This window comes from Dermacentor silvarum, chromosome 8, assembly GCF_013339745.2.
Source record: "Dermacentor silvarum isolate Dsil-2018 chromosome 8, BIME_Dsil_1.4, whole genome shotgun sequence".
Taxonomy (NCBI): Eukaryota; Metazoa; Arthropoda; class Arachnida; order Ixodida; family Ixodidae; genus Dermacentor; species Dermacentor silvarum.
The window spans coordinates 131241350-131385528 of record NC_051161.1 but is presented as its reverse complement, the minus strand read 5'-3'; the positions used below and the strand labels follow the sequence as shown (position 1 = coordinate 131385528).

At 46.7% G+C, this 144179-nt stretch overlaps 1 protein-coding gene across 2 annotated transcripts; it reads right to left on the bottom strand.

The window, feature by feature from the left end:
* Positions 1-26263: 26263 nt before the first annotated feature.
* On the bottom strand, positions 26264-128184 carry LOC119461711 (S1 RNA-binding domain-containing protein 1-like). 2 transcript variants are annotated; one of them, XM_049671958.1, is made up of 21 exons: positions 128010-128184; positions 127653-127884; positions 121288-121473; positions 118130-118219; positions 115323-115606; positions 111759-111876; positions 107553-107700; positions 106192-106288; positions 104093-104252; positions 98695-98906; positions 83562-83719; positions 71957-72047; positions 64000-64107; positions 61337-61428; positions 58685-58767; positions 52658-52764; positions 50522-50716; positions 48987-49100; positions 43885-43970; positions 38790-38888; positions 26264-35919 (listed from the first exon to the last, which is right to left on the bottom strand). In XM_049671958.1, exons 2-21 carry the CDS (start codon positions 127875-127877, stop codon positions 35663-35665), a joined length of 2910 nt encoding a protein of 969 aa, XP_049527915.1. In that variant the 5' UTR covers positions 127878-127884; positions 128010-128184; the 3' UTR covers positions 26264-35662. The 2 variants fall into 2 exon arrangements, with proteins under 2 accessions (XP_049527915.1, XP_037579007.1); XM_037723079.2 differs by having other exon boundaries at positions 128018-128184.
* Positions 128185-144179: the final 15995 nt, after the last annotated feature.

Genomic DNA, 144179 nt, shown 5'->3' with positions numbered 1-144179 from the left:
TTAGGGCATGCTTTGATATCAGCAATAAGAAAGGCGTCTTACCTCGCAAACAATACTGTTCCTTGTCGGAACAAAGTTCTTTCGGCCAATGTTGTGCAGCCACTGCTTTTTGCGCAAGCCATCACGCTTTCCTTGCGGTATCGTAAAAACTGCATAACCATCATCACGCTTCTTGCTGCAGTTATATGCGCAGAAGCATGGCATAGCGCTAGCAGACAGTGCACGAAACAGCGTGCGACCGAGCTCAGGCACAAAATGGCGCGAACGAAAAAGCAAAACACAAGCAAACCGCAAGCTAGAGCGTACTAGAGAATAGTCGAGTGGGCCGAACGGCGCTCTGCCGCTGAGGCGCCGCGTGTGGAAAAATAGTGCGAGGGCGCTGCGAGCGAACTGGATTGGGGCGGAGACGCGCTCCGCGGCATTTTCAACGTACTTTCGCTGCGGGCGCCGAGGCCGATTGCGCATATTACGCTGTTAAAATAGCGCTTTATTTCAACTGCAAATTTATGTTTACGCCATTTTGCCAAACATATATTTGGGGCATACATTACACAACGCGACGTCTTCAATTTTGCTGTCGTTGTCAAGCGCGTCGTCTGCTAGCGCACGCAAGTTCGCTACGCGGACGTTGGCGGACGCCCAGTTTTTCTCGCAGAACCTCTGTGCAGTACATTTTTTAAATGTTTTAGTTGCTTCGGTGGGCCCATGACTCTTGACGGCCGGTGCAAAATGTAGTTTTAGCCAGGTGAACTGTTGTTTTCACCACTGTCCTCTAAAAGTAACTGGTATATCCGCACCATGAAGGCTACGTAAGAAAATTTTATTATTGATATCATGTCATTTTACACGCGCTTCTTGTTGGTGAATATTGATCAGGGAAAATGATCGAAGAAAACAATATTAGAGCGAAATAAACCATGTTTATTAACTGTGTAGCGCGAAGAATGACTCAGAAGGGTTTGGGTGCAAGCTATAGTTGGTACGGATCATTCATATTCAAAACAGCGCCAAAAAAGACGGACAAGAGAGAACGCAGGACGAGCGCTGACTGCCAACAACACCTTTATTGAAGCCTGCGCAAATATATAAAATTCGCAACGGGCAGAAAGAGAAAAAAAAGGGGGAAAGGGAAGGCGAGTCATCGTCAGTCAACTCCTGCTGCGCATGTGTCAAAAACACTAAAAAATACAAATCTTAACAATACACATGGTGGACACAGGCCAAACTGAATTAACTCCTGAGGAACTTAAGTTCCTTATCGCAAAGAGCTATAGATGGGGCACTTACACAGGTGGCTCCTAACGGACACATTGAAAAGGCCTCGAAAATTTCCCTGGCCATCTGATTGTCAATGACCAATGTATTTGACCAATGGCCAATGACCAATGTATTTCTAGGTAATTAAATCAAAGGACAAATAGACATACATATTTACGATATATATATATATATATATATATATATATATATATATGTAATGGAAAAAATAACAAATATTCTAAATGCAATAATTGAATAAGTGAGAACTCCCGACCTGAATAAGCGCACGTGTTTGCAGTAACAAACACACTTATTAGTGAATACTGGAAATAAAACTCTCATTCGCAGAAATAATATTAATAGCAGGCAAAACCATCTTATGCGTGCGTGCGTGCGTGCGTGCGTGTGTGTGTGTGTGTGTGTGTGTGTGTGTGTGTGTGTGTGTGTGTGTGTGTGTGTGTGTGTGTGTGTGTGTGTGTGTGTGTGTGTGTGTGTGTGTGTGTGTGTGTGTGTGTGTGTGTGTGTGTGTGTGTGTGTGTGTGTGTGTGTGTGTGTGTGTGTGTGTGTGTGTGTGTGTGTGTGTGTGTGTGTGTGTGTGTGTGTGTGTGTGTGTGTGTGTGTGTGTGTGTGTGTGTGTGTGTGTGTTATTCATATACTGTACGACGCCGAATAGTCATTTCCGTTCGAATGTGACGCATAACAGCACATTGAAATATCAAAGGTGAGTGACTGCATGCAAGTGAGGACTGTTATTCTGAATGATTTTGCCGCCGGAGAGTCGTGGCTGTTGCGCAGAGGCGCAGTTCCTGAGATAATTAACGGACGGATGTTAAATAAGTCCTGCTTAACAAGTTCCTAGTTCTCATTCAATATAAACGCACTGTTTTGGGGCAGCCTGTAAATCTGCTAACTTGATTCAGACAAGGATTTTTGACAGTCTCACCATGTTTGCAACCCATTAAAACTGAGTGCCCCATGTGGTACCACACTTTTCTTCAACGAACGCAACAGATCTGCACATATCTCTACGTACGTGTATGTGAGACATGCCGTTCCTTTAATTGTTTCATTACGGTCGTTATGATAGTGCGCCGGATAACTGAACGCAGCCGTTTATAATATACAAGCTGCTGAGTTGAGCGGTCATACATTTGGGAACGGCATTACATTTATGCATGAAATATAGTATAAGCCTAACATGTTTTTCTCGGAAATCTGACTCGAGAATAATTTATGTTGTTGGCACCCCCAGAAATAAGCCGAAGAACGCAGCCACCTGCTTTTTCTTTTTTTAATATAAGCAAATTCTTCGGTTTCACGTGGCAAAACCACGATATGATTATGGGGCACCCGGTTTAGTTTTTGCCACCTGGGTTTCTTTAACGCGCGCCTAAATAGAAGTACACGAGTCTTTTTCCATTTCGCTCCCATCGAATTCCGCGACCTGGATTGAACCCGTGAGCTGCAGTTTAGCAGCACAACGCCGTATCCACGATATAGGCACTAATTAGGCTACCGCGCAGGCTTTCTTTCTTTTTATTGCGATAGCAATTATATGGACACTTCCACCGGATTTCTGCCGTCGCCGTCGCCGTGAGGTTCCGTATAGATAAAATCTTCGCCGCGCGCCGTATGCCCGAGCAAAAGCGTGCGGTGACGCACGCTATAACGGAGAGCGAACGCACTCAATCTTCCACGCGCAAGCAAGGAAGCGAGAAGCGAGCGCCGGAGGGAGCGTAGGGGGGGGGGGGGGGGGGCGCATTTCTACTCTGCCAACAACCGCGCTCGTCGCTCGCTCGCACCGTCTCTTATCTCCACACGGCTCTGACCTTTACATTCGCCGCTCAATTTCCGTTGCCGCGATAGACCGCACGTACCTTCCCCGTTGCGGCGTATATGCGCTTGCTGCCAGCGTTTTGACAGTCGTTGTCTGCAGTCATTCAGTGTGATCTATTCATGTTTGTTTGTGCGCGCTCACACCACAGTTAGTAATAGTCGGGCCACATTTTCCAACGCACGCTACACATGCAATGCTGCCCGGATCGGCAGTGCAGCGCTACAGGTGTGTCCCTTCGCACGCGCTGCCCACGGGCAGCGCTTCTCATCAACACGACCGTTTCACACGCGCCTTCTCCTGGTCATCGAGTCTCTCTTCATGTCGGTCTACTTACGCCGCAGCACACCTGCTTACTTATTCAGCTCATGTTTACTACAATTCATATTGCTACCAAAGCCGCTCACCTTACTTCGTATGACATTGCTGTGTTGCTATCGCATTCATTGCTTCGCCCTTAGGGTGAAACTGTGACATTTTTTTTGAAGTATCGACTGGAAGAAAAAAATCCCCACGTACTGCTTACGGCCAAAGATTAGCGAGTGGCTAACTTAAACCGTTTTCGGCGCTCGAGGTCCGACTGCAGTAAATGACCCCGTACCAATTACTCCTCATTCTGTTACGCGAGAAAGGCAGAAACTTGAATGGAATGTCGCAGTGCAGTTGACTCTTTTTTTTTAATCTATACCAATGCTTCCCGTAAATCTAAGTACAAGGCGCCGGATGGGGCAGATATGCTTTACTTGTTTGAAGGGGCAAGCAGGAAGGTTACATATGCTGCTTCGTCTGCGTTTTGCAAGACCTACTGATAGAAAACTATATGTGCAACAATACACACGAGAGATACATGCTTCTTGAAGAACGAGAAAAATATTTTTTCCTCCAAAGGGAACCGTACAATAACATGGTAGAATGAAAGCCGACACTGCGACCGCAATGCACGAGCAATCACCGAGCGACATTAGAAAATAATAAAAATAGATAAAGGAGAGAAACGAAAATAATTTATTCTTGAGGCACAAATACATGTCATATGCAATTATGAACCCCATTTGATCGATCTGAACGCAAATACCAGAGCGCGAAGTAGTACGAAAGACCCTGTCGAGCAGTATCGCCAGCAGTTTCCAACGGCGCGACCTTGATGCGGCCCAATCCACTTCGACCGCAGCGCCGCCCCAGTATTTTTCCACGTCGGGCGCCTCACTGCAAAGCATGGTCCGCCCCACCCGCTCGTCCCACTCGACCATATTCTAGTACACTCTAACGCAAGCTCCGCTCGTTTCCAAGGGCAACGGCAGGGAGACCAATCATCGTGCAAGAAAACGGGCGCAAGACCGTCTGCCGCGGAGGGAACTCGCGAGGGGTGAGGAGGAGGCGAGGAGGTCGCGCGCCGGTGGCAGAGTACAAAGAGTGGCGGTACTTTCCTACATCAAGGGGTTTTAGTCCGTGACTGCAGCCGACGCCTCTCGCGGCTGCTCGGCAGGTTTCGACCAGAGAACTGAACACTCGTCGAGTAACATCGGAAGTTACTCTCGCCTCGCAACGTTTCAATATAGCTTTCTGTGGTAGATCTGTTTACTTGTGTTTACGCAATTGCATCACGTGCAACACATACACATGTAACACTCGGTTTAACCAACACAGCTTCGCTGTTCGACCATCTTCACGGAGTGGAAGGGGCGTTGATTTTTTTTTTCAGTATAATTAGAGGTGCAATATTGTATTACATACTTTTGTTCATCGGCCTGCCTGTCAGACTGCAATAGGAGCAGAGGCCTTTTGTCAGGCTATGCCCCATTTAGCCTCTGCTGTCGTTACTGTAAGCTTGATTGCTTGCTTCTTCCCCGCGAGATCGAACTATAGGTGGCAGAAACGTCAGATAGGGGGTCGACGGCGCGCATTGAAATGTACGCGGCAGCGTTCCGCTGGAAACAATTTGGCACGATTTTATGGTAATGAAACGCGCTCACTGCAGTGAGGTGATTTTATATTGCGCTATAATGCCACATTTTCGAACGAAATGCGCACAATGTTTCTATTTACTTGTAAGATGTGCAAACTGTCATTCAATAGGGAACTGGCACTAACCCACACATTCTCTGTTTCGGCACTTTCACGGGGATTTTTGTGTATATTTCGCTTGTGTTCCGACTACTGTGTTAATATTTTTGCGTAATTTATTAATGCCACATTCTCTGCGAATCATGCTCTGGTTTAAAAACGTATGAATTCTTGTACAAAGAAGGAAAAGTAACAAGTTAATGCGCACCTTACATCTGCTTTTCTTATTATTTTTTTTCTTTATTGGCTGTGAAATGCAAAAATTTAATGAATTCAATTAGGCACGCTAGACCACTGTGGCAGTACGTTAGTATGATCATCAGTTTGCTTCAGACGAGATAAATTTTATCGCCCTTGCACGGTGTTACGCACACGACAGCGATGCGACAAAGGTGTAATTGCTTGAAGAGCTAAAATCATTATGTAATTTTTTTTTTCAGTCAACAGTGGCCACTGCCTTACATCAAGCTAGCAACACCACAATAAAGAGCGAAAGGAAATTATAATAGCTCCCTTTCCACTCGGAGTTGTGATGTCATCAGTCTAGAGACTGCCGTGTCGCACGTGAGCTTCGTAAAATCCATATTTCAGCTTTTCCTTTGCATCAGCGAATCAAAGTACAAAAGCGCACGACTTAATTGTGAGGCAAAATTATTTCACCGAAGTGACATGAGAACCACAACATATTAAAAGAAGATATCTGATCGCGTAACCACTAAGCGAGAGTCATGCGATTATCGCAATAATAATAATGCAGTTATCGTAATATAAAGTGCATGACGCAACATGATAACAATGCACACTTACGACTATTTTATATGCTGGTGAGTGATGTTCACAGCACCCCCGTTAATGTTTCGTGATATCACGGAATTTTATTACGATAGCAATTATATGGACACTCCAAGCGGAATTCTGCCGTCGCCGTGAGGTTCCGTATAAAGTCCAAGGACGATAAAATCGTCGTCGCGCGCCGTTTGCTGTATGTGCGAGTGAAAGCGAATCATATCTTGAAAGTGATCTGCACACGGCTCCTACCTTTGTGTGCTTTCTCCACCTGGTGCACACTTGGTGTCTTTTTTGTCTTCCTTTGTCCGTTTCTAGCGCAGTTAAAATCTTTCCAATATTTCACCGCTGTTTCCGTTGAAGCTATAGATCGCACGAACCTTCGCTCGCTGCTGCAGCCGCGCTTGCTGACGCAGTCTTGAAAGCGGTTAGTTGCGGTCACCTATTCCTGTTTGCTTGCGCGCGCTGACACCATGCTTGTTAATTCAGTAAGTAAGCGAATGTGTCAATGAGAGGTCGCGCTGGGCGCCGAGGAGGGCCTCAATAATTCTGCATAGCTCAATACGGAGCTATTACAAATCCGTAATCCGTATAGCTTTCTGTTCGCATAGCCCTGACGGTACCCCTCTTTCAGTTCCCCTCGTACACGCCATTGTTCGCCAGGAACTTGAAAACACTGCCTAATTTGCTATTTCAATTGATCCTTCGCCTTTCGGGCGAAACTGCTACTTTTTTGGAGTGATGAACACACTGTGACGAGTCACTAAAGCGCGGGAGTTACGTCTCGCTGCAACCGCTTCGTTTTTAAAACCCGGTAAAATGTTTTATGTGATGTTCAACCACGAAGCAATAATAAAATTGATATGATTGTGGCGAGCAGAGGGCGCGACAATCACACGTCGCGCACTCGACACGGGTATTCACGGCTCTTATTACAGCGCAAAATTATTACGACAGCTCAGCGCTAAATGCTTTTGTACGCCATCAAAAAATGCACACGAGCATTTACGACTGTGCTACAACCATTCCAGCTATTCACGCCGTACATGCACATGTAAGCATGTATTGGCTAGCAGACGACGCGCGGCGCCATCCACACTATCTGTGGTTCAGCCAATGCCAGCCACGCGGCGACACTGGTTGATCTCGCGGCGTACCCACTACAGGGAAGATTGGCCAAGAAGCCGGCGGCTAACCTAGTTCTGTGGTTAACCATTAAACGGGTGGGGCGGGGGGAGAAAACTTGAGGGAAAAAGTACATGCGAGGGAACAGAAACAAACCAATGTTAGTATAGGCAGGACAAATAAACTTCAGCTTGGTATACCTCTACGCACCGCGTCTGTACCGTCTGCACCGCAACGAGGGGCACGCTTGGAGAAATGCTCATGCGCATTTTACGCTTCATTCGATTCAGTTTCAGTTCTGTGCTCGTGCATAGTCGCCTCTTGCACGAACCCTGCACTGTACTTTTTCCGCTGGTGCTGGGAATGACGCGAACTCCTGCGCGCGAAGCCTGTGAAACGTCATAAGGTCAGGTGCAGCGCCTTATGAACTAGTTCAGGAAGTGTCGGCGAATCGAACGGATCTATAGCTTTCGTAGTATTTCTCCCCTCAATTATTGAGGCCCAACTTTACCGCTCCCACCCTTATAGGTTGCAGCCCTTACACAAGGATTTGTGGCATTCCGAAATAACAAAATTTCGATGTTACGAAGCACCATTTTTCTCGACGTCGTTATATCTAGGTTTAACTTACCTCGTGTGAGGCCCCTAAATCTTATTAGCAGCCCTTCTCTGCATAAAATTTGTCAGCCAAGCTGCCAAACCGACAAAATGTTGCTCTTATGGCTGTACACATATTACGTACTGCATTGACTGCACAGAACTACAGCAATTTTTTCAGCTTTGACAATGGTTAGGTAGGCTGTCATGCACAAAAACAAAACGCCAACAAACCCGCAAAACACACAGATTCTGATCAATATATTAATTAAAAATACAGGTTGTCCCAGCTAACAATATCCAAGCCATAAAATAAAATCTATGATATGAGACATAGAGTCAACGGTGTTCGATCATCAGTCTTCTTCAACCGTAAAGATAATTTTAACGCGATAGCGTTTAGGGGCCCGTGTCGCAGAAAATCCGGCGTCGGCAACCGGCGAGTGATCGCGGGTGGCTGAGAAAATCATCCAACCATATTGACCCTCCATGTGGTGCAAGGTTTTGGTGAACAAAAATTGAATTTCTCAGTGAAATCCGTCAGAAAAATGGTGAAGTACGACTTTACCAATAGGCGTCAGATTCGCCGTCGGATTGTTTCCAAAGGCATCAGATTCTAATGTGAATGTACGAGAAAACCTAATTCTGCTACGAGGAAACTCGAACATTTATACCAGACCTGCGCGCATCGGGGCAATAGCAAACAATTCATAAGATAATGAAAATGGTGCCAGGGTCTTCACATTTTAATATAAGACCACTTATATTGCCCCTGGAAAAACGTCTTTCTAGCAATTCATTTCAGGTTAAAAGTGAAGCCGACTTTAAGGGGATCGATGTAAGCTTGGTCTTTGTAAGCTGGCTTTCCCACGTTCAGTGTTGGAGTGAATGAAGCCTACTTGCCGTATGCGAACGATGTGACGCGAACGGGTCCCGATAACGCTATCGCGTTCTACCCTTAAAGCTTAAGCTTACGCGTCCTCCAAGTTTTTGTGTATTTTTGGAAAATTGGATAAAATCATTTAGACTACTTTTTAATTTTTGATTAACGAAGGGCATGACTTTCCATGGCAAAGCTGTTACTGAGTCCTTAAATTTCCCATTCAGCCATTTTCAGCATCCTATGGCATGTGTAATAATATTTTATGCGTTGCCATTCGGAATTGCCAGGCGCTGTAGTACGTTTCAAAGGACAGACCCCATCGTGCTAGAAATTGCGAAGCTTCTCGAGGGTGCCCAATGAAGAGACCACATCATCATATTTCAATTGTTGTCTGGTCACTGTGGCATGGTTGGCAAAGAACTTGCTGACAGTTATACAAAAATTATTGGGGAGGCGGATAGGCATTGATGACCCAACACCGCTGGTCCCATAACTGTGTAGCATTTCATGTCAGTGCTTTTTTTAAAGCTTGGTTGGCTAACGTTAGGTGGGACCAGAGCTGTGACATGGGACACCCCGTATCATCATCAGCCAATATTCTATGTCTACTGCAGGACGAAGGCCTCCCCCTGCGATCTCCAATTACCCCTGTCTTGCGCTAGCGTATTCCAACTTGCGCCGGTTTACACTGAGCTGGTCTACTCAGCTCTTTGAGTAGACCAGTTCATTAACCAGAATTCTGCAATCTGCCACAGGCAATCTTTCAAACAAATTGAAAGTGTTCGCTGAAACACCCTGTATACAGCTCTGCTGGTCATACAGCTTCACAGAGTGGAATGGCACTAAATTTTTTTCTCTATAGATGTAACACAAAATAACACATACCCTTCATCGGCAAGCCCTGCACCGTGGTTATTTTCCCTGCATGCAGAGAAGATGTCAAAGAGAAAGAAGCGCCAAAGCAGCTCGTGAAGTGAGTGCGCGCGTACTAGTCGAAACCCGCAGCAAGAGCGTCCAACCGCCGTCTCCGTCCTCCTGGGCCATCGACACCTGACGAATTTCCTCTCAAAAACGGTAAGTGCTTCGACTCTCGTTGCGACAAGTAGTGTACCCCTCGCGTTGTGCCTTCGGCGGCGTCAAGCCGCACAACATCGACGGTACGCGATTGGGAAATCCCTTAATCAACGGGCGCTGTTAGGTAGAGCCCGATCGCATATGCTTTAGGGCAGGTCAACGCGGCTCTATCTAACAGTACCCGTGTCTCAACTAAGATGTCCGCGCGTATACCATTTCATAAATCGTGGCTCCAAGGACAATCTGTAATCGAATCCCTTCGAGCGCTTTCTCGCGGTTTTCGTTACGGGCGAACGTCGGGCCTTGTGTGCGGCCCGAACTAACGCTTCCATAGTGAGCCGCAGTTAGCCCTTCTACTTACCCAATTTCTCTAACAGGCATCGAACGATCATTTAAGTAATTTTGATTTGATTGTGTAGTTCCTCGTGATTTGACCAAAACGGGAACAGGCTAAGGATTGAGTACAGGCTCTGCTCATAAAACCGAACCGCGGCTCCGCGCTCCAAAACAATGTTCCCCGAGACGTCTACAGCTGCTGGAATATGTCTTTGCAATAGTCAGTAAATTGAGCGGCAGCAGTAGGACTTTTGTTGGTCTTGTTTGTACGGCGTCACCTTGGAAAAAGTGCCGCAGAAGAAAACGAAACATAATACTATTGTTTTGCCTTTTCGTGTGTGTGTCATGTCATCCAATGTGAGAGATAACGCTTCGCAACTACGTTAGAAGGGGTGTGCTTAATGCAGAGCGCAACTATAAACCGCGCTTTCTGTTTGCGCTTGACATTCTGTATGGTTCCGATTTCTCTGAGAAGCGGCAACTCGCGGTTCTGGATGAACGAGCACAAACCTCGAGAGAACTGTAACCGTCATCGCGAGGTGACCTTTGTGTCCACTCCTTTCATCAAGTTCACCTTAAAAAAATATAGAGTTGCGACGGTTACTTCGGTATATTTCGTTGTTTCCTCAATTCAATTACTGCGAACATCAGTTAAACGGGATTATCTTGCGACTCTTAACTTTTTCAGTCCGCTTCATTTCGAGCACGACATTATGCTTGGCGTTTTTCAAATACACTATAAAAAGGCTTACTCCCTTTGGGGCGCATCTTGCCTCCAAACAGTAATGGGCATCAATCTTGCTTGATCTTCTTTCTTTATCTTCCTTTTTCGAAAATTCTGCGCTCGCTACTTTCCTGTCAAGAATGTCATGCTGATAACGCGCATGGTATTTGTGACCGTGAAGTGCAGGGCGAGCAGGCTTCAAGAATAGAAAAGTGCCCAAGATATATAAGATGGTTATTGTTCGGGGACACGGTACACTCGAAATACTACAAAGTTGTTGTTTTTTCTTTGAAGCCTGGAGCACCGTAACCACTCTACGATGGCTTATTTTCAGCTTCTGCCTTTTCGCTCTCAGTTAGTCGATGTGAAGGCCTTGCCTGGGGTGATAAATTCTGGACATTTTCACATTCTAAAGCCGTAATTTCGAAATCGCTATCTTCGCAGCTCTAATCGGCCAGCAGGGCCGTACGGCCTCTCTGATTGGCTCAAAACGCCACCATTGAGAATCTGCCAAATGTCGGATTTGAGTGTCAACGGAATAGCTCCCCTGGTTGCCGCTTATCTATCCTGTGGTTGGATTACGAGCGTCTTCTCCGTCGCGGCATAACCGTACCGATAGCGAGAGCCGACGCGATGTTCCAACTCTGGCTTTTCATAAACCGCGTCGAAACCCTTGGTTTCCTAATTTGCGCGTAATTCAGTGCAGCCATGGAAATCTGCTATATTACAAACGGTGATCGCAGTAGAAGTTAGACATGGAGTTGTGGTTAGAGCGCGTAGCTAAGATGCATAAACGCTGCCGCTATTTCCCGCACATCCACGCAACCTCTGTATGAGAATCGGTCGACATCCTTGTGAACGGGGAGACATACTCAGCCCATTCTCTAATTCATAACTGCTTTTCACGGTAAAAATATAAAAAATAAAAAACGAAACGAGGCACACAACCCGATCGCACCCATTGTGTCCCCTATTTTCTCGCAACAAAGTATAGTTGATAACTACACAGCTCTTACAAGTACGCGAATGTGTCATCTTACGAGCGAATGCCAACCAGCTTTCAATCCATTGTGCTTGTGCATAAGGTGGTGCATTATCGACATGACACCCCGCTCATTACCCTGATTAGCCGAACGCACTTACAGGTTATAGCAACCTGATGGGCTGATGAAGCGTCGTGCCTCTGTCTTGTCCTTCTTGCGTACTGTAGTTGCGCTATACATTGCACATACCGATTCGCAGCTTTGTCAGCTCTAATCAGACTGTCTCCTAACCCTCAGTACTTTCAGTACTGAGGGTCTCTTTCTTTTTCTTTTCTGTGCCAGCGCTTACGCCTTTGGGTTCCGATGGAGAACAAACCGGAACCTGCGCTGGAAAAAGCCGCCCCGTCGACCATGCGAAGCTCCATGCCGTTGCTCAGCCTTCCCTGCACGCGGAGCGAAGAGAATCCCATCTGCATGTTGGTGCGCAGGCTCGGCTCGTACAACGAAGCCCTGTGGTACGCGGGACTCGAGCTCAAGGAAGAAAATGGCAAAAGGTCTGGGCGAGCTCACACTCGGTGTTGTCCGCAGATAGCCAGCACGAGCTGTCATGGAAATCTGCGGCCATCGAGAGCGAGACCATCGCGGTCAGCTTGCTTGCCAGCCTGCTGTCCCTCCACAGATGTATAGTTGCCATCGACCTCAACCACGTCATAGCGAAACGGCCATTCCTGCTCAACTGGCTACAGTACGGGTGCGGTGTCAGGAGCCTGACAATACAAGCAAGCCCGCACTTCGACGAGACCGTGATGCAGACCCTGGTGAACGTCCTGAACCCCCTGGACCAGCACATGACACCGCTTTTCGAGCAGTACCACACCTACTCTGTGCGGAGGCCCACGCTCGTAGTGCCACCGCGACAAAATGCCCGTGCCACACTGATCACCTTGGACGTTGCGGCCCTGAACATGAATGGTCCACGCGCCAGACAATTCATCATCATGCTCCGTGACAACAGGACCATCACCGAACTGGCAGTGGGAGCCTGCGCGTTCACCTATGGTTACATTGACCTTGCCGCCGGATTCAGGAACTACTTGGTGCGGGAAGACTCGGTGCTTAAGAAGCTCACCATCAGAATGGGCGATGTCAGCAAGCAAGCGCTGCGGTCACTGGTGAACGCCGTCGCCGTCATGACCAGCCTGGAGGAGCTGGTCGCCGACGTCGACCTCTACAACGTTCAGGACAAGTCGGTCTTCGCCGAGATCGTGGCTCGGAACAAGACCTTGCGCGCATTGAGCATCATCTGGCCCAGGTCCTGTATCGTGAAAAGCATTCTGCACAACTTACAGCACCCCGTGGGCAACGCCGGCACGAGGATCGTGCCCTGGCTCTTGGCGCTACCCAGAAACACGTCGCTGTCGTCGCTCACCATTGACCTCCTCGGCTTCACCGAGTACGAGTGCTTTGCATTCTTCCGAGCTCTCGCGTACAACACTTCACTGAGGAGGGTCACAGTGAGGCACCTTCCTGCACGAGGTGCCCTCAAGCATATCTGCCGCACGATCAGAGATTCCTGCATGGCTGAGAAAGTGGTCATCAAAGACATCCGCGTGACCTACGACAACATCGCCGTGCTTCCAGAATGCCCGGAGGTCACGTCGGTGACCGTCAGCTCTCTCCACCTGTTCGACTGGGACCACTTCTACAGGGCCTTCACAGACGTCCTGGTAGCCTGCCGCACACTAAAGAAGCTGCACGTGTGCGTGCACTCCTATTTCTTCGACCACGACCTCCAGACAGCGATGGCCGCCTACATCGCCGGTGCGACCGCCCTCCGACACTTCGAACTCCACGTCTACGTAGACGCGCACGAGCGGGAGATGGAAGATGTATACGTTTCCGAGGCCCCCGACAGCCCGCTTGTGAACGCTCTTTCGGTGCACCCAAGCCTTGTCAAAATAGCGGTGAGGGAACTGCGCCTGAACGAGCGCGACTCTCGGTCGCTCGCGGAGGCATCTCTCGGCAGCACGAGCATCACTGAAGTGACGTTCGCGGCGCTAGGAACCAGAGGCAATGAGGCCTTCCTGCGCTTTGTCATGCCGCGCATCGAGAGAAACTACCACCTGCTGCGGCTGAGCCTTCCCGCATGCGAAGATCGCGACAGCGAGCTCGCGTTCATCCGAAACATCACGAGGCGCAACTCCAGCCTGATAACGAGGGCGGCCCGTTTCGTGATGGGCGAGCAGGACGCCTACTGCGCACGCGCCATCGAGCTGGTGTCGGGCCACGCAGCGCTCGTAGACATGGTTTGCGAAAGGGCGGCCGTCGAAGCCGGCGAAGCGGCGGCGATGATCAGACGAGCCCTGGGCCTGCCGTGCCTGACGAGCTTGAGCGGGTTCATGAAGCTGGCCGGGGTTGTCAAGCACCGCGTCCAGTGCGTCGCCGGACGGGGCCGCACGCTGGACCAACTGCACGAGGACTGCTGGCTACACATCAGGAAGTATCTGAGGGTGGTAGACATCGTGCACAGGAGGCGGTGAGCAAGGCGAGGAAAAGGCTCGGACAAAAAGAGGCGCCGGGCCAAGTTGTTGCCCTTTTATATTGCCGGGACCTACAGCATGGAGCCTATTTCTATGCTATAGGGTCCGGCAGTGTTGCAAACCATAAGGCACAAATAAACATGTGCTGCTTTGTTTAAAAGCTTTGATTCTTGTTAAATAAATGAACGTTGCGGCTATGCGTCTTTGTGCAACGTGCAAGTGCGTATGTAGCCGTAAACACCGACGTTCGACCGCCGGCCATGTGCGGTTGAGTTAAGGAATTGAGCAGTCGTGCCCATTCCGGCGCTTTACATTGCTATTTTGCTGGCGTGGTCGCACGGTACCAGCGCTGCTGTTGACCCGGCTTTGTACCTTCGGTCATCGCCAAGCTCCATGTGCAGCTTGTCGCTTGCAACGTAGGCCTGCAGCTAGTGCACGGGCATGCCTGCAACAACGATATGCTTTTAAATTCGCGTTCCAAGCTGACAGGTGCTTCCAGAATTTGTACAGCACCTGACCGGCTACTTACTCAAAATGGCATGGAACCGAAATGGTACGATGAAAGGATAAAAACGCAAGGTATAAATTTCAAAAGAAAATAGAAGACAGTCGAGGTCTATAGTCATCCACGTCTGGTTAGAAAGTCATCTGCGTGTGATCGTTCAAAAGATCACACACCTTAGTTTCTGCTTTTCTTTGTTTCATTTGCCGAGATTGACGTCAATACAATGAATTCGTTTTTGTCTTCGCCTCTGAATTTTTGCCAATACAGCCCTACACCTCCCCCCCCCCCCCCTCAATGGGTATGCACCATTTAAGCTTATTATCACCATCATCATTGTCAAAGTCCTCCCCGATGGCCGTGCCTTAGGATGGTTGCTTGTCTTAGGTGAAAGAAGAAATGAAACAAGATGTAGAAGCCTGCTTCTGCAGTCTCCCGGGTCAAATTGATTCAGGCCTGGGTGCTCAAAATATCAGGCGCATAGTGACATTGAAAGTCGTATACAACTTGCACGGCGCCAAGGCCAGTATGCGGCATTGCAGGGTTACGCTTGATATCACCAAGACATACGATAGCGTTGAACACGGGATATTGGTAAGCCGGCTGAGAGAACTTAAGTTCCCCAAATATATACAGGCTTGGATTACGCAATATTTAAGTTGCAGAGAACTGTATTGCCTTCAGAACGGCTTTTCTTCAAGTACACATAAGCAGACAAGAGGAGTTCCACAGGGGTGGCAATGCTATCTCCAGTATTATTAAATTGCGGAGCTCCATCTCATCTCAAGAGGACGTGGATAGTTACGTGTATGCGGACGACATAGCATGCTTCTCCCCCCCCCCCCCCCCCATCGGCAGAGGACATTCACACACTTTACGAAAACATGCAAAAGTATTTCTCTGGTCTAAAAAATGGGCTAAATTCAATTCGTCTGGCTCTAAACGTGGACAAATGCTCATTGCTTGTATTTCCTCTGCAGGACTGAGTGCATATATCTCTGTCGTACCAGCTCGCTATCATTCCACAAGTCATCTTCATCATCATCAGTCTATATTTATGTCCACTGCAGGACGAAGGCCTCTCTCTGCGATCTCCAATTACCCCTGTCTTGAGCTAGCTGATTCCGACTTGCACCTGCAAATTTCCTAACTTCATCACCCCACCTAGTTTTCTGCCGTCCTCGACTGCGCTTCCCTTCTTTTGGTATCCATTCTGTAACTCTAATGGTCCACCGGTTATCCAGCCTACGCATTACATGGCCTGCCTATAGCTCCGTTTTTTCATCTTAAGGTCAACCAGAATATCGGCTACCCACCGTTTGCTCCCTGATCCACACCGCTCTCTTCCTGGCTCTTAACGTTAGGCCTAACATATTTCGTTCCATCGCTCTTTGTGTGGTCCTTAACTTATTCTCGAGCTGCTTTGTTAACCTCCAAGTTTCTGCTGTTTATTATGCTCTAGGGCACCTGCCTATAAGCTTCATTCGCCCTCGTGTTCTTTTAGAAAAGCACGCATTACGACTATGTTTAGGGCTACCTAAATTTGTAGCTAATTATATTTTATATCTAGAAGCAAGAATTTCTTCTCTGGTAACTCGGTTTCATGTACTTACCGTACAAACATTTTTAAGGGCGTGCAAATCACCAATAAGACGTTGCCAAGCATTGTTAATTTCGGAGCATTTTTTCAATGCACATTGGCCTCGATTTCATACACCTCAAGTTATTTTCGCACAATGTCTTCTCGATCTCCTGAACGTTAGAATCAGAGAGGTAAAGCCCATTGGCGACGGGGAAAGTTCTCATCACATACAATTATACGATACTTTTCCAAGTAAGGCAAAGCACCTCCCTTACGTAATGTTAAGTGCCCCTCTACATGGGTATTTAATAAAATCACAAACAAATGTGGTCATAGCCACTGATGCCACGCAGAGTGAAGAAAAATGTGGTGTTGGTATATTCAGCCCTGTTCTCGAGTGGTCATTTTCCCTGCGGCTTTCAGACTTATTGTACCAATCTTCATGGAGAATCTTTAGCGGTAATACTGGCACTTCGTAAATTAAGCCCATCAATAGATTCTTGTAACTGATTATATTTCCTTGTATACTTCACTCACAGCACCTAATGAATCTCAGGTGTTGCGAGTGTTTAAACATTAGCACCTCAACGCTTGACCAATATCCGTTTAGTCTGGGTACTTGGGCATACAGGCCTACTTTTAAATGAAACGACAGATGCATTGGCGAAGGCGTCAATAGGTGGCCCAGCAATTCAACTCCTCCCTACATCACCCTTGATCATAGCTGCAAGATTTCGGAGGCAAATGATGCTGCGAGAATTCTCTGTGCCACCTATAACAAATTCCGCGGATTTTAAACACTTCTTATACCCTTGGAAACTAATCGGTCAATAGAGAAAAATTGAAGTCACTATTAGTAGGCTCCGCTGTCGCATATCTTCTTTAAATATCTATTTACACAAAGTTGGTTTGGCACCCTGACCGATTCGTCATATGTGTAGAGGGAATGAGACCATAGAACAATTTTTTTTTCTTGTCGACGATTCATTAGCCTAAGAAAACGAACCCAAAAAACAACACTTTGCCTACTTGGATTAGATTTAACTGTTCTAAATTTCCTATCTTTTGGTGCCTCCACACTTTGGCACAGCGACGGGACGGTTGGCGCTGCCTTCCAAGAGTTTTTTTTTTTTTTTAGGTTCCACGAGATTTAAACTCTGCAATACAAACTTTTAAATAAGCATTTCTTGGCGAACATTTGCTGCTTTGACAGTATCTACCTATCTATGTATCTATCTATCTATCTATCTATCTATCTGTCTATCTATCTATCTATCTATCTATCTATCTATCTATCTATCCAGCCGCCTACGTGTTCGTGCTCTCATGGTCGTTTCGTTAACTTGGTATGCACCAAAATTGGCATACTAGGACAAGAGTATATGTCGAACATAAATAATATGTCATGGCATTCATGTCATGAGATGCGTGTCATGGAGGTCATGAAAGAGCCGCCTACGTCTTGGTGCTCTCATGGTCGTTTCGTTAATTTGGTAGGCACACTGTTTCGCATAACATCGATTCCCACAGGGCGTGGGATCTGCCGGCTTTTTTAAGCCTCCTTTTCTTTGACCCAAACGTGATTTGAATTGTTTTATTTTTATGGTTATGGTAAAATTTTCATAATTCCAAAGTTATGCAGGCTTTAATCTCCATCTTTCATTTCTAACTTAGCCAGTATAAAATGTTGCACTCTATCGGACATTTTACTTCGACCAACCGGGTTCTTGGAAAATCCCCCGGAGTCGGTACGCGCCAGTGTATCCCAGGGATCTAAATCTGCATCCCGGATCATCATAAAATGACACGTGTCGAATTGAGAGAGTTTGCGACTGCAAACAGAAATCAGAATCGCCATGTAAACAAACAATGCAGTGAAGAAAGAGGTATAGGTGATGGTGATGAATAATCATTTATTGGGCCCAAAATATATTGGTGGTGCCCACAGGCACCAGACGGGGTGGTTCCCTAGTTACGGGACCCATATGTTCCCAGCAGCTCCTGGCCCCTGTCCGTCAGTGCGAGCTGAATCGGTAGGGCGGGGCTTGATAACAAGGTCTCCCATCGCTCAAGGGGTTGGGGATTGGGGGTGTTGGCGGGAAGGGGAGGAGGGGGGGGGGGGTCTTGAGTTCTGTGAACTCGGCCAAGATGTGCGGCTGGGTGCCCTTTTCCCTTTTGAAAAAAAAAAGGAAAGAGCGTATCATGTTCCGCGGGGTACACGCGGTTCATCAGTACGGGATGCGCAAGCGATCCCGCCTGCGCTCGACGCAGGATGGTCTGTTGTGGCCTGGTGAGTTTGGGGTGCGGTTCTGGCAGTTTGCACCTTTCCTCTCGGTACATCCGGGTAATCTCCTGAAAGCTGGTAACCGGGTGCGGTAGCTCTTCCGGCTGGTGCTCTGCCCGGATTGACATTTCTCGGGCATGGTAGTCGGCGATGGTGTTGCCTGCTACCTGCTAGTGAGACGGGACCCACACGAGCTCTATGGCTCTTCCCGGAGGCTTGCACTTGGATAGAATGGCTCGGGCCGCGGAGGTGATTACCCCCATGCGGAATCTTCCGTAGGCTGTCTTTGAGTCGGTGACCACGGTTTCCACGCTCGGCTGTGCGAGTGCGAGGGCCACGGCCGCTTCTTCGGCAACTGCGGGGTCTGTTGTCTTCAGGGACGCGCTGACGATCAGCCTGTCTTTTGACGTAACCACCACCGCTGCTCGGTCACTGTGTTTTGGGAGCGAGGCGTCCTGGGGTTCTCTTCCAGCTTCCGGGCCATGGCTTTAGCCCGCGCGGTGCGCCTCTCGTCGTCCTTGCTTGGCGTCATGTTCCTAGGAAGAGGTTTCGTGTAAATGATTATCTTCCAATCTTCCGGAAGGGCCGCCTTGAGGGGTACTGGCTAGATCTGCCATCCTATCTTGCGTAGGACGGCTCGTCCGTGTTCCGTGTGACTGAGCCGGATTCTCTGATTAGAGACTTGGGCTTCGGTGAGCTCCTCCACCGTGTTGTGGGCGCCCATGTCTAGCAGTCTTCGCGTGGGCGAGTATATGGGCATGCGAAGCGGGCGTATGCAGCTTAAGTCACCATGAGGGCTACAAAAGGATGAAGAGCAAGCTATTAAAAATCTACAAACTGGTTCCGCCAAGATGCACTGTCACTAAGGAATAGGGTCTCTTTTCCGAATCATTATCCAGAGACCAACAATAGTGCATTATGTAAAAACTGTGGCACGAAGTGGCGAATTGTGCAGTCGAAGCTCCAAGCCAAACCTGCGAAAAAAAAAGTTCGTTTCTGCCAACTCGGTGTTATGATGTCATCAGTCTAGAGACTGCCGTGTCGCACGTGAGCTTCGTAAAATCCATATTTCAGCTTTTCCTTTGGATCAGCGAATCAAAGTACAAAAGCGCACTGACTTAATTGGGAGGCAAAATTATTTCACCGAAGTGACATGAGAACCACGACATATTAAAAGAAGATATATGATCGCGTAACCACTAAGCGAGAGTCATGCGATTATCGCAATAATAATAATGCAGTTATCGTAATATAAAGTGCATGACGCAACATGATAGCAATGCACGCTTACGACTCTTTTATATGCTGGTGAGTGATGTTCACAGCACCCCCGTTAATGTTTCGTGATATCACGAAATTTTATTACAATAGCAATTATATGGACACTCCAAGCGGATTTCTGCCGTCGTCGTCGCCGTGAGGTTCCGTATAAAGTCCAAGGACGATAAGATCGTCGTCGTGCGCCGTTTGCTGTATGTGCGAGTGAAAGCGAACGCACAGCGGAGAGCAAACGGGATGTCTTCCGTCGCGCGAAAGGCCGTGAGGGGATGGGATGGAGGGAGAGGAGGGCGACGTTGTGCTGCGGCACCAAATGCGTATCTTGCGACTGGGCGTAAGGGGAACTAGCGACTCAATCTCGCACGCGAAAGGAGGAAAGCGGGAAGGCAGCGCGGTAGGGAGGGAGTGCGGCTTCCACTCTGCCAGCAACTGCATACTTGTACATTGCGCGGCTGCGGGCGGTCGCGCGCATCATATCTTGAAAGTGATCTGCACACGCCTCCTACCTTTGTGTGCTTTCTCCACCTGGTGCTCACTTGGTGTCTTTTTTTGTCTTCCTTTGTCCGTTTCTAGCGCAGTTAAAATCTTTCCAATATTTCACCGCTGTTTCCGTTGAAGCTATGGATCGCACGAACCTTCGCTCGCTGCTGCAGCCGCGCTTGCTCACGCAGTCTTGAAAGCGGTTGCTTGCGGTCATCTATTCCTGTTTGCTTGCGCGCGCTGACACCATGGTCGTTAATTCAGTAAGTTAGCGAATGTGTCAATAAGAGGCCGCGATGGGCGCCGAGGAGGGCCTCAATAATTCTGCATAGCTCAATACGGAGCTAGTACAAATCCGTAATCCGTATAGCTTTCTGTTCGCATAGCCCTGACGCTACCCCTCTTTCAGTTCCCCTCGTACAAGCCCTCGTTCGCCAGGAACTTGAAAACACTACCTAATTTGCTAATTGCAATTGATGCTTCGCCTTTAGGGCGAAACTGCTACTTTTTTGGAGTGATGAACACACTGTGACGAGTCACTAAAACGCGGTAGTTACGTCTCGCTGCAACCGCTTCGTTTTTAAAACACAGTAAAATGTTTTATGTGATGTTCAACCACGAAGCAATGATGTAACACTTTAACTCATGTTGTTTTCTTTTGTTCTTTATTGTTTGCGTGTTCATTTCTGTATTATACAAATTATGTACTAATGTATTCCCACCTCTTATGTAATACCCCTGTCAAGGGGTCTTCAAGGTATTAAATGAATGAAATGAAATTGATATGATTGTGGCGAGCGGAGGGCGCGACAATCACACGTCGCGCGCTCGACACGGGCATTCACTGCTCTTATTACAGCGCAAAGTTATGACGACAGCTCAGCGCTAAATGCTTTTGTACGCCATCAAAAAATGCACACGAGCATTTACGACTGTGCTACAACCATTTTAGCTATTCACGCCGTACATGCATATGTAAGCATGTAGTGCCTAGCAGACGACGCGCGGCGCCATCCACACTATCTGTGGTTCAGCCAATGCCCGCCACGCGGCGACTCTGCTCGATGCCGCGGCGTACCCACGACAGGGAAGATTGGCCAAGAAGTCGGCGCTTAACCTAGTTCTGTGGTTAACCATTAAACGGCTGGGGCAGGGGGAGAAAACTTGAGGGAAAAAGTACATGCGAGGGAACAGAAGCAAACCAATGTTAGTAGGCAGGACAAATAAATTTCAGCTTCGTATACCTCTAAGCGCCGCGTCTGTACCGTCTGCACCGCAACGAGGGGCACGCTTGGAGAAATGCTCATGCGCGTTTTACGCTTCATTCGATTCAGTTTCACTTCTGTGCTCGAGCAGAATCGCCTCTTGCACGAACCCTGCACATACTTACTCCGCTAGTGCAGGGAATGATGCGAACTCCTGCGCGAAGCCTGTGAAACGTCATATTTCTTGCACGAACCCTGCACTATACTTATTCCGCTAGTGCAGGGAATGATGCGAACTCCTGCGCGAAGCCTGTGAAACGTCATATTTCTTGCACGAACCCTGCACTATACTTATTCCGCTAGTGCAGGGAATGATGCGAACTCCTGCGCGAAGCCTGTGAAACGTCATATTTCTTGCACGAACCCTGCACTATACTTATTCCGCTAGTGCAGGGAATGATGCGAACTCCTGCGCGAAGGCTGTGAAACGTCATAAGGCGAGGTGCAGCGCCTTATGAGCTAGTTTAGGAAGTGCAGGCGAATCAAATGGATCTATAGCTTTCATAGTTTAATATGCAGGGTTCGTGCAGGGATCGGCCTTAGAATTGCATCCAATAAACCAGGTATCTATTATACAAAAATTATTGGGGAGGCGGATGGCGATTGATGACCCAACACCGCTGGTCCCATAAGTTGACTATGTGAGTGGAGGTGAGTGCGAGTGAGTGTGAGTGCGAGTGAGCGTCAGTGAGTGGGAATGGAGGTGGGTGCGAGTGAGTGCCAGTGAGTGTGAGTGGAAGTGAGTGCGAGTGAGTGCCAGTGAGTGGAGGTGAGTGCGAGTGAGCGTCAGTGAGTGTGAGTGGAGGTGAGTGCCAGTGAGTGTGAGTGGAGGTGAGAGCCAATGCGTTTGAGTGGAAGAGTGTGAACGTGGTGAGTGCCTGTGAGTGGAGATGAATGTGAACGTGACTGAGTGCTGTGTGAGTAGAGCTGAGTGTGAACATGACTGAGTGCTGCGAGTGTGGACGGGGTGAGTGGTTGTGAGTGGAAGTGAGTGTGAACGTGGTGAGTGCTTGAACGATAAGCAGAGGTGATATCGGTTCACCTTGCTTGCGGAAAAATGGAGGCACGTTGTGTGTACAAGCTCACTCGCGGTGATGACTTTTCACACTAGCAGATTCTGCACGCCATGATAGAAACCACTCATTAAGGTCGTAATAATTCAAGGATCAGGCATGAGTGAGACAATGTATAATGAGATGAGCGGATATATTATATTGCGATAGCAATTATATCGACGCTCCAAGCGAACTTCTGCCGTGGTTGTGGACGTCGGTGTGAGGTTCCGTATAAAGTCCAAACACGGTAAAATCGTCGCAACGTGCCGGCGGTACGCTGCGTGTGCGAGTGCAAGCTGGCGACGGTCAGCCGACACTTGCTGCTTGATCTCGCGCGTGCGAGGGAAAAGGCGGGGCGGAAGCGCGCTGCTTCTGTCGCGGGTCAGACATTGGGCGGGAGGCATCGTCTTGCTACGGCGGCGGCCGCGTGGTTGTCGTATCTCGAAAGCGATCTGCGACGTGGAAAAAGGGCGCGCGCGTGCCTCCTCTTCAAAGCGATTTGCGACGTGAACAATGTTCAACTAGAACCGGTAACTTCGTATGCGCCGTATTTTCGACTTTTAGTTCGCTTTGAAACGAGAGGCAGCACAAAGGTCAATTCGCTCGCGGCTATAGCTGCGCCTATTTTATTTACTCCAGCGTTCTGACAGCGAGTTTCTGCGGTCATTGAGCGAGATGCTTTCATGTTTACCTGTTCGCGCGTGACACCGTGCTTGTCTACTTAGTTAGTAGGCGAATGTTTACAAGTTTATACGGCCCATTAAACTACTATCCTTGCTTCGTATAGCTCTGTACTAATTTGCTATCGCAATCGAAGCTTCGCCTTTCGGGCGAAACTGCGACATTTTCTTTAATACACCAGGGAATATGTATGGGCTGGAGCGCTGATGGCAGACATATCCAAATCTTGACCGGCAAATTTTGCCATGGCTTCCACTGAGTGAAGACGTTTAATACCATGTGATTTGTTACAGCTTCGCTGGTCATCCGCCTTCAGAGGGTGGAATGGCTCCTCATTTTCTTCCTGCTTCCCTCTTAAACGTACACGCACAGGCTCCTTATATAAACAGGCAGAGCGGAAGAGGGACTAGCCAAGTTAGCACCGAGTAACAGACACGCACGCTCGCATACATGGAGAAAGTGAAGATGTAATGATAATACTGGTTTGTTCTCCCTTTTGTGTTTGTTTCAGCGTTAAGTGGTTAACTAAGTATACGGACCCCCCCCCATTCAATCTCTCCCTCTATTTCCCGCTCTCTTGGCTCAATCTGACCGAAGGGGAGCTTAGCGAGCATGGGTGGCAAGCATGCACACGTCTAATGTCAATGACAGAGAGATGGGCAGAGAGAGGTTGGGGCTGACGTCAATGCTTATGTCACCATGAATAAATTGAAACGAAAACTTTAGTCGTGCTAGTTTTGCTCTACTTTGCAGTGTTAATAAACCAGCTCTCTTTAATAATTTATTCAATGAATCCCCTAATTTGTATTTATTAAAACATAAGCTTATTGCCTTCCTCTGCACCCCTTCCATTCTTGCAATGAGATATTTTGTGTACGGAAACCATGCAATATTGGCGTGCTCCAGTACTGTTCGAACAAGCATTTTGTAGGCCAGCAAATTTTATCTGGGGGCGCAAGACGAAGGTGTCTTCCCAGAAAGAAGAGTCGGTTTAGTGTTCAGCATGTACATTGATTTCCACTTGAGGTTATTTTGTTAACATGGCTTTCCCAGGAGAGCGTATGTTAAAGTGAGACCTAAATATTTACGCTGAAATGCACAAGTGAGAGGTGTGTTATGAATAATGTAAGTAAACTCAGATATCTGTTTCTTTCTTACTGTTAGCATTACAGATTTTTCGGCATTTACAGTCATATGCCACTCCTGACACCAAGAAAAGGCAGAATTTTGTATATGGTGATTATCACTGTGATTAATTTCACAGTACGAAATACAATAGTCAGCGAATAGACGGATGTTACCATGTGATCGGGAAGGCAAATCTTTTCTGTATATTAAAAATAAACCTGGGTCCAAAACACTGCCTTGGCGCACTCCCGATGCAACAGGTGCTAAATTGGAAGCTTCGTTATGAATATACACGAATTGTGAGCAGTATAGATCGGCACAGTGACTCATGAGTGCACTCACTCACACTCGCACTCATTTCAAAGGGGTGAGTGCGAGTGAGTGCCAGTGAGTGTGAGTGGAGGTGAGTGCGAGTGAGTGCCAGTAAGTGTGAGTGCAGGTGAGTGCAAGTGAGTGCCAGTGAATGTGTGTGTAAGTGAATGCGAGTACGAGTGAGTGCCAGTGATTGTGAGTGCAGGTGAGTGCGAGTGAGTAAGTGCAGGCGAGTGTAAGTGCAGGTGAGTGCGAGTGAGTACCAGTGAGTGAGTGCGAGTGTGTGTTTGTGAGTGCGAGTGAGCACCAGTGAGTGTGAGTACGAGTGAGTGCTGTGAGTGGGTGGAGGTGAGTGTGAACGTGAGTGCGGGGCCTGGAAAAAATTATGGCGAGTGAGTGTTCTCCCACACTGCTGACCTATGCCCATAACTGTGTAGCATTTCGTGTCAGTGCTTGTTTTTTAAAGCTTGGCTAACGTTAGGTGGGACCACAGCCGTGACATGGGACACCCTGTATATGGGACATCCCGTACTGTCAGTGGTAATCGATAATGAAGCAGGACACAATCACATTTTATTGAATACTTGGCAAACATTTAACTGGAGAAAAAAAAATCACCCACGATTACAATCCTTCCTAATGCGAAATTTGAGCGCAGCTCTACACGTGTTTTTCATTTCGCGTGTCCATATTTTGCCTTATGATTATATAGACACACAGTTTATATTTGAAAGATAACGCTACCAGCAGCGTAACTGGCGCGGACAATCTGTCTCGTGCGGCACATAGCAAATAGAGTGAAGTATGGCACAATTGCATCACTAATCGGGAGATCGTGAGAGGCAGTGCTTGGGTGATGCGTGGGTGCAATTCACAGCAGCAGCCGCAGACAGACCTCCGCTACTGCAGCGCTTTGTTTCCCCACAGACAGTGCGCACTACTGTAGTGCCATATCACAGCCATTGTGGCCGCACAGCCCGTCTAGCGCGAGACTACGGTTCTATTCGTACGCTTTCGTTCCACCAACGACGAGAGCGGCCATTTGTTGCAGGAAAATCGCCCCACCAGCCTCAGCGGCAAAAACACCTAAGTGAGCGTCACATCGAGCCTAACTTGTAGCCGCTTGCCATCGCCCCTTGCAGGAGCAGTGTTCCCCGTCAGACATGCTGGTGCTGTTGCCGCGAAGTGCATAGCCCTGCCCTCCTCATGCCACCCTGCCCCCCCCCCCCCCCCCCCCCCCCCCCCGGGAGCACCGATGAGATCGCCCACGCGGCAGCAACTCCGCGCATGCGCAGGCCGTCTCCACTCCGGTTTACGCCTCATGCTTTCTTCTTTCATTTCGCTGCGCTCTGCGTTCATCTATTGCTGTGCTCGTTCGCTCGATACGAGGGACGCCGATGCTCAGAGCAGGAACGGGTGCCTAAGAGCTGCGCTCTAAAAACACACATGACAGAAGAATAAACTTGCAGGTGAAGGAGTAACAGTTCTGATGCAGAACAGCTGCACATACCAGCAGCCCTCTTTATTTCTTTTATGGATACAACAGGCAATGTGCGACTTTGGTAGAGCGATTGTACAAGGAATATATAGCACTGTATTATACATAAAGACTTTACACATACACTAGAAAGCTGTAGAGCTATGTTGCGGAGACTTTTTGCTGGAAAGCTCTACTGCTTTTCCTTTTTGTTCATTACCTCTTGCTCCTTGAAGTTAACAGAGTAGGATTACCACAGAAGGACCACGAAAATCTGTTAAGACAGTTTAGCTTACCACATTTGCACTGAATTTGCAGCAATATAAACAAAAGTGGCGAATCTAGTCACTCCTTAAGAGTTTGCAAGGAGTTGGTCTCAAAGTCCCGTCTTGTGTACACGTATTCAACAGTGGTCCACTTGCTGACACCTGAAAGGTTTACCCCATCCTTATTCTGGAGCTAAATAAGGAAATAAATTAATGCACTCTCTCAACCTGTATAATATTGAGCTCGTACGTCGCCCCTTTGCTTTCTACTAAAGAAACTTCATCACAGCTATTCATCATGGACCATAGCAGCACGTTATGAAGGGTAGAAGCACAATGTCACAGCCCTGCACACTGTTTTAAAGGGATGCCAACATGGCGAGACTGTGGCCAAACAATAAAAGTCATTTCCCTCAATCTAGACAACCACAATTTTTAGGCTGACTAAAGGCAAGGCATTCTTATTGAATGACTGGAAATTATTGAGCAGAAGTTGTCTGCCCTACAAGTGAGCTCAAGAACTGATGCCCTTTGCGCAACATCCACACCTCTCCTGCTGCCGAATATTTCGGCACAACCCAATATTGCATTGGTAATTCTCCCTCTAGATGCCATTAAGATGCCAACTTATGACCCATATTTGAACAGAAACAAATATTTGACAATTTCGAATATTAAAATCACAAAATGAATAGGAAGGACCATTCGATTATTTGCAAGCTTTAGTATTTGCACTCCCTTATGGTAAACTTGGTGTGCATTGTTTATTTTTTTCAACATTCAGCAATTGTTCTAAGTTATTGCTGGCCTAAATAAAGAAACAGCTCCTAACTGTCAGCATAACTTTTTTTTTTATCTAATAGGTAGTAAAATACAATGGACCTCATTAAAATTGGCTCAGTGGATGACAAATAGAATCATTTCTCAGTTCCTATGCAATTAGATCATAGCTCGTAGGCTAAAGAGTCCTAATTTATGGGCATGCAAGATGGTTGTATAAAACGATCACAGAACGATCAGCAGTGCCTAATGGGAAAGCTTTTTTTCTTTTCTCCTTAGAAGGAAACAACCAATTCTGTTCTTGAGTGACTCGTATGAGACATTGCTTTCACTACACTGTTTGCAGCTGGCGAGATACTTCATAAGTTATACAATGCAGCCAGCGTCGTCATTGAACAAGGGCAGGCGCAGAGACGACAACCCAACTGCTCACAAATCAAAATGTCAATAATTAGTTGCCTGGCGGTCCTCCGAGAAGTAGCAGTGTACAACCTGCAAAGATGTTTGCATACTTTCACTGTTGTTGACTCGTGACAAACTCGCAACTAAATTTTCCATGATGCAGGTGACATCGAATGGCCATACTACTGGCCCTGGCAGAGCAAAATCAACTTCACCGTTTGTGCCTCTTGCATTTCAGGCATTCATCTAAGTATGCTTCTTGGCAAAGTCTATAATTGAAAGCAACAGAAATGTAGTGGCAGACAACAATGGCAAACATGGAAGGCAATGCACACAGTACAGCAGCCCAATTAATGTGTACCCTTCCCTCTTCTTGTCCCTTAGGGCGACAGGCATGGCTCTTATGGCGACCAATTTCAAGAGATTCGACTCAAGGTTGGAGAACTGCAGACACTTGAATTCGATATTGTCGAATAACCGTCTTGCAAACGACTTTTCAAGTGACAAAACGCAGATCTGAAGGCGCCACTTTAAATGTGCTCACATTCGGCCAGCCCTGCAACGGCTGTTGCTGCTTAATAAATGATTTATACCTGGAAAACTAAACGCACTGTCACTCTACGATGCCGACGAGGCAGTATTGTGCTCCCCTAAGATGGCATGTAGTGCAATAATTGCCAAGAACTGAGTGAAGAGAGCTTGAGGTGTACCACTTTACAGACAACTTGTGCCTTCTTTGAAAAAGCGAGAGGCTGTTTTCTCTCGTGTTATTTTGAGTCTGTGATATTGTCACAGTATGTAATGTGGAAAGAAGAAGACATGGTTGTTGCCTTGGGAGACAACGAAGAAGATTCTGGTTTTTGATTCTCTATGCAGCCGTTAAAACCCATCTGTAAATACTAGTACGCTTCTTCCTTCCCGTAACCTTATGTTCTCACTCAATTTCAATACAGGATCTTAAAAACCGCCGTGGGCTGAAAAAAAAAAGAAGGGTGACACAGATGCACCCTTTGTTTTGAATAAGTAGCAGTTGCAAGGGAATGAGACTGCCAGCAGAAATCTTGAAACAAATTCACCGTAAAGAACAAACATGAAAGCCTCACACAGCAAGGGTGTAACAACGACAGCAGTGCACTAGCAGTACATGAGGTACAGTCGGCATCAAATGTTTGTGCACAGTAGAACCTGAGAAAAAGCTGAATACTTCTGCAGCCTCATTTCCAGCCAGCACTAGAAAAAGTGAAAAACATGGTTTAGCACAATTTTACAGGCTACGTTCAGAAACAGCTCAGAAATTCAACGTGCTGTCTCACAGTTCGCAAGCTTCCTCTGTCGACAGTACCCCTGACAGACTTTGGCAGTTTGTGGTGTTATAATGAAAACAGTGCTTAAAAAAGAATGTGGACGGAAAGAAAAGGACGAGAGGACCCAAACACCTACTGACAACTGGACTACGAGCTGCACCTTTTCTTGTCTTCGACCCTTGTTTGCTTAGTCCACCCATATTGATTATTAAATAGTACCGGCTATGTCAACTCTCCAGACCTCTCAAGTTTCTTTGTATAGTGCAATTTGCTGTGGTCTAATGCACTACATGTTTCAGAGAGCCTGTGTGTAATAAATAATCATCACTGCTCCTGCTAGCGTTTCCATGCCACTTGCGTTGGGTATGCAAAATGAGAGAACACGGTGCAGGCGTTTGACTAAACCATGAGGATTTGCACTGCCGAGTGCCTGTGCCTCTGCTAGTCTTAAAGGAATAAAAGTTAAAACATGTAAGGGCCAGCAAAGGTGATGAGCACATGCAAGACCGCAAGCATCATTGAGTGACTGAAAGCTGTCTCCTCAGGGTTCACAAGAAATGAAGAGAACGGTGTACGCATGGTATTTGAGAACTACTGGCAATGTATCTCGTGTTGTCACCCAGTACCCCTGTCTTGGGGCGAATGGTATTTATTGTGAAAGACACGTATCGGCCCAACCAACTTGGCACTTTAGCAAGTTTAGGATCAACTGCACCAAAATAAAACTGTGAAAAGCAGGATTATCTTGGCGAGTGGATGTGTTTTATGTTTCTCTTTGACTCTTCCGCTTGGCTATAATGCTTTAGCAGTGAAGCAACGCACCAGCCTTCCAGGAATGACTCAAAAAAGTCTGACTAGGTCGACAGTCAGGTGACCACTTATAAACCATAATCAGACTACCATATAGATGCACAGTTAGGCAGTAATATTTTAAATCTAGTTGGACTGGTGTCACTGCATACTGCTATTACTGGTAGGTACCAAATGAGCTGAGGATATGAGAACCCAGAAATGGCTTTATTGCATCCTTGGACATTATAATTACAGACCACCTTTTTTTTTCTTGCCAAAATTGACAAACTGAAAAAGGTGTGCTAATTTTATTTTCTAATGTTCAGCTTTAACTAAAAAGGCAGGTACTCAAATAAAACATAGGAGGTGAGAAAAGCAAAAATACAGCTGTGTAGTCACGTGATTACACAAACTTGATGTTACATCACATAAGTACAGTATCATGGCTTTACTGCTGAATTAGCAGCCATGAGACTGGAGCATCAAAATTGCTTTTGTGTGTAGTAAATACCGCGGCCTCACTTAACTTGACCACAGCACAGCCCCAACAATACTTTTAGAGCATGTTTATAGACTATAGTTCTTTAATAGTAAAAACAAGCAACTGGCAGAAGTGAGACACAGCACTGCCCAGATATTACTAGGAAATCAATTACAGTTATGTAATTAGTCACTGAAAGACATAGGCAACCTGTTGCCTGTACAATATCCACAGAAAAAAAAGGAAGCACCAAAATTAAGTCTTACAATAAAAACCAACAAAAGTGAGCTTAACTCTTAGAAACAAAAATAAAATTCAGACCTCTAAACCTTGCTTATAGACACCAATAAAAAGACGATGTCAGTAAATGTAACAGGAATGAAATAGACTAGCACCAGTTGCCTAATACCTAATCATCCTATTATAATATTTGCGTAACAGCTAACACAGAAACCCTGTAGGCAGTGACTGCTATCCTGCTTGCTTGCTGGTTTTCCAAGCAAAAAAAAAAAATGCATCTTTGCATATTACTCTGTGGGGACAACAGAGGTGGCACTTCAGCAATAGAGTGAGAGACGAAGTGGATAAGAAGTTGATAAGGAGTAGATAATAAGGTAAGATAAGGTGTAGGTGAGTAGATAGAGAGTTCATAAGGTTAAGCGTAGAGCCTGATGGGCTGCCCTAAAATATGGCAGGCAGAAAGATAGACCAATATAGGGATAAGAGAAGAGGGTCTAAAAGTTCATGCACATTGGAGACGCAAATGAACCGGAGCATTCAGCGCTGCCTCTGTAGTGACCCAGTTCGCTTCGCTAGGAAAACAACAGCAGTGCTCTGGGTGGCTTTGTGCTGCTGTGTTTTTTGAGGCCATGGCCACGGTGAGTGATCTATTTCGGATGTCGAATAATCTTGGATGTCAAAGAAAGGTCATCCATCTATTTGGCTAAGAGTGATGCATTTTCTGCCCACTACTTGCGTCTATAATATAAAGCTTCAGTATGAAGTATAAATTATCTAGGGTGAAAATTACGCCTCGAACAAGAGACATTGATGAAGAGAGAAAAAGCAGTGAATTCAGCATATCTTGAAAGACGTACATTCTCTCACAGCATGTTTTACCACATCCCTCAGATGAAACTTGCGCTATCATGCTGATGAATGCTTTTCAACAACCTAATTTACCAGAGTCAACTGGCCTAGAAAATTGCTCCAACAAAACGTTCTTAAGAGGCTCCCTTGCTTCAAAAATTTGAGCTGCTTCCCAAATTAAAATCTGAGGCGAGGAAGCTTTGTAAGAAGCTTGCAATGTAATAGCTTGGCAAATCTATTGAAAACAAATAAACTAGGGTGCTTGGAAATGCTCTTCAGTTAAAACACACATGAGATAGTATTTCCTAAGGGTCACTGCTTATAATATAAACATATAAAAAATAGTACAGACAGCCTCAAAAGTTTATGGCACAAGGGTATTTGCAAAAATGCCGAATGCCTGTGATGCCTGGTCCCATAACCTTGAATTCAGGATTTCAGAGAGAATAAACCTTTGTGACCTAGCAGTGATTCCGTAAATTAGAAGCGTTATGCCTTAACAGAGCAGAAATTCATATTTCTCATTAAACTCATGTCCCATAAATTTCTGTGGCTGACAGTACTAAAAAAAAGTTAGCACTGTGCATCTTAATTTTCCCTTAATTTTCATACTGTTCTCTTTTTCATACATAAAGTGTGAACATTACGTGAATGATTTCTCTTTATATTTAAAAGTTTCGCTACTTGTTCAACCATGTCATCTTTAAGGATAATGTGAAAAGCCACAGCACCTGCCAACAGTCTGAAAAGTGCAACAGTTTAAGTGTGGTCTATAATTTTCAAGGGGCCCTAAAAAGGTTTTAATATTCTTTTTTTTTCATGAACAAGAACGAAACAGAGTATGTGGCCCTAGTAAGAGCTGCTGAACATTGTACTGCTGCACATTGCATGGTGCACACAAACCAAATAGATAAAATGCGGCTTACTCTCTCCAACACTGGCACAATGCTTCTAGACTAGATGATGCGACATTAGCTACACTTCCTTTGCATTTGATTCCTTGATTCCTAGATTTGCAGACTGGTTGATCATCGCAGTGCAGTGCTTGAATAAATCTCAGCCTGATGTACAGATCACTTAGTGCCCCACTTCCGCTACCAAAATATTAAACATAGGTGAAAAGAAATTAGCATAAGCAAGTACAGTTCAACCTCGATTTAACGAAGTCAAAAGGACACAAGATTTATTTTGTTAAATCTAGAACACTTGATACACTCCTGCGAATAACATTACACTTATCCAACAGCACAAATATGTAATTTTTGTCTCTGTGTGCACTTATTGAAGACAGTGAGCGAGTCTTGTGTTCATAGGAGTGGGGAACCTTGTTAATTGGACATTGGCATTCGTCGTTTACACTGAAACTCGGCATAATAGTATTTTCCTTTGAAACTTGGTTAAATATTGAGTTAGCTTTGACGTTTTCCACGCATTATAGTATCTATGAATGTGCGTCAGGGAATCTGACTGTAGTTACAGCTTTATCAGGAATAAAATGAATCATCATGAGCATCTGCAAATGACAGGTGCTCATGATGTCTGCATTTGTTCACCGTGAACAAAGCTGATGCAAATAGCACAATCGTAACGTGTACTACCGTGCTATCAGTGCTATATGGTTAGTACTATACGTTTACTATCAGCGCTAGTCCTGTTGCATATATTTTTGTCGTCGTCCCATCACGCTGCTTCAATAGCCCTTCAAGATGAGCTAACTCGCCCAAATCAAGTTAACGTCTTGAATTAAAAAGCCCCGAGAGGTTAAGTTTGTATCTATTTTTGGTCTGCATAAGTCCTACAGCCATTTACTATTCCCTGCCTGAAAGTGTTTGCTGGATGCAAAAAGATGCAACGACAAAAGTGAGAACTCGTCATGACCAAAAGTAAAAGTACACTCATCATGACCAGAACAGCCATATCTGCACACTGAGTAGAAGCGTTTAGGCAGATGACATGAAATCAAAACTTGTGACGGTTGCTGTTTTGTGTGTGTGCGCAAGTTCACTGCTTATGTGCAATGTTTCTGAATTTTCTTTTAGTGTAGATTTCCCGAAGCAACATGTGTCAGAACTTAGAGCCTGTCTCGGCCTTCTCATTCATGTCCTGCTTTACACTATTTTGAAGTTTCAAGTGTTTCTTTTGTTTTACGGCCAGGAGCAGAGAAAGGAAGCCTGTTATTACTTTTTTGCTGCTGCATTGGTAGTGTTAAGAAAGACCCTTATCTGTTTTTTTGTTAACAGTAGTGGTGCCACGTGGTGTCATGAAAGAGTCCTAGCTTTATTGCTGCCATCAGCTCCTGCAGTGTAGGGTACAGTCCCCTACAAAAGGGACTTCCACACCTTGCTTGTAGCAATGCCCTATGGAAATCTAGCAGGCAATTAAACCAGTAAAACTTAAACGCTTCTACTTTGTCGAGAGGGGTAAAAATGGCTGATAGGACGCAGTAGGCTGTCATTTATGCATTAAAAAACCAGTTTGCAGGCATTCATATGATAATCCAGCTGTATTTGGAAGCCAAGTACTAAGCGTGTGCTCCCATAAAACGTGATAAAGTCGAAGCTTGGGTGAGTTGGTGATCCAATATTGACATGACTGCACAGTGCAAAAGAGGGGGACAAAAGGGCACAGCACAGGCGCTGCATATCCATAAAAAGTAGTCTATACTGTATGACATCAAGGCCTCATGATAACTCCTGAAGTGTACTAAGCTGTGAGTACTAACTAGGTTTCTATAGGGCACTGCAACATGCAAGGTGTTAAAATCCCGCATTGGATGCTAACGATTACAATCATGGTGCCATCTGGCAGTGGTTTCAAGAACTAGGTGCAGTCTGCTTTGCAGCTCTGGGTTCGCAAAAATTTGGTGACAAGGTTTTATCCACAAGAAATGTTCAGAAACTTGCACAGCTTTCTCCTTTTTCTCTTTTTCTTTCTGAAACACGACTTCAATTAAATTTTCGATTTAACAAAGTGTTCTGCAAGACGTATTATTTATCTTATTAAAGTTAAACTACGTGCGTGTGTTCAGCTCCACCTACGCTGGTTGTGACGGGGTGGACACACACAAAATACAACTGGTCCAAAACAGAATATTCTATTGGAGTGGTTTTAAAAATTCTGTGAGTGCTCATCACTAAAATTCAACCAATAGAATCAGGTCGCTCAATCAAAAACACGATGAACATGCCCTGCTCTACCAAACATACGTCAAAATAGTCGCATGACATCCACAAGTAGGGGCAAGGTTTTGAAAAACTGCACTCCTGCTCCAAGAGAACTGGCTACTGAATAATAATGAGTGAAAGCTGAAAACTATGTAGCCACTGATGTGCAACTCAATTATCTTACATTCCTGAGCTGCTGGAACACATTCACGAGATTAAGTTGCAATGCTTTGCATGAACATGTGCAGCAGCGCAGCATCTGTAAACATGAAGAAATGAATACGCGCCTTCCAGACTGCTGAAGATGCTGCAACTGCTCGCTTTTTCCTTAAGATGCCAAGGTTGAACAGTGATAAAAATTAAAGCAAAGAGGAAAATGAGCAATGTCCTGTTCACAACGAAAGCTAGGTGAAAGCTTTTTTTTAACAGTGCACACTCTAAAATGCTTGTATGGCTAGCTACTCATGAATATTCATCTCAATAAATCATTTGATAAACCAGCATGCAGGCTTGTAGCAACTGCCTACAAAGTTTGCTGGGCTAAGTTTTTAAAAACTTACCCAATCTTCATGTCTGCAGCATTTTCATAACACTGACTTCCTGTGTGGTCACATGACTGCAAGTGCATTCAAACTGCCATAGCACGTCTAACTATGTCTACTGCTAACCGTACCTAACCATGTCAGGTCATTCTTTTCTCGGTGAAAAACAGGTGCACTGGAATGTGGCAGCAAAACACTATAAATGTTGAGAATGCATACGGTGGAGCGTGGATCTGCTCATCGCACGCACTGCCCCACAGCAGAGAAGAGCTGCACACTGTCTCGGCAAAAAACATAAGATGCCATCCGCAATCTCTCTGGAAGCCCCATGTGCTTTGAAAAGCCTCCAACTGCAGCAATCCCGAGCTGCAGATAGCACATGTTAAAAAAGAAAGCACGCAAACACAGGAACTCTAAACATACGAGCACACAACACTCAGTGCCCTGTCTTAAAGACACAATATACCATTGAGGGCTCTTCTGACTTTGTACACACCAAGACTGCTTGCAGCAACTTCACTGTGGCTGGCCACAAAACACACAAACACGGGAAAACCATTGGCGTCCACACACGCGGCGACACGGCGGCCACTCATCCCTTGGACAGTAGGCGCAGCCCGATGCGCCGGCGGTCTCTCTCGATGTTGATGACACGCACAGTGACGCGGTCGCCCAGAGCGACCGTGTGGCCGTTCATCTGGCTGATGTGGATGAGTCCGTCGGTGCCGACACCAATGTCGACGAAGGCGCCAAAGTTGGTGCAGTTCTTGACCTTGCCCGTGAGCTCGATGCCTGTGTGCACCTCGTCGAGGGAGAGGACCCCGCTCTTGAACAGCGGCTGGTGTTGCTCTGTCCACACAGAAGATGAGAGAGAAAAGGACTCGTATGAGGAAAGGCAGAGAGGTCACCCTGAGGTCCTCTAGCCTGGTATTCTGCTCAGAAGGGAGGGGAGAAAAAAGGGGGTGTGAGGAGGTGATAATGAGGATTGACAAGAGGATGCGATTATATACACATTGTGTCCAAAGGACTCCTTCAGTCTTGAATCTAAACTTGTATTACTAAAGAATTTTAAGAGAGCTTTGATGGCTCGCTAGGATGATACATATATAATGTCTGCCCAGGGGCCAGCTAACACTTCACTGAAGTGTGTCGTCAATGGACGCTAATGAAGATGCCAATGACTGTCACTGACAGTCATATTGGGGACAAGCAACAAGTATGTGCTCCACTGTCTTGGGTACTTTGTATAAATTACAGTTCCGTGAGTCTGCGAGTTGGATTGAGAAAATATAGAGTCAACTTCCGTTAATTTCAACCCTGATGGGACCAAAAGAATTCATGAAATTATTTGGAGGGCCAAATTAAACAAGATGCATAAAAAACACCAAAACACAACGCTGATTCATTTGGTAGAATTTGACCGATTCTAACATGCCCCCGAATCAAACGTGCGCCCAATTTCTGTGTGTCCAAAGTGCAAAATAACATAGAAATAATGTGAAAGTTCCTAAACAACGTAGAAATCTAATGTGCGCTCGATTTTCTTGAGCTAGAAAAATCGGCCTGAGTAACATATGTTGCACGATGATGACAGGTTTTCTAAAGTCAACTTCGCCGCAATACAGATGTGTTATGCGGTAAAGTACACAAACGTCACAACATATGTTGCTTTGGTTTTGTATATGATTGGCACCGTGCAGGCAATTTTAGGCGCAATATTTTTATTGCGATAGCAATTATATGGACACTCCAAGGCGAATTTCTGCCATCGGCGTGGCCGTGAGGTTCCGTATGATGTCAACGGCGATAAAATCGTTGCCGCGCTCCAGACGCTGTATATGCAAGTGAGAGGGCGCGAGGGACGCGCGCTTTCACGGAGAGCGAATGCACGTCGGAGAGCAAACGCACGTTCTGCGTCATGCTCCCGAAGGGCTGCAGAATTAAGCGTCTCTTTCCTCCTTTACAATCACCATATATGGAGAGCAAACGCGACTTCTTCCGTCGCACGAAAGGCAGTGGGTGGACGGGAGGGAGGAAGGGGAGGCGACGTTTAGCTGCGGCACCAAATGCGTATTTATATAAAAACGTTGCGAAGCGAGAAGGTGGGTAAGATTTCCAACACTGCTCGATGAGTGTCCCATTCTGATCTCATCGAAAACCTCTGAGCCGCCCCCAGAGGCACTAGCTCGGAACCTTCAAAACCCTTTGTTGTACAGGTCATTTCGTTGTATAGGTCGCACATCGTACCACTCACAATAGAGCCGACTAAGCACTTTCAACAAAATAAAACCTTTACTTAATATGAATTCAAGAGAGACTGATCGAAATAAGCTGCTAATATTTTGTGCACGCATTGTGTGACAGAATGTATGCCTGCAGCCAACCTTATTGCACCGACGTTCACAGCATGCTCAGCGCCGAAAAGCAGAAGTTCCGCAAAGTAAAGCTGCCAATTGTCCTGTGCCGCTGTTGCCTCCCTTGCCATCAAAATTGTTGGCTTGTTTACAAAATCTTCATCACTGTGCCTTCGTTGACATTCGTGTTCTTTTTGCCATAGATGGCTTTAAAGACGTTGGCGGTCGTCAAGCACAATTACATCACCAGTGTAGTACCACGGACAAATACTCAACAGGTTCCTGTCTGTAAAGGATTGCAACGCAAGGCAAGGCGATTGAAAGCAGCTAAGCTGGGGATGTGAAAACAATCACTGCTTATCGTGTTGCTGCCATGCGATTTTGCGGATGCCACGGAATCAGACCTCGCTGGAATATTGTATAGTTGTTGTTATCGGGGACCTTAGTTAAAATTTAAGGTGAAATTCTAGGGATTTACGTGTCAAAACCAAGATCTGATTATGAGGCATGCCGTAGTGGGGGATACCGGAAAAAATTTGATCACCTGCGGTTCTGTAATGTGCATGTAAATCTCAGCGCATGAGTGTTGCTGCAGTTCTCCCCCATCAAAATTCAGCCACCGCGGCTGTAATCGAACCCTCGCCCTCAAGCTAAGCAGCACAACGCCATTGCCAATGTCCAGAATATGCTGTGTCAAGATGCTCTTGCTGAAAATTTCACTTTTTTTTTTACCAGCCTACCTGTTTTGAGCTACGAGTGGAGAAATAGTCACTTCGGTGTAACTGATATTATCTTGGATCTAGCATTTTCGGTTTCGTTATAGCAGTAAAACAGTCACTTAATAAAGCATTACAAACGTAATTTTATATTCACTTTGCTATATCCGTATTTATTACGAACGCAGACTAGACCTCCACAATCCCCCCACTACACCTGCACAATAAAACTAGGCTTCCACAATGTCCCGGTCACAACAACTAAGAATGTCTTGCTTTTTGTTCTCGCATCTGTGATTCCTAGTTGTGCCCCCACCATGAATGCATACAAGTTTCCCCATATTTGTATCACGTAAGCATCATCTGGCGCCCCTCTTTTGCTTCAGGTCGTTAAGTTTTTATTTAGCTTATTGCAAGAAGATGAACTAAGTGATTCTCATCTTCTGGTAACTATCTCACGATCATCAAGGACATAAGGTTTTTTTCAGCACCCTTTGAAAATGCCAGGGTGTCAGGTGTCAAAATGCTTCAGAAGCTCCCCCTGTTCTGCAGTAGTGAATATGACCTGAGACTTGCAGACTCGCCATTCTAGCCACAGATTGCCGTAGCACACTACGTAACTGTGGCTTCGGTGTTCGTCACAACTCACCTGAGCGGATGTCGTACTCAACGCTGTGCTGTAATGCATCCACAATAAGCTGCATTGTGGCTATGCTGCCACCCAAGAGGTTCACAAAGTGGTTGACGCCTGCGCAAGGAAAAAAAAAAATTTTTGAGGACACTTAGGCTTCGCCTTTAAGAGCAGAACGCGATAGCGTTATCGGGACCCGTTCACATCGCAACGAGCGGCTGTAGGTCTGGTAGAAATGCTAGAAAAGGGCTTTGTGTTTGAGCTTCCTCGTAGCAGAATTAGGCTTTGTGGTACATTCAAATTACAACCCGACGGTGATTGGTAAACAATCCGACGGCGGATTCGACGCCTGAATGGTATAGTCGTACTTTACCATTTTTGTGACAGATTTCACTGTGAGAAATTCAATTTTTGTTCACCAAAACCTTGCACCACGTGGAGGGCCTGCGCAGTTGGGGTGGTTTGGGATGATTTTCTCCGCCACCCGCATCGCCGGTTGCCGACGCCGGATTTTCTGCGACACGGGGCCCTTAACGCTGTCGCGTTGAAAAAGCTACAGATAAGTGATCGCACTGACGTCTGGTAAGGCACGCTGTTTGATGCTCAACTGTTTGATGCAAGTAAAAAAAAAAAATTGTAGAGGCCCATGCAAAGGAAAGCTTCAGCTGCTATCAAAAATAACGATAGCTGGCCTGAAGGTTATGAGGATGACAACAATGATAACAATGGCAGCAACAATGACAACACCCTCTTCGAGTTAACGAAGAGCCCATAATAGTTGATTGACTGATTCATAAGGTATAATGTGGGGCCATCAGAGACGTCATAGTGGAGGGTTCCAGATTAATCTTGACCACGTGGGTCTCCTCAAAACGCACCTAAATCTAAGAACACAAGCATTTTGGTGTTTTACCACTGTCAAAATGCAGGACACCTTGGCCAGGGATTAATCTGCAGCCTCCATGAACAATATACTTGGTACTGAGGTCTTTGACTCAACTGTTATGATGCCATATGACATTATAATATAGTTTTCCAGTAGATTAAAAAAAAAAGACATAACAGCCAGCTACAGAGATTAGAAGTTATGGATGGGCAAAGATTTTAAAAATTGGGGGGAGGGCACCGAAATTTCCAACTTCTAGACTGAGAGATTATGTGCAGAACAATAATTATTCTGAATAAGTTGCACCTTTCTTTCTAAAAACAAGCTTCAGAAAGGCTCACTTCAACTGCTGACTTCATCACTGAAAATTTAGGTGCACAGTAACACACATCCTGTGTAAATTGTGCCCCCTTTTTTTCTAGAACCTTATACCCTCTGCGTACATTCAACAGATGAACCACTCAAGCTCAGTGTATCTTTTTTAATGTATCACGTCAAGTGTGTTCAAAGACAAAACACTATGTCGTTTAAACACTGAACAAGAACAAGAGCATAATTGGAGACCTGAAACGCCTGGTATTCAGCATGAAAGACCTGGATAATTAAAACAAATATGCATAGTTTAGAAGTACAGTTGATAAGAACACAACAAGTAATGACATTGTAAGCCTACAGTTAAATGTTTCTCAAGAATTATTGTACACTTCTGTTTAGGTAGCAGGGTTTCATGTGCCAAAGCTGGGCAGCAGATTACGAGCAACATTGTTGTGGAGGACTCGCGTAAATTATGACTAGGTTCATTGTTCACTCAAAGCATCGTACACGAGCGTTCTTCGCATTCTGCCCCTATCAAAATGCCGCAACAACGGGCAGGAATTACCCGTGACCTCTTGCTGACAAATACAACACCATAACCACTGAGTCATTGTAGCAGATACAGTTAAACCTGGATATAGCGAAACTGACAAATTCCCGAAAAACTTGGTTATAAAGAGGATTTCGTTATATGCAGGTTCGGCACGAAAATTCAAAAAAGAAATGCTTACCGTAGTTACTCGATTTTTACCGCTTACCGATGGCGTCGTAGCACCGTATAAGGCCTGTTTATAGTCCGACGTTATAGGCGCGCGGGCCAGCGTCGTTTGCGGCCAGTCACGCTACGCCGGTTGCGCTGCGCCAGCCGAAACGCCATCTCCTGTATACTCCGAAGCGCACGCCGCTGGCTGTTCTCTTCAGAGCATGCGCAGAACGATCCCAAGCCGCTTTTGAGGCTGTCTGCAACCGTCGACGAAGCGGCGTGGGTGCCTTAATGTCTTCGCGCGAAATGGCATTGTGGGTCGGGGCAGTGGGTCGTTTTCGCCAACGTGACGTAGCGTGTACGCAGCGCGTTACGTCGGACTATAAACGGCCCTATAGTGTCACCTAGTGTCAGGCTAGTCAAGTGAAGCGCAGAGACTTGTGCAGTAACCAAAGAGTGGTGCTGCCCGCGCCACTCTTTGAACGTTCTTTTTTTTTTTCTTCGGCAACATCAACTGGAAAAGGAGAGTGCCGGCTTGGCGGGCTAGGCCAACTGCAGCAAGCGGCGAGATCAGGTTTGAATGAAGGGAGGGGGAAAGGTCAAGCCCACGGCCGCAAGATCGCTGGTCGAGAGATGCAGGCCCACCTCGCACACGTGCGCTCGCTCTCGCCTCGCAGTCGCCGTGAATTCGAGCGCGCCAAGCGCGACGTCGCTGCTTCGCATTCCGTCGCGGCGGAGAAGGTGCTTCTGGTTGCTGCTCGCGCAAAAATGACAAAATTTGGGGCGAAATCTCTAGGTTGTCAGCGGGGAAAATTCATTATTTCGAGGGGGTCTCCCGCTGCCACTTCGTTACATAGAGGTCCCAAATACATGTGCTTCTAAGGAATAATGGCGCGGAATAGAAAAACTGCGTTACATCCAGGAATTCGTTATATGGAGGTTCATTATAAGTAGGTTTAATTGTACATAACGCTTTCTTATACACCTTGCTTCAATATTCGGTTAACTGGTACCACTATTAAATATTTTATTCACATTAAGTGAACAGGTCTGCCCGAGCAAGCAGACAGAAAGCATCAAGTAATGGTGCAGGGCCGAATTTGCTTCTAGATCTGTCCACTCTGCCATGTCCTTGGCACTTCATCCTATGCTGAGATTTCACTCATTTTAGGTGGTTCATTTGTTTGTGTCGAACACAGCAGCGTAGCAGTCAGAGCGCACATGTCACGTGTACATCTGGAGTGACCCCACAATGTGTTATCACAAAAAAAAAAATGTGACATGAATGAGGAAATGTGAAGTAGAGAGAACACTTCTTACAAATATAACCGCAGCTTAAGAGAGAGATTTTGCGGTGCTATCTATCTGTTCACCAACAAAAGTGCAAAAATCAAAGCAAGAGCGTGAGCCGAAATCATGTTGGCATCATAGAAAGAGGTGAAAGCAGAAAGATCGAAGAACACATTCTAGTTGGCCCTAACTGATTCGCACTGTATTTGTCCACGATAGTACGTCTCTACAAAAGAAAAGAAAACTGCAGTACCCTTTGCTATGGGGACAACCGACTTTTACTCCTTATACATGGTACTGGCTCACACTGGTTTCACAAGAAAACGCTATCCACAAAGCATGGTGCCACGTGCCTGCAGATGCCTGCTTTAAAGCTAAGCCATTCTCCAATAGAGGGGGACTAAATCCCCCAGAAGTGGCCCCCTCACCTCTGTCTTTCAGCATTTTCAGTGGCTCACATCACAAAGAGCAATGGAACGAAAAATCTTAGGACTAACGTTGAGAGACAGGAAGAGAGCGGTGTGGATCAGAGAACAAACGGGGTAGCCGATATTCTAGTTGACATTAGGCGGAAGAAATGGAGCTGGGCAGGACATGTAATGCGTAGGATGGATAACCGATGGACCATTAGGGTTACAGAATGGATACCAAGAGAAGGGAAGCGCAGTCGAGGTCGGCAGAAAACCAGATGGGGTGATGAAGTTAGGAAAATTGCAGACGCAAGTTGGAATACGCTAGAGCAAGACAGGGGTAATTGGAGATCGCAGGGAGAGGCCTTCGTCCTGCAGTGGACACAAAATATAGGCTAATGATGATGATGATGAATGACATCAGCTCTCTACTAGCTAGCCACAAACTAACCAGGAAAATCAAACAGTACCATTCAATCAAATTTCACCAAAGGCTGAGGAACAGGAAATCAAAACAGCAATTCGGAGAAACTGATCAAGGCTCACAATTTAAGGACACACAGTAGTGCTCATATCTGTGACGCAGGAGGAGCATATGCGGTCATTTCTTCCAGAATATTGTCACGTAGGTAAAGGTTGAAGGACAACATAAGCCTTTTTAAACAGCGTTGTAATCCGGAAATGGCACTTGGATCCTCGGAAACAGAGCAAACATCTTCTACTTCTTCATCTCCTATATGCTGCCTCATGACATCAGGTAGCGCAAGCGTACGCATTTGGGCCGGTTGGTTCATGACTTGAGCGGAAACAGAGCAAAAACGGGATACGACGTTGTCTGTCCTTTTCTCATGTCCTGTTTTTTGTGCTGTTTCCACTCAAATCAGGTGGCTGCATCATGCCATCGCACGATCGCACAAAGTGACTTGTTCGAGAAGCCGGCAGGTGTGTGGGGAGAGCACACTGTATCGTCTCCGTATCCAAGACACTGTGGCACGAGCTTCCAACAGACTTCTACCAAGGGGGCTAGCATCTGTCCTTCAGCAAGAAGAACGTCCTTCTTGAAGTCTCATTGACTGAAGGTACAATGGAATGTAAGAACTAAGAAGTACCCCTTGAATAGGGAAGCTCTCTCTTGCTGCGACTTTTGGTCCACATCTGATGGGTTACCTGCTCCGGCGCTGGGAACATGCTTACTGCCCGACTATGGACAACGAGAGGTCAGATTGACCCCTTCATTTCTATCATTTATTAAGAGGATGACCTTCTGCACAGTCCTTAGTACTTAGAAAGTGTGCATTAGAATTGAGTAAATATGATACCGTCAGTGATTGGCCATTATTGCAGGGGGTTTTCTTAATGTCACGCTAGTTTGTGAATACAGGCCTAGATCAATAAAGAAGTCTGTGCCGCTTCCATAGGGGCTCAGTACTGGGTTGCCCCTTTGTGCCAAGCTCTCCTTCATTTTCCTGGTGCATGCAATTATGAGCATTCAAAGTGAACAGTACTCACCGTGCTTGGCTGTCTCTTGCCGGACTTTCTCGATGAAGTGTGGCTTCCCGATGGCCTCCTTGTTGAGCCCCAAATGGGAGATGAAGCTGGGTGAGAGGAGGCAATTAAAGAGAGAGTGGGAAGCATAATTGGTGTGGTTGTATCCTGTCACGACGCAACAGCGGTGCGCATGCACACGCAGCACTTGGCAAGTGCAAAGCACGTAAAACTGCGTGTTGGGGCAAGCTTGTGGTGCTCCCGCAACAGTGAAAAAAACTTGGCAATGAAAGTTGATTGAAATGAATTCCATTGAATTCTGGGGTCTTGAGTGGAAAAACCACGATTTGATTATGAGGCATGTCATAGTGGGGGACTCGGGATTAATTTTTGACCACCGGAGGATCTTTAACATGCCCCCATTGAGTGGGACACGGGCGTTTTTGCATTTTCACCTTCATCGAAATGCTGGAGCAGCTGGGATTTGATCCCTCGAGCGCCACACCATAGCCGCTAAGTTACCACGGCGGGTACGAAAGTGGAATGATTAGTGGGATTCAACGTCCTGAAGCAAAGGTTAGAGTTTTGAGACACACCACAGTAGAAAGTTCCAGATTCATTCTGACCTGCTAGGGTGTTTAAGTGCATCTAAATCTAAGTAAACAAGCATTTTTGCACTTCATGACCACAGAAATGTGACTGCCATGGCTGGGACTTCAACTCACGACCTCATGCTTGGAGCTCAATGCCACAGCCAATAAGCCAGTGCGGGCGGGTTGGTGACGAACAGGAGCACGGTTATACTATCACATCGAATGCTGCCCCCTAAATCAACACCTTACTGTCACAAAGAAAGGGTACGCACGTGACTTCTCACATCGTCCATTTACTTCCCGAGTGATTGGCACTCTGTACTCTCCTGCTGCATACCACATAATGATGGGGCGCTGGCGCCCTCTCTCAGTGATTCTTATAACTAGGGAGGGTGTTACTCCCGTGGCCCTCAATGTCTCTCTCACACAATGCTTTCACTGCTTGAGATGATCAACTCATACCGGTAAACAAATGCAATGAGCCATCTCACCAACAGTTTCAAACTACACTTTTGCTTCAACTACAAAATCTAGGTTACTATTGTTTCTACTGAAGACTGTAATTCAGGCACACAACTACACCGCAAACACTGCATGACAACTAAATGCAGTTACAGAATGCTGCATAAAAGTGTAGCTGTAGCCGTTTCATAAAGGCAACTGCAACAATATTCCACTTTAGCTTTAATTGCTTATAAATTATACAGTACAACCCCGCTGTTACGTTCCCGGGTGCTGCATTTTCCCGGCTGGTATGTCGTTTTCGGCTGGTCCCGGCACAGCTCCCATAGAACCCAGTGCATTGGTAACCCCGCTGTTACGTCGCAACTGTGGGACCGCTCCCGCATCAAACGTTGCGAACTGCCCTGCCACCCCACGCCAGCCCGAGTGGCCAATTTGACTTTTTATTTCGCTTGGCTTGGTTGCTTGACGATGGCATTGGCTGCCCAAAGTGCCGCGGACGACACTTATTACGTATTTTCAGTTTCCGCCAGCAAAAGTATGGCCCTTGAGATCCACATTTGCTATCTAAAGATGGTGTCTATGACGCGTTGCGGCCCTAAAATTGGTTTTGGCTCATAGATGTTATGCATAAAGTCCAAGGGCGATAACGCTGTCGCCGCGCTGTATGCTGTATGTGCGAGTGAAAGCGTGCGAGGGGAGCCGACGACCGCGTCTAAATCTCGCGCGTGCAAGAAAGAAAAGCAAGGAGGAAGTGTGCCTTCCTCCTTTGCGCTCCAGGCACCGGCGAGGGAGGGAGGGGGCAGGGATATCGGGCAGCGTTGTGCTCTGGCATCATCCTACATGATGGCGCGCGGTCGCGCGGGCCATATCTTGAAAGCGATCTGCGTGGGGGCAGAGTGTAGGTGCGTCGGCGGCTCGTAGCTTTGTGCGTGCTGTGTGTTCACGGCGCTCAGTTTGCGCTGAAGCGATAGACAACAGCACGAAGGTCACTTCGCTCGCTTCTGCAGCGGCGCGATGATTCCTCACGCCAGCGTTTGACAGCGCGTGTCTACGCTCATCGAGTGCGATGTGTTCATGTTGGCCTGTGGGCGCTGACACCATGCTTGTTAATTAGTTAATAAGCGAATGTTTAGAAGTTTATACGGACGATAAAACTACTATTGTTACTTTGTATAGCTTATCGCAATCGATACTTCAGCTGTGGGCGAAACTACTTTTTTTTCACAAGTAAGAATTAAAATAATAGTGTGTGCAGTTCAACGGTACTCCCATTTCTCAATTTTTCCTGTTTCCCGGCTCTTACGTTTTTTTTTTTTTTACGGTCCCGTGAAAAACATAACAGTGGGGTTCTACTGTGCTACTATCTATAGTACATACTATCAAAGCAATTTTGGCAAACCTGCTGGGCTGGTAATTTTAAACTTCTTTTAAAAGCAAAGATTTAATTTAAGCCAGCCGTAATTTGTGGTTCGTATCAAGAAACTATCTAGAAATAAAAGAAACTTTCTTGCCGAGGCGGGATTCCAACCTGCGTACTCACAGTCCTTATGCAAGCGTCATAACCACTAGGCTATACGGTCACGCTTGCAGAACATGCATTTATGCCAACCATATGATTGCGTTCGAGCCTCGTCGTCTTCGTCCACAGCTGGCGCGTTAGCACACGCTCGTGCCAATGCTCTGCGAGGTGAAGAAGAGGTTTTGCGCGCTATGCTCAGGAGAGAGATAAAGAAAATGAGAGCGAGAGAGAGAGAGAGAGAGACGAATTCATGAAGCGGTTCAGCCGGAACACGTTGTCGGCATTGCTACACGGTGGAATGCAGTGTCGGGGTTGAAAGCTGCGCTATGCAACGTGCAGTGACGGCCATAAGTCCGAGACGCGCAAAAAGAAATTATCATCATCATGAGTAATAAGATGAAAAGTTTGCGCGCACTTCTGGAAAATGCTGGGATCACCCAGCTTCGCTGTTTCAAGCGTTGCGTGGCTGAGTGCAACATTCAGCGTTTTTTGTGACCAACAGCCTTCAAATAGCAACATAGCAGATCACACATGCTCCTGGTGGTTAATGAATGTGACATTTATCTGAGAATGTCTCCAGCCGCTGGCGCTGCCCAATCTCGGAGGTCATATACCGGCCACCACATTGGTTTTTATCATTCTGCTTCCGCATAATTTCCGGCGAGCGCGAACGGGCCGTTATCTTGAGTTTTTTGGTATCATAAATACAGTATAGACCACTTATAACGTAACCGCTTATAGTGCAGGACCGGATATAGTGCGGTCTTTTCAGACTCCTGTTGATTTTCCCATAGCACTCCATGTATACACATATCGTTTATAGTGCAGTTGCGGGAAACGAAATACCGGTTACAGTGCGGCTGCCTGGGAGTACGTAGGTCAGCGGAGACGGCGAACGCTTCCCTCAAACGGGCGCCCCAAGGAATGCTCGAGGAAGAAAGAGAGTCGAAGTGGAGGAGAAGGGCACGTGGTGTGAACGAACAGCCAGTGAGGCTGAAACCAGAATCTTGAGTGCGAGTCGTGAAATATCACTGCACACATAGCGAGCGAGGGCCGCGAAACAAGTTTGTATGGGTGTTCTGTCGCATTCGCTTCTCGATAATGGCAGTAAACGAAACTTCAGGGAGCGGGCGGCGCCGTCACAGCACGGCGAAGGGCGCACGCGGAGACCGTGGAATGTGAGGGAGGAGGGCGGCAGGGAAGCAGATTTCGCCTCGGCAACTCCGCCACTTCGGTGGCTCTCCTCGCCCTCCCTCGTAGCTCCCTCACTTTCGACTGTCACTGTGCGCGCCCACCGCCGTGCAGGCGCCGCCGCTCCAGCCAGCCCGGCGCCAGCTCCCCGAAGTTTCGTTTTCTGCCGTTATCGGGAAGCGGGCGTTCGTTTGCCGGCGTGGGCAGTTTCGTTGGGTGGCCTGAGACAGCGCCACTACTTCCCTTTGCGCCGTAGCCGCAGCGTGCAAGGTCAACACATGACTAGTAACTAGAGGAAGCATAAAGGAGAAAGAAGGGTTCACTGCCATTTTCTACGCGTGGCTGAGACGTCGGCACGTACAGGCATGTTCCGGCGCAACGCAGGAATCGGCGACTTTGCCATTTGAGAGAGGGTAAAATTCCCGGCACGTTTTTTTTTCTTTCTTTTTGTTTTGTTCCCGCGAGACATTGAGGGGTCTCTCCTAAGCTTTAACTCTATGGCGGTGCCGGAGCAATGCCGGTCGGTGGCGCCGCCGCGTGATTTGGTTCGAATGAACGAGATTCGACTGCAAATTGAATGCAAACGTTCTAGCCGCATTCCTCGACTGTCGCATACGTGTGGCGGCTCGGTGCACATGTTTTGCATATGTGCAGGCTTTGAAAATTGTTGCCTTGGTTACAGTGCGGTACCGCTTATACTGCGGATATTCGGGACTCCGGCAACTTACGTTATAAGCGGTCTACACTGTATGTATTTTGTGTGTTTTATTGACAGAGCCACTCCTATATTAAATGTAACAATTTGCACAGATGCCTGTCTATATGTATACTATTTGAGCGAATGATGAAATGTTTTTATTAAAATGTATAAATTAATAAAAATAGAATGAAAAAATATAGAATGGAAAATATGTTTACAAGTGGCTTTAGGGCCCAGGCAATAAATGAATTTATAAAGCTCGTTGCTCCTTCTAAAATCAAGGAAGCTCGCGCAAATGGGCTTGGTGTTCGATGCGAGTCTTTTTTTTATAGATATTGCCAACTGGACGACGGAGGCACAGTACTTGGAGGGCATGCTGCCTCCAAGGGCCAACGCTCTTCACTACCACCAAATGTGCTTCAAGTGTGGCACGGTCTGAAGGCCACATATGGGACACTTCGGCTGTTTTCTCAGTGGTAAAACAAGGTCTTCTGAATGGCCCACAATTTAGTTGCTGTTGGTCTTTAATCGGGGCAGTTGCGTTAGAAATGAAGCTAGTTTTTCTTTGTAACTGAGGTAGACGACAACGAGACACTGGATCAGCCGAAGTTAGTGTGCCCGTGCAACTACGGTATTATATGAAGGCGGCAAAACTCACTGTTCAGCAAGCGTGTATGATTCCGGATGAATGACAGTCATGTCGAGTGGATTGAAAGAGCCGCTGCCGCTGCTGCCTTTCGTGGGCTTGGAAGACTGTGCTGTTGTCTCTTGACTGCGAAGAAAAAAAACCCATTTGCAACCATGTCGTGAAACCACATTTCAGCCGAGTATAAAGTGCAGTCAAACCTGCATGAAATGCTGCCCCAACTGAATACAATAGTGCAACCCATATGTGAAACAATAAAGAGAAAGATAAATAATAGGTTGAGTCATAATACAGCAAAGCAGCATTGGAAGCAAATTAATGTTCCCTATCTCAATACATACAATACGCTTACACGCAATAGCCCTGCAGTCACCGACCGATCATTTGGACCCCAATAATTTTATTCAGACTGCTTCACGGCACTGCCACTGTCCCCACAGACTTTCATTGAGTCGTGATTGTGCAGGCTGGACAATGGAACACGTTGCCAACCTGCTGGCTACAAAGCTAGTACCACTGTTTCACGGACGCATTATTTGTCAGCAGTGACAGTGGCAAAGAACTCCTGTACATTAATGTACAGTAAACTTCCGTTTATTCGATCCTAATGGGACTGACGAAATTGATCTAATTATACGGCGGCTCGAATTAAACATGCAGAAAAGACACCAAAATACATGGCTGATGCTTTTGGCATTATTTGCCCAATTCTAATACACCCCTTAATGCAACGCGCATACTTTTCAGGGGTCCAAAGTAGCAAACTAACGCAGAAATTAGATTAAGGCTCCTAAACAATGTAGCAAAAAATCAAATTAACCGGAGTCGAATCAATGGAATTCTACTGTGCCCGGGAAAATGTATGAATGAGAAACGTATCAGCATGGTTCTACTGCATACTGTTGGTGTGAGCAAAGCGTTTTTGAGACAAAATATTGCTTGCAATAAGTTTTTGCTGTAATGATCTTTTGATTATTCCCTACTACTGGAAAATGCAATAAAAAATTGACCATAGGGGCACAGTTCTTGCAAAAAAAAATACAATGCTCGAAAGGTTAAGCAATAAACTTTGTGTTTAATTAAGTTTCTAATATTTGGCCTTTTTTTCTTGATTGAATTCAATATTTAAATCGAAATACATATACTGCTTGACCTTCGCACACCCCTTACTCCTTTGTTGCGCTGGTCAGCTACTACAATATAGAAATTGCGGTAAACTTTGGCCACTTTCGATAAGCAGGTTGTTTCCACATTGGACTTGTAACGATGCCTCCCTCAGAGTAATGAAGTGCCTGAAGCAATAAAAAGCACTGGAAAAATATAATAGCCAGCATGCTTTGGACCCTGCCTGTTATCGTCGTGAGAACAAGTACTGTATTCACAGTGGCAGTGCCAATTGTGTCTCATGCTTAAACCATTTTCTTGAACACAAAAGCTCCACGTTAGGTAAATAAAAAAAATGCTTAGACACTTTAAAGCACTATTTTATCGCTCTAGCCGGAGCCAACATTTGCATTTAGTGGCTGAGAGCTTGAGACATGGCTCACGCGGTGCCTCCGCCAGCCGCTTTCGCTGCCGACGCCGTCTCGGGGAAGACTTTGACGAATCCTGCGCACTGCTCGAAGGCCTTGTTGCCCAGCCGTTTGACCTTGAGCAGCTGCTGCCGATTCCGGAAAGGACCATTGGTCGTCCGCCACTCCACAATGTTACGGGCCGTGCCAGCATTCAGCCCCGACACCTTCCTGCAAGAAGCAATAACAACGTCCACCTGTTCCGGTAGTACTTCCACAATTTTGAAATCTAGTGCTCGGTACAATTAGTGTTTTGTAGAACAAGGATATTTTCGCGTGCGTTTTACGTGCCCCTACCATCAGAATGTAGCTGCCACTGCTAGGGAATTAAACCTGCAACCTAGCTCTAAGCAGCAAAATGCTATCATCACCAAATCACTGCAGCAGGTCATGTTGTGGTTCTTTCTATTGTTCAAGAAATTTGGCACATATCTTTCCACAGGCATAAAATAAGAAAGTTAATGTGCACCTGAACGTAATATGCGCATAATAAAAGAAAAATATAGCACATCTTCACGTTTGCAATCAGAAAAAACGAGACATGCAGAATTTACCTTCACAGAACGCAAACGTTTTTTTAATGAGCTATCATAATGAAAGCGGAGTGTAGTTGTCGCCATTAACTGGCCACAGATGCCAAGCGTGAAAGGCAATATTCTTGAGTGATGACTTTTATGATACTATTATAACTCACGAGAGTTCATGTGACTGCATCGGACTTGTCGAAATATATGGCCAAGAGCAATCCTGGCACTCTGCGCAGATAGCGAGCTTGGCACAATGCCAGAAACGCTGATGGCAGTAAATGCCATCACATCCAGTGCCAAGTAGCGTGATATCTAGCGACAGTCATAGTAACTCCTCGAGTGATCATAGTTGAGCACAAAATGAACCCACTACAACCTTCAAAATAACATGTTCTGCTGACATCTCGTGATGGTGATGACGTTGCATCTGATGGTAGGCTGTTGCCCACACTGCAAACGCGGTTTTGGTTTTGCATTTCACCGTAGCGTGCAGGCAATTTTCGAACCCATTTTCGCAGCAAAAAAAAAAAAAAGTCCGTGTTATATTAGTGTAAATGAGGTATGTACCTACGAGGAGGTGAGTTGGCCAGGATTTGCCATAAACGCCACATAACATGGTTTCACGTTCCCGCTAACCCGATAGCAAAAGTACCAATATAGGCAAAATTTAAGCGGAATATAAGCACTATAAGCAGAATATATATGTAAGCAATATAAGCAGAATTTACCAAATATACCAAAAAAATACCAATATCACCATCAGCCTATTCCTGCTGACTCTAAGATGGAGGCCTCTCCCAGCGATCTCAGATTATGCCCACCTTGCGCCAGGTCATTCCATGTTATGCCTGCAAATTTCCTAACTATATCACAACACCTAATTATCCGCTATCTTCGACTGCCTTCTGTCGGCAGCCATTCTGTTACTGTAATATAGACCACCAGTTATCTGCCCTACACATACATGGCCTGCCAAGCTCCGTTTGTTTCTCTCAATGTCAACTAGAATATTGGCTAACCCCACTTGCTCTCTAACCCACACCGCTGTCTTCCTGTCTCAACGTTAAGCTTATCATTTTTAATTTCATTGCTCGTTGTGCACTCCCTAACATTTTTCTCAAGCTTCTTGGTTAACCTCCAAGTTTCTGCCCCATATGTTTGTACTGGTAGAATGCAATGACTTTACACTTTTCTTTTCAAGGATAGCAATAAGCTGCCGATCATGTTTTATGGTCACAGTTAAATCAGTGGCCCATAATGGATGAGCCCTTCCCACTGACCCCTCTCCTTTTGACAGCACGCAGCCGGCTGTCATAACTGATTCGCTGACACGCTTAGCTTTCGCTGCACTACACAAACTTGCAAAGTATCGAAGGACGAGAAGATGGGCGCTTTACTTCACGCTGCTATGAATCTGGTCAGACTAGCCAATTTGCTCAGCAATGATTCTTGCCAATGCCTCGAGATGCCTTGCTTTCATATTGCCTCGAATGGTACACTGAGTGGTGCTGCACCAGGGCCTGCACGACATGACGATGTCTTTTCTTTCAGACTGCCTTAGCCGTAGGGGGGCGCGCACACGCACCTGAGCGTCAACTCGGGGCAGACATTGATGTCGACCCCGACAAAGCTGACGCACTCCACGACGACTCCCTCCAGGGCACTCTTCAGCAGCGATTCGGTCACATCATGCTGCAAGAGAAAATAAAATGCCACGCAGCACAAACACAACTTTTACAGTGCTTGAACTTTATCTGCATCGCTCTCTCATTCTATTTATTGTTACTACTTTTTTTATTTCACATAATTAAAAATATTCAATGAGTGAGAGGAATAAAAGGAAAAAAAAAAACGAAGGGCTCACTTTTTTTTTAGTCACAACCATATGAAGCATACAGACAATGGGCCAGTGAAACAATAGGGAAAATTAACTGATATTTTTAATGCAGATATATAGGTAATAAGGAAAAGAAAAACGAAAATAGATGAAAAGACAACTTGCCAACTCCACGGGATCTGAACCTACATGTACCGTGTTACACATTCTATGCTTTTACCATTGAGCTACCATGGTGCCCATTGTACTATCGGTTTTCTTAGGTATTTATGTATCAGTAGTAATAGATCTAGCCCTGGGAGTGTTAGCCACCATCACTCACAGACATGGCGGCAGAAGTGGGAGATTCTTTTAATCGCTGGCGTTACATATTATGAGAACTTAGTTGCAGGCAATCGACCAATAAACTCTTGATAAAACCCAAGAAAGTGTATGGGTGCACGACTGCCACTGTAGCTGAATTGTACAGCATTGCACGAGTAACGTGGAAGATGTCGATTCGGCTCCCACCTATGTCTCTTCGTCCACTTTCATTTCTGTTTTTTTTTATACTTATATATTTCAGCTAAAAATAACAGTTACTGTATTTATTCAATTAGTATAAGGCAGTAATGATTATAAGGCAGCGTACCAGATGAGGAACCCAAGAAAAAGAACTTTAGTATGCACACTAATATAAGGAGACAAAGAGTAGCAGATGGATTATTCACACTCGGCGAGGATTAACTGAAGTACACAATAATTGGAAGCCCTCAGAATAATCGGAATAATCGGTGCGGGTTATATGCAAATATTGCCTTAAAGTGTGACTTCAAGGTAATGTGTGATGTGCTGCCGTGAAGCCACACCAAAAGTCTAAATTCGCACTGTCGTCAAGTCACACATCAAGGCAAAACTTGCATATAACCTGCATTCCGCCTTCACACTTAATTTCTTAAATTCTCAGTGTCGGTTATATGCGCAAAAATACAGTACTGGCTCATCTGCCAAGTTTTATTAGTTGCTGCAATCTGCACTGCCGTCTACAATCTGGACCGCCGGAAACATGGTGCTGCTGCCGCCATATTGAAACAGCAAATGATTCAAGCAGCCACGCTAAGGATTTTGGGAAAAACAGCTCGCTTTATATATGAATAAATACAGCAATTTACTCTATGTTCTCCCTGGCTTCATTTTCTGCTGCCTTCATGTGGTTCTAATCAAGAATATTCAAGGAAGTGCGCAAACCACGCTGGACAGTGTAAAGAGAAATGTGGCTATGGCTGCTGGGGATCGAACCAAGGACCTTTTGTTCAGCAGCAAAACACCACAGCTACAACGCGATGATGGAAAACAAGAAAAATAAAGTGTGACGTGATTGCATGTGTCTGGCAAAGCCCCTGAGTGCGTGCCATGGGTCTAACCCTCCACATCTGGCTGTCATCATCATCATAATCATCGTCAGTCTAATTAGGATCACTCTGTGACAAATGATTTTCCCAGGCACTCATGTAAATATACTCCTGGCCTGCTTTGATTATACCCACACTGTACCCGCAAGTTTCTTAGTCTCAACACTTCAGAAAAAAAAAAAACAGAAATGTGGCAAGGAAAAAAGACACACAACATTTCGTTGTCCCATTTGAGAGAGTTATTTAAAGCGAAGCTTTCTTTGAATCTTCTTTCGGGTTTTCCACTGCTGCTGCTGCTGCTGCCTTGCACTCTACGCCGGGAGATGGTTAAGAACATGTAGGAGCACGCGAGAGAGGAACGGTGACGCGAGAAACTCGTTTGGAGCTTTCCATTGTGTTGCCACAGTGCTCTCTGGAGCTCCCTGGGAGTCTCCACACTACAGTACCCTTTCGACGGCTGCACCGCAAAAGCATTGCAGAATTGCAGCGCTTACCTTTGTACAGTAAAAGCTCGATGATACGATCACGGCTAATATGAATTTCCGGATGATACGAATTTTTCTCGTGTCCCGGCCGAGCCCCATTACTTTGCAACGTGCTAGAGAACGGTTGTTACGAATCGATTTTCAGCCTGCGTCGGTTGATACGAATAAACGCCGCCCCACCGACGGCCGCGAAAGAGAACAGCGCGCAGTCACGCGCTTTCTCTCCTTCTCTTTTGGTGCGGAGGCGCGGCGCCGGACAGCGCGGACTCCGCGACTGGGCGCGAAGAGTTTGAAGCGGTGGCGCTTCAAGAAATAAATGCTTTTTACGTACATGTGCCTGAGTGAGTTCACCTCTGACTCTTTAATAATCGAATCTCGTTAATTCGAACACGCTTACTTCGAACATACCGCGTACCGACAATGCTTTTAGCAGCGCGCCAAATAACGCGGCGGCGCCTCCGACCGGCATTGCTCCGACACCGCCATAGAGCAAAAGCTCAGGAGAGACCCCTCAATGCCGCGCGCGAAGGAAAGGGGGGGGGGGGAAAGAACCCGCACCCGCGGCGGAAATTTCCCCCTCTCTCAAATTGCAAGGTCGCCGTTTCTGCATCGCGCCGGAACAAGCGTGTACGTGCCGACTAGAGTTCTAGACAACCGTATTCTAGCACACACTAGTGCCGACGTCTCGTCTCAGCCAAGCGGATAAAATGGCAGTGAACCCTTCTCCTCTATTTTAAAGTCACATGTTGACCTTGCACGCTGCGGCAGCAGCGCAGAGGGAAGCAGCGGCGGAGGCACAGTCGGGCCAACGAAACTGCCACGCCCGCAAACGCTCGCTTCCCGATAACGGCAGAAAACGAAACTTCAGGGGGCGGCTAAAATAAGCTGGCGCCAGCACGGCGGCGGGCGCGCACGGAGATCTGCGCACGGAGTCGAAGGTGAGAGAGCTACGAGGGAGTTGAGAGGGAGGGCGAGGAGAGCCGCCGGCGGAGTTGACGCGCCCATATCCGCTTCCCTGCCGCCCTCCTCCCTCACTTTCGACGGTCTCCGCGCGCACCCGTGTGCCGGCGCCGCCCGCTCGCTCCCTGAAGCTTTGTTTTCTGTCGTTATCGAGAAGCGACCGTTAGCCGGCGTGGGCAGTTTCGTGGCCCGCGCTTGCTATGCACTTGCGCGCCGCGATATTTGAAGACTCGCACCGTTCGTGCATCGTGCTATGGTGCACGAATACTTCAAAAATACGTCCTTTTAATTCGAACAAATTTTCGGGCCCCTTCGAGTTCGAATTATCGAGATTCGACAGTAGTTTTAATTGTGTTTCGATGATACGAATTTCGGCTAATACGAATATTTTTCGTGACCCCGTGAGATTCGTATCATCGAGCTTTTACTGTATAACTTACAACAGTCCATAAGAGAGGTAGATAGAATGGCAGAGAGAAGGTAGGGAGAGGAGGTAGAGAATGGCTAGAACCGACGCAGTCACGAAGCGAGTGAATAACAGCCTTGTCACTCTTCGATAGCAGCTCGCGTACATGGGGGGAGGGCAAGAGAGAGAAAAGGTGACGTAAGAAGGCATGGAAACACTACTTTTAAACACGGCAGCAGTTACGGACAAACTGTATAAATTTAAATTCAAAGTACACTACGGTACGTTTGTACTAGTTCTGAAAAATAAACCGTGCTAAGTGGACAACTGACGCAGGGTCTGGAAATGCAAAGGCGCGTTAAAGCACCGCAGCGTCTAGACGACACTATGAGAAGCGGTCGCCCATTAAATCAACACTTCTGTACTCGCCACACTAGTTTTGTGGCACTGGCGTTGCTCGAGGTCGCGGGTTCGATCCCAATCTAAGGCAGCCACATTTTGACAGGAGGGAAATGCAAAAACGCTCGTGTACTCAGATTTAGAGAGACACTACAGGCAAATAAAAAGTCAAGCTAATGTGATAGAGCAATGCTCTAGAACATCTAAGGCATCAATACAATTGCGAAAAGAGCTTTAGTAATCGAGAAATTGAGGTAAATGCAGGACACAATAAGAGACTCCCCAGGGACATTCAGGTACTTACCCGATGACGAAGGCACTCCTTAAAAAAAATATGTCACTAGTACTCAACCACTCGGATTAAAAAGATCATTTCATTGGATTATAAGACTGAAGAAAATGCTACTTGTCTACTTGTATTAGATTCTTAGAAAAAACAACTTTATGCCGTTACCCTTGATAACGACATGACTGGTGTAAAGGTTTCGTTTTCGCTTGACTCTGCGCCGCATGCTTTCGAGTTTCAGTAGTTCCGATATAGCGTTGGTGCTGCGCCGGTGTTACTGGCTCGCTAAACTTGCGCTTGAAATTGCAAGCAGCACAGAATGCCACGTCCACGTGATGTCGCGGGATGCCTGAACGATCCACGCGACGGCACATCCAGACAGTGACCAGCTTCGTCGCCCGAAGTCGTATTCCTGGAGTCCTCGCTGCTTTCGCACTTGGAAGAGCCGGTGTCGAGGCCGCCGTCGTAGTGCGCAACGATGCCGGCAGCGCAAGCCCTCAGCAGCATGTCACGCTCATCAGAGCTTAAATCGTTGAAATCGAGCCCAGCGTCGTGAGCCAATGTGTCGTCAGTGTAGTCAACAGGGTCTATTGCGAGGAGTGTCGACGGTCATCATGTTTACAATGTGGCGCATGCTTTTCCTTCCACTTGCGCACTGCCATCGGCTCTTCTTGGCTGTGTCTGGCCGTGCGTCTGTGTTTTCCGCAAAAAAGCCGTAGCGCCGTCTATGTGTAGGGATTTCTCACCGGCGGCACAGCGTCACTCTGAGACCATGACGTCTCCACTCCACGCTCGGGAAGGCGGGCCGATTTGAATGGCGCTAGAGGTAGGCGAACGCTTCAGACGCAATTTTCTCATAAAATAAGTCTGTTCTTGAGACGAAACAACCGTTTCGAGGTTTCTGTGATGGTATTTTAACATTCCACATTGGAGGTCCACAACTTTTAGGAGGTCCCCCTGGCTGTTTCTTACTCTGGGACCTCCTGATGCTGTAAATAATATGTAAGCCCGTTTTTGTACATGCAATACCAAACAATAAACTTCAACTTAACATTTGCCTTTAGTGCCCTTTAAGTACGCGTTAAAGAATCCCAGGTGATCAAAATTAAAATGGAGTCCCCCACTGCCATCTGCCTCGTAATCAGATTGTGGGCTTGGCACGTAAAGCCCCACAATTTAATTGAAGTTCAACACTTCTACCGCGATGCGTTGCACAGTGTGAGGCAATGACAGCGCTAACCATCTCCCAGGCAATAAACAATGACGCACAACAACGCCTCAAGAAAACACGTCTTGCTCTGTGTACTACGTAGACAAACACCAGTGGTGCACGTAAGTAACGCTTAACATCAACTCGCCACTTTAGTATTGCTCTAAATGCAGATGAACTTATACATTCATCGTAAACATAACCATCAATTATCGTCGACGAATGCAAACAGCACAGAAAGCTTCGCTTACATCATTTCACCACAGTGTGTGGAACCCGCACAATTTTTTTCTGGTTAGCAAATAAATTTACCAAATGACCCAACAACTGGTCACCTGTTCTGAGCATTACACTGAATTCCAAACTGCACTTCTCTTTGTCTATTCCAACTTGAATTTTATGTTCTACTATTTTATCAACATTGTATTTGTCAATCTACTTGCACCCAATTTCTAATCCTCCAAACAACTGCAGCAATTTTACATGATACAACATGTATGTATCTGCAATGACAAGAGGGGAGGGACAGCTGTAAGGCTTAGGAAAATGGCCCCTTCACTGAGAAAATTATCATGGCCCTTCGAAAGCTAAAGCATTTCCAGTGTAATGGCTGAACCGAAATGGCCGTACATGCTCACCTGGTACATACCAACTCCGAGGTGCTTTGGTTCCACCTTGACATACTCCAGCAGGGGGTCCTGCAACCTCCGTGCAATGCCCACTGCAAACGTAATTTTAGACTGCAACTTAAAGGCAGACATCAGTAAAACTTCACATTCGCGAAATTGGTTTCGAATGAGTGGTAAATACTGTGGAAACAATCTTTGCAAAACTGCCAGGCTGGTAAATGTCTGATTTTCTTATTACCAGCCTTTAAGTAACACCTAAGCAGACGACGAGCTGGTGGTTGGCGGCTATGACATATTTCCAGCATGCCAACTCTGAGATACTTCAGCGTGCCTCCAGATGGCGCAAGCAGCAGCTAGTGTCAGAGGTTATGAAATGGAGTCGCGTGCACTTAGTCATGCACCACTTCCGGCAAGCGGTAATGGCGGCATATTTAAGAACTGTGGTATCAAAAACGCCTACTTTTGCGAGCCTTTTGCGATGCGACTACTTGCCTTTCAAACATACAATTTTGCACGGAGGCTGCTCTGTTACTGCGCTATCTGAAACTGTTCTTTTTACGCAGCTAAAAATTTCGTTTCGGTTGGCCTTGAAACGACATGAAAATACAGCTCAACACACTACTTTATATACTGTTAATACACGGCGACAGTGAGAGAGAGTGTAGGAAAGAGAATAAATGTTGGTTGATTGATCGATTCATAGATTTAAGGGGTTTAACTCCATAAAGCAACACTTGGGCTGTGAAGAATGCCTTGTGGTAATGGGAGGGAAATGAGGGGCTCAGGATTACCTTCGATTTACTGGGGTTCTTTAAAAGCCCACAAAAGCATAAGGCAGTGAGGTCAACTAGAGGGCGTTCCATTTGAATAGAGAAGCTTGTATTAAATGCAGAGTTGCCTTTGTCTGTGTGCAGAATCTAAAGCACCGTAAAGAGCAACCTCAAATGAAGGTAATGAACTAGTAATATTTATCAGCATGGCATACTGAGACTTGGACATGGGAGTAGCCATCGATGAGCAAACACTAATCAAGGATTGCTCCTGTTTCATTTGAGTGAACCTTCTGCCTGTGACGAGACACTGCTATAAATGGCATCAACAATTTGCTGCAAGCAGAGTCATACTACTAAAGTTGCCTTATCGTTAAAGTTGTGTTTAGCAAATTCAAGTAAGACTTTATAGAGCCAGTGACGAAGCAGTTAAGTACGCAAAGGCGACAATGGAGGTCCAAAGCTTGCAGTGCTAAAAAGAAAAGAAAAATTATGCAGAAACCATTGACAGTGCTCACCTATTCAATGTACATGAATAGCCCTAATGAATGGACAAATGATCGAGCAAGCGACAAACCCGCCCCCCCCCCCTTTTCTTGCTGCCCATCCTGGCAACTCTGCCATCTGAGTGCAGGCACCATTTCTATCGGCACGTTCCCTCGCCTTCCCCGAGTTCCTTCGTGACAGCTGCGGAGAGCGAACACGCCCACTTCATGCTCTCCCTGGTGTGTCGATGTCTATGCCCTCAGTGTTCGAAGGAACACTTGCATGGGTCTGTGGTGTACATGTACTTCGTGGGCAAAAATCCACTATGGATTCCCGTCTGCCACATTGGTCACAAGGGGCTGGCCACCGCCAGGCGGCCAGTGAGACGTGCAACGAACAAGCGAGCAATAGTCACCCCTCCTCCTCCTTCCGGTTCCTCAACACACGCTTGCCTGAGAGCACCCTCTCTTTCCCTCAACGAGTGAGCCCCACCCCCTCCCTGCCACTTCCCTCCTCCCTGCTCCTCTCCACAACTCGGTTGCCCGAGAGCATGTGCCCTTTCGCTCGGCGTGTTTCTTCGCCTTTTCGCACCCAAGTCCGACCTACCATAGTCGTACCACCGACCACAAAAAAGGCTGAAAGAGCCAAATAAAGTAATTCGCTTTAAAAGATCACACTGTGAAGCCCCTAAAGTGGCGTGGAAAGAGGAAAGTTGCCACTGAAGTGAAACTGTAGAGTGATGGTGACTTGGGTGGGAGCTGACAGAGGGTGCTTTGTAACCACAACTGCGCATGTGATCTGAATGTTCTTTCTGGAGCCTGACACTACATCTCCGAGACAGCAAGTGTGATTAGCAACATTAAAGGTTACATCAAAGCTGCCATTGATTATCCCTCTCAGATACTGCGCTGACACTCTGTTGCAAGCGCCATTTAAAAGTTTGGTGTCATCACTTGCATCTGTTGTTTTGCTATGTATTTTTTTCGACAGCATCAAATTGCGCAACCCTTAAGGTGTTTATTCTGGCAAACAATCGCACAATGTACATGCTCGATGCATTACAACTGTTCATATCAATTATTTGCATTAGCCTACATGAAGCTTCATAGATGAGACATCTCTAGTGTGCCTCTTTCTGGTCTGCCTAGTTGATATGGTTCGGTGTTGCTAGTCTTATGTCAGCTTACTTACCGAGTCCTTTCCCTCCATGCAGCATACGTGTACATCCCTTATGTGCCATGACTACAGTCTACAGTGCTTAACATTCTGCCAAACAGCCTGTGCTATAACAAATAAGTATTTTTCGACAGTGCGCATCTTAAATGCACCATCACACCCCTTACTTGTAAACTTGCTCTATCTGCACCACTTTTAAAAAAGAGAAAAAGAAAGACTATGAGCTCACCAGCGCTGCGAATGTTTGGATCAAGGCCTGGAAGCTCTGCTTCTGCATCCTTGGTCACTGAGTACACGGACACCCCGCTCTCTTCGACTGTGCTGCATCAACGTTTGTTTCATTCGCATGCATATAGACAAGTTATGAGGCTTTCATTCTTTCTTAAGTGCATATGCAAAAAACATGTAAAGGTTCAATGGGCATCATTTCCTCCCCGACTTTAATGCTCTTACCTAAAAAATTCCCACATCCCCCTTCCCACCACTACTAGCTGTTCTCACATGCTCTTGTCACCAAATCATACCTCTCCTCCCACTCCCCCTCCCACTTTTTCCCACCTTTTACGTGGCAAAATAAAGCTACTGTCATCTATTTTCTTGTTTCGCACAGTTAAGTAATACATAAAATGCAATGTTGATTGTGCTATTTGAGTGAAAACAAAGCAGCAGTAATGCAGAAGATTTTTTCTAAGTTGCAAAAAAAAAAGAAGAAAAAGAACAAGTCACAGTATAGTACAACACCACTGTCTGGTGATAACAACTGTCATCGCTGGTGAATCTGGTGAACCATACACACATACGATACACGGTGCCAACCAAGCCTGGCTCATTATCAACTGCGGCTTTCATGTTACTGATATTATTATACCATATAAGTACTACTGGCCGTGAGATCAGGTGGACGGTGGAAGCACCATCGCCACATTAGTGTGGATGGGAGGTCAGCGGCACGCATGGAAATGTGCACAGCGGGGCTTCGCTGTGAGCAATTTGGGACAGCGATTTGGGCCAATTTTATGGTAACGAAACATACTGACTGCAGCGAGCTGATGATGCATTGCCCTCCAGTGACACATTTTTGCACGACACGCACTGAACACTCCTACTAGTATACGTGAAAGGAGTGAGAAATGTAGTTCCTGTTCCTTATATCTATGGTGCTTTTTGTTCGTGTTCGGCTTACATTCACCCTATTCTGTTGGCACTGCTGTTGTGAAACTCAACCTTCTGTCATTCTTGAACTGGTTATCCAGCAATTCAGTTGTGCGACGCCCTCTGTATAGCAACTGTAATGTTACATGTCATCCTCTTGTAATACTCTATTTCTGCGTCCCTTTTGTATCAGATAATTAAAGTAAGAAAGCGCAAAAATTCACTAACGAGGCAACATTATTTCTGCATAGTGGAATATCCAAATAGAGAGTCTCCTCAGGAAAACCTAAGGATGGTCATGTAACCACAACAGTCATGCAATTATATGCCTAGTATCAATTGTATCTTTTGGCAATATGACAGCTCAAGATATTCTTTGCTACTGCTGAGTGATCTCGTGTCACCTCGTTCATGTTTCGTGGTATCATGAACATTGTGGAATGATCAACATCTCACTGCAGGGTATCGCTAAAGCACTATATTCAGGTATTGCAGCAACTACTCCATTTGTTTAAAAGAACACCAAGTGTTTTTGTGAAGTGCTTTAATCACAATGCAGCAATACATTTTGAATTATTGTAACGAATGGAGGGATGCGACAATTGCACATTGTGTGCTCGACACGTGCAGTCACTGATTCTATTGCAGCACAATGACTACAGCGCAAAGCCGAATGACTAATTATGACTGTGCTACAACCACGCAACAGACTTTAAATGATATCTGTGCCGTACGTGCACATGTAAACAAGTAGTGGCTAGCAGACGACGCTACTAGCTATCCACACTATTGTGGTTCAACCAGTGTCCGCCAGGCGGCGACTCCGCTCGATCATGCGGCCAATAGCTAGCTCTAACAATACATGGGCTGTATGCTACAGGGTTATTAACACTGGTTATGAGGCCTTCACAAAATGGTCTGAAGGGACCCTTAACAGAAATATTAGGTTATTATATTAGGTAATACTGGCAAATGATGTTTCTCAAATATCAAATAGACAACTGTTACCATGAAAGAAAGTTTTTTAAGCCAGAAACTACGCAGAATCAAAACACGGTTGACAACACCACCTTGAAATATTTGCGCCAGCTACTCGTCACATCACACAGATTTCAACAACACTTTCACCAAACTAATCACACATTAGCAACAAAAACAAACTACACTGCATTCCAAAACATGCAAAGACTGCAGTTGGAATCTTTTGTGACTTTCCCTGCACGAAAAATAGGAACTGTAGAATAGGTTATGTCACAGTGACATCACTATTCGAGCATTATTTCAAAACTTGTGGCCTTCATTTTTTTTCCACTCGTTATAAATTCATTTTCCATCACTGAAATGTAAATACACATTTTTAAAGAATTTTCTACCTGTCTATGGTGACGCAGCGTTTCCTCTTGGTGACCCTATCAACGCCTCAAGTCGAAACTATTCCATGCAGAGACACTCTTAGCACTGTTATGCTAAAGAACACACTGAAAACGCATGCAGCAAGCAGCCTTCAAAGATTGAGCTAGTTGATTCTGCATGATTCAAAGTACAACAGCATGAATTCCACAGGACAACCACAGACAAGCACGAGTGCTGGCACAATGCGGCACAACACAAAGCAACAACGATGATTATGCCCGTGTCTTGGCATTTTGCCAGCGCGTGTCCTAGTCAGTACTACGATTTTATCCTCGTTTGAGAAGATGTGCTGGTAGACTGAAGCAAGCCGACACGTTGCACGCTCACCAGTACTTGAGCTTGATTGGCTCAAAGCAGCCCTTGGAGATGAGCTCCGAGAGGAAGGCCTCCGTCTCCCGGCAGGCTGTGCCATTGCCCAAGGCCACCAGGTCGCAGCTGCACAGTGCACTCAAACCATAAAATGCCTGCAGGCAGTTTCAAGCATGTTTAACTCGAGCACTACCAGAAAGCGTATCACACAGCGCAAGGCTACTGTATGAGTGTAGACAAACTGCAGTCAGTGACAACCTGAGACTACATCGTGGGAAACACACAGCTGTCCACATCATTTGGCAAAATCAGTCCTATATACAATAGAAACACAATCACACGTTCTTGAAAAAAAAGAAAAAAAAAGAGAAAATCCATACTGACCGGGAAAATGTAACATCTGAAGACACTAAAAAATTTCCCAGATTTACCTGTATAATTGATATCTACGTAATGTTAAGTGTTGTGCAAGTCGTTGCAGCACGAGACTCCGACACGCATTGTCGTTATTGTGGCTTCGGCAAGCTTATGCTTCCGCTCCACAAATGGGGCAGCAGCTTCTTCGAGCAGGGCACTTTGGCGGAAGCATTTTACGGGCCCATTTGGCACGAATCGCTGCGGCAGCAAGACGCAGACGTGCGTCGAGCTGGCGGGGTCCGAGCGACCCGAGACGCACATTGTCGTCTTCCTATTGTGTAGTGTTTTAAAACGAGGACGGGAAACCGAAAGGAAATCAAGCTGGTGGGCAACACCGGAATACAATGCCTACCATGCAGCCAGAGCAAAACATGAGGCTCACTTTTCACCTCCTGCAGCAGGGAACGGCAATACGTTTTGGTTATCACCTATTAAAAGTATGTAATATGTTTCCAACGACAGACCCCCCCCCCCCCTTTCTGTGAAACAGATAGGTGAAGATGCTTACCACAATAAAATTGGAGGCGATAACTATGAATGCGGGTGTGCAATGATGTGGGAGAAGATTTTCTGGTACCGGAACAGGAAACTGAGTGTGCGCCATCGTTTTCAGGTAAGACAGACGGGCAAGTATTGTGGGAAAGCTGTTGCGTCGGGAGGCTGCTTTTCTCGATCGTGCTCTCCTCGGGCTTTTTATTGATTACATGGGATCTAGCAGCCAGAAAACATATTATATGATCGCAGTTTGATGTACTGAACGTTGGTGCAGAAAGATCGTTTTTGGGGAATGTATGAACCGGTAAAAAAAGAAGTATAACTGTATTTGTTTTTGTAGTTTTTGTAGTAGAAAAGTAGAAAGTTACCTATCAAGAAAGGGGTCAAGCAAGGAGACACAATCTCTCCAATGCTATTCACTGCATGCTTAGAAGAAGTATTCAAGCTCTTACACTGGGAAGGCTTAGGAGTGAGCATCAACGGCGAATATCTCAGCAACCTTCGGTTTGCCAATGACATTGTCCTATTCAGCAACAATGGAGACGAATTACAACAAATGATTGAGGACCTTAATCGAGAAAGTGTAAGAATTGGGTTGAAGATGAATGTGCAGAAGACAAAGATAATGTTCAATAGCCTCGCAAGGAAACAAGAATTCAGGATTGCCAGTCAGCCTCTAGAGTCTGTAAAGGAGTACATTTATCTAGGTCAATTACTCACAGGGGACCCTGATCATGAGAAAGAAATTTGCAGAAGAATAAAATTGGGTTGGAGTGCATACGGCAGCCATTGCCAAATCTTGACTGGGAGCTTACCACTGTCATTGAAAAGAAAGGTGTACAATCATTGCATTCTACCGGTGTTAACATATGGGGCAGAAACTTGGAGGTTAACAAAGAAGCTTGAGAACAAGTTAAGGACCGCACAAAGAGCGATGGAACGAAAAACCTTAGGTGTAACGTTAAGAGACAGGAAGAGAGCGGTGTGGATCAGAGAACAAACGGGGGTAGACGATATTCTAGTTGACATTAAGCGGAAGAAATGGAGCTGGGCAGGCCATGTAATGCGTAGGATGGATAACCGGAGGACCATTAGGGTTACAGAATGGATACCAAGAGAAGGGAAGCGCAGTCGAGGACGGCAGAAAACTAGGTGGGGTGATGAAGTTAGGAAATTTGCAGGCGCAAGTTGGAATCAGCTAGCGCAAGACAGGGGTAGTTGGGGATCACAGGGAGAGGCCTTCGTCCTGCAGTGGACATAAATATAGGCTGATGATGATAATGATGAAATGTATTTGTTAATTTTATTATGTTCTCAATTGCAAATGTTGGCACTAGGAAATCATACCTAATGGGATCATATCAACGAGGTTATACTGTAAATCCCCAAGGTGCATGAAGTTTCACGACCGGGAAAATTGTCATCCATTCGAGATAACCACAAAGCTAAGAATGAAACCCGCATTTACAAAGAAACTTATATCCCGTAACTGCCACGTTTGGTATCCCTGTAGTATATTGAAGTTGTCAATGAATTCAGTCTCACTCAGCAATACTAGAAACTTTTGGTTAACCGAGACGGTAGACCAACTTCCCCGGAACGCCGTTAGTCCTGGGCATAGATGGGCTAACTCACTTATGAGTCGATTCACTCACACCGACCCATGAGTCCGAGTGAGCTCTGAGCAAGAAATATATTTTCTGAGTAAGGCCAAGTGAGAGAGAATAAACTTTATTGAAAACTGGTCCGGCAGTTTTCCTTCAAGGCGAGACTGGCGAAAAAGTGAGTTTCATTTATTTCAGCAACCTATGGTCCTGGGTTTGATCCCCATACCTAGGACAAATTTTTCGTAAACTGCAAAGCTTCCTGAGAAACTTGCATTAGGTCTCTTTCGTAGCTTCATGTTAATGGTGTTTGACAACAATATTCCTTTTCATCAAAGTGAACTTGCATAGATGCACCAGCCAATTACATTTGCTCCTTCCTGTGACATCAGGCCAGATGCATATATTTTTCCTTATTGGGGTCCCTTGGAATGAGAATAATGCATACCTGCTAACCTATGAACCTAAAAATTTGTAAAAATCCGCAAGACATGACACTAGGGGAAGGGGGGAGGTTGAAGGGAGCCGAAATAGCACGCCTTTTTTTAAAGCTTGGCTCGAGCACATACCTTAAGCGCGATACATATAAGACTCACTGCATTCTGTTTATACTAGGGGAGTGCAAATATTTGAATGTCATCGAATCGAACGGTGAACGACCGAATAATTCGATTCATGAATCAAATATCTACTATTTTATTTTTCAAATATTCAATACATTTGGTGTACAGCCCCTCGTGCCCGATACTGCCCGAGTTAACTTTGTTTTCGGCACAAGGAGCACCGAGCACACTGCGGGTGGGCTGCCCCGGCTGATGTGATAGCAGACTTTGTCACAACGAGCGCTCCCAGGCGTTGGCCCGAAGCGAGGATCGGCACCATACCTGTTGGGTCCGCCTCTGTCAGTACAAGATTCGGCCGAGTCGACAGGACCGATCGAAACGATAATGCAACGCAGACAGAGGGAACGGCAACAAAAGCAGAGCGTGTTTCGTAAAGTTTGGGCTGATTATCCGCTGATAGGCAGGCAGGGCGTGTTGGATACGTGGCGGCAAACTTCACGCCGCTTCAACAGCCTACCGAACTTGCATACGCGATCTTGGGACCGATGACTGATGAGCCAAGCATTCCAAGAACCCAAGTGGCAAGCATTTCGCAACGGCTTGCGGCCTCTTACCATATTGCCCGGCGGCGAATTTTCATCATGGTCACGCTGCCTAAGCCATTAGGCCTAATTGGTACTGCTTCATCGAGCACTGGCGGCTAAAGTTACGGTTTCGTGCCTAATCAACGCAGATATATTCACAAACGAAAGCGAGTGCACGGTATGGGAGCAAAGTTATTCCTCGCCGCCATCTTTGTGACAGATCGCGCGGCGACCTCTCATTCCCGACGCCGTTTGTAGACGCACATCGGTCTCTTTTTGTACCTTCGAGCAACCCATCACAAGGCTAGCTTTGCATTTACACTGCGGGCGCGAAAGTGTCATGGTCGGCACCATCCTTCTCGGCGCACCCTCACAAGCTTTCGCTCGCACCTATAGCACACGGCGTACAGCCATGATTTTATCACACTTGGACATTATACGAAAACAGCGCGGCAACGACAGAAATATCTCTTGGAGTGTCCGTATAGTTGCCATTGTAATAAAAGTAGGAACCACGAGACCTCATACACCTATTCCATTGTCGCTCACGTAAGGGGTGTTTTTTTTTATATACAGAATTTTTGCAAATCGCATGCGGCGGATAGCATAATTGTAGTCCTTGAGCTAGATTACTCAGGGCGGCAGACATTACTTGTACAAGAAGTCGAGATGCTTAATCAACTACTGAAACTTTAATGCTAATTACTTTACAGCACATATTGCAATTCACGAATTGTAGCCGGTAAGTTTGCAAGGCATATTGTAACAAATTCTGAGGATGGCACAGGTTTCGAGATATGCGCCAAACTCTTGGTAAAAATGTACTCTCGTTCCCTTACTTTTTTAACTAGACACCATTCTATGCATTGAAGGGCAAAAATAACGGGAACACCGATGTTTTTTGTCGCACGCTTCGGAAATGAATATCTCAAAACTGGTGTCATCTGACAAATTGTTCCAAGTGAATACGCCTCGCAAACTCAATGGCTACACTTAGTAAATTGCAATACAGTTAAACCTGCTTATAACGAACCTCCATATAACAAATTCCTGGATATAACGAAGTTTTTATATTCCCCGCCGTTACTCCATAGAATCACATGTATTTGAGACCTCTACGTAACGAAGTGGCAGCGGGACAGCCCCCTCGATATAACGAATTTTCCCCTCCGACAACCTAGAAATTTCGCCCCAAATTTTGTCATTTTTGCGCGAGCAGCAACCGGAAGCACCATCTCCGCCGCGACGGAATGCGAAGCGAGCGCACGTGTGCGAGGCGGGCGTGCATCCCTCGACCCGGCGATCTTGTCGCCGTGGGCGTGACCTTTCCCCCTCCCTTCATTCAAACCTGATCCTGCCGCTGGCTGCAGCTGGTCTAGCCCGCCAAGCCGCCACTCTCTCCTTTTCCAGTTGATGTTGCCGACGCGCTGGTACACGCTGTGACACATCACACTCGATGAGTGCGGACACGCGCTGTCAAACGGTGGCGGCGTGTGGAAGCGCCGCTGGAGAAGCGAGCGAAGTGACCTTAGTGCTGTTGTCTATCGCTTCAACGCAAACTGAGCGCTGAGAACACACAGCACGCACAACGCCCCAACGCAGATCGCTTTCAAGATAAGGATCGCGCGACCACGTGCCGCCCCGCTATCCCTGCCCCCCTCGCCGGTGCCTAGAGCGCAACGGAAGAAGGCGCGCTTCGTCCCTGCTTTTCTTGCGCGCGCAAGGTTTAGACGCGGTCGTCGGCTCCCCTCGCACGTTTTCACTCGCACATACAGCATTCGGCGCGCGGCGATTGCGTTATCGCCCTTGGACTTTATACGGAATATCTATGCACCAAAACCAATTTTAGGGCCACAACACGTCATGGACACCATCTTTAGATAGCAAATACGGATTTCAAGGGCCATACTTTCGCTGGCGAAAACCGAAAATACGTCATAGTTGTCGCCCCCGGCACATTGGTCGGCCAATGCCATCGTCAGGCCACCAAGCCAAGTGACATGAAAAGTCAAAACGGCCGCTCGGGCCGGCGCGGGGTGGCAGTTTACAGTGTATGATGCAGGAACGGTCCCAAAGTTGCAACACAACAGCGGGGTTACCAATGCATTGGGTTCTATGGGAGCTGTGCCGGGACCGGCCGAAAACGACGTAACAGCTGGGAAAACGCAGCCCCCTGGAACATAACAGCGGGGTTCTACTGTAACACTATACGAGGCTACGGCGTCATCGTGGCGCTCGCTCTTCGTTTCCGATGCCTCACGCTTGTGCGAAACGACACGCGTCCACGCATCCGGTACCTGGTGTGACATTCCGAGGATGAGTGCTTCGACCAAAACGGAAAACGGGTGCGCGTTACAATTGAGGGCGCGTTAGAATCGAGTAAATACGGTAAGCGTTTCTTTTTCGAATTTTCGTGCCGAACCTGCATATAACGAAATCCTCTTTATAACGAAGTTTTTTGGGAATTTGTCAATTTCGTTATATCCAGGTTTAACTGTATATGCTGTACAGTATTTAATTAAATATTTTAATTAGTGAACTTTTGTACAGTAGTAGATTTTGCACTTAGATTAATCATGCAAGTTATGTCTGCCTTTTTAGTAATCCAGCTGAAGAACTAGAATTATGCTATATGCCACAGCAAAAAAAAATAAAAAATTATGGGGTTTTACATGCCAAAATCCCGATCTGATTGTGCACGTCGTAGTGGGAGACTCTGGAATCATTTCGACCACCTGGTGTTTTTTAACGTACACCTAAAATTAAGTATACAGGTGTTTTTGGATTTTGCCCCAATCGAAATGTGGCCACCGTGGCTGGGATTTGATCCCGTGGCCTCGTGCTTAGCAGCCCAACACCATAGCCACTAGCAACCGCAGCCAATTAAAAAGAATTCTGTATAAATATACTGAAAAAAAAACTTAAAAAAATGCCCGGTATTGTTCAAAACGTTTGTAAAGATCCTTTCCCAGAATCACGACTTGCCTAGAGGACAAGAAATTTGTAAATAAATCAAACCATTGAGTTTAGCGCCTCAAAGCAACTGACGAGCTTCGAGGGGACATCTTGAAGCTTGAGTGCACTGAAATGCGAGTGCTAATACTCACGAAATGAAAAGCAACATGCAAATTTTAATGTAGAACACTGCATAAGCGCAATTATCTTAGAGTGCGCTGTCATGTCAATATGCAGGTAGTCGCTAAAGGCATTAACAACTAGATGGAGAAAACAAGGGTACGCATAACGTAGGGGGACACGCTCTCCCCTCTTATGCCTTCAAGTGATGAATGGACTCAGCTTTTGGCAGCACGGCTGTGACATGCATATCACGCGTCAGTGATATCAGCTATCACAAGACTGCCATAACAGGTTTTGATGATTTAAGGAACCTCCTTCCTCACATCCGAAGCTGCGCTGCACTTGCGTATGTTTTCAACTGATCAAGTTAAGCGGTATCATAATTAATGACTGACTCGAGGGCGGCGGTTCAGGCATTTGCCTCTGGTACCATCGCCGAGGAAGCTCATCGAATTCTCGAAGGCAAAGTCATTCAGCCACATACAATCACGTGGTTCCCGGCACATCTCGAACCCCAACTCGACTCCCTCCCCAACCTCAATGACATTGCACACGTCCGAGCGCACAAACCAACACTCCGCGCTGACGCCACTGCAAGTCGAGGCTCTGTCGATTCTAGGCTCGTCGAGTTCCGTGACACTCTCTCCACCTTCAACGAGGTTACAAAACATTACTACCTTGGTAGGAGACTATACCCTCCCCCACACAGCACACTTACCAGACCTCAAGCTGTCACACTACGCATGCTTCAGACGGGATCATATCCCAACCTGAATTTATTTCACTACATCAATCCAGACTGCTTTAGACCAGACTGCCTTAGCTGTGGACAACGTAGTACTTTAGATCACATTCTCAGGCTGGAGATGCCCCTCGTTATAGAGGGGCCTGCATCGATGCACCGCAGAGGAGTGGAGCTGTGCTCTTCGGAGCTCCGACCAGTCACGCCAATTTTGGGCTGTCCAGAGAGCTCACGATGCGGCGCTGGAGCTCGGTCTCGCCGTCCCGACGTGGGTGTGGCCCGCGGCTTCGTCGCCTCCCTGAGAGGGGGCAACGGAGCTTCTCAGGACCTTCATTAAAGTTCTTTGTCTGTCTGTCTGGTTACACTCGGGGCATTGAGGCTCTGTAGCATAGTTACTGAATCAATGGCTGTCAAATCAAGAAATAAAATTAGTACAAATATTTTCGGTCAGCCACTCCTGTAAGCTTGTAACTGGCAGCCCAAGTAACTTACTTGTGTTTCAAGACCATCTGTCTCAAGACATTCGCAGCTGGGCCCTTAATGCCACTGTGAGGGTAGATGACAGCATGCTGAAGAAGACTTCCTGCATGGGGCCAAGAACAGGAGCTACAAAATTAGGATGAGACAGGAAGACAGTGCACGAAGAAACCTATGACACATACAAAAAAAAAATACTTTAAAGATCATGTGTTGCTGGTGATAGGCCCTTAAACCATGCGCTTTTGCAGTAGGCGCAGAGCTGGCCGGGACAGGTTAGGCTAAAGTGTAGGTGGCCGGCTCTGCGCTGGCCACCATTAGAGCAGATGTTCTTGCAAATACAGTAAAACATCGTTAATTCTACCCCCATTAATTCGGAAAATTGGATAATTTGGGCTCATCCTCTGGCGCCGGCAGGTGTGTGCATTATCTAATGCAATCAAGATCTCATTATTCGGACGTATTTGACAGCACTTCGGTTAATTCAAAAAGCTCTCAGAGCTCGGCGAGCACGGAGCGCTGCAAATGTGCTATGAAGAAGAGCAACAACAGCGCTAGCGTCCAACCGAAAATCTACTAAGAAAAAAATATTACGAAATTTATGAGACATACAAAATGTATTGCCATCTCCGAAAAAATTAAAATGTTTAATTGAATAGGTATTCCACTATAAAAATTTAACTGCAAGCACTACAGTTGGGCATGCCAGGCTGCAGCCGCCGATGTTCCGGGCTGGTTTGCGTCGTCGTCGCTTTCAGCCTCAAAGTCCGACAAAAAGTCAGCGTCCTCCGACTGGCTGCTATTCGATGTATCGATAAGATCAGCCGCAGAGGCAACGGAATTGCTATATTTGCGATCTCCCAAAGCGTGCGCGCCGTTTCCGGAGCCAGACATTTTTGCGTTCGGCTTTGACGATCGCGAAACTTCGGAGCGCGTTTAAACATCACCGCTTGGCAGGAAAAAAACAAACTGCTTAGAAAACAAAATTATAGTTTCTCCACTGTTACGTCCGATGGGGCAGTGTGTCCGTGAGGGGCACGGAAGGTCTCGAAAGCGGTGTTTCCAACCATCGATAGAGGGCTAACCATGCCCGATGGGCGCGGTACCGGTAAGAGCTAAGGAAGAAAAACTTCATCTTCATGTTTGGAGGTGTTTCCTTTCTCTATAAACTCTGCTTCTTTTCTCTTTTTTTTTTCAGATTTCTACAAAATACCAATGCAGAATCTTAGTTGTGATTCCAGCAGGATGTCTTATTTCCTGCACACATACTGTTATTAAAAAATTAAGTTACAAAAAAGCCAGCCGATCCCACGCCCTGTGGGAATCGATGTTACGTGAAGCCGTGTGTGGGTCCAAGTTAACGAAACAACCATGAGAGCACCAAGACGGAGGCAGCTGTTTCATGACATTGACGTCATGAGTCCCTTTAGAAATGCCTAGGAGACCTTAAGGTGAAAGCCCTAGCCGTGCTCATGACTATGACTTCGACCATTAACATTTAGCCTTTTCCTTCACTTAGTACCACATCCGAACCCATTCCATTGTGAATCTTTTTTCGCTGAGTCATGGTCATGACTATTTTATTTATTTATTTGACTTCTACTATCATTCTTTAGTGTTTCCTTCACTTAGTACCCACGTCAGGACACATTTCAGTGGTTTTTAAGTGTTAATCTCTTCTCGCTGAGTTATTGTCATTTTTGCTGTAATGGTCATGACTATACTTCTACCATTATCCTTCTGTGTTTCATTCACTTAGTACCCATGTCAGAACACATTTCTGTGGTTTTCAAGTGTTAATATTTTTTCGCTGAGTCATTGTCATTTTTGCTGAGTCATGCTCATGACTGACTTCTAGCATCATCCTTTAGTGTTTCATTCACTTAGTGCCCACGTCAGAACCCATTTGAGTGGTTTTTGAGTGTTAATGTTTTTTCGCTGAGTCATTGTCATTTTAAGCGGCTGTTTTATGACCTACATAACACAAGTCATGAGAATCATGTCATGACCTATCATTTATGTTTGTCATACACTGTTGTCATGCTACCATATTTACTTCGAATGTAGGCCGACTTCGATTCTAAGCCGACCCCCCAAAAGTTCGAAGCCAGAAAAAAAAAAAAACTCACCTCAAATGTAGGCCGAACGAAAAAGCGAGGACAGCATTCGCAAAATGAAACAGCAGTTATTAAATATGAACATGCCAAGCTCATTCTATGTCACCATCGCTGATAGCCTCGTCGCTATCTTCCTTACTGCTGACATCTTCAAACAGTACCATCAAGCGCATTAGAGATGCTGCACTTTTTGAAGGAGCGCACGATCAATGTTCCTGGGTAAATGCCATCCTCGTTGCGGCACATGCAAAAAGCATCTCTCATGGCCCCCTCTAACGACAGACGTTTTTCTTATCGATGCCGAAGTTCCGCCCAGCTTGAACGTTTGACGATGCCTCTATGGCTAGCATAACTACCGTATTTACTCGATTCTCACGCGCCCTCGATTGTAACGCGCACCCGTTTTCAGTGACTAAAAAAAAGAAGTCCTTTACAGTACAGCGCATCTCATGCTTTCAAACAAAAATGCAGCTTTCTGTCATTTAGAAAAACAGATTTCCTCCCGATGCACTGAAGTTTCAATGAATAAACAAAGTCTTCTCCTTCTCTTTGCGCCAGTCCCGCTTGCAAGTTTCGGATTCTCCGAACGCCCATGATGCGGCCCGATTTCCGTCCGTCTCTGCACACATGATCACTTTCCTTTTAAATGCGGCATCATGATGAACTCGGTACTTTATGCTGATAGAGCAGACGCAGAGAACGTGAAGACAGACGGTATACTATTGTCTAAGCACACGGAGGAAGCTACAGGCATGCTATGGTAGCTAGGCTCGACGCGCGTGCGAGGCGGCCATTTTGAAATGCCGACGGCTATATGGTAACGCAGATTTAGGGTTGTGTTAAAAGTACTTGTTAGATTCGAGTAAATACGGTATTCGTTAAAAAGCGGCACTATAGTGGCATCGCCTGTTTGGTGCCATTTTACGATAACGCCACACCGCGCGCCAATGCTACACCATACCGATACGGCGCAGGTCAAAATGGCGACGTCCCACGTGTACTTCAGTTGGCTACTGGCGCGGCTAGTAGTGGCTGCGATACTGACTTTTCTAGATGGCACTGACTATGCACCATATTTATCAGTTTCAGTTAAAAACTGATGCGTTTTTTAGAATCCTTGAATCTAAGCCGACCCTAAAGTTTCGGATATGATTATTTGAAAAAAACTATCGGCCAAGATCCGAATAAATACGGTATGCCAATTTTGGTACCTACAAAGTTAAGGAAACCATCATGAGAGCACCAAGACGTAGGCAGCTATTTGATAACCTACATGACACACATGTCATGACCCATCACTTCTGTCGTCATACACTCTTGTCATAGTATGCCAATTTTGGTAAATACCAAGTTAACGATATGACCATGAGAGCACCGAGATGTAGGCGACTAGATAGATACAGTGGAATCTCGATGATACGAATTTCACAGGTCACGAAAAATATTCGTATTAGCCGAAATTCTTATCATCGAAACACAATTAAAACTAGCTAAATTAAAGAGTCGGAGGTGAACTCACTCAGGCACACGCACTTAAAAAGCATTTACAGTATAGATTACTTATAACGTAACTGTTTATAGTACAGAACAGGCTACAACGCGGCCTTTTCCAACTCCCGATTACCCTCCCATAGAACTCCATGTACACGCATACCGCTTACAGTGCAGCCGCGTGAGACGAAATACCGGTTATAATGCGGCTTCTGCTGGAAAATCTCGCCGACAAGGGCAGTAGCAAGCACCCACCGACGGGAGAGGAGATCAACGAGGGCGATGCGGAGGAGGAGCATGAGACGTGGAGCATGAGTCCAAGGGCGATAAAATCGTCGCCGTGCACCGTATGTGTGAGTGAAAGCGCGCCTTTCGCGCGCCTTCACGCACGGAGAGCGAAGGCACAGCGGAGAGCAAACGCGACTTCCGTCACGGCTGGGCGCGCCAGTCGAGCCTGGCCGTGCTTCCGTCGCGCGAAAAGTCGGGGGGGTATGCATGGAGGGAGGGAGGGGGGGGGCGACGCTGAGCTGTGTGGCACCAAATGCGTATCTTGCAACCCGGCGCAAGGGCAACTGGCGACAAAATCTTCCACGCGACAGGAGCACAGCGGGAAGGCAGCGCAGGAGGGAGGGAGGGAGGGAGGGAAGGAGGGAGGGGGGGGAGGCTTCTACTCTGCCAACAAATGCGTTCTTGTACTTTGCGCCTCTGCCGGCTGTCGGGGTTGTCGCAGCGCACCGTATCTTGAAAGCGATCTCCACACGGCTCTGACCTTTGTATGCGCTGTGCTTACGCCGCTCAGTTTCTGTTGAAGCGATAGACTGCACTTCCCCACACCTGCGTGGGGAAAAGCGCAAAAGCAAGAAAAGCGCCACCGCGTCAAAATCTTCGCGCCCAGTCGCGACCTCCGCGCTGTCCGGCGCCGCGTCCGCGTCTCCGCACCAAAAGAGAAAAGGAGAAAGCGCGTGACTGGGCGCTGTTCTCTTTCGCGGCCGTCGGTGGGGCAGCGTTTATTCGTATCAACCGACGCGGGTCGAAAATCGATTCGTGACAACTGTTCTCTAGCACGTTGCAAAGTAATGGGGCTCGGCCAGGACCACAGAAAAATTTGTATCATCCGGAAATTCGTATTAGCCGTGATCGTATCATCAGGATTTCACTGTAGATAGATACTGTCAAAGTGGCAAATGTTCGCCAAGAAATGCTTCGCATTTAAACCAATAAAAATTATAATGGAGAAGACGAGCACAAGGACAAGGCCAGCCAGATCGTCTGTTCAATGCCTGCAGTGCAACCAGTGGGCCAGCCGGATCGCCAGTGCTTAGCACGAGTGTGAGCCGTTTGGGCAACCAGGTGTTCCTGCTCTGCGTAACCTGCCTTATTGGTTACGAACAGACGCTACCATCTGAATTGTTCAGTACACTCAGTACTGGGTGTTCAGCACCCAGTACAGATGCTGGGTATTCAAGAACATCTACACCCTGGAACTCAGGTCTCGGACTCTGCCTCCCGTCATGCCTGACTCTCCCCAGCCGACGTCGCCGCCACCTTCCGTTGCCTGCTCTGGCACTCTCCCGCTCCACCATCCAGCGGTACGGACGAGCAGGACATCAATGACTGGTTGTCTACCTACGAACGGGTGAGCTTGCACAATCGATAGGACGACACCGCCAAGTTAAATGCCGTCATCTTCTACCTTGCGGGAGTGGCTCACCTGTGGTTTAAAAATCACAAAGCCGACTTTCAGTCCTGGTCCGCGTTCCAAGACCAGTTTCGCTGCAGTTTTTGGTCGCCCCACCGTCCACAAGTTGCGCGCCGAGCAGCAGTTACGAGACCGAGCGCAACAACTCGGTGAAACATTCACCTGTTGCAGTTAAACCTGCTTATAACTAACCTCCATATAACAAATTCCTGGATATAACAAAGTTTTTGTATTCCCCACCGTTGCTCCATAGAAGCACATGTATTTGAGACCTTTACGTAACGAAGTGGTAGCGGGAGACCCCCTCGAAATAACGAATTTTCCCTGCCGACAACCTAGAGATTTCGCCCCAAATTTTGTCATTGGTGCGCGAGCAGCAACCGGAAGCACGTTCTCCGCCGCGACGGAAAGCGAAGCGGCGCGTCGCGCTTAGCGCGCTCGAATTCACGCGCAGGCGAGCTTAGATCCAACCACGCAGCGATCTTGCCGCCGCGGGCATGACCTTTCCCCCTCCCTTCATTCAAATCTGATCCCACCACTTGCTGCCGCTGGCCTAGCCCGCCAAGCCGGCACTCTCCTTTTCCAGTTGATGTTGCCGAAGAAAAAAAAGAAATAAACATTCCATTTTTTCCCCAGCATGCTGGCACCGTCACTCTTTGGTTACTGCGCAAGTCTCTGTGCTTCGCTTCACTAAACTGACACTAGGTGACACTAAGGGACGTTAATAGTCCAACGTAAAGCGCACGCGCACGGACGCTACATCACGTTGACGAAAACGACCCCCTCTATAGGCTTCCGACGCACCCCGATGGGCCCGGCGCCGAATAGGCTCCTGACCCATTCACGTGTTGGTTGCGCCGACTGCACCGACCCACAATGCCATTTCGCGCAAAGAAATAAGGCGCCCACGCCGCTTCGCCGATGGTCGCAGACAGCCGTTCAAAGCGGCGCAGCGGGCTTGGGATCGTTCTGCGCATGCTCTGAAGATAATAGCGGACGGTGCGCGCGTTGGAGTATAGAAGAATGGCGTTTCGGCAGGCGCAGCGCAACTGCCGTAGCGTGACTGGCCGCAAATGACACTGGCCTGCGCGCCGATAACGTCGGACTATAAGCGGGCCTAATACGATGCTACGACACCATCAGTAAGCGGTAAGAATCGAGTAAATACGGTAAGCGTTTCTTTTTCGAATTTTCGTGCCGACCTGCATATAACAAAATCCTCTTTATAACGAAGTTTTTAGGGAATTTGACAATTTCGTTATATCCAGGTTTAACTGTATATCGAAGAGGTTCTCGACCTATGCAAATGTCAAACATGTGGATGCTTCTATGCCCGAAAATGACAAATTGAAACACATTTTGAAGAGCATCGCCGATGACATTTTCAAATGTTGATCGCCAAGAACCCGTGCACCATAGCAGAGCTCATAAACATGTGCCAAAGCTATGTCGAGTTGAGGCGGCAGCGCGATTTGACCAGGCGCCCCTCAGTGGCTGACGAGGCCTTCTCTTCCATGACAATCTTCTCTGATCGCTCCCCCCTGCTCACACAAATCCAATCTTTCGTGCGGGAGGAAGTTACACGTCAGCTTTATCTACTACCCTTCGCTGAGCTACCCCAACAGCAGCCGCTGCCAGCACAGCCTCCTACACAGCTCGCACCGACGGGTTATTGAAGACTAAGTTGCTGAGACTCTACCAATGCAGCATCAGCAGTACTCTGTCGCCGCGCCACTTACGCATCCATCACCGCGCAGCCTCCTCGTCAACCACTCGTTGCGCTACATCCACGGCCGCTACCACCCGTTCATCATTCCGTTCATCGACCTGCTCCTGCCTTTGCTAACCTTGGCGCACGCAAGACAACAGACCCATATGTTATGCCTGCGGTATTCCTGGCCATGCTACACGACTCTGCCGCCGCCGCATGCTGCACTCTGATGGCTTTGTGCAGTCGCCTGCCTACGCCGACGTGCAACCTTTCCACGATACTTTATTTAGTCGGCAGTCGAACAGGCCACCAGCCGAGCGGCCGGTCCTTACAGGTCATTTACCTTCCCCGTGTCGCCGCTCGTTGTCCCCCATGCGTCGGCGGCCTTCACCCACGCAAGAGGAAAACTAAGCGCCGCAGTTCAGGAGGCAGGAACTGCGTCGCCATCGATCTGTACAAGTCCTCCATTGTCGCCTTCGAACGTTGTCGACCTTACTGTTGACGGCGTCCCTACCGTTGCGCTAATTGATACTGGAGCAGCCGTGTCTGTCCTAAACGAACGCCTCTCTCGCGCTTTATGAAAAGTTTCGACGCCACTTTCTGGGTTTTCTCTTTCTTCGCACAGCAAGTGCCCAGCCAGTTCAGCCTTCAGCAGCAAGCACAGCTAGAGTTGTAATTCAGGGCGTTCTCTATATTGTGGAGATTGTGGTTCTGCAGTCATGCTCTCACGACTGTGATACTTGGGTGGGACTATCTTTCGCAAAATAACGCCGTCAACAACTGAAGTCGAATTATCGCCTCTGTGTGACGTGCCACTCGTCGGCGTCACTTCTCTTCCCGCTAAGCTAGTCCTTCGGGAAGACATCGTCATACCACCGTACTCGTCTGCCGTTGTTCCCGTCTTCTGTGGCGCTATCTCTGAAGGCGCTGTCCTCTTCACTCCTTCGGAACTCTTCATAACCAGCAAAGATGTTCCCCTTCCTTTCGCCACGCTTGACATTTCAGCCGGTTTCAGCCCCATCGTTGTTCTGCAATCCGCTTCCTACACCCTTGAAGGCTCTTGCGGCGAAGCACTTGGTTGTGTTCAGCCTCTTGATGACATGTTTATTACCGACATGCCGGATGCTTCGCATGCAGAGCTCATTGACATCTGTGCACTTTCCACTTCTGCTCCGCCATCACCTGACTTATTCACACCTTTCATTGCCGATGACCTTACTTCCGAGCAGCGCTCCCAGCTTCTTCACCTGCTTGCCCAGTTCCGTTCTTCTTTTGATGTCGCTCAGCCTACTCTGGGTCGCACGTCAACCGTCAGCCACCACATCGACACTGGCTCCAACGCGCCATTGCGGCAGCACCCGTACCGCGTCTTAGCCAAGGAGTGTCAGGTGATCAGTGAGCACGTCGACGACATGCTTCAGCGCGGCGTCATGCGACCTTCCCATAGCCCGTGGGCATCACCGGTGGTTCTCGTCACAAAAAAAAGATGGTTCCATTCGGTTCTGCGTCGATTATCGCCGTTTTAATAAGATAACGCGAAAAGACGTGTACCCTCTACAGCGCACTGATGATGCCCTGGACTTCTTGCAAGGCGCAGAATTCTTCTCTTCGTTAGATTTACGCTCGGGCTACTGGCAGGTCCCGATGTCAGCAGTTGATCGCCCTAAAACCGCATTCATTACTCCAGATGGTTTATACGAATTTAATGTGATGCCATTTGGCCTATGCAATGCGCCTGCTACGTTTGAACGAATGATGGACAATATCTTGCACGTGCCTAAAATGAAGCACGTGTTTATGCTACCTCAACGACATCGTTGTGTTCGCCCCTGCTTTCAGCATGCATCTTCTCCACCTTAGGCAAGTGTTGACGTCCTTGACCAACGCAGGCCTGCAACTGAACCTGAAAAAGTGCCAGTTCGCCGCGCGCAAGCTCATGATTCTAGGTCGTGTCGTATCCCAAGATGGCATTTGCCCCGACCCATCAAAACTTCGCGCTGTGGCAGAGTTTCCTAAACCTAAGACACTCAAAGAACTGCGCGCCTTCATTGGCCTCTGTTCTTACTTCACACGCTTTGTTCGCAATTTTGCCTCGGTTATATTACCTTTTACACAACTTTTAAGTGGCACCAACGACCTATCCTCCTGGTCTCCTGCATGCGACACCGCGTTCATAATCTTGCGCCGTCTCCTGACGTCCCCGCCTATACTGCGACACTACGACCCCACCACCCCAACTGAAGTGCATACCGATGCCAGTGGTATTGGCCTTGGCACTGCCCTCGCGCAGCGCAAGCCTGGCTACTCGGAGTATGTCGTTGCTTTCACCAGTCGTGCGCTGACCAAAGCAGAACGCAATTACAGTGTCACAGAAAAAGAATGCCTGGCCATTGTTTGGCAACTCGGGAAGTTTCACCCTTATTTATACGGCAGACCTTTCAATGTGGTTGCTGACCATCAAGCCCTTTGTTGGTTATCCTCTTTAAAAGACCTGTCTGGACACCTTGCTCGCTGGGCTCTTTGCATTCAAGAATACGACATACACGTCCTCTACTGCACAGGCTGCAAGCATACTGACGCTCACGCTCTGTCCCGCTCTTCACTGCCAGCCGACACTGCTCCATCTCCACCTTTGAGACGGTGTCGTTGGTTGACATTGACATCTTCACATCAGAACAGCGCAAGGATCCTTGGGTGGCCTCTCTTTTGGATCTCCTTTCTGGCTCGCCAGCATCTCCCATCTCCCGCTCCCTGCATCACCAGGCTGCCCATTTTGCTGTCCGGGATAACCTCTTGTATCGACGCAACTACCAGCCCGATGGTCACAAGTGGCTCCTAGTCATCCATATTACTTTGCGTTCCGACATGTGCGCGTCTTTCCTGTGGAGATAGGTTTGCACAGGGCTTATCCTACGAGCGACGGTCAGGAAAGGGCACGATGCTCCTCCACTCCGCAACGCACAAAGGCGCTACGGCAGGGTTCGTCGACTCTCCGACACGGCGCAGAGAAAGCTCCGGAGTCAGATCGCCAACAAACATGGGTTTATTCACACAAGATACAGCACAGTGCGACAGTCACAGGCGCTTACGGGCCAAGGTTCACCGCAAGACCGATCAAGTATGCGCGCCTGCTGCGCTAGGGCTAACCGGGTAGCGGTCCGCCAAGCGCGAGAACGAGGAGTCGCAAGAACAAAGGTCTCATGTAACCACCTCGTCGCGGGCCTGTGAGCATCTGCCGCAGCGAGGAAGCGCTCAGCGGATGAGAGCTCGGGTGGAGAGGGTGCCCGGGAGCCGCCGCGCGGGAAGCCAATCAGGGTGCATCCCAGTGACGTGTTCTCGCGGGGCAAGTCCAATCCCGGGGGGAGAAGCACGGTTTGGGCGGGAAAGTAGGTCCGGCGCGCTAGCCATGTCCACCATGTTGCCGTTACGGCGGCGGTTCCCGGAGATCGAGCTAAGCGCCATGCGTGAGCTGCGGGACGAGGCGCAGGAAGGCACCTCGATCCCCACATTCCATATTGACCCACAATGTGCACACGCCGGCATTCTGAAGACAGTATGAGCGCCTGCGGCAACGTTACTACTGGCAAGGAATGTTTACTTTTGTCCAAAAGTTTGTCCGCTCGTGCCCGCAATGCCAATGCCGCAAATCTCCGCCTCATCCAGCCCACGGTTTATTACAGCCAGCTTCTGTGCCCTGCTTGTGCCTTCGACCGTGTGGGAATTGACCTGTACGGGCCGCTACCGCTAACACCTGCTGGCAAACGATAGATTATTGTCGCAGTTGATCACCTTACACGCTATGCTGGAACCGCCGCTCTACCTGCAGCAACCGCCAGTGACATTGCATCCTTTCTGCTCCATCGTTTCATACTTCGTCATGGCCCACCTCGGGAACTGCTGAGCGATAGAGGCCTGTGTATTTTTGTCGCAGGTGGTTGAAGCTCTACTTGCTCAATGCCGCATAGTCCACCGAACCACCACGGCGTACCATCCTCAAATTAACGGGCTTACGGAGAGTTTCAATCGAACCCTTGGTGATATGCTTGCCATGTACGTTTCATCGGAGCATACAAACTGGGACATCATCCTCCCATTTGTCACGTACGCATACAATAACCAAAGTATTACAGGATTTTCCCTGTGCTTCCTCCTCTACGGTTGCGATCCTTCCCATACCATCGATACGGTTTTGCCTTATACACCAGACGCGTCAGAGTGTGCACCTGTTTCAGCCATCGCCTGATACGCCGAGGAATGCCGTCAATTAGCCCGACAAGGACAAGGCCAGCCAGATCGTCTGTTCAATGCCTGCAGTGCAACCAGTGAGCCAGCCGAATCGCCAGTGCTTAGCACGAGTGTGAGCCGTTCGGGCAACCAGCTGTTCCTGCTCCGCGTCACCTGCCTTCTCGATTACGAACAGACACTACCATCTGAATGGTTCAGTGCACCCCTTTACAGAATAACTAGCCTAAGGGAGTTCAGAATAACATGACAGTAGGCCAAGATGTCCGTGACAACTACAAGTTGGAGAAACACTTCCCCAGAAAATAATCACAACAGTTCCAGTGAACACAGCGGTGCAGGCAGGCATAGGACACCCACCATTGGCTGAGACTGCGGCCAGCTTGCAGCCGTGCTTGAACCCAGGGTCGATACCCAGCACAGCGTGACCCCTGACCGGAGGGCTGAGCAGCAACTGGCGGAGGTTGCAGCGAAACACACTCACGGACTCCTTCTCGGCCTCCTTGGTGAGCTGTGACCTGCGCAGAGACATACGTGTGCACTATGCTGAGCTAAAGAGAATAGCAGACTATGCAAGATATACAGTCAAACCTACTTATAATGATCCCAGATATAACGATTTATCAGTTTTAACAACCACATTTCACTGCATTTACAATTTTCCGACCCTGCCAACTGAAACTGAGTCCAGAGATAACGATCATTTTCAAAAGCGCTGTACTGTTGCAACGACCCCTTCAAACCTGGTCGCAGGAAAAGGAGGGCGCACGCGAAGTTCCAAAGCACGAAAGTGCGACCGAACTGGGCGAACGGTAAGACGGCCCCCACTCCACATCTAAGATTCGACCGCTGAGATAAGTGAACACAGCAGGCAGGTTTCAGATACCACAAAGAAAGTCACTTGCTTTCAACCATGCTAGGGTAACCGTGCTGCTAAGGCAGGCTTCCAGCATGCTTCAGGGCAAGGCAGTACACCATATGGCAGCCGTGACCTCCAAGGTAGCACTGGTCGGAGGTCACGATGGCGGCACTGGCTTTTGCACAGTTCTCCGTGCTGCACTACATGCACTATGCCTATATGGATGGCTTGAATTTGGTAGAATGGCCGCTCAAGTGATGCCACCTTATCGTTGCTGACGGTATTCATGCAGCCCTAGTTGGGGTGAATGTGGCACTACGCGCCACTCCCACACGAAATTACAAAGAGTCAGTGGTTACTATGCTGTTATCAGGAGATCACAGTTCGTTGATGCTTCAATTGTATTGCTGCTGATAACGGTTTGTTATGGCATTCTTTCTTTCAAACTTCACACTTTTTCCCCGGAAGCGACGTAGAAAACGTAACTTGTGACTATCGGCACGCGTGTGGCTGATGCTGCAGCTGCAATGGCACTTTTGCAAAATGCTGTCATGCAGCAGTGGTTTCCGCAACAAGCCAACTAGAATGCTTCGCTATCACATGCAGACTCCCCTCGTGTCCCACTGATAGCAACATATATATATCACAAGCTTCAAGAAAAAATGACGGCGGCTGTGCTTGTAGTTTCGAAATCGCAAGTGATTGAAACAAGCCGGGCGCCGTTTTGACAGAGCTGCGACACTGCATTTAGTTCCTCAGATTACACAGTTAATGTAAACTTGCAGATAGATGCAGCCAGGGAACAAAAATGGAGATACTGAAAATCCGATTTTTCAGACCAAAGCAGTGTCGAATCCCCAACTGCCAACGCCAAGCTTCAGTGTCATTAATTTTTGTGCATTTTCAAGGGCGAGTTGACATATAACAAACTACTCATACAATGACCCTTCCTTGCGTTACCATCGAGTTCGTTATAAAGGGGTTTGACTGCATACCAACTTTTAAAACAGGCATTTTATGGTGTAAAGAATAATAGATAGCAGTGTTGCCCAAAGGACAAAGCATCAAAACAGATAGCAAGGTATCAGAGTACAGTCGAGCCTTGATATAATGAACCTCGATATAACCAAATTTGCGATGTAACGAACAATTTTTATTTCCCAGTCTTAGTTCCATTGAAATTTTTATTTTTTTCACGATTAAGCAAAGTCATTTAGTGACACGGTTCTTATGTAACAAAGTTTTAGGTCATTTCAAGCATGTGCTTGGAGCCTGTATGGCTGCTAAATGTAGCAGGAATCTATAAATATGTGGGCTGAGGCAAAAGTTAAGGTGCGTGGCAGCTCCGAGTGCTCGGAGGAACACGAGAACTGACGATTCCTTCAGTGCGAGGGGGGTGGGGAGGGGGCAAACGTTTGGTAATGTGACCAATCACACAATAGGGAGGTGGAGGGGGGGATGATTGGCCAGATAGGCACGCTTATGTGCCCTATCCTCCTGTGCCCTAGCCGCGGCGACACAAAAGCCCCGCCTCTCTACGCCGAGCACATCGCCGCAAAGATGGGGCGGCTGAAGAAGAGCGTCACTCCCAAAGAAGAGGAAGCGGAGCACGAAAGCCACCGCGCCGCTACTTGAGAGCGAGTGAGACGACTTCGGTCCAATCTCAGGTATCGCGCCACCGAAGCGACGGCGAAACGTTGGAGATTCGCAAACGAACCGGGGTTTCGAGCTCACGAAACCGGGCAAAAGCGTTTGAGCGTCCAGATTCTTTAACGACCGAGTGTTCATTGCTCCTTGGGCTGTCGATGATTCCGACGTGATGTTGCGCAAAACGTGGCCGAGTCTTGAAGCATAACCTTGCAAAAACTTGGCCGAACCGAGATAAAGCTAGGTGGGGTCGGTAGCTTAGCTGTTTGCCCAGTCTTCACACCACTAGTGTGAAGCTGCCCCTAACTTTTTTACTGTTGATACTTTAAAATCCAAATTAACGAAATGGGCAATTCAATGAAGTTTTTCGCTGTAAGTACACCGTCGTTATATTGAGGTTTGACTGTATTACAAGAAGTAAAGCTGATAGTCTTACGGGCAGTATAAACTGTAATAAACATTCTCTTACTAGAAAAACACAAGCAGCGTTGCGCGCGGCTCCCGAAGACACACACGAACGCAGGGGATTTAACGACCACGATCAGTTACAATGCCGGCGTAATAAGGAGCAGAGAGCATGTATGCTTATACCAAAGTGAACGTAGCGTGCTGCCGCTCCCTTCACCCTTTCAACCGTGCCGAGCTTTTAAATCTCCTGAAATCCCGCAACTTCCAATATTTTGCACACATGAAGACAGCACGCACCAAGCTACCAGCCATCCCGGCTCATATTTGCACCTGCAGCAGATCACGTGGCCTCGAACACTTGGTTGCACGGACTGTGTGCATGCCTTTGCACCCGGGACAGCACAGTAATAGCAAAAACGGGCCTTGAGTGTTTGTATAATTGCTATCGCAACAAGCACTGACAAAGTTTAGAAATTGTGAACCAAAATGAAATAGCAGCATAGTTCTGTAAACTGCCTCTGTGTGAGAACCTGAAGTGGACAAATATGGCATACAAGTTTACAGTTTATTTGAGAGCGTTAATCAGAAATGAGTGGTGTATTTTAGAGCGGCACAGCAATTACATTTGCTTTAGATGTCTCAATAGGTGCAGAGTACACAATACCATTATGGCCTTTTAAGCATGAAATACTTTTAGCTCACATTGTCGGCGACCTTCAAGTGACGTTGAGCCAAAAGCCAGGGCCGTTATCTGGGCACTCAAACGAGAACGTCCGGCCATCGTTGCGAGAACAAAACGAGATCACCCGGGCAACCAGCGAAAACTTAAGAAAATGCGGTCTCTGGCCCTCAACCCTTTGTACAGGACCACATTACATCCGCTAATTACTGCAAAAACAAATTACAAAAAAATATTGCTTCCGATTTCCTGCTAATGTTTGTTCACAATGTCACTCAAGCTGTAACTTATATAGTTAGTTAGTTAATTCAGGTTTAATGGCGCAAAAGCGACAAAGGCCATGCTGCGCCAGCCACAAGGTATTAAGAAATGAAATTCGCTGCGTTACGCAGCTTCATCTAAAAACTCGAACAAGTCAGAGAATGGCACTAGCAGGATCATCTCCCAATAATGAGGCGGGATGTAATGGTATGTGTAAGTTATACAGATTCTGCAGAATTTCCCGTCTGTGTGTTTCTAGATATGGACATGTCATAACAATGTGTATTACTGTAAGAGGTTCGTGACACTTATTGCAAGTTGGCGGATCTTCTTTTGTAAGTAAGAAATTGTGTGTCAGATGTGTGTGCCCTATTCAAAGTCGACAGTAGGATCACCTCATAGAACTGTTGCTGGTGACTGCACGATTTCCACTCGCCAAGCAGGGGTTTGGTTATGTGTAACTTGTTATTGATGCAGGAGTCCCATTCTTGTTGCCATTTTGATGTCAGGGCTTTACGAATTGCTCGGATACTGTCTTTGTATGGAATTTTTGAGTGAGTTAAGTCTTTGTGCACTGCCATGGCCGTGCATCTATCTGCCGATTCGTTCCCTGGTATCCCAACATGGCTAGGGACCCAGCAGAATTGTATGGTTCATCCGTATTTGTTATTAACAACCATGTTTAAGACATCACCAAGCAGTGGTTCACAGGCGAATTTTAAATTTAAGGCCCGACCACATTCGGCGTTTTCCCGGCGTTTCCTGGCGTTTCGTCACCCGGCGCCGCTCAGCGTCGACGCTGAGGGAGGCGCCAAGCCGAAACGTCGTACTCAAGGTACACCAGAAATCTCGGCGCCGGCGGCGCCGCCGGAAGCGGATCGATGAGCGCCGACGTGGCGCCGACCAATCAGCGCATGGCCGCGGCCGCGCTGCTGGCAACTTTTGCAAGCGACTTCCGCAGCAACCATTTCGCGTGCGTGCCACCACGTGGCGCCAGTGTCTCGTCGGCGAGGCGGCGCCGTCTGAGAAAGCAGCCGCTCGTACCTTCGAGAGCGCTGCCGTGAATGTGTGTGTGTGTGTGTGCCGCAGAACTATAAACAGGGCTTAAAAACCTTAATCGGGAACATTACTCATAGTTACTTGAATGACATTGCACACTGCTTCTGGTTAAATCTGTCTGGTCACATTGTGCGACGCTGGACTGGCGCTGTTTGCGTGCGTCTCATGTGGCTGGGTGACCTCTCCGGCGCCGTTGATGCAATGACGCCGAGAGACGCAACGGCAGGAAACGCCGGTGAAAACGCTGAATGTGGGCCGGGCTTTAAAGCTCTGAGTGCACTCAACGAATCGGTGTAAATGACAGCACTCTTCTGTTTGTCGGTGATAACTTTGTTTACTGCTGTCCATATAGCCATAACTTCGGCGGTAAAGACTGAAGCAGAATTATGTATTCGAATGCTATTTTCCCAATTTTCCGTTACGGTTCCCACGCCCACGTATTCTTGTGTTTTAGAACCATCTGTGTAAAATTCTTTGTAATCTTTATATTTGTCTTGAATAGTGTGGAACTCTTGCATTATATGTTCTTGTGGGGTGTCCTTTTTCTTTAAGTGGGTTAATGTCCAGTCACATAGCTGTGTAAAATCGCACCATGGGGCCAGTCTTTGTGGCCTTTCAGCAACCTGCACAACCTCATGAGGAATGTTATAAATCTGACAGTATTCCTCATATCGTAAGACAAGTGGTCAGTATCATGTTCGGTTTATTTGTGTAGTGTAACCGAGGGTTGCATTCTGTGACGATTTTATAGCATATAATGTTGTGGTGTTGACCGAATCCTCAGTACATAGGAAAGGGTTAGTAGTGCTCTGCAGTGCTGTAGGGAAGGCTCATTGCAGTCAACATATAAACTTAGGACAGGCGATGTTCTATAGGCACCGCTCGCCAATCGTAGGCCAAGATTATGAATTGGATCAAGTCGTTTAATGTAGGATTGCCTGGCTGCACAATAAACTACACTACCGTAGTCGAGAATGCTACGCACAAGGGACCGATAGATACGTAGTAGGCATAATCGGTCAGATCCCCAGTCCTTGTGCGATAACACTTTGAGAATATTTAATGCTTTATTTGCCTTAATTTTTGTTGTGTTAATGTGGGCTAGGAAGTTCAGTTTTGTGTCAAATGTTACGCCTAAAGATTTGTAGTCTCGTTTGATCGGCAGTGCTGCATCATCCAGTGTCAGAACTGGATCGCAATGTAAGCCACGCTTCTGGGAAAGCAGCAGCGTAACGGTTCTGTGGGTTGAAAAGCGGAAACCATTTTTGTCAGCCCATTGTGTGAGATTATTTATTGTTATTTGTAGCTGTCTTTCACAGGTGGATAGGTTTGAGGCACGGCAAGCCACTTGCAAATCATCGACATATATTGAATGCATGACAGACGATGGAATGATTTTGCCTAACGGAGTTCATTTTGACTATGAAGAGAGTTGTGCTGAGAATGCAACCTTGTGGGACGCCATTTTCTTGTGTAAATGTGCGTGAAAGTGTTGTGCCAAGACGTACTTGAAATGTTCTATTTGACATGAAATCGTATAGGCAGTTTAACATTCTCTCACGAATGCCCAAATCAGCCAGGTCTCTCAAAATTCCATATCGCCATGTGGTATTGTACGCTTTTTCTAAGTCAAAGAAAACAGCGAGACAGTGCTGTTTGTGTAGAAACGCCTCATGTGTTTCATGCTCTAGTCGGACGAGATGGTCAGTGGTGGAGCAGCCCTTTTTGAATCCACACTGGTGCATGTCTATTAAGTTTCTTGATTCAAGAATGAATGTGAGTCTCATGTTTATAATGCTCTCATATGATTTGGCTAGACAACTTGTTAATGCAATGGGTCTGTAGCTGCTTGGCGATGTTGCAGGTTTGCCGGATTTTAGAAAAGGCACTGCTACTGCGTTTTTCCAATCTATAGGCCTTACCCCAGATTTCTATATTTTGTTGAAAAATTTAAGGAGTGCCTCTACCGATGTTTGATATAGGTGTGCCAGCATTGTGCAGTGGACCCGGTCAAGACGTTGTGCTGTATTTTTACTGGCCGATAGAACCCCGTTTAATTCCAGCATTGTAAGAGTGTCATTATATCGTTCCATTGAAGCGCCGGTAATGGGCAGTCTGTTTCTCAGCTGACTCTTTGTATTTAAAAATGTTGTGTAATTCGTTGAACTTGAGTTGTTGTAAAAGTGTTCGCCTAATAAGTTGGCCTGGTCTTCTAGTGTTGTTTGTGTGCCTGGACTTGTAAGTAGTGGTATTGTGTATGATGTGTACTCTCCTTTAAATTTTCTAACCCGGTCCCACATTTGTTTAGATGTGACTGAACTATTAATTGAAGATACATATTTTTGCCATGACGATTTCTCTGCCTGACACCGAAATAATCTTGCTTTGGCTTTGGCCTGTTTAAAGGCTAGGAGGTTGTTATAGGTTGAATACCTTCGTAAGATTCCCCAGGCCTTATTTTGTTGTTTTTTAGCTTTGGTACACTCGTCTGTCCACCAGGGATTTAGTTTTTTGAGCAAAATACCGGATGACTGAGGTATCGCTGTTTCTGCGGCTGAGATTATAACCTCAACGAACTTTTTATTGAGTTCGTGAACGCTCAGTTCTGGTGAGAAGACCATTTCCAGTTTAGCATGCTCCATAAAAACTGGCCAGTCAGCAAGCTGCAGTTTCCACCGGCATGGCTTATAGCCTAGGGCTGGTGGTGATGGTAAGAGTTTTATGATTGCGGGCAAGTGATCACTACCATATGACGTGTCGAGGGCTTCCCATTTAAGATCGCTAAAAATAGATGGTGAACAAAAAGCTAAATCTAAACAACTAAAAGTGCGTGATGTTGGTGAAAAATACGTTGATGCACCCGAGTTTAAAAGGCAGATATCATTTGACAATACAAAATCTTCAATGAGCTGGCCTCTTGGGTCAGTTTTGCTACTGCCCCAAAGAGTACAATGAGCATTAAAATCTCCAACTAAAACAAAAGGCTCCGGCAGCTGGTCTGTTAAATTTTCTAAATCTTTACTAGTAAAATAGGTATGGGGTGGAAGATATAGTGAACAAATGGTGATGGTTTTATGAGACAGAACGGTGACCGCTACAGCCTCGAGAGATGTATTTAATTGGACATTTCGGATAGGAGTGCCGCCCTGCACAACTATGGACAACTCCTCCTGACAGACGACTGGAGTGTTCGCGGTCCTTACGTACGACAGTAAAACGTTTCAAAAATTGTGTATTTTTGGGGCCTAAGTTCGTTTCTTGAAGGCAGAATGCAACTGGCGATAGCTCATTTATGATGTCTTTGATGTCACCTAGATTATCAATCAGGCCTGTACAGTTCCAATGGATGATGAAAGCCATTGTAAGACAAATAAAATTGTTTACTTATGTGTGTGTGAGCTAAAAAGTGATAGGTGACATGTAACAAAAAGATCACTACTCTAATCAAGGGCGGTAGCCGTTCAGGTTACCTGTCCCTTTTTCGGCGCAGTTACAAGAAGTCTGTCCTTCTTGCTGTGCTCCAGGGAGCGCGGATCTTTTGGCGTCACTGACGCCGGGGTTTCTGGGTCGACCTCCATCGCCTTCTCCGAGGCGCTGGACGATCGAGAGCTAGGCGCCGAAACGCGTGTCTCGGGCCGTGGAGTTCGGTTCAACTTTGGACCCTGCGACACTGCGGTCTGCCGGCCCGTATTCGATGATGATGGAGCAGCACTGGCTGCTACCACCAAGGGGGCAGATGGAGTTTCTGCAGGAGTACCGCGCGCGGGCCCTGTAGACTCCTGAAACCGGTGTGGCGCTGCCCCCTGCTGCGCCCGCACTGGCATAGCTAAGTTGAGGTAAGTGTCCCAACCTTTTCCTCGCTTCATAGAATGAAATTTTTTCTTTTACTGTGATTGCAATTATTTCTTTTTCTTTTTTCCAGCAAGGGCAACTCCGTGAGTAGGCTGGATGGTCTCCCTTACAATTGACACAATGTGCAGGAGCATTGCAGTTCTCAGAAGGATGATCGTTGGCACTACACTTCGCGCATGTTTCTTTTCCTCTGCATGATTGTGATGCATGTCCGAACCTCTGGCACTTGAAGCACCGCCTCGGGTTCGGTATGCATGGTCGGACGTTGATTCTTAGGTATGCTGCTTTGAGTGATGTGGGCACAGTACTAGTTCCAAATGTTAGTATCACGTGTTTTGTGGGGATTTGTTGGTCGTTTTGTCGGAGTGTAATCCTTTGTACCTTAATTACGTTTTGATCTTGGAACCCTTCAAGGAGCTCTTCGTCACTAAGGTTTAGGAAATCTTCTTCTGATATTACTCCCCTGCTTGTGTTGAGCGGGCGATGTGGAGAGATTGTGACTTTAATGTCACCGACACTGGTGAGTTGGGCGAGCTTTTCAACTTGGTCTTTTTTTTTTCAGTTCGAGGAGGAGGTCTCCGCTAGCCATCTTTGTGGCTTTGTAGTCAGGTCCAATCGTGTTTACGAGGCATTTCGATACAAGGAAGGGTGAGAGTTTTCTTACGCTTGTGTTGCCTTCACTATGAAGGACATGGTACTTTGGGAAGGTGTCTAGGTCGGTTCGGAGAGTAAATTGGAATATTGAATCGGTGCGACCTCTTTTCAGAGGCCGATCTGAAAGTCGGGGGAACGTTTCTGCCATAACATGGTTTCAAAATTCGGCGGCGGTGGTAGCCACCCACCCCCGCGCCCAACAAGGGGACGCTACAGGTTACGTGAAACCTGCAGACGCCAGCTATGCACCGCCACTATAACCTAATGTACATACCCAAGACTGGATACATTACACACGGTTAACCCTTGCCGCCCGGAAATTCAGAAGTGAGAAGAAGTGAGCAGAAGAAAGGACAGATGGAAAAGTGAGAGAAAAAGACAAAAGATTGAAGAGGGAGACAGGAAAAGGCGACTGCCGATTTCCTCCAGGAGGGTCAGTCTGGAGCTGCCGTCTATGTGAAGCAGAGGCCGAAGAGGTGTGTTGTCTCCACCGGGGGGTCTTAAAGGTCCGATCACCTGGCATTGGCTCAACCCCCAGGATCCCCCTTTCCCCAGACACGGCTAAGCCGCGCATGGCTACACGCGGGAGGGTCCAACCCTCGTGTGCTCGGGTCCGTGGTGTCGCCACACACCAAACGCCTGCTGACGCAGACGCCCCTGCGGGGTGTAACTTGTTATAGTACGTTCAAGTTTTATTTGTCATTTCCAATAGCGACGTTCAAAACGCACACACAGGGCACCATAGACTTCATTGTCAACTTTTGGCAATGAGACAGGGTTGCATGTGCTCTTTTCAAAGCCAGAGGTCCGCAAGTTGGCCGCACATTTGCAGCCGACCACTTCGACTCGAAAAGAAGAAAAAGTAGTGACAGACGCTGAGCTCGCTGCATTGTTGGAAGAAGAAAAACTGTTGAAGGCGGCGGGATCGTTGGCAGCAAAAGACGCCATATGGTAGCCACGTCATGCTTACATCAACTCTCGATTACTGGAGAACCGGCAATTTTTATTCCTGAGTTACAGAGCAGTGAGCTTGATCCTTCAGTCTTTTTAACGATTGCAACTTTCAACAATTTTTTGTAAAATAAATTGATGGCCAAAATCAAAAAGCTACTGCCTAGTCAGTAGGTACTAAGCTTTTCTTTTGAATGCAACAAACTTTGTCAAATTTGGTGCAGTGGATGCCAGGCAAAATAATTTCTCTGTTTCCATGCACAGTCGAACACGCTTAGTATTACGAAGCCACATCTGACGCGAAAATACCTTTACTCTATCCTATATTCATTCCTATATCCTATATTCAGCAACAAACGTGTTGTGTTTGCTTCGTTACATGCCATATTTCATTACACACGTGTTTGTTACATCGAGGTTTGAATGTAATACTTGCACAGCACCTCCTGAGGCAAAGCTTTCTATTGAAAAGGGCTTATTAAAGGTAGTCGAACTGACTAATAATGATTCCGGTTTTAACAATATACAAGATATAACAAAGACCAGCTGATGCACTGTCCACTTTTGCTTGTGTTCTACGGTAAAATAAACTGCTTCCTACAATGCTCCCATCCCACGTTATCAGTTATAACAATTAAATCTGGATACTGGGTGTGTGCGCTGAAAGGAAAAAGTATGAGGCAGAACCCAACTCACGATGAGTGTCAACAGTAATGCCTTAGTGTTGAATCAACATAGCCACACAACGTATTGCCACCATCAAAACGAGTTATGTATGAGGCATGTATTGCAGAGGGACTCCTCTTTCGCTTTCGCACTTCCCTAAAGACACTTGGTGCCATCTAGCACCGCCCCCGTGAAGCCTGGGGTGGCATCCGAAATGCACGGCGCAGCAGAGCGTGCGAACACCGAGAAACATGCCATGCGGCACACCTCGCTTGCCCTTCTTTCTGGCCACGCTGCTCCATCTAGTGGCACTGTCGAGAAGTCTGTGCGTGGCCTCTGAGACGAGAAGCGTGGCACATGCTGGTGCATGCAAACGCTGACAACTGCTACCTCACTTGCCGCACACTGACTGGCACAAACTCAGTGATCCAAGTTCGTCCAACGGCTGGTTTCGAATTTTATTCCTTCAGCACAGTAGCCCGACACGCTAATCATTTGACCGGTGACTACCCAGTGACCGAGGTAGGCGGGAAAACGGTTAGATACAAACATAGATACAGTTAAACCTCAATATAACGAAGTCAGTAAAATCGGCAGTTTGCTTCATTAGGAGTATATCGAAATCTTGTTGTATTGCAATTTGACCTTTTATAATAAGTACAGTCACCGATCTATTTTTCTTACACAGGAAGGCGCCGTAAATTTTTTCGAATTATCGAGCAATTAAAAAAAGCACATTTGAAGGAGAAAACATTTTTTTTTCGCTTGGTTTGCCACGCGGCATATATTCATTTTCTTGAATTTAGGCGTTGGTGAAAAATGATACGGTTTCATGCCCTGTTGGTGATACCTTCACATCAGCAGTACAAATTAAGCGAAGCAAGCCATGCTTTCGCGATCTCGACCCCCGCCGCTGATAGCGTCGTGGGTGACAAGATGGTGTCCATCTCGTTTTCTGGCACGGTTGAGCGCATATGCAGCTGTGCACCCTGCTTTAGAGGTAATCTGCCACGCGTGCAAATAGTGGGTGTGCCAAGACAGTGTGGCATCGTTTAAGCTGTCTTCCCATGCGTTTAGTATTGGAGGAGGTTGCGTAATCTCGAGTTTTGGAGATCTGTTCAAGCGAGAGGCAGGTGAAGCATTCGTCCCCTCTGCCGCGCTCTTCATAATAGCGTCGCCTGCACTGGGACTACGCTATTTGAACGGGATGACAGCTTAAACAACGCTGCACCGTATCGGCACACCCACTCTTTGCACGTCCGGCAGATTACCTCTAAAACAGGGTGCACAGCTGCGTATGCGCTCAGCCACGCCAGAAAACGAGACACCACGATATCTTACCCCCAACTCCGCCCCATCCCCCTCGCACGCACTTGACTGCATTACCATGAGATCGCTACCCTCCGTCTTTCCTTTTGCTCGCACGGGAAGGCAGCACTCGTGAAGCCACCATCTTTCTTGTCTCACCCTTGCACGCGTTCTCTCGCACCTAAAGCACACAGTGCGCAGGGTGCAATAGGATTTTGTTGCACTTGGACTTTATACAGAACATGACGCTGCTCCACTTTGGCGGTCGTTCTTGTCGCGCAATTTGAGGTGCATTCGCAAGCGGGCACTTGTACTTTAATCATTTGAATATCTGCGTTCGTGGAAGTTTCCATTTATTGTATTGGTATTACTTTGCGGTGGCAGTGAAATTTTCGTTATATTGAAATCACATATAAACACACTTTGTTATATTGAGGTTCTCAACAGAGCACGCACGAAGGTATAAGCCGCCACTGCACCTACACTCATTTCCCGACGTGGATTGCTTTCAAGATTGGGTGTGCGCGGCTACGCAACGTGCACTGCTGCTGCGCCGCCCCCCTCCCCCCGGTGCCATGTGTGCGACGCAATATGGCGCGTTAACACAAGAGATTGAGCCACGATCGTCGGCGCCAACGCCAAAAGTATCCTCGAGTGTCCATATAATTGCTATCGCAATGAAAGTAGAAGACACACGGTACGATTCGGCATCTGACATGGCGTCCGACCCAATCGTACCCGCTGGATGCCATATCAGACGCCGAATCGTACCGTGCGTCTCCTACTTCACGGCAGAAAGTTCAGCATGCTATCATTATGCCAGGAAAAAAAAACACACTTCTTGATTGGAAAAGTGGGGAGTGCGTTCATTGAGCAAATACATTCATTATGCGGGTAAATACGGTAATTAAAACGCTCAAATGTTTGTCCCCCTTTGCTTTTTCTGTGCAGCCCAATTACAATGATTATCGGTTATAACAATGCCATTTTCTTGGCACTTGAATATTGTTATAAGTGGGTTCGCCTGTATAACAGTGCGCCTATGCGAACGAGGACCAAAAAAAGAAAGCGAGGAACACAAAGACAAGCGCTGACTTTCAACAGGGAATGGGTAAAAAAAAAGTAATGTGCAATTTATATCCGTAAGATACTCCAAGCGCTGCAAGAAAGAATAACATTACATTTTACAGCTATATTTGAATTATTGCCTAACATAACCGCCATGCAGGAAGTGTTGTAACCACAGAGAAGATTACATGAACAGGCTGAAGCACATGGTGCATAAATTTCCGCCATGCGGAAGCTGTTGTAACCATAGATATGGCTCCATGAACAAGCTGAGCAGCCGTGGCAAGGGCACGCCAACTTTTGCTACGTAACATCAATACCCTGTTGCCAATGCTTGCCACAGTTCTATGTCATGGGAGAGTGAAACGTGGTATCCAGAATTGCAAACATTCAAGTCAAAAGGTATCTTGTATTTTGCTTGCATTTTAAGGTTTCTGCGACAGATAGTTTGTGTTTATGTACGTTAATTATCATATTCTTTTTTACTCTTACTTCTCTGACACGCTCACAATAGATAGAGCAAAAATGGCAGCCTTAAGAAGTGTCGCAAGGTCCCTTTAGTGGCAGACTAAAGAGAAACAATAAATATGTTTAGACTCATAAAATATTCTTTCAAAACTCTACTTTCGCTAATTTTCTGTACTAGGTGCTAGGTGGAGTATAAGAAAAAAAAAAATTTCAGTTGATGAATTGCGCACCGAGATGCCAGTGTCAATACATCAGAGTGCTGGCACAAATTTCATGGTAGTTTTTATTTTTTTTTTCTATTTGGGCCGTTCTATTGGCTGTGTACACGTTCTTAAAACTTTCGAAGTTCTTTTTTTGGCTGTTTTAGAATTGTAATGCAATTGATCTTTACTGATAGAAAAAAATTCACTATGGTCAAGCAGACCTGTTAAAATCCACGATATCACAACGAGCTGGTGCAAGAACTTCAAAGGCAAGGGCGCCGTGCACCCGTCTAGTCTGGTACACTTTATTAAATTCTGTGGTTTTATGTGCCAAAACCACAATATGATGATGAGGCACACCGTAGTGAGGAAACGCGGATTAATTTTGACCACCTGGGGGTCCATGCACCCAATGCATGGCCACACGGGTGCTTTTTAATTTCACCCCCTCCAAATGGGGTTGCTGCAGTCAGGATTTGATCATGCGCTCTTGGGGTCAGCCGGTATGTCTGCTTTACCAAGATTCTTCTCAAGGTAAGATTTGCAGTTTTGTTATTGCAGAAGGGTAATGCAAGATAATACAGCTGAAAGAATATTTTTCTTCAGTGTCCGTAATTTTTTTTTTTTTTTCGAGCGGCTCTTTACTTACCATATTTACTTGTGTAATGGCCACACCTGTGTAAAAGCTGCACCCAGAACTTTGTAAAAAAAATACCCCCAAAAATAAATTAAAAAATTACCCGTGTGTAAGCCGCACCCTTGATTTTTGAGAAGGTTGGCAGTGTTATCTGTTGCGTGGTACGAGAATTCCGAAGCTCTTTTTTTTTTAATTGGTGGCAAAACAAGGCAGCCCTGCTGAGTTTTTGGCACCTCCAGGTAGCAAAAGCACAGCCTCCTGAGATTTAGCAGCTGCCTCCGAGACGCTGCCATCGCTGGTCTCTGAGGCATCACCATTTATTCCATCGGGCAGGTGACGCGCTATGGGAATAGCCAAGAATAGCCAGAGCCAGTACAAGCAAGTACTGTAGTTCAATAAAGACAAGTACAGTGAAATCTCGTTGACATGATCTTCACGGGAACTGGAAAATAAAACGTATCTTCCGAAAATCGTATTATCTAAAATACATTTCTCCTGTAAGACATTGGCTGGGAAAACAACAAAACACGTATTATCCCGAAAAATGTATTATGCAGAATCGTATTAACGAGGTTCCATTGTCTTAATGAAAATTTTTACGAAAAAAAAATATAAGTTTTTTCTCTGTGTAATGGACGCACCCCCCATTTTCACCCCAAATCTCGGAAAAAACGAAACCTGTGGCCATTACACGAGTAGATACGGTAAGTAGCAATCATTCAACCCCTCTCTCGGGTACTCGCTCACAGGATCAACGAATCACTGTTCCCCACCTTATGCTGCGGAAGAGGTGGGGCTCCAGCAACCGCGTGTAGGCATCCTCGACCGAGTCGTGGACCAGCTGCAACGTCTGGCCCTGCATTTTCACGCCCATGCTGCGGAGGCGTGACTCACAGAAGTGCTTGAGCCCCGGTGCCAGCTGCGGCGGCAGCACCAGTTTCACCGTCAGCACTTTCTGGGACTCCCCGCGGTTGATGGCCAGCACCTGGCGTGGGGGGAAGATAAATGATTAACTGACTGATTTATCAAATAATCGAATGACTACTTTATAAATTAGCTTATTGGTTCTTTGATTGAATGAATGCTTATTTAACTGATTGAATGAATCATTGAATGATTAGTTAGGAAATTAAATGATTAAATTGATTAACTAATGAATTAATGTATTTAATTATTAATTCACTGATTACCTCATTATTTGGTTTACTGTTTGATTTTGATAGTTTTTTGATTATTGTACTGACTGACTGAATGATTAGTTTATTGATAAGCTGAATCACTGATTGCTGCTGTAACATCCAAGGTAACACATTGTCATAGCCAATGAGAGACGCTGTAGTGGACGAGGTTCCGAATTAATTTTGAGCAGCTGGGGTTGCTTAACGAGCACCCAAAGTGTGTTACACGAACATATTTACATTCTACCACCGTCAAAATGTGGCTGCCACATTCGGAGATTGAACCTGCGACCTCATGCTAGCAGCAGAACGCCATAGGGGCAGGACACCAAGGCATGTAGGAAGGGCAAAGAAAATCATGTGAAGCTCAAATGAAATAAAAGTGAATGCTTCAAAAGTTGTGCCACAAGACTGTACCAGAAATTTTTTTTAACTATGCAGAATTTTTAAAAACTGCCTGTGGCAGATAGCACTGGGTTACACGAATAGGCAGACATGAGAAATCAAAAGGCAGGGGAGTTTGTAAGGTATATCCACTTGGAGCGAACTTTCCGTCCTCGTGATTGCTGGCATCAATAAAAGTTTAATCTCTCTCTCTCTCTCAGCATCGATGATGTGAGGACCACGGTATGACAAGAGTCAGATGATGAAGCTAGAGTGATGACGATGAAACGACGATGACGGCGGCGGTGTGACAATGAATGCATGATGACTGTATGACGATCAGTCGATCGGACAGATGGACGGACGGGTGGATGAAGGGATGGACTCAAAACGCCTGAAGTGGGCAAAGCATGCCAATCGCATTAAAGCCGTGCGGCGAAGCTGGCTTTCAGAAACCGGCCGCCGTTGTGCAACACACACCATTGCCCATTTTTAATTTTTCTCCTTGCTAAAAAATTGGGTGCATGTTAGATTTCTACTTTTTTTTAGGAGCTTTAGTGCCATTTCTACGTTCATTTTCTGCTTTGGACACATACAAAGTGGGCGTGCGTTTGATTTGAGGACGTGTTAGAATCGGACAAATACTACCAAATAATCCAGCGTTGGCGTTTTTTTTTTTTTTTTGCACCTTGTTTAATACGGCCCGCAGGGTAACTCGATCAATTTCATCAGTCTCGTCTGGTTCAAATTAATGGAAGTTGACTGTATATACTACTTATTTACAGTAGAACCCTGTTGATATGCTCCTGCTATGTATTCCTGGCTCTTATGCTCCAAAGCACCACTAGTTCCATTTAGTATCCATACGGTCATGTGTATTAACTTCCCGCTAGTTACACTTCTCTTCATGGCTGCTACGTCCTAAAAACTGTGACGGTGCACCACTGAAGCGGCATGTAAGTTGACCCCTGCATGCCACGGCTAAAAACAGTCACTTTGCAGGACCTGCCTTGCAGTGCAAAAAAGTATTGCCATCATCGTGTTCACATCGTTGTCAAACGCTGATTTCAACATGCCGAAAGCCAAGAGGAAGTGGACAAAGGCACAAGGGGTTGCGCGCATACTCATGTTTGAGGACGCTGATTTGTGACGTATCGATACCTTGCGAGGTTACTTCGATATGTACAAGGCTTGTGCGGAAACTGATAAAGGGCTGCAAAGTCCTCAAAAAGAGGCTATTATCAAAGTTTGGCCTATGTGCCAGATGAAAATTACAAGTGTGATTAGTAATCATATCATAAGAAGCCAACAAGCATTGACACCAAGAACAACATAGGGGAAATTACTTGCACACACTAATTGAATTAAAGAAATTATAAATTAATGGAAATGAAACCGGATGAAAAAACAACCGTCCGCAGGTGGGGAACGAACCCACGTCTTCGCATTATGCGTGCGATGCTCTCACCATTGACCAGTTGCCAACACCCAAAAAAGATCACGTGCTCGTGACGCCTGCAGCAGAAAGGATGTTTCACATCCGCCCCTAGGCTTGTGAGTGGTGGCGCTGGCTAACACTCCCAGGGTTAGTTCTATGTTGTAAAACATAAATACCCCAGAAAGCGGATGGGAAAACGGTTCCGCGGTAGCTCAATGGTGAGAGCATCGCACGCGTAATGCGAAGACGTTGGTTCGTTCCCCACCTGTGGACAGTTGTTTTTTCATCCGTTTTCATTTCCATTAATTTATCATTTCTTTAATTCAATTAGTGTGTGCAAGTAATTTCCCCTATGATGTTCTTGGTGTCAATGTTTGTTGGCTTCTTATGATATGATTAATAAAAATCGGGCCTCTCGGTTCCCTTTCTTCTCGTTCATTACATAACGATGGCTCGAATCCGGCAACATTGATGCCTTCAGGTAGCATATGTGGGTTTATTGACCAGTTGCCAACACCCAAAAAAGATCACGTGCTCGTGACGCCTGCGGCAGAAAGGATGTTCCACATCCGCCCCTAGGCTTGTGAGTGGTGGCGCTGGCTAACACTCCCAGAGTTAGTTCTATGTTGTAAAACATAAATACCCCAGAAAGCGGATGGGAAAACGGTTCCGCGGTAGCTCAATGGTGAGAGCATCGCACGCGTAATGCGAAGACGTTGGTTCGTTCCCCACCTGTGGACAGTTGTTTTTTCATCCGTTTTCATTTCCATTAATTTATCATTTCTTTAATTCAATTAGTGTGTGCAAGTAATTTCCCCTATGATGTTCTTGGTGTCAATGTTTGTTGGCTTCTTATGATATGATTAATAAAAATCGGGCCTCTCGGTTCCCTTTCTTCTCGTTCATTACATAACGATGGCTCGAATCCGGCAACATTGATGCCTTCAGGTAGCATATGTGGGTTTATTGACCAGTTGCCAACACCCAAAAAAGATCACGTGCTCGTGACGCCTGCGGCAGAAAGGATGTTCCACATCCGCCCCTAGGCTTGTGAGTGGTGGCGCTGGCTAACACTCCCAGAGTTAGTTCTATGTTGTAAAACATAAATACCCCAGAAAGCGGATGGGAAAACGGTTCCGCGGTAGCTCAATGGTGAGAGCATCGCACGCGTAATGCAAAGGCGTGGGTTCGTTCCCCACCTGTGGACAGTTGTTTTTTCATCCGTTTTCATTTCCATTAATTTATCATTTCTTTAATTCAATTAGTGTGTGCAAGTAATTTCCCCTATGATGTTCTTGGTGTCAATGTTTGTTGGCTTCTTATGATATGATTAATAAAAATCGGGCCTCTCGGTTCCCTTTCTTCTCGTTCATTACATAACGATGGCTCGAATCCGGCAACATTGATGCCTTCAGGTAGCATATGTGGGTTTATTGACCAGTTGCCAACACCCAAAAAAGATCACGTGCTCGTGACGCCTGCGGCAGAAAGGATGTTCCACATCCGCCCCTAGGCTTGTGAGTGGTGGCGCTGGCTAACACTCCCAGAGTTAGTTCTATGTTGTAAAACATAAATACCCCAGAAAGCGGATGGGAAAACGGTTCCGCGGTAGCTCAATGGTGAGAGCATCGCACGCGTAATGCAAAGGCGTGGGTTCGTTCCCCACCTGTGGACAGTTGTTTTTTCATCCGTTTTCATTTCCATTAATTTATCATTTCTTTAATTCAATTAGTGTGTGCAAGTAATTTCCCCTATGTTGTTCTTGGTGTCAATGTTTGTTGGCTCCTTATGATATGATTAATAAAAATCGGGCCTCTCGGTTCCCTTTCTTCTCGTTCATTACATAACGATGGCTCGAATCCGGCAACATTGATGCCTTCAGGTAGCATATGTGGGTTTATTGACCAGTTGCCAACACCCAAAAAAGATCACGTGCTCGTGACGCCTGCGGCAGAAAGGATGTTCCACATCCGCCCCTAGGCTTGTGAGTGGTGGCGCTGGCTAACACTCCCAGAGTTAGTTCTATGTTGTAAAACATAAATACCCCAGAAAGCGGATGGGAAAACGGTTCCGCGGTAGCTCAATGGTGAGAGCATCGCACGCGTAATGCAAAGACGTTGGTTCGTTCCCCACCTGTGGACAGTTGTTTTTTCATCCGTTTTCATTTCCATTAATTTATCATTTCTTTAATTCAATTAGTGTGTGCAAGTAATTTCCCCTATGATGTTCTTGGTGTCAATGTTTGTTGGCTTCTTATGATATGATTAATAAAAATCGGGCCTCTCGGTTCCCTTTCTTCTCGTTCATTACATAACGATGGCTCGAATCCGGCAACATTGATGCCTTCAGGTAGCATATGTGGGTTTATTGACCAGTTGCCAACACCCAAAAAAGATCACGTGCTCGTGACGCCTGCGGCAGAAAGGATGTTCCACATCCGCCCCTAGGCTTGTGAGTGGTGGCGCTGGCTAACACTCCCAGAGTTAGTTCTATGTTGTAAAACATAAATACCCCAGAAAGCGGATGGGAAAACGGTTCCGCGGTAGCTCAATGGTGAGAGCATCGCACGCGTAATGCAAAGACGTGGGTTCGTTCCCCACCTGTGGACAGTTGTTTTTTCATCCGTTTTCATTTCCATTAATTTATCATTTCTTTAATTCAATTAGTGTGTGCAAGTAATTTCCCCTATGTTGTTCTTGGTGTCAATGTTTGTTGGCTCCTTATGATATGATTAATAAAAATCGGGCCCCTCGGTTCCCTTTCTTCAAGTGTCATTAGTGTGATTCATGGCTACGACCGCTCCAGAACAGTGTTTGACATTTAATCTAACTGCCAGGCAGTGATAGCTACCTTTACAGAGAGAGTTTTCAATAGTTTGCTGATTTCCCATTCAAGTGCAATTATGGTTGTGTGAGAATACCTTTTTGTCTCATCAGTAGCGCTGCCCCAAGAGTTATTGGATGCTGCTAATCTCTTGATCATACAATATTTTTAGAGGATTTCTGCAGTTCTACTGTTTAACGAATTAAGCCAAAGTGAAATTTCGCCACGGTACATCTTTAAAGCAGCCTTTAAACAGACAAAACCGGGCTTTTTCCCTCCGAAAGCTTGCTGACGGTGCATGCCACCAAAACTTGACATTCAATGCATGCAGCAGTTGCCACCACGCACCTGGTGAGGCTGCACCGACCGCACGTCCCTGGAGAAGTTGGCGTAGTTGTCATACTTCTTGTCACAGATTCCTGGCGTGCCATCGGCGAAGGCTTGCCGTTCCAGCTTGGCTGCCGAGGCGCTCTTGCTGGCCGTCAAGAGGATGCCGGGAGACTTGGCCCTGGTTTCGTGAACATCACGTGAAGGGGGACAGATAAACTCAAAAAAACTGTAGCACATATTGGTGCTACAGTTCTTGTCGGCACTTGTCGGCACAACCAATATGTGCTGGCGATAGGTGATGAAGTGTTTGTGAGTGCATTAAGTAGGTATGATTTAGAGGTCCATACTCTGTTTGGTCAAATATGCAATGTTATTTGAGTAGGAAATTATTTATTATGGTAATTAACTACCATATTTACTCAATTGTAACGCGACCACGATTGTAACGCGAGGGGTGACATTTCATTGCGTCCACCAAGAAAAAATAAAACCGTGAAAGTAACGCGAGGGGTGACTTTTTGTTGCGTCCAGCAAAAAAAAAAAAAAAAGTAAACCACTAAAGTAAAGCGAGACGACAGGATGCATGAAAAAGTCGCAGTTTCTCCCGAAAGGCGAAGCATCAATTGTGATATCAAATTAGTAGAGAGCTATACGAAGTAAGGACAGTAGTTTTATCGAATGTATAACTTGGACACATTCGCTTACTAACTGAATTAACAAGCATGGTGTCAGCGCGCACAAGAAAACATGAATAGACCACACTCGATGACCGCGCACAACCGCTGTCAAAACGCTAGCGTGAGCAAGTGCACCAGCAGCAGCGAGCGAAGATTCCCGCGGTCTATCGCTTCAACGGAAACTGAGCGGAGAAAGCATAGCGCATACAAAGAGCAGTGTGGAGATCGCTTTCAAGATAGGGTCCACGCGACAGCCCGCAGCCAGTACAAGTACGCAGCATGGTGGCAGAGTAGAAGCCGTGCCCCCTCCCTCCCGCGTTGCCTTCCGGCTTTCCTCCTTTCGCGTGGGAGATTGAGTCGCCAGTGACCCTTGCGCCCGGTCGCAAGATACGCATTTGGTGCCGCAGCTAAACGTCGCCTCCGCTCCCATCCCCCCACGACCTTTCGCACGACGGAAGACTTCGCGTTTGCTCTCCGCCGTGCGTTCACTCTCCGTGTCGCGCGCGCTTTCACTCGCACATTTCACTAGTTGATTAGAATTGGGTGCATCACTGCACTTTTTAGACAACTTGAATTTCGGTATTCGATTGTAATGCGAGGATCGACTTCAGGTAGCAAAAATCTGGAAAAAAACTCGCGTTACAAACGAGTAAATACGGTAATTTGCAACACTGCGGTAGCTACACAAGTAATGCGGTCATAGGAGCCTCACTCTGTGCATTTCGTAGTGGAGTTGTTTCGGATATGCAACTTCAATACGGAACAACTATTTCATTTATTACAACTGTAACATGTAGACACAAGGTTACATTAAATTACACAGCATTCGTACACTTTTGTGCTGCCAATATGAAACATACTATGATTTAGTTGCGAGCACAAGCAGTGCGGTGTGGCTGCTCGTCAAAGAAACGTGCCACTCTGCTCGCTCGGTGATAAATAGGTTCATATCTGCGATGCCTTCCATGTCATTATTACGTCACGTTTTGCGACATGAAAGTATTAGACAATGTTACATCAAAATTGGATGAACGTTACAATACAGGGCTCAATAGATTCGAGTAAATACGGCATTTTTCTGGCACCATTCTTGTCTTTTAAGCCCCCAAGTCCAAATGTCATTTGACAAGAGCGACAATTAGGACAGCTTAACCAACTATGCAATGTTATTTGAGTTGTAAATATTTTATTAAGGTAAAATAACTTGCAAGAGGTTTCCTGAGCTATCCACAACTGAAATTATGCTCCATCATGTTTGTCTTAGTTTTCCACATTTAAACCAGCATTATGAAGCATCAAATTCACCGCATAAGAAATATGCTGCGCTTTACTGGACTTGCACACAGCTGGTTTAAAATGCAGGTCAAATGAACCAATTTCCAATTTATGGCCGTCTAATTAGGAAATAAACACAAGTGTGAAAAAAGATGCACTCCTTACATGTTGGCCAGGTAGTCAAGGACCGTCCTGTCCTTGGAGAGGACGTCAGCCAGAATGTGTTGCCAACCCAGCATGACCTCTTTTGCCGACTGTAACCCTGGAATAAATAACAGTGCACATAGATTGGTGCTTACTGATGTCCCAAACCTCGTAATGTGTGAGGAAATCCTATCAAAGGTATCAATCTTTGCCACAATGATAACTCTTAGGTATATAGCTAATGAGCATACTATAATTAGTACTGTGTTGTTTGTGGCCGGGTATTGCATTCACAAAAAGCTATTCATTTCTCATTCGACTCAGTAGCAGACTTTTGCGCGATAGATGTGGGTGTGAGGAGTTCTATTGAGCATCTCCTCTGCATCAGTCCTCGCTATGAGGACCAGCACCACATGACGACTTTGCACCCCGTTACATCACCTGGATTCAAGATCATTCATAAAACAAATGAACTTGTATCATGGCCTCCCGAACCCACAAAGCAATATGCGCACTACTGTGGTTAAGGAAGTAAACAGACCTCAGTGAACGATGGCATTACGATGTGCACCTCCGAACGAAGCAACACCCTCAGTATTGTTTTGCCATTCTTTTTTTTTTTCATCCCCTAACACATTTTCCGCTGCTTAAGGTAGCAAATCAGAAATTCATCTGGTTGAACTCCCTACATTTCCTTTCTCTTCGCTCTTTCTCTTTGGTTACATACCAGCTTTGACAAAACTTCATAACTACATGCCATGCAGAGACGCTCATTTGCCCGTCGTTCAACAGCTATGGCATTTTGCTAATGAGCATTCCCTTCTTGGCCATGGCCCTTCTATTCTGATGCCCCTGGCATGCAGAAATGCCAATTCGCTTAGATTTCACTGGCTGTACAGAAAAATATGTGGTCAAAATGAATATCAATAAATAAAATACAACTATCTTAAGAAATGCTGCATTGCTTTATGCTCTACCATGAGCAACCAGCTTCATCTTGGAGGCCGTATGACATCTGCAAGGTATGTGAGATGTGCAAGTTGGGAATGGTACAGCAGAGTAAAAGACATGGACAGAAAAAAGACATAAAACATAAAGGCAATTAATTACTACTCCTCTTAAGGCAAATTAGAATTATTTTTACATAGAAGAGTGTGGGTGTAGGCCAGTTGGTGATTCCTGATTTCGGAAGGTTTACCGCAAGAAAACACGAGGGACAAAGAAAGAGACAGCAACCGCTTTGTGTTGTTTCTTTCTTCGTCCCGTGTGTTTTTTGCGGTAAACCTTCCTGAATTATTGTTACACCAGTGCGAATATAGAAAGTAAAGGCTTTTTTCTAAGCTCATTCTTTCAAGAACAGTGCAAGAAGAAGCTTTTGCAACCTTTCACGTCAGGTTTCACAAGGCTCTCGGGGTTGATGGACTCGACTGTGGCCTCTCCCCGGAGAATCTGCTGGGCCGTCTCTTCGAGGCCGAGATTCTTGGCCCTTTGAGCCAGGGAGCGTCCCTTGGATTCCTTATATGGGGCAAACTGCCGGAACGGAGCAAATAACGAGAATGACTCAATAGACGTGTCTGCAAGGGCCCGATGCAAAAGCATATTAGTGCATGTCGAAAATTCTTGTTTCAAGTAGCATCGTCTGCTACGTGTAGCGGTGTGCGCAGAGGAAAACAAAGAGGACGAGAGGCCCATGCGTGCCTTGCAGCATGTGTAAAAGATCAAGAATAAAGCAGCAGACAAGCTGACCTGCTGTCTCTCTTGTTTGAAGGCCTTGTTCCTTTCCTATAACAAAGCCTGCTCTTTCTACGGAGAAGGTCCTCTACTTTATAAAGCAGTCCACTTACAACTGTAATTCGATGATGAATGTCGATACAGTCGAACCCACTTACGACACCTGTTTTAACAATATACAGTCAACGTCTGATTTTCCGGAAACCCGATTTTTCGGACATGCCCGATAATTCGGACGCCTTCGCGGCACCGCGACATACCCCATGGAGTCAGTGTATAAAACAGTCCGATATTTCGGACGCAAAAAACCTTTGCTGCCCGATTTTCCGGATCTTTTGCCATAGCCCTACGTAGATCTGAAACGGCATTATTTGAAGCCACCACCGCCGCCATTAGATGGGCTCGTCTACTTGAACTGGCGCTCTCGCACGCAAATATGCTGGGAGCCATCACCGCAGCAACGCTAGGCCTAGCAACTTCGCTGTTTGCTACCAAGCTTCTTGTTGTTCGGGCCCATGTTTTTCATAGAAACAATTTGCCGTTGTTAGCACTGGCGCCACTCCACCTTTGTAATCCTCGCTAATCTCTTGGAAACTCGGAAAACACGACGCGTTGCATAATGGCGGTTCCCGAAAGTCAGCTTCACCTCACTACAACACTGTTACGCAGTGAGAATATGTGAAGTATTGTGGTGAAGCATATCAAGAGTTGGAAGGGGCAATAGTCACGGGATGCGGCATGTATTCCTTAATCATACTCGCGTGCGCCCGCCACCTCCTATCACAGTACGAGCTACGATATGCCTAATAAGTGTACTGTCCGGCCTTCAGAGCTTTTTCAGACATGCTTGTGTCGATTTGAGCCCTTGGGGGCAGTAAAAGGCATGCATTTGTTTTTACGAACTGCCTGATTATTCCGACGTTTTCGCGGCCCCTAGGGAGTCCGAAAGATCGGACGTTGACTGTATTGCGTATAACAATGAGGAGCCGATGCACCGTCAACTATTGAATTTGTTCGATGGTAAAATAAACTGCTTACAGCAATGCTTCCATGCCATGTTATCAGTTATAACAATTAAATCTGGCTACTGGGTGTGTGACAAAAAGTAAAAAAAAAAAGCAAAATCCTCGAAGAAACAAAAAAAAAATAACTGGAGCCACTTCTCAAGCCCACCTTGTGCCATGCACTACGTGTTGCATGCCTTCATCACATTGCCTCGATAAATACTAATAATAAGAAGAAGACAAACAACACCAGCCGCTTCACCACACCTGCCTTTGTGCCGTGCACCCCGAACGTGTCGGCACGCCTTCTTCGCATCGCATTGCAGGCCTCGCGTGCTCCTCTCCTGCCTCCCTCTGCCCTCTCGCCGATGTCGGAGGGGTAAAAGGGGCGACGAAGTTGTGCCGTGCGGAGTGCGCTGCACAAAGGTGGTTGTGGCGAAGTGTTCTTCTTTAAATGTTTTCCTGGATTTTGCATTCCTTTTCTTTTAGGCACAGACAGCCAGTAGCCAGATTTATTTGTTATAGCCAATAACGCAGCATGGCCACATTGTAGTGAAGAGTTGATTTTACCATAGAACACACAAAAAGTTCACAGCAATGCAGCTGCTCATTGTTACATACGAGTATTGTTAAAGTCAGTTGAACCCCGCAATAACGAAATTGGCAGGGAGAGCGAAAAAATTCACTTCCCCTAGAATTTCGTTGTGAAATGAGGCAACACAGATAGGGAATGCATCGTAAAAATGAAACTTTGCTTTCAAAACTCTGTTAACCGTCTTCACGTGACGGAAGCGAAATGCGGCCGCACCATCATCAATGCGGCCGTGTAATCCACAAACAAGATGGCGGCCATAATGTGCTTCCAGCATACACGATACCTTCCGGCATTTGGTTGTTTCTGTAAAAAAACATGGCAGCTCCTATGCAAGCGTAATGTGGGGGCATCTGAGGTAATTTAAGTGCAAAGCAAAGGCATTTGATCACTTTTCAGAGTCTTGCGCGAGTAGGTAATCTGCGGATAATGTTACGGAAATTTTGTTGATGCAGGACTGCAGTTCAGCAACATTTCGTTGTTGAGAGATACAGTAAACGCTCGTTAATTCACAACTCGTGAATTCGAAATTTTGGATAATTCAAAGTACCGCCGCGGTCCGTCCAACAATGTATTGAAAGCAATATGTAAAGCATCCTGCTAATTCACACTGAAATCCGCACCGCCACCGATAATTTGAACTCCGCACCATCGTGGATAAGGGAGTGCCAGTGTGCGGGAGCATGGTGGCCAAACTAATGTTGCCCCAGAGGCCACGAAGCTTTGCGCGCCCATTCCTGCGGCAAGCGGCGACAGCAGTGTGCGCTCTAAAGCGCACCCCTGCCGCTTCACCGACGGTCGCAGACAGCCGTTCAAAGCGGTGTGCGGGTTGGGGATCGTTCTGCACATGCTCCGAAGAGAGCAACCGACGGTGTGCGCATCCAAGTACAGAGGGGACGGCATTTCGGCTGACGCAGTGCAAGCAGTGTAGCGTGACTGGCTGCAAGTGACGCTCGCTCGCGCGCCGAATGCGTCGGACTATAAGCATGCCTTTTATTCTGACATTCTCGGCGCGCCTGCGAGTGTCACTTGCGGCTAGTCACGCTATGCTGCTCGCACTGCGCCAGCCGAAATGCCGTCCCCCCTGTACTTAGACAAGCGCGCAGTCGGCTGCTCTCTTCAGAGCATGCGCAGAACGATCCCCAACCTACGCCACTTTGAACAGCTGTCTACGATCGTCAGCAACGTCAGGGCACTTTTTTTTTTTCTTCACACAATGCATTGTGGGTCAGCGCAGTCGGCGCGAAGAACGCACGGATGGAGCGAGAGACATCTCAACGTCGGGCATGTCGGATCTCGTTTGCCATGTCCAGTTACATCGGCTACTCCAGTGCATCAAACTGTAGACGTTGTCTCGCAATGTTAGCGTGTTGTGCCCTCACATTACATTGGACTATATATGCGTCTTGAGCGATTTTTTTCTCTGATATTCATTAGTTCAAATTTTGTATAATTTGAGTTTTCGTAGCATCCCTGTGGAATATGAATTAACGAGCTTTTACTGTACGAAATGCACTGAATCCTATGGGCGTTCGCCAGGATACGAAAATATTTCGTTGAGAATTTGACTGTCACGGGATTTCGTTATCGCTAATTTCGACTGTAATGCTATAAGTGGCTTCGCCTGTACTTCTCTCTAATTAAAATGCTCGAATGTTTGTTCCCTCTGCTTTTCTTGTGCAAGCGGGTTACAATTATTGGTTATAACAATGGGACTATCTTAGCACTTGAATATTGTTATAAGCAGGTTAGAATATATTACAGTCGATTTCCGTTAGTTTGACCCCGACGGGACCTACAAAACTGATCAAATTATCCAGTGGGTCAAATTAAAGAAGATACAAAAAAAACACCGAAACCCACCCCCCATTGATTTCACAATATATTTTCACGATTCTAACACACCCTTGAACCACACGCGTGCCTACTTTCGATGTGTCCAGAAAAGAAAACTAAGGTAGAAATGGCATTAAAGCTCCCAAACAAAGTAGAAACCTAAAGCGCACTCGAGTTTTTAGCAAGAAAAATGGGCAAGAGTCTAATACGTGTTGCACAATAGCAGCCAGTTTCCTAAAGTCAGCTTCACCGCAATGTATGGTGTGATGTGATGACATTAAGAAAATTGCAGGTGTAAGATGGCATCAGCTGGCACAACACAGGGGTAAGTGGAGATCATTAAAAGAGGCCTTTGCCCTGCAGTGGACATGAATATACTAACATTGATGGTGACGATAATCCTAAAACCCACAGCGTGAACTCACCAGATGATCCAGCTCGACGCTGCTTCGTGCCCCGATGATGAGCTTGCGTACACTAGGGTCCCCCTTGTTCTCCTTGGTCAGTGTCTCCAGTATGGTGCGCGCTTTCTTTTTCACCTGCCTGCAGATGAGACAGCCAGCAGGCAGCAGTAGTATTCAGGTAACACAACACCTCACATTTACTGTTCGCACTTTAGGTCATCAAAGTACAACACACGAGGTCTGCAACACTGTAACTTTACATACAACCACACAGATGTGAGTGATACAGCCAAACCTCGATATAACAAACATGAATACAGTCAAACGTCATTATAACAAAGTTGCATTCGACGGGAAAATATCTTCGTTATACCCACTATTCGTTATTGCCCCATACTGATAACACTCTTTAATCGGTGAAATGTTTTAGATGTACGATGTGCTACAGTCGAACCGGGATATACATGGAGCCCACATACAGTGTAAACCGCTTATAACGTAAGTCGCCGGAGTCGCGAATATCCGCACTATAAGCGATACCACACTATAACCAAAGCAACAATTTTCAAGGCCCGCACATATGCAAAACATGTGCACCGAGCCGCCACGCGTATGCGACAGTCGAGGAATGCAGCTAAAACGTATGCATTCAATTTACAGTCGAATCTCGTTAATTCGAACCAAATCACGCGGCACCGCCATAGAGTAAAAGCTTAGGAGAGACCCCTCAATGTCGCGCGCGAACCAAAACAAAAAAAAGAACAAAAAAAAAACGCGGCGGAAATTTCACCCTCTCTCAAATGGCAAGGTCGCTGATTCTGCGTTGCGCCGAAACATGCGTGTACGTGCCGACGTCTCAGCCACGCTACCGTGGCCACGCGTATAAAATGGCAGTGAACCCTTCTTTCTCCTTTATGCTATCTCTACTTTCTAGTCACGTGTTGACCTTGCATGCTGTGGCTACGGCGCAGAGGGAAGCAGCGGCGCTGTCCCAGGCCGGCCAACGAAACTGCCCCAGGCCAGCAAACGCCCACTTCCCGATAACGGCAGAAAACGAAACTTCGGGGAGCTGGCGCCGGGCCGGCTGGAGCGGCGGCGCCTGCATGGCGGCGCGCACGCACAGTGACAGATCGAAAGTGAGGGAGCTACGAGGGAGGGCGAAGGGAGCCACCGAAGCGGCGGAGTTGCCGAGGGGAAATCCACATCCCTGCCGCCCTCGTCCCTCACATTCCACGGTCTCCGTGTGCGCCCTTCGCCATGCATGCTGTGCCGGCGCCGCCCGCTCCCTGAAGTTACTGCCGTTATCGTGAAGCGAGCGTTGGCCGGCATTGGCAGTTTCGTGGCCCTCGCTCGCTATGTGCACCGTGATATTTCAAGACTCGCAGTCCACATATAACGATACCACATATATCGGCTATAACGATGAGTCGAGCTACGAGTATCAACTTATGCATTAGGGCTATGAGAAAAAAAAAACATATATAACGATATGTTATTCACCGCATATCGGATATAATGATTGAAATTTTGCTTCTGGGCGGTGTTTTTCATGCAGAATAATCATGAAAATTGCATTCCTACGTTGCCCTTAACCGTGACGGGGCGAAAAGTTTGCCTACACGAGTTCGTATTTGCCGCCATTACCGCGCAGCGCATCTCGCCCGCGCGCCAATTGCGAAAGCCACGGAGAGCATCGCAAGTTGGTGCAGCATGCACAATATGGCGCCAGCTGCTTCGCCCCCGCGTCACCGGCGGTCGCGCAATGAGAGGGCGGAAGAAAGGTGAAGGCAACGCCTCCTCTGGCGAGGGGTGCCTGTGCTCCCTGCCGCGCTCTCTCTCAACGATTGCGATTGCGCCGCGGAAGCAGCGGGAGGTGCGCCCCTTGAGACGAAACTGATTTTGCAAAAGGGGGGAGAAAGCGATAAGCAAGCGGCGCCTGCGTGGCCTACGCTCCCTTTACAATCTCCCTCTCTCAGCGAGTGCGGAAATGCACCGCGGAAGCAGCGGGAGGTGCGCCGACAAAGCGCAAAGCTGCATCTCTCGAGACGAAGCTGTAAATTTTGCAAGACTCGAAGTACAAGCTCGCGCAGTAGATGATATCGACGATTATGCAAACCGGGAGTGCCACGATCATGAAGGCTAGAAGCAGTGTCCATGCCTGATCAACGGCAAAGGCGGGCTTCGTGCGCCACGACGAAACCCCCATGGGCGAAACCAACACGGTGGTGTCCGAACTCTGGGAACACGTTGTTACTGACGATGAAATAGGTGGTGCTTCGATAGAGGAGCTTCTGAGTGCAAATAGTGCTGCCTCATTCTGCGAAGAGAACTCCGACGGAGCGATCTTTGTCGCGACAGACGGCAGCGTTGCGCGACGGAGGCGACGACAGCAGCAGCAGTGACGACGAGATTGACAATGGCCCGTCCTTGACACCAACCCCGAGGTTCAACCAAAGTGCAACGTCGTCGATCGAGTCGCTCATTGAAATCATGCACGCAAAATTATAGCTGCCAGTGTTTGCGCAGCAGATGGATGCGATGCACACGGTGGTTGTGAACCCGAAACTTCTGCGAAAGCAAGTGCAGATTTCTACTTCAGCGTGCCTAACAATTGAGACGCTATTTAGAGGTATAAATAAATGTTTTATTTTTCACGGCCTACTTTCTACAACGTAGATTTTTTTTATCACAAGTGGCAGTTTCGGTTTCGGGACTACAAAGGTATATTCCGCATTTTTTTTTTCGGCAGTCCAGATATAGCGATGATTGGTTATAACGATCGGATTTCTTGTTTTTCTCGATATCGTTATAAGTGGACTGCACTGTAGCATCTTTCCATCCTTCATCTGCGTTATTGAATTCGGTTTGTGGGGTATCAAACATGCCCTCGGGACAAAGGAATGACAACACAGTAGTGCAGACAATCACAAGGGCACTTATTGCACCTTTTATTTCGTCAGTCTCGCCAGCCGAATTATTACCAGTAGAACATATTGACGGGCGCGTGACAAATCGAGTAAGTCTGACTCACTGCGACCGGATAGCGAGTGATACACGTTCGGCCCGTGTTGGACACCAACGCCTAATCAATCTCGTGTATGGTCACGTGAATGGCGACGCATTCGAATGATCGTGTTCATCCATTCTGGTGTCCTGCTCCTAAGCCTTTTACAGGACGGTCCCGCGACAGCCGGCGAGTGCTTGATACATCCATGCAGCTAGCCGACCCCAAGCCAAGAGAACAGGCTTTGCGCCCGAGTAACCCCGCCGTTAGGTGGGATTACCAGTTCAACACTCGCGCCATCTCTCCAACTAATTTGCAACTACACCAACCGCTGGCAGCGCCCTGCTACGCAGGCAAGCCGGATTACAGGAGATGCGAGAGCCATGCGGGGAAAACAACATCAGGGGATGCGCGAGAGTCGAGTGTCCCCACAGGTTGAAGTCGAGTGACATTAGACTATAAAAACGGTGCATTTCAGCAGCGCCCTTGATGTGGCTAGACTTTAGGCATTCACTCTCACACCAGATAAGTTGGACTCCAAACGAGCCTTAGGTGTGTGTATAGATTAATGGAGTGCTCACAGAAGGCTGGCATAGGTTTCCTGGATGTCTTGCAGCCCATCCGCCTGAAGGCCACCCGTCTGCTCGCGACGGTAGCGCGCGATGAACGGGATGGTGCAGTCGTTGGTCAGCATGTTCACCACGTTGCGCACGACGTCCACCTGCACGCCCACTGTTGACGCCACCGCCTCCTCCACACGCCAGCCATAGCGGGCTTCCCACTCCGCTTCCACGTCGATTGCAGCATCTGCCGTTGAGCCAGCGGCCGGGTCCTTGGGTGCCGAGAGCGTTGACAATGCTGCCTTCTGCAGTGAGGCAAGGGAGCCCAAGGGTAGATGAAGCCTAATGCCCCGGAGCCACAAGCCAGCATACTCACTCGCAAGTGCACTGACTCATATTCATTTCACACTCATTTCACACAGGTGAGAGAGAGCATTATTGAGTGATGAAGTGCGTGCGAGTATAAACAGAAGTGAGTGCCAGTGAGCAAGTGGCATGAACAGGAGTGAGTGCCCGTATATGTGAGTATGAATGAAAGCCTGTGATAAAGATTTTTAGTGGACATAAGTATGAACGAGAGTGACTGTTACAGATTGTAAGTGCCAGTGAGTGAGAATTGATACGAATGCAAGCAAGAGTGGGTGCTGGTAAAAGTGAATGGAAGTGACTCTAAAAGTGAGTGAGCGAGTGCCGGTGAGTGTGCGTGCACAGGAGTGTGAGTGAGTACATGGCGTGCAAGAACATTGGAGAGTGATAGCCGCTTATTCTGCCGACCTATGCCTGGAGCTGAGAGTTTCATTGCAGTCTTTGTGCTGAGACCATTCATTTGCCATGTCAATAATGAAAGGTGCATGAATTTTAATTGGGCTTTCTGAAAATGCATTAAAGTGCCCTCTGCTTCTAGCAATTTCCTCCCAAACGCAGATGCCCTTACGTGTATCTGTCTGCACTTCTGGTCACGATGATGACAGATAATGATGATAGATATAGCATGTGTGTATATCTAAAGAAGGCAGAAATTCACAAGAAGATGGATACTTCAAGTAAGAAAAAGTGGTCAAACAGGCAATGTAGTATCAGGCTTTTGACAAGGAAACTTGTTTGTTGCCCTAATGACAACTCCCCTTGTTGAAGCGTTGACTTTAGCTTGAGACATTCCTTGTTCAACCACTGATGATTTTGATGAGGTTCTTTGGTTATGGGTGTCGCTACTTAGGCAAAGCCTGAGTGTGATGTCAGAACAATAAAAAAAATATATTACACAGCAAAGCACACAAGAGACTGAAACAAGAATAAGTCTAGCCTACTAGCACACAGTAATAACTCGGAACATGAAAGTCATCATGAGTTCATTCAAGGTCCTGAGAAAGTATAACGTGAAGCGCACGGCGGGATAGGGTTTAGAAAGGCTTGTCACTATTGGCACAGAAGATGATGACTAGCGATGGGTGCAGTCCAAACTAGTTCGGTGGCCCAAGCAGATGAATCATGGAGAAGGAGCTTGTAGTGTTTTCTGGTCGCCCCCAGGCGAACGCCAGGTAGTCACGTCAGGCGTTCCACTTCCAGTGGATGCAGTGAGGAGGAGGCCGCAGTTCCCTCAGAGAGAATAACCTTGGCTTGGTTGGAATCGTGAAGATCGGGCCCTGAGCGGCGGAGCCCGACAGCTTCTTCCAGCACCCGATGCAGTGGCAGCATCTTTCCGCCCCCCTGGATCGTCTCATGCCTCCTGTTCCAAACCTTTCTTCGCTTCCTTTGTCAAAGATTGTGTCAATCTGTAAGTAGTTGTAGTGTTCTTGTTATTTTGCCCCTCAGCTCACTCGTGCCACACCAGGATATTCGTCATCTTCTTCATTCAGCCGTCCCTTCGTGCCCCAAGCGACACCATTGTCCTCCGTTTCCTTTATCCTCCAACTGGCATCTGACACTGTTAACGCACTTCACTCAGGGCAATTACATTTAGCACCGGCATCTACCTCAAACATTTACTAAGGTGCGTGCTGTTGCTGGACGGAGCGGAGTGAGCTCATGTGTGGACATTAAGCCAGTAAAGCTCCAAATCGATGTTGTGCAGCAGAGCTAACCGGCGAAGCACACTGGGTTGCATGACGGGTGAACGAGAAATGCACCCTTGCTTACGGCCATAACGAAATTTGAAGTAAATTTTCCTTTAATGGAGCACTACACTGAGCAAAAGTCTGTAAGTGAATTTTATGCTGTGCTGGCACTCTAAAAAATGAGAAAATCGATTTAGCTGTCACAATCCGGTTTTCCGGACTGCCTGATTATTCAGATACTTTCGCAGCATTTCCCCGTGTCCACGAAATCAGTCGGCGAATGTAAATGTATTCATAGTTGGCCGCCAATGCTCATTTCTGATCTGCTAAGGCATGACAATTCTGATTTACTAGATCACTGTGTAGGCCACGAAAACTACTACAAAATGGAATTTCGAATTTGAGGCTATGTTACCAGACTTCGCAGGAATTCAACTTTTTCAAAAATCCTGTGTCCCATAAGCTTCAGTGCCCGACTGTACGAACCAACAGATACACAGGACCGCTGCAAAGACCGCACATAAAAAAAGCACTATTTAACAAAGATGCGTGGGTCACACAGAAAACACGCTTCTTGATAACCATTCGCGTGCCTTCATCACATCATACATTTATATATTATGATGTTTTCAAGTCGGCTGCAAAGATTAGCCATCAACAGCCCAAGATAGTGATAAGCCACAGCTTGCCTAAAATCGCCTAAGGTGCATGAGAACAATTTGAAAGAAAGAGCAAAAGACCTGCGGACACCACTGCATCCTGCCTAGATCTTACCTGCAACTTTGGCTTCTTGGGTAAGGTTGCCGCAGCCTTGCGAGGACGAGGCTTTGCCATGGGCTTCTTCGGCGGTACAGGGGGCGCAGGCTGCGTGCAAATGGCTCAGTTTATGCCTTCACATTTTTCACTACTGTTGAACATGCGCACTCTTCTGTATTTTTGTACATATAGTCCGCATCCGCAATGGCATAGTGGAGGTGTCCACATTCATTTTGACCCCCTCTGTCCACATTCATTTTGACCCCCTCCGGCTTGTTTAATGGACATAGAACAAGCAATGGGAGCACTGTTATATTTTGCATACAGTAACTACGCCATTTTCATAACCGAATCAACAAGCTCAAGGTCAGCTACCCAGCAATTGAAGGAAATCGTATGCTGGAACCCTCTATGAATATGCTAATACTGATTTACACATGCTCTGTATTTGTTCGAAAACTGCTTGAAGAAATACAGTGGAATCCCCTCGATACAATTCTACATAAGAAGTTTTTCGGGATAATACAATCTTTTTACTTTTCCCAGCCAATGTCCCATAGGAGCAACGTTTTTCACGGGGTCACTGCAGTCGCGTTTTCCCCCAAAATTGGATGATACGACTACAGAACTGGGCTTTTACTGGTATTTCTAAAACTCGTAGCTTTATATTCCACTGTGCTAGCTTAAATAACATTCCAATGATCCAAGAACGTGTTCAGACTGAGCCACACTGGAGGAAAAAAAGCTTGCGGCTCAGTTGAGTGAGGAAATGGCGGCTTTATTTTTTAACTTAGAAAAAAAACTTTTTTATGGACATTGAAAATAAAAAAGTTCAGCGCAAACTGCTAAGCTATTTCAACATTGCTGAACTTAAGCGCGTTGGATGCAATTTGTGTGGTGTCGAGTGATGTTGCTTCACGTAACTTGTTATGCAGAGCAGCATCACTCGACACCACACGAACCTTTGCTATTGAGTTTATCACCGAGTACGCCTATCTTCATACTTTTTGGAGCTTGCTTTGAATAATACGATCTTCAGATGATACGTTTTATTTTCTAATTCCCGTGATGATCGTATCAGAATTCCACTGTAGTTGAATAAAGTTCTGCTAAAATCACCAATACTGGTTATTGAGTTTGCTGGGAAAGTCAATGCACCACTTTCTTATGGTGATTTAGATGAGTTTGGCTTGGGTGGCAAGTGATTTATAAAGCAAGGTGTTTGCCTGTCTATTACATGTGTTTCATAAACAACAGGCAATGATGTGCCACATCAGCATGACTGCATTACATAGGTAGTGCATCATGAAATTCTCACTCCACTCGTTTCACAGTGCACTAGTTTTTGATTTGCAAGGCTTTCTAGGGAGTAACTGCTTCACACATTACAACTACAACTTGCAGACGCAAGGTTATGTTAAATCACGTATTATTTGCACATCTTTTTTGCTTTCGGTGTGCAACATACTATGTTTTGATTGCGAGCACAAGTGCTGCGTTGTGACCACTGGTCGGAGAAACGTGTCACTATGGTCGATGGGTGGTAAATAGGATCAGATCTCCGACATCTTCTACATAATGAATACATTATATTTTGCAACATGAAAGTATGACACTTAATTTCACATCGAATTACACGGCACATACCTATAAATTTCTTTCACCTTTCACGCATTATTTCTTGGTCACAAAAGCGAGCAGCGAGAGGAATCCTAGCCTATGTACGAAACAGAGTATAGGTCCATTGTTATAGAGAATGTGCATAGAGTTACTGTATAAGGCTGCCTTTAGGTAGCTAAATTGCAACTGTTTTCCACTTACCACTAGCACCCCCATTCGTCAAACGTAGTCATGAGGTTCCAAAAGCAACCATGCAATGCGGAGAAGCTGCCCCTAAGGCATAAATAAACAAAGTTAGCGATGGCAGCGCCACAACATCACCAGTTTGGCGCTTTCTCCGATGACCAATGCCCAGACTACTGCTTCTAGAATTAGTCTGTCTTGTTTCTTTCTTACGAGAGAAAATCGCATCTCAAACCCCTATTTTCTGTATTTTGAACTAACTTGTTCAGGTCTGCTGGTTGACATGTGTTTCGCCAGATGGTGCCACCAGCCCTTGCGCAATGAAAGATCCAGCGCTAGGCGATATATCAACTCATGCAATGGGATATTTCTATTCGTTTAGAAGAAATCAAACGACTACCATAGCTAATATGTGCAAGTTTGTAATAAAGAGGCCCACGACTGTCCCAGATAAAGCAGGTAGACGACGGGGGTAGTGCTGGTCGAGCATGATCGTTTATGTTGCAACGAGCTTGGCTCCTGCGACTGTGACTTTCCCTCAAAACCTTGGTTCATTAGGCGCGCAAGATGGCACACGTTTACGCCAACTGTGCTCCCGTAGAGAGCATATCCATAACCCTAAACATGCATGCTCCCGTCTTGTGGGTGTTGCAGCTATTAGTGCCTGCAGAAGTGCTGTCGATGCACTATGCAGATACAGAGAGTAGAGGCCTGTGCCGACTTCCATGGGTCATCTGCCACAGAGCTGGATGTTTCCAGACTGGCCGCGAAGATAAATTCACTCATGCTCCGCTAATGTGCATTCCGCTTAAAGGCACACTAAAGAGAAACACAAGATCAGTGTAGAGTGATAAAGTATTGTTTGAAAAACTATTCTTGCTTAATTTCATGTTAGAGGTTGATTACTGGAAGAGAAAAGGCCTAACGTTAATGTTTCACAATTCACACAATAACTCCAGTGCTGGTACATCAGCGTGATATCATGGATTTCTATGCATATCTTATATCTTTACATTTGGGTTGTTGTGGCCAAGTAAAAATACTGGAAACTTGCAAATAGTTTGGCTCCTTTAGAATACAGTGTAGTCTATCTATGCCAACAATAAATTAGGCCAGAGCAGACGCCGTCAAAATCCATGATGCTACGACAAGCTGGTGCGGAAACTGCAAGGTGCCCGTCACCAGCTGTTTTTAGTTTTTGACTATTTTCTAGCTTTCTAAGCCTACTCTTAAGGTAACAGTGGCTTCTTTTCGTATTGTAGCAGTGTAATTAAGCAAGACAGCTTATTTTATATTTAGTGTCCCTTTAACAATGAACGTACCTACCTGTGCATTCATTGCAACTAACATGAAATCAATAAGTTGTTGCTCACCCTCATTGGGCCATCCAAGGGTATGTATTCTGGCAAGCCTGTTCGAGCCCGTTTTACCGGCTTGGTTTCATCACCGGCTTCTTCCTTAATAGGCTGGTCACCGCCATTGGAAGCTTGTGGCTTGGGTGTGGATGCACCGAGTTTTCGCTTCCGGCCAGCTGGTGTTGCCGCCTTCGCACCAGAAGCCTGCAAGTTTTGCACGCCATTTCAACACGATCGTAAGAATGAAAATTAAGGAGCAGAAGTCTTTATTTGCTGTTCATGTCCTTAACGAAAAGCATGTTTCAGAGCCATGCAATCTCACATGATGAGACTGATGGAAGGTCCACCATGCCCAATAAAAGGCCCCAACACACCGGGATCTCCAAAAATCAAAAGGTAACAGGGAGATGAATAAAGCACATTTATGAACTTTGTCTAAGGCATATTAATTTATTCTCAGTGACTGAGAGCATGATATGCATATGCCACCTCCATACAAAAATTTACAACTTCGCTTCAGAATCAATCTAATGAAATACAGAGGCTGCTGCTAACAAGCCCTGCAAGATGGCTCAAGGTAATATGAGTGTGCTGAGCTAAGAGATAATGATGATTCAAGCACATTCTAGTGGCATAATTACAGATGGTAGGCACTGTGAATGTACGGCCTCCCGTTTCGTCTGTGGTGACTAACACATTTATAGTGCATAATTTTAAAGAGAGTTTCTACCGTTTTTGAAGGACCTCCTAATTTGTAGAGCAATAAAAAGCCTAATATCTGAAGTTTACAGTGCTTTCTTAGGAAAGCGAGTAGAAATTTATAAAAACAGATTTTTTTCATCTGCGTAGCCACTCTTTAAAATGGTGCATGGACCCTCCAATACTGATGTGATGACAATGCCATGCCAGTAAATGTGAGAAACTGAAATTGCATTGGGTTTCCGATGCAAGGATATGTTAAACACTCAAATTATGACCATAAAAGCTGCCTTCAGAACGTAAACAGTTGCATAAGTCATTAGTTGTTGTTCTTTTTTTAGTCATCTATAAGTTCACGTGTTTCCTGCAGACACAGTCTGTGTCTTTCAGCTGGCGCTGCTGCTGAAATCGAAGCATTTTATGCGACGGTCAAGCAGGCTGATTGTGGTAAGGAATGCCTACACTAGCGTTGCGATGATGCTGGCACACCTTAAAAGCGCTACACACTTTCGAAATCCTGAAAAAGACAGCAACCCTCGCACTATTCCTACAATGCTACTTGCACTGTTGCACGTCCCCATGTAGACAGCACACAATGAAAGACCGATCGATGGAGCACTCTGTGCATCTGCACAGCGTTGCTGCAGTCTGCATGTGTACTAACTGGAAATAAGAAAGAAATAACACTCTGGCACTAAGACAAGTTAGCGATCTTAAGCAATGCATCAACTTGTCTAAGCAACGTAAGTCTCTTTGCGCGAGTTTCAGGTGATGTGACATTACAGTTTGGTTCACACAGTTTCCTTATCAAGCGATGCCCCATGTAAATTTTGCACGACCTTCAAAACCAAATTAAAAATATAATTGCTTGTCAATGGAGTAAAAAGCATGCTTGTTACTGTCCCCCAATATCACATACTCTTTTCTCATTCCAAACACAATCCAAAGGCACATTCTGAGTGGCCAGACAGTCTCTTTAAAAAACATTTGTAGCACATTAACTTTTTAAATTTATGCACTATAAATGTCTAAATGGAAGCCACCACAGAGGAAGTGGGAAGCCGCACGCTTAAGGAGCCAGTACGAACAATGACTGTTACTTCCAGTGCGAAGAGCAAGACAGACAAAAACAACAGAGGGAACAGGAAGATGACTATCAACTAATGTTGACAGCGACTTCATCTTGGACTGCATTACAAAGACTGAGATTATGCTCCTAGTTTGATCAGACAAATATGTTGCGCAGGAGTTGTAACAGGCTGGTGCAAGGAGAATAAGGGCATGAGAGACTTCGTGTAGGCAAGTTGGCGTAGCCGAGATGGGGTGTCCCAACTCACTTGAGCCAAAGTCGCACTATTTTTAGTGTTCTGTGTAATTTCGAAATCAGTCAAGATTATTTATCAACTTTTGCACATAAGAAATCATAAGAAATTTTAGAAAACAAATTCTAATGAGAATGTTGGAAAGCACTGAAGAAAATATCCGGTTTAAGCATATGTCCCAGACGAACAACACAAGGTACAGCCAGGTTCGAAAGGTTGTGAGACAGGGGATATGAGAAAAAGCAGAATATTTTCAAGGCTGGGCATGCAACCTAAACTTCGAATGTGCTACATATATTATTAGGACTGTATCCTGTTGGGGTAGTTGGTGTTGCATATTAATCATTGTCCTGTCTGCCTGGCCTCACTTTCACCAGCAATTTTTCTGCTCAGCATGATGATCAAGATGCATATACTAGTATACTCAACCAACATAGTGTTGTGCTGTTTTAATGGCAGCGAGCTAAAACTGGGCTGATATTCAATTTCATCAGGGAACAAGCTTCTTTTCTTACCTCGCCTGTACATGGCAACTGTGTGAATGGACTGCCAAGTTAGGAAAAATGTGCCCCATTACTTTCATCACGCTTATGCCACTTATTATTGTCATTATTATTAGTTGTTGCGGTGTGCTATTTTGATGCATGCCTGAGGACTAAAAACACTGCATAGATATAGCATACACCAGGCACATGTAGCTTTGCAACATGAAGTGTAAGGATGAGATTCGCTTGTTACATTTCTTACGATGCATGAGCATTTTTCAATCAAAGGGCATGAGTCATTATTATCAACATACACATCTTGTGTACTTCAGGAGTGTGCCGAGTTGGGCATCATGATTGGTTCATGATGAAGGGGGTAAAAACTGCGCGAAGGATAGGATGGAAGCAGAGACAACGTAAACAGCGGTGACTCACAGCCACTCTTTGCCGTAGAGTGAACAAAGAAGGTCAAAAAAAAATGTGAATGTGATAAGAAACATGCACAATCTCTTATTAACTGCACATGTAAAGTCATATATAAGATATCGTTTTCACGCGGGCGCTGCTACATAGGGCAAACTGGCTGATCCATTAATGAATGTTTACGAGAACACACTCACTTGCTCAGGTCACAAATCAGCTGGCAAATCACCGCAGAAACTCTGGCTGCGCACCATATCTTGAAAAATGTATGCTCCTGGGATGCTACCCCGAGCAATGTGCTTGTGAAATACATGAAGTTTCCCAATACACGAAGACGGTGATTCATGTGTAAGCGTGCTCTCTGCATCCCTACATTGAAGCGAACTGCACTACTTATCAAATGTATGATAAATTGCAAACAGTGGCATGCAATTTATACATTATTGTAACTTTCTGCGCATAGGGATTCCTATATATCGCAAATGAAAATGCAATAAAGAGTGGTTATCAGTCAGTGCTCTGTACGTCGTCTCTACTTTCATCCTGTCCTTCGCACTGTTTTTAAAAAAAAAACCTTCGTCTCGCGTACTTCGCTAGAGCAGTCACTAGTGTGACCTTCAAGGTGCAAGAGCAGACTGTACACAGTAGTACACTTTTAAATAAACATCAAATCAGTATTGATTAAAGCATGATTTCAGCATTTTGTTCTACATGGCAGTAAAATGCGGCTGATACATCGCAATAAGCCGAGAGCATTTAATGAAAAGTTATCTAGCAGGCCTTCACACCAAATTTAGGCTACTGTGAGTTCCATGACTGCCAAGATATTAGCAGTCATCGATGCATTGCGTAATCGAGGAGCACAGGAAGTGTAGGTGAATATCTTAGCAAATATCTATAAAGACTTCACAGCTACCTCAATTCTACACAATAAAAGCGGGGGCAATACTTATCGAGAAAGGAGTCAGGCAACAAGACGCGATCCCTCCAATGATATTCAGTGCATACTTAGAAAAAGTATTCAAGTTAAAGCTATTAGAATGGAAAGGATTAGGAGTGACGACCAAAGGTGAATATCTCAGCAACTTGCAGTTTGCAGATTGCATTGTCCTGTTCAGCAGCGCTGGAGATGACTTGCAACAATTGATTGATGACCATAGCCAACAAAGTGTAAGAGTAGAATTGAAGATTAATGTGCAGGGTAATGTTCAACAGAATCGCTTCTCAGCATTTGAGTAAAGATCAAAGTGTAGCTTGGCAAGCGAACGCGAATTCATGATTGGCAGTCAGCCTTTAGAATCTATGCAAGAGTACTTTCATCTATGTCAATTATTCACAGAGGACCCCAGATCATGAGAAGAAAATTTACAGAATATAAACGGGTTGGAGTGCGTATGCTAGGCATATCCAAGCCATGATCGGGAGCTTGCCACTATCCTCAAAAATAAAAGTGTGCAATGATTGCTTTGAGAACAAAGAAGCTTGAGAAAAAGTTATGAACCACATGAGCGATGGAACGAAAATGTTAGGCAAAACATTAGGAGACAGGAAGACAGCAGTGTGGATTAGAGAGCAAACGGGGATAGTCGATATGCTAATTGACATTAAGAGTAAAAACAAAAAAATCACCGGCCCTTACCATGTCGATAAAATGGGGGTAAGCAAAGCTTGTCATGTGTGTACCTGACCTACTACTTTTCCTTCCCTTTCGTGCAACTTTTCAGCCTCTGGCTACGCAAGCCCTCACAATCGGGTCGGCACGTCTATGGGTATGCCGACAACGGTGAACCAAGTCTGCCGTTGTCGCTTGCATTCGATGTCTCAAGTTTGCTCAGCGGCATGATTAGCAGCATTCGCCCGCCATTGTCGCTTGCGATTCTTCGAAATTAAATTGCTTCTAAATTAAATCTGTCCATCACATAAGACAATGTATGGCTCGTACCCCCGTAAACACGGCCTCCCCGTTACGACGACAGAAGTTAACTTCTACGCTGGAATGATTAGCGGCAACAGAGCCAGCTGTGGAAGAAGACGACGAATGCAGGAGCAGTGGCACGAACATGTGCCGAGCACGAGCGCAACCCGAGGGACGCCAACGAGCTAGCTGCGACAATGCTCGAGCCAATGCTCATGATGATAGTTTTCCGCATACACCGACCCCGACACAAGTGAGCCAACACAAGCTTCGCTTGAAAAATGGAGCTGGGCAGGCCACGTAATGTGTAGGGCATATAACCAGTGGTCAATTATAGTTACAGAATGGGTGCCAATGAAAGGGAATCACAGATGAGAATGGCAGAGACTTAGGTAAGGTGCTGAATTTGGGAAATTTGCAGTCATAAGATGGGGTCAGCTGGTGCAAGACACGGGTATATGGAGATCGCTGTAAGAAGCTTTCATCCTGCAGTGAACATAAATAGGATGATGATGATGCTAGCCTAAATACCAATCAGGTTCTTCTTTTAAGAGTGGACGACCCAGTACAACTGAACTTGCTACAAGCTGTCAGCCACGATTTCGAACCAGAACATCTAACTACTCAGCTTGTTGCAGATAATAAAGCTCAAGGATGCAAAGCTGCCCAGCATAGCTGCAACAAGACACAAATGAACAAGGTCAATCACAAACACGGGATAATGTGCATCACCCTATGTGCAATCGTGTTTCTTTATTTGTCCCTCATGAAAACTATGTAGCACAAGTTCACATCCACAATAAAGAGCTAATGAGCCTTCACACAACCTTCCATTAGATAATAAAGCTGGAAATGAATTTGGTTGGTGCAAAGACATTTAGGAAGCACTGTACTTTGAACACGACTACGCAAAGTACAAAGAAGTACAATGTGCTGCTATAAACTGTACATTTTTCACTGTATTTTCTACTTACTCTGTGCTCCTGGTCGTCAAATCCGAACAAAAATAGGCACAGTATAAGGATGTCGGCAAAACAAGGTACTCACTGGGTCAAAACTGAAAGTTATTGAGCTAGTTTTATTCTTCAAATCAACGCGTTCATCTTCCTATGCAGCTCAGGGTGGTAAATGTATTATGTCTATACAGTGCGGCCACTCGACACATCCGAACAATCAAATGCCGTGTTCATTTAAATCGTGTCGTTTTCTTATTTTCCCGGCCAGTCTGAAAACATAAGGAATTACCAGTTGACAATTCTTGGCACTTTATAGCATGTGCGTCACCCTAATGACCCGTTCTCTCAAATCTTGCGTTCCAAGTTGCGTATTTACGAAATGTTCCCCTGTATAGAGTAAGCTGCGAACAGACCACATGCTGCACACAATAGCGCTCTGTATATGACAACGTTGTACGGTAAGCTACTAATTGTGACGCATTAAGATATCAAATCCGAGTCGATAGTGATCGCAGTTAAAAAAGGAATTTAGTGTTCCAACGCCTTATTACTGCTCACAAGCGTAGCTCAGCCGTGTGCTTACCGAACCCAGGGCAGGCGGTGGTGACACCAGGTCGATCAGCACCGGTGGCTTCTTTCGTGATGTCGCAGCTTTCTTGCCGACCGCCTTCTTGACCACCGGCGCACGACCTTTCGTTCCCGCCTTGCGGCCCCGAGCCGCCGTGGGGTTGTAGTCCTCATCACTGTTGTCGTCGGCCTCTGACGATGATGACGGCGAATCTATCACGCACACGCTGTCGTCAGCCATCGCGAAGCTGATCGTAGAGATGGAAAAGCAAGTAAGGCTTCCGCGGCGAAGAAAGAAACGCACCAACACGTATGCGAACACAACAACGAGCTGTCGTCTGCAACGCAAACTGATGAAAATTGTAGGGCTCACCGTCTTACCGCGACGTCCGGGAGGCTCAGTGAAGCGCTTCCACGTGAGGCAAAAGCAACAAGATGTCACTGGGGTGTTCGCGAATTTGAAACAGCCAACGAAAAAGCGAGACTTCGCGTTAAAACGGGCCCGATTCCGTAACTACCAGCACGGCGTTCAGCAGTTTGATACCCGCGGCAGCTGCTGTGGACGCGGCCATGGTAGCCAGCCGTTATTTTTTCAACGGCTAGAACCCCAAAAAGATAATTAAATTTATTGAATTGACCAGTTCCTAACAATAATTTGCAAAGAACAGCTCCTATAAATGTTGCAACGCATTTTAAAGAAAGGCTATGAATACAACAGTATGAAGCATTTTTTTTTACTTCTTGTTTCGATTTTTATTCAAATGCGATAACTGCTGACACGCACGTGGTGGAAGCGAAATGTGTGGTAAAAATTTGAAGGACGCTAAGAGCTTCGCTTTTAAGAGTGGACCGCGATAGCATTCAAAGATCGCTGAGTGTTTCTCACGCTTCCGTAGGTCACCACCTTCAACTGTAGGTCACTACCTTCAAAAACGAATTTTTAAAAAAGCTTATTTTTGGGTGGATTTTGCATATTCAAGCTCCCTGTATATTCAAGAATATGTAGCAAAAGAATTATATTGTTATCTTAAGCCGTTCAAAAGTTATGCCCATTTTCCGAACCCCACCTAGACGCATTCGAAACCGAAACTGAAGATTTTTGAATCCACAACATCTGCCATCTAATCATAAATGTATCTTCGTATAGATATTACGTAATACCCATTTGTTTAAGTACGTACTAAAGCCTTTGGAATCATTTTGTGGTAATTATTCTTGATTTAGTTAAAAAATTCCACAAGAGGGCTGCGGGGCGCTGCGGCAAACCATTGCGCGTGTTTGCGTTGGTACGGTGTACAGTGAACTAGAACCAATACTTCTAGTTCACTGTAGTACGGTGGCTAGCCACCGTAGCGTTGGTTTGCGTTTGCGTCTGCGTTATCTGTGCCATCTGTGCTTTTTTGTACGCCATTTCGAGCTCGCGGATTTAGTTCTAGCCCTTCATGGCAAATGACCCTTTTCGCGGTGCTCCCGTGGGCGCTGCCATGTTTCATCACGTGGTGACGCGTCCATTGCTTGCCTCAGCCGCCTCCGTTGCCTCCGCGTTTACAATACAAGCGCGTGACGCTGGCGCGGCGCAGCAAACCGCTGTTTCGACGCGTATCGTAGCCGGTGACTGCGTGCATGACACGAAGCTTTGGGTGACAGCTTTAGAGGCCATGTAAGTGCTTTCAGAGCTCATTACGCCTTGTCCAAACGGCGTGAGCAGCGTATACGGTGCTTGTACTAAGAGCGGGGCTAGAAATGTATTCCAAGCTGTCTAATCTTTCCGCTTATGAAATAAATCGGGATCAGTGTGCTCTGCGTTCTTTATTAGGCAAACATTTTGAACCAGTGGCTTGTCATATTTCTGACTCAGTAAAGTTCTTCGGTGCGGCCACTATCTGATTGTTTATTTTCAGCGTAATCACTCGCGGGTGTGCTCTGCTGCGATAAATTTGTTCTTGCTGTGCTCAAGGCTTGGAATTTAAATGTTCTGTACTTTGCGGTAGCTCGTAGCAAAGACATATTATCGCTAGTCCCTCGCTTACTCTGTGGACCGTCACGAAACATTCAGCTTCCAACATTCGTGTCTTGTCGGTGTAGTCGCCGTCACTCATGCTTCGGCACATTGATTCAAGTGTGCGCCTCTTCACTCACACATTGGCGATAGGGTGGGCGTAAGTTTTCGTGCGAGTAAGGGTGGATGTGTGTAGATAGCGTGCGTGAAACTTACTATGCCAGTAAGTGGCGCTACTTCATTTTGTAACGAGCGGTACTCACTCCAAAGTGCCGACGTTCCGGAGTTGAAGTCCTTTCTTTGGAGGTTGGCTATACAGCGCAGGCGGATGAATTATATTTTTTATCTTTGAGGAAATCCGTGCATCGCGAAGGGCGGCAACACAGGCAGTCACTATGTAGCAGCGGCGACACAGGTTCATTCCATTCAATAATATGTGAATCACTATTTTTGCAGCGAACTACCGCACATGTCTTCCATTTATCGTGACACATTTTGCAGTATGAATTGGGCACAGTGCAATAGCGCACACCCAGTTGCATTTTCAACAGCTGATCGCACAGTAGCAGGGTAGAAGCAGTAATAGTTTAGTATTCGTGCGCATTCGCTGAGGCAACGTATGGCTCGCGGCCGAAAGCACCACCCCGTTCCTGTAGAGCTAACTGCTCCGCGAAAAGGGTCAATAATGCTCCATGAAATATGGCAAAGTACAGGACGAAAAGGAAGCGTCAACGCAGTGACTGTTGCCATGTGAGGAAGGCCGCATGTGAGGCAGCTGATGACGCAAAACGGGCCAGAAAAAAAAACAGAAAAAAGAAAACAAAAACGTGCTTCAGCTCGCTCAAAAGGAGATGATGCCGCTTCCATGGAAAGCCCAAGCTATGAGCCTGGTGGATTTTAGGCATATTGAATGTTTTTTTTTTATTACATTGACATTCGGTTCAAATCTTTAACGCCATTTTTCTCAAAACGTGATTTTTCGCATCGCACAGTTACGCGAACAGTGATAACTTTCCTTCGAATAAATATTTTCGAATAAACGTTTGTGTGCTGTTTCTTTATATATGAAACTCTGCATTCAAGCAGAATGACTGAAAACGAGCCTTTTATACTATGGCTAAATGTGTGAAAAACAAACCTGCCGGATATAAACTTTAGCACTCTTTTTATGATGACGCACCTTAGCTTAGATACGTGGTGATTGTGGTGGTTACATGCACAGGTTATCCTCATTACGTACTGCCAAGTCGCGTTTGAATCGCACCTACAATTTTGTATTCATGACTGTTGGCGCAACATACACAATTTGGCACATTTTGATTTATAGAAATTTTTTGTTTACATTTTCAGCAATTTCATCATTTTCAAGTTTCAAGCTACCTAAGCTTTACAAGCCAGTGGCGCACCGACGGAGGGGGGGGGGGGTGTTCGGGGGTTGTAAGCCCCCCCCCCCCCCCCCCGAGGCCGACTTAACCCACCCTTTTGTTTAGCCCCTTTTCTTTCCTTGCGCATTTGAGTACTGCAACTAAGATGTAAGACGCGCAATCGTCTGCACACTCGCAAAAAGCGCATTTTTTCGACAATTTGCCGTGAAGAAATTGAAATTAGTGCTGTTTAGATGGTATTGGCAAACTGTCAACCCCCCCCCCCCCCCCCCCCCCCCCCCGGCAGAGATCCTGGGTGCGCTACTGTTACAAGCAAAAAATATAATTGTAAATTTCTTTCTCGAAGGTGGTGACCTACCTTAATAAGCAACCGTAATGGTTACCGGGAAACACTTGCGGTGAACGCTATGCACGAAGGCGAGCTTTCTGGTGGAAACGCGGCCTCTTGTGTGGGGCGATCCCGGAGATATTGCACAGCCGCGCCAAAAAAAAAAAAAAGCATAATTTTCAGGTTTCCGTTTTTGTTTCGTACTTTTAACATTCCAGTCTGAGAATATTTAACATAAAAGGCATGCGCAGTGGGCGTTTTGTTTCATGACATTTGTTTGTGGATTGTCATTCTCGAAATTCCGAGGAATAGCTTTGCCAAGAATGCAAGACAAGGTATGAGCAGCATTAATGATAGAATGGTGTGGCATACCTAAATATATTCGGAGGGCCTGCGTGGTTGAGGATGGTTTTCTCCGCCACCCGCCGACATCGCACGCCGGTGGCCGACGCCGGATTTTCTGGGACATGGGGACCTTAAAGGGATACGGACACGAAATCTGAAAATTTTACGAAACTGCTGAAAATGAATCCTCAGTGTGTGATTACACCGAAAAGTAGTAGTCACTTGGCTCATTTTTGAGCCGATGGCTTTATTTTTGGCGTTTTTGTGAGCGTGCGCCTCGCCGCCCAACCCTCGGGAGTTGGAAGGCGCGACGTCACGACACCCTCGTCGGCCGGCCGCGGTCATTCGAAGCGCGCCGACGCCGCCATCGCGAGCATGGATTCGAGTTCTGGTGCCTCTACCAGCGATGAGTGCACGTCTGAAGACGAGGACCATTCCTACTTGGCAAGAAATATTACCGCTTACGGTTACGAGCCTTCCGCGTCAAGCGACGAAGAGCAGGCGGCCGTGGAAGTTCTCAGGTCAGGTTTTCGCGCACGGTAGTGCGAAGATTTCGCTCTGCACCAGACACTTGTGCAATAATTATTTGTCATTTCCTTTGTAAACTTGCTTTTTCAAGAGCGCACGCAGGCGAGGCAGCTGCGGGGCACTTCAGCACTGCGTGGATTACTGAATAGTAGTTGATGCCGTCGGCGTGAGCAACTGTTGTGAGGTATCAGTACCTCCGAGACTCTTACGTCCACTTCGCCAGCCGACCGACAGATGGCAGCACCTGTCTGGCGTTTTGCCCAGTTTTTTCTGCTTTTAGCCTGTGGAGAAGCAGAGCTATGTGTGTGTCTAATCTCGTGAGTCGCGCTCGCTAGCCTTGTATTGTTTTACTATGCTTTTCCAACATTTTTAAAGACATTACTGCCTTCGTGCCCAGCCTCGTGCATCTCGCCCCAGCCTCGCCCTCACACTGCTCAAGAAGGCTGCAAGTGGACGAAAACAGTACCGACATCTTTTCGCCTCCTCTTTCCTAACGCGCCGCTGATCATTTCTGCCTTGCGTTTTCGTGAGAAGACCAATGGCGCAGCGTCAGGCTTTAAGCATTGCCTTTTAAGCGGCATGCCGAGGCTTCTCAGCACAGCCGGGCTGGTCACATAATCATCGTCGACGAAGGGGTCGCGCAAATGAAGTCATTTTTTCGAGGTCTCCAGGCTGTGCGTGATGGCTGACAAGCAGGGGCGCGATCTTGTACGCGTTCGAAAATGGAACGGAGGCGTTCCGTTCCATCGAGCCGCACACGATTGGTCAATTTGAACGTCGCGGTTGAAATTGGCCAATCGTGTGCGGCTCGATGGAACGGAACGCCTCCGTTCCATTTTGGAACGCGTACAAGATCGCGCCCCTGGTATCCAAAGTTTACGCACCTTGTCGTCTCTGGGAAACGTGTGCAATGTCTGGGCATTTCCTTCCGCCGCGCGAACACGTCAATACCGAGCGAGCGACGACCGCGGGAAGGCGCATGCAAGACGCACCATCTGCGTGGAACGCCGACGGGGATAAATGTTTCGGACGGACCACGTGCGAAGATCGCCGAACGGGGTTAAACAAACGCTGCAAGGGACCGACACCGCCAGAAACATGAGACGGCTGTGGCCGACCTTGGCCGGGCGGGGCGGCGGGCGCGCGGGTGCGTGTTATGACGTCAAGGGTGCGATCTTGTACGCGTTCCAAAATGGAACCGAGGCGGGCCGTTCCATCGAGCCGCACACGATTGGTCGATTTGATCGTGGTGGTTCAAATTGACCAATCGTGTGCGGCTCACGGTTCAAATTGACCAATCGTGTGCGGCTCGATGGAACAGACCGCCTCCGTTCCATTTTGGAACGCGTACAAGATCGCGCCCCAAATTTCAGCTTCTACCGGCGGCCGCTTGGAGGCAAGGTGCAACAGAAAATCGCAAAAACAGATGTTTCTCGTTCTTTTTTCAAAGCAGCTTGTTGTATTCGTCATTTTCAACAGTTCAACCTTTGTTCCGACGCAAAAAACCACCCGCCAACTTTTGTGTCCGTATCCCTTTAACCACGGCCGCCTGGATCGGCGCGCGCGGCGGGGTGCCGCGCGCGTCGATCCAGGCGGCCGTGCTTTAACGCTGTTAGCCCCGAGAACGACCTACAGGGGCGCTGCGAGCGCCGCTCGCCTGACGTCGGGGCACGGACTTGCGCCTGTCGTCTGCTGCCGTTCGGGCGCTGTCCGGGCGCCTTCTGCAGTGTTTCCGTTTGTTCGCTGTCGTTCCCTGTGCTTGTATACTTATGACGGTCATCTCAAATACATTTTACGACGCCTTCATTCGCGCAAACTTATTCAAAGAGCTAATTTCTTAGACGACAATTCATTTCTCAAGGTGCAACGCTGCAGTGCCAGCCGAAGGAGCTCACACCAACCCATTGCGTGTTTTTCATGCGCGGATATAGACTTTGGAAGATTGAGGGACTAATAAAAAAACATAAATAGCCCGTGACTAATAAAAGCATAAACGCATAAACATAGCACATAAGAATCCAGTTAGGATACCATACCTGCAGTGGTGCAACGAGAATGTCACTATGACTTAGAGATGGGAAAAACGGCTCACTTCAGTGAGCCGGAACGGCTCAGCGAGCTCGGAACGGCTCAGCTCACTGAAATGAACCGGTTCATTTGAACGGCTCACCGGTTCACTTAAACGTGTAACCTGTGTTATGCATATTCTATAGTTATGTGGCTTTGAAAAAAAAAAACCGATATATGCATAATTTAATAACCGTGTTATTGGTATTTTCGCTATGTTTAGAGAATATTTTTACATATATTAAAAGCGTGAATTTTTAGTTGTAATGAAGCTTTCTTTTCTGATATTGGGGACAAAATGCTTATGATACTGTGACAGGCAGAATGCGACGTAATTTTTTCAGAAAAAAAATATGTAACTTCATGTCATTACAGAAGCTTGTCCGTTTTTGTGGTACTTTAAGATCAACTTTTGTCAAACTAAGAACACAAAATGATTGTACATTATGTTTCAACTTTATTCATTTATTCGCATACGCACGTTCACTATAACATGAGTAAGCTGTAACGCCATGCAAAATTAATGTAGAAATCATTTCTTGAAGTACAATACAAAAATCCTACGAAAGATCCACAAAACTGCCGCACGTACCTTTCGTTTTTTTTTCTCTTGAGTGCACGCGCGATACTGGCGATCATGCCATCATACACCAGGACAAAAAAAAAAAAAAAAAAAAAAAGAAATGAAGTTCTATTACAACACAACAGATCATTGGCCTCGTTTTATTGACGTGCTAATGATACACGCTCAGAAAGTGCACTGAAGTGGATGTCATGGGCGACATTTTCATCACTACACTAATTAGCACAAATGAACACCAGGACGTAAACTGCACGTTCGCCTCTTGTCGTTAACCGGCCCCTAAACCAGCCAGAGGTCGAAATTTAGTTGTGGTGTTGTAGTTGTGCACGAGTCTACAACGAACACGTAGCCGCGAGAATTTTTCGAAATGGGGCCGTAATAGCGCAGTTACACGCGTTTGATGATCGAAAAACGGCCCTCGCTCGTTTCGCTCTTTCCTTCGCTACTCTCCTCATCGGCTAGGTCTCCCCTCCTCGCCGAGTGCTTCTCGAAAGGTCACGTGAAATACGTCATCGCCAACGCGCTTCTCAAAACACTGCATACTTCCGGTCACGTCCACGCTAGCGACACATATACCGACGGCGAACCGTCCGCTAGTGCCGTAGGACGTCTGCCGCGCGAGAGGTGTCCAAAGTAGACGGCAGCTCGGCCGGTGCCCCGCCGGCTGCACCATCAACAGCCCAATCGACGACCGCGAACCTGCGCGCCTCCGCCACCGGCAACGAAAACATCAGCTGCAGCCGGGAGACGACGGGCTAGGCTGTGCTCGCATCGCAGCCGACGGCGCCGCTAATATCAGCGTATTTTTCTTCTTTGTGTACAAGTATTGCGAAGAGCGATAACAACGATAAGAAAATATTGCGGCTTGTGAGCGTCGGTATTTCATTTCAAAGCGCCGTCCGTTTTAGCTTTGAAGGGAACCAGAAAAGGCCTAGCGACGATATCGACGCCGTCGAGCGATCGATCAGCGGCGGTGAATCTGCCGCACAAATGAGTCCCGGTCTCATCCTCTCTACGTACGGCAAGGAAATCTCACCGTTCGCGAGCAAGAACCGCTGTCGAACGGCGGCCCGCGAATGGCAAACGGCGTGCGAAGAGTTACCGTGCCGGTAATGGGGACGTGGACTAAGCGCTTCTCGGCTACCCGCTGTTGCTGCGGTGCCAGCCCGTGTTATGCGAAGCGTACCGCTATGGGGCTCTTGCGTTGCCCAGGGGGCGCTGCAACAATGGTGCTAAAAAGCGCCCTCAATCCGAAACTGGGTAGTACCAAGCTCGGTCGTCTGCTTCGGGAAGCACGTTTACAATATGGACCCGCCACTTTCAGTTGTGTTGTACCACGGCTTGCAGCGAATATCGTGCGCCGAAGATTTTTCCATGGGTGGCATGCTGCGTAAAGGCAAGAAATTATGCAACGCCGAATACGTGTACGCCGTTCAAGAAATAAGCGGCGAAGTTTTAGCGCGGTGTCAATCGCAAGTGAAGCGAGTCACGCACGTGCGAAGTTGAACTTCAGGTAAGGTTTGCACGCTGCTAGACTCAGGCGCACAAACGCGAGGAAATGCTTTCTATAAATGAATTCACAGCAGCGATAAGCAGACATGTGTACGGAACTGCTCGAGCGCACGACGGTACGCGCCGCGACGGCAGCGGTCTTTCAGCATGCCGCGGTGTACGAACTGCTCGAGCGCACGATCATAAGCGCCGCGACGGCAGCGGTTTTTCGACATGCCGCGAAACGGCGGGTCTCCTGTAATCTTCGTGGACTGCATGACGCTAGACAAGTAATTATGCCTGCGCTGTAGTAGCGGCCATCTGTCCCTTTAGCAATTGATAAATAACTGATGCAATGCATATAAGCTCGCAGTAACGTACGTACGTGCAAATCGTGCTTTAGCGCGAGCTCATGCGCTGCTCGCTTGATGTAGCTTTTAATGACAGCGCTCGAACATCGATGTGCTGTAATCAATACTACCTTGCTGTGCTGCCTCAACGTGCTGGCTTGAGGTCAAGGATGAGCACATTCAACTCTCTAACCTGTGCTGCTCGTAGTGGGGGTAGTGAATTGTCACCGAATCAGCCCGCCCATTTGTGGTCATTTGCACACACCTGGTCACTTCACCACTTCGAACCAGTCGAATGGTTAATTGTCGCTGTGGCCGGGTCTCGAATCGTGAATCACCAGCCATGCCTGCTGCTATGTCGGTCTTCCATTTCGCTTACCCGGCGCGACGAACTGCAGTTATACAGCGCGCCCGACGCTCCACTTCGTGACGCCTTGAAGGAAAACGGTAGAATCTGATGTTGGGATTCAGGCCTTCTTGTTCATGGCAGCCCATTACGCAGCAGTAACGACGGTGACGCTTTTTCGAGGCTGAGCTAGGTTTCTCCGGATCGGCGTCGCCGAAGTCTTCTGCTTCCAGCATGACGGCACACGGAGAGTCCGTTTTCGTATAACTACAGGCTGCGGCCAGCTCGCAGCCTGGTCGCCATGGTCTGTGAGAAGTGACGAGCCTTTTCGCACTCGAAACAGGGCAGAAAAAAGTGCGACTCGACGCAAAACGCGGGCTAGAAACGTGCTTCGCCACAGCCAGGGCTCAATAGTATCCAAGCTGGTACTACCCAGATGACGTTTTTCGCCGCCACCAGGCGCCGCTACTATACCTCAAACTCCAGCGCAAGACGAGCATAGACCTTGTGTTGCGCGCACGTCTGGAAAGGCCAACACTGTCGCACTCTGTTCGCTCAGCTAATCAGACCGCTAAGCACGACTGTGTTGGAACGCGATTGACTTGGCACTTGCGTTGCGGGCTGTAATTACCGATTCGCAAGGGCGCACAAACGAGCAACACGACGAGGAAGAGCAGAAAGCGCGCGTACCTGCTAGCATAACCGGAAGTCGTAGGTTCTTGTTCAACCAACGGACATCGTTTCCGCAGTTGACATCACCCGATTCCCCCTGCTGACATCGTGACGACCGCTGGGGATACCGGAAAGGCGAGGGGAGGAGAGTAGTAAGTGGCTTTTATATAGGAAAGGAAGATAAAAGTTCGAGGGGAGGAGAACGGCATTGTTTTTTTTAGGGGCGAAGCTCCTTATAGCGGCACCCGTTCCGTCCCCGTCGTCGTAGTAGTAGTGTGTAACCAGTAGTGTGTAACCAGTCTGAGAAAAATGAGAAAAAAAATTCCGAAGTTGTGTCCGTAGCGCGGAATCGAACCAGGGACCCCTCGCTTCCGAGCGCGCGGCGTTAGCCCACTACGCCACGAAGCTTTTTTTTTTTTTTGAACATGGTATTTATTACAATGAATGAAATGTTGTATTTACAGGAACTATTTACAATAATATGAGCACTAGGTGGACATAACTAATCAAACGTCAACGAGCAGTCCATATGAATACGCCACGAAGCGGACATGGACACACGCACCACGATGGCAATAAATACCCAACATTAACGAAAGGCCGCGTTTCTAGCGCGTTTCTAACGCGTTTGTGCTAGCGCGTTACGGCCCGTGTAAGAAGCTGGTGTAAGACGCTGTGGCCTCTCCGCCTTACCTTCAACGCGTTTCGAACGCGCTGCCCAAAGCGGAGGCAAGTCAAGTTCAAGTCGAGGAGCGTTTATGAATACGGGGGTATACTCTCTCAGCAGTCATGTGATGGCGTCGGCAAACGCGGTGCACGTTCCGGCATGTGTAAATGGCTGCGTAAGACGCTGTGGCCGCTCCCCTTTACTAGAGAGTACTGCACGTTTCTAAGGCGTTTGTGCTAGCGTCCCCTTAAGCGGGAGATCCGATGATTCCCTCCGGAGCTTCGCCCGCTCATCATCATTCACCCCGTGGATATGCTGTGATTTTTTTTAAAGACGATAGTCTTTTTTCTTGGGGAACTTCAACGCTGAAAATTTGGTCTGTCTGTCTGTCTGTTTGTCTGTCTGTCACCCGATTCAGCCACCCGGCCAAAGTTGGACCACTTGCTTACCGCCCACACTACTTAAACTGGTACGGCTGTTCATACTTGTGAACGTTATCGATCAGAAAGTAAATATTACGCATATCTGAGGCGCAACATCACTAGGTAAGTATTAGGAGGTGTGTTCCTTTAATAGAAAATACATAGATACGTAACTCTAAAGACCCTAGTTTCTTAAGCTGCGCTGAAAATGCCATGCTATGCGCGCCTCCTCAATTTTATCAATGCCAGCCAGATGCGGCCGATTCAACATAAAGGAAGCGCTGTCTGAGGCAGGGCAATATATAAATGGCCGCTTGATGAAATAATGCGGTAAAATGAAATCTGTTCAAACAAACCTCCATTGCATTTATCATACCAGGATGGAAATGGTACGAGAACAGCATCACGGGTGGCCGCGGATCAGAGCAGCACTCATGTAGTACGGCCGGCGGAAGACTATCGTCTTTCGACGACATTTGCAGCGAAGCACGCAGATACGCGGCAATTTTTTCTTTTGTGGCACTCCCGCAGCGCGTAGCGCTGCAGCGTTTGGCATCGTTGATCGTGACGGCAGTCTTAACTCGATGAGCGTTTGCTTGAAATGTTCAAAAAATATCTGAGGTGGTTTAGGGGCCCTTTAAAGACACGGAAGACCATCTTCGAAGTGTTATTGGACCAGCGCACGATGTGCGATCGGTGAGAGTCGTGCGACATCGTTCGAATTCCAGCAGCAGGAAACGAGCGGTACCATCCCTTGTCAATTAAGACTTCTTTATTTCTCCCCTCGGTGGCATCGGGTGCCACACCTTAAGACGCACAAAAAACCAAGGGGACTGCTGCGCACACCACACACTGCGAGCGAGTACCAGTAGTGCGAGTCGGCCCACACCGGCCACCATTCGTCGGTCAAAAATCGAAAAACATCGAAACCCAGCAGAAGACCCAGCTCTGACGGAACGGTTCGGCACGGCTCATTCAAGGAGAGAGAACAGGCTTCCTCACTCCGAAAGAACCGCCGCTCACTTACTGAACCACGACGGCTCCCTCGGTCTTCAAAAGAGCGGCCCGCTCCTGAGCGCTCAGGAGTGAGCCGGGTCTTTTGAAGAGCGAGAGAGCCGAGGCGAAAAGAGCGGCGAGCCGGGTCTATTGAAGAGCGAGGGAGCCGTGGCGAAAAAAAAAAACCTGAGCGCTCAGGAGCGAGCCGGAGCTTTTGAGCCGCCGCTCTTTTGAAGAGCGAGGGAGCCGTGGTTCAGTGAGAGTTCAGTGAGAGTTCAATAAGTAAGTTCTTTCGTTCTTCAGCGGAAGGCGAGGGGGTGAAGGCGACTCTTGCGAGGAAGGGCGGGAGGGCAGTTGCTTTCTCGTACCGCTAATAGATGGCGCGGAAGTCGCACCCAGCATAGGGTGCCTCGATGCCCAGCGCCGCCGTCCATTGTGGAGACAATTAACCCCGCTGGCGCCGCCATATTGTGTCACACGAGCTGAGACTCAGCTACGCTTGCGTTCATGAATAGTGTTACTCGCGGCGCGCTTCCAAGTGCTTTGCCTTGATGATGTCCCATCTGCATATCTTTATAACCGTTAGCCGTTAACTCGTCGAAGGTCGAAGACGTAAATGTATGGCGCCGGGAACATGCCCCAAGTTGCCTAATTCAATCACATTTAATATGCCGTGTGTATGTTTAAAATACGCACTATTTTTTTTTCGCTTCGATGCTTGGTATATAAGGTTTGCGACCCCCTGTGTGTGGAAGTTTTTCTTTTTCGCTGTTGTATTTTGGTTTACACGTCACGCCTCCTTTACCGTAGCCAGCCACTCGCGCACGGCGGTTAGTTTCCCTTGCGTTGCGCGTGCTCTTCGCGTTCGTTGCAATTATTTGACAATATCTACGCGCAATTTTTGCTTTTTTTGCCCACAAAACTGTGTGCTGACAGGATTAAGCTGGTGTAAAAATAACTGCGATGTGAAAATAAGGTTTAGTTAGTGCTGTAGAGAAAAATGTAACGTAACTTGTCTGTGTCAATCTTGCGTAGTACACACAAGAAATCAAACGATGCACAAAATACATTTACTTATAATGTCTAGTACAATCAATCATGAAAGAGATATGTACATGAAAAATTATATGTACTGTGTGGCGCCTGAAGGTTATGTTGAAAGACGAGATAAACAAATTTATTCGCAAGGAAGGCTCGACACACAATTCGGGATAGAGAGAGTTTTTTTATTTATTCATTACATGGGGGGGGGGGGGGTTCAAGTGAGTACATCAACCTTATTACACACAATATAAATCGAAAACAAGAATGCAAACAAGAAAACGCAACCGCGGATAATATTAATCCAGATATCCAGCCAGATATCCAGCCAGAATACATACATCAGCTATCATCGAATACGTCGCATCAGCCAAACACATCGATGGCGAGTACAGAACATTTCATAAATAACCATTAGAACACTGATAACTACATTGAAAAAATAAACAACACTGCATACATATCACGTACAAAAACCGTAAATGAAACTAAGACAGTCGAATACAGATTAGCAATGTTTTTCACTTCGAAAATATAGTCCATGATGATGTAGGGCTGTTGACTTTAACAGACGGCGCCCATCCTGTCGATTTCCCTCGTGCTGGTCCTCTTCAAAGTGTTTCTAAGTACAGGTAAAACAACAAAAGTGATTATTGATATGAAAAGTTGCCTTGTAAATACAGAGAACCCATTACAGTGCTTAAAAATAAATTTTAGCAGAAGCAATGCTGTATTACCTCGCTTCACACGTTTCGAAGAAATGCACAGGCTACAACAGACACCATGCCAGAAAGCGCCGAAACATTTTGGTCCCATGATGCCCCTTAACTCTACTACACCTGGGCATACCGTGCACAGGCATTTAAAGACCGTCACAGTACCCACTACGATCGGGAATGAGCACGAATGACCATCGGCTTACGATCACCACGCTACAAATATGTACAAGTCTAAAAAATCAGCTATGTAACGTAACACCGTGAGGTCCGCAAGATATCTCCTGAGAAATCAGAGAAAATCACAATGTTTCGCTTACCACGTACAAAACAGCCGCTCTCCCCAGACGAAGCACTGCGTTCTTTAGTCCCAAATAACCAGTACCGAAAAAAGAAAAAAAAAAAAAAAAAAAAAACAAGAGACACACACGATGTGTGCTTCCCGTGAAAAAGGAAAGTAGGTGGCTTACGTGACGATTCGTAGCTAATGTAAGACTATTTCGCGGCTAAGCATCTTCGTCAGTCCTTAAAATAAGGGTACAGACTGCGCCCATCAAAACGAAAAAAGCCTGTGCGACGCGCGCTCGCAAACCATACGCTACTCAGACAGCATCGGTGCAGTGCTTACTTAGTTCGTGAGGGAACGTAGGTACGTGAGCGAGGATCAGAGAATACTTTCTTATTTAAATTAAAAACACGGTGCGGTAGTCTAAACATTCTTGACACTTACCTCGCAAATGCAGGAGTTATCCGTTGCCTTCCAGTGATCGCGCTTTACTTGGGCTTCCCATCTCTTCCGTCGCTCTGGGTCGGGGGAAGCGAAAACAACGCAGTCCTTTACGCGTCGATCCGGCGCACTTGGGAACACAACAGCCCGTCATGTCGACACGATGCACTTGATAGCTTGTCAGTCATGCGGCTGAACACTGTCTAGCAAGTAGAAGCGTCCTCGGAGCATCCGCGCGCACTGTGCCTCGAACTCAGCACCGGCACCAAGCAATCGCAACGGTTCGCTGTGACATAATATGGCTTCGCAGCGAGAAAGCGGCGGCGCGGGGGCGGTCAAAGGTTGGCACCACCCTGAACGGCGGCGCTGGCATCGAGGCACCCTAACCGAGCAGAAGACCCGGCTCTGAGCCTCTGACGGAACGCATCGGCACGGCTCCCTGAACGCGAGAGAACCGGCTTCCTTTCTCCAAAAGAACCGCCGCTCATTTTTACTGAACGACCGCTCACTCGCTCTTTAAAAAGAGCCGCTCACAAGATCCGGCTCGCTCTGGAGCGACCCATCTTTACTATGACTGTTACATTTACCTTGATTTTAACCCATTAAAACGTGTTTGCTTATGACGAGTACCTTATGGTATCATATCTAATTTTTCATTTCTTCACAGAAACGCTCGGCAGTAACACGAGGACCTGACAGTGCAGTTTAGATTCAACCAGGACCACTTGTTCCTTTAACTGCTTCTCAATATTAGGCCGTTCTTCACCGGTGAATTTCAAGTGGCGGTAATTTGAAGTAAAGCTAATTGAGGCTTACAGCCATTTGCAGAATACGCAAAGGAATGTACTAATATTTATTCACTGTTCCGTGCTGCACATTCAACTCACTTGTACAATTTACTGCTGCTTGTTTCTTGAGGAACAGACATGACGAATTTGTTTGGCGAACTGATCAACCAGGCTGCTCGGCCCAAATTTTTTAGTGAAATATGCCTTTTGGACCGTATGACTGCAGCTAGAAAGAAGCGGAAGCCTCATTCGTTAGCCGTATGAGGCTTATTGAAGATATCATTATTCCCCTGTGGAGGTCAAAAATCAAGTGAATTCATTTGAGGCTTGTGGTGTCTTCTCTATGAGGCGGGTATGTGAGGTTCTCTTTTATGTACTCACGAAGCGAATAGTTCTCAGTTTGGTGTAGTTAGATAACGCAGGATCGAGACATGGTGAGGCAGAAGGCGCTTTAATTTTCCTCTTCAGTGCAGCCTAAACTGCGCTATATCTCAGGTAGCACACAAAGTCTTCAAAACGTCGTATTAATGGATTCAACGTCTAAAACAGATTTCTGACCAAAATCGACACTTTAAAAACGTCGCAGGCACGACAGCTTGAAAACGAGGGGTTAATACGTCTTGAAAACGTTTTCATAAGACTAGCCGTATCTGTTCAATTACCTAGCGTACCGGATTTTCGACAGCGCCGTTTTTGGCGAGAGAATTCGTCATTTATCCAACCTTACGCAAGGTGGCGATACCGTCGTCACATCGGTCACATGACCACGGTGTACATGTCCAAGCTTGTGGCCGCGGCTGCCCTCTTCCGCGTGAAACCGGCCTATGCATAGTTCCATAATTGCGCTTGGTTTGGGCTGTCATGTGGTTCTGCCTGTTTTCGGTTGTGCTGTCCTGACGACGACGACCAAGTACGCGATGACGACCAAGTGCGCGCGGGTTCTTTCGCGATTTGACCACGCATGTGAGTGATCTTGCCAAATCAGCGATGGCCCAGTGGTATTGGGCCACGTATGGCGACCACGTGGCGAAATTTGGCGAATCTCCTTGGTCAGTTCGGCGGAGCACCGTTCGTGGCCTAACTAATGGCCGC

What these genes read in the sequence shown, in the direction of transcription:
- LOC119461711 (XM_049671958.1), bottom strand. Translation starts at nt 127,877, where the DNA reads ATGGCTGACGACAGCGTGTGCGTGATAGATTCGCCGTCATCATCGTCA. An exon ending in CCAAGAAGCCAAAGTTGCAG is followed by an intron (nt 115,607 to 118,129) that starts GTAAGATCTAGG and finishes GCCTCACTGCAG; the next exon opens with AAGGCAGCATTGTCAACGCT. An exon ending in GCAAGAGACAGCCAAGCACG is followed by an intron (nt 38,889 to 43,884) that starts GTGAGTACTGTT and finishes TTCCTTGCGCAG; the next exon opens with GCGTCAACCACTTTGTGAAC.